Source organism: Triticum aestivum, chromosome 3B, assembly GCF_018294505.1.
Source record: "Triticum aestivum cultivar Chinese Spring chromosome 3B, IWGSC CS RefSeq v2.1, whole genome shotgun sequence".
NCBI lineage: Eukaryota > Viridiplantae > Streptophyta > Magnoliopsida > Poales > Poaceae > Triticum > Triticum aestivum.
In genome coordinates this window covers 340,332,603-340,476,781 of record NC_057801.1, presented here as the reverse complement: position 1 = coordinate 340,476,781, position 144,179 = coordinate 340,332,603, and positions in this window count along the sequence as shown.

Here is a 144,179-nt window from a genome sequence, read left to right as displayed (position 1 = left end):
TTCCATGATCTAGACCTGAATTTCGTCCTCAACATCTCGGCGTTCATCGTCATGTGTGAGGCCTTCCTCCGCATCCGGACCCACTTTGGCCTATGGCTGCAAACTTTCTGCGTGAAGCCGAAGGTGGTAAGAGGCCAATAGGCGGAGTGCGGAGGGGCCATGGTGGGCCGAATGCCCAACGTCACATGGCTCGACGGGTCCTTTGCGGAGAATGTAAAAGGATGGCAATCGGGGTGGTTCTATATCACCGAGCTGCGCGGCGCCAATTGGGCGGTGGCCCCCGAGTTCTGATCCGGAGCCCCCATGCGGCTCACCTCCTGGGAGAGGAAGGGCCTGTCCTGGGGCAATTCCACGGAGCTGGCCGGACTCCAAACATGCGTCAAAAGGATGAAGGACAAGAACATCAAGCTGGTCAGCGTGATCCAGGTCATGCTCGTTCGCCGAATCTTGCCCTGCCAGAGGCAGGCAGTCAATCTGTGGGAGTTTGTCCCCATAGAGCACCGGACGGTCCAGAGGCTCTACGGTATGACGCACAAAGGCGCATGGAAGAAGTTGTTCAAGGCCTCCAAAGTGCCTCCTTCGACATCCGAAGACCGCGGGCTTCACGCCGCGCGGGATCCTAGGCCGGTGAGTTCTTAGACTGACACTGGACCCAGTTATTCCTGGTATATTCACTGGAGTGCCTTAAATACTTGTGCATATTTGCTTCAGGATTACACGGAGATATCGGAGCGGGTTTACTGCCCGGCTCCGCTGCTAGAAGACCCAGCAGATGTTCTCCTGACGGAGATGCTGGTCCCGGTGCCGTACAAGGTGTCCGAGAAGAAGGCCGAGAAGAAGGCCCCAGGGATCCGAAAGGGTTTCCGGCGTAAGGTTGTGCCAGAAGCCTCGTCCGAAGACAACAAGGCGAACTCCTCCCACAAAGGGGAGGAGGAAGAAGAAGAAGACGCCCCATCCGGGAAGGATGAGGGGTCCGGGGAGGCGGATCCGGGGGCCGGGAAAGGTCCTCGGCGCAGGGCCGTCATTCCCCTGTCGTCCGATGACGACGAGTCGGATTCCTCCCGCGGAGGCAGGGGGAATCAGGAAGAGATCCTACCTTCCCCCACCGGGGGGGAGAAGAAGTGGAAAGCCGCCCTAGGAGGGGAGGCTGGGGCATCCAAGAAGGGGAAGGGGCCCCTTCTGGACTACTCCGCCACGGCCACTCTCAGCGAGGAAGGGTGGCTGCCCAGGGGGAAGCCCCTAGCGCGATCGTAGGTGCTCGCATTCTATCATGACTTCACTTCACAGTTTTTGTACTAATAATGTCGAACATATGTGTAGTCCGTCCAGGGATCACACCGAGGTATCCTCCTTCGTGTCCCTGAATAATTCGGAGATGGATTCGCTTCCGATGGCCACCACTCCTCAACCCGTGGACGACACGGTGGTGTTGTCCCCAAGGCTCCCGGAGCAGGGGGAGGTGACCCTGGAGACGCCCCGAGGCGGGGTCCCAGTCGTCGGACACGCGGGGTTCAAGATCCCCGCGGATCGTTTCGACGAGAGCCACGGCCAGCCGGGCTCTCAGCCGAACACAATTCCCGAACCTTCGATGGTTCCGGACTCAGGCAGGCGACCCCTCGCTAAGGAGGGCGAGCTGTTTGTGTCGCGGACTTCCGTTGTGCATGAGGCGCCTGACGGTCAGCTGGAAGCGCTTTGCGGCGCTTCCCTGGACGAAGGGCACCATACTCTTATGAGTGCGGTGATTCGGAAGGTTTCGTCCGCCAAGAGTGGACTAACCGAAGCTTGCACCAGCCTCCTAACAGGCTTCGAGGTAAGTAGTAAATATGTGCAAAATTGCCACCTGATAGGTAGTAGCCCCTAATACTCTGTTTGGCGTTCGGAAGGAAAAGCCGAGCAGAGGGTCAATTAAATTCTGCATGAGTCTAATCATAAGTGTTATTTTGAATAAGCAGGTTGTGCTCCTTGCTGCTGCTACCCGTACAGCCGAGGTTGCCGAACTGAAGCGGGACCTGGAGCAGGCGCAGTGAGAGCTCGACCTCACGAAGATGCAGCTCAAAGAGAACAAGGGTAAGTAATTCCCGTTCTTATATTTTTAGGGATAGGCAGAATTGGTGGGTCTAACAACTAACTGTTGTGACCGTGTAATAGGGGCGCCTGCCGAGGTGGCGGCCCTGAAGAAGGCGCTATCCGAGGCCGAAGACAAGGCGGCCTCGGAATGTAGGTGAGGTACAGGAGGAGCTCCAGGACCTCGGCAAGAAATGCGAGTCCGTGGAGCATGATCTGAAGGCCAAAGAGGTCGAGCTTGCGAAGGCCCTTATGAGCTTAAAAGACGCCAAGGACGAAGTCGAGAAAGCACAGCAGGAGATCGAGGAGGCCAAGAAGATAGCAGCGGCTAAGAAGTTCTTTATGCAAAGCAAACATGTGGAGGAGGCGTTTCTTTAACTTACTCGAATTCGGAGCTCTCCAGGGGCATTCACAGATCTGCCATGCAGCGTATCAGACGTTGCGGAGTTCTACCGTGCCTAGGAGGGGAACTCAACGGAGAAGCCGTTCTGGTCCCAGTATGCTGGGGCCGAACACCCGATGCCTCTGAGTGACCAACTGATGCAGTTGGTCAAACTCCACAGGGCGGCCGAACTGGCTATGAAGGGATTCATAGTCCGGATGTGGCCTGGTGAGCTCATGTCCAGTAGCTACTTCGGCCTGATCAAGCGGATGGTGGATGCCTGCCCGCGGCTTGAGGTGATCAAGCGAGCCGTGTGCATCGAGGGTGCCCGCCGGGCCCTTGCCCGCGTCAAAGTGCATTGGGGCAAGATGGATGCGGAGAAGCTGGTCAAGGACGGACCGCCGGAGGGCAAGGCGCATCGCCATCCCGAGCTGTACTATGATGGCATTGTGAAGGGTGCTCGCCTCGTGGCTGACGAATGTACCAAGGACACCATTTTTGAATGAATTCGCTTCTGTCATGGTTGTATTTTAAGGACGAAGTTACTTGCGCTATGTAGCGCTTTTGTTATTTAAAATATTACCTTCTGTGCGGCTGTTTATAAAATCCTGAAAGTAGGCCAGTCGTCGGCTTCCGCCCCCACGCGACTAGCACTTGGGTGTTCGTGGAAAACCCGGACACTCTTTATCCAAATGTTTGGTCCCTTAAGAAGCTGTCCAGCACAGCGAACGAGGTAATCGGACTATGCGGCTTTATATCTTTCACTTAGCCATAGAAGTCTACAATTTTAAATTTCGGCGAAGCCCCTAGAATCCGGAAGGCCGAATTGGGGCGCTATATACGCCTTGATCGGACAAAGCCGATTTATTGCCTAAAGCAAAAAATCTTTAAGGATTTTAGTACCTCTCGAACAGCGACCAGCTCTCGCCACATCATGCCGGTCAATTTTCGGCTTTCTCTACTGAGGTGCTCGTCCAGAAGAACCGGGACACAATTCCAGTAGTTCTCCCTGCGCTACCTTAGCCGATATAACGGAACGTAAGGTAGCAAAACAAGGGAGCCGGGCTATCCCAACTGTAGACCCAAGACATGATTCGGAGCTGATGCATATAGTGCTATAAGTTCGGGGTGCCGCACTATTGAAAGTGTTTGGACTTTTAGTTTCCATATTACGGGGCGTCATAAGAAGCCCCTGACAAACTGGCCGTACCCAGGTGTACGGATGTAATACCAAATAAACATTTATAAGAGAAAAATACTCGAATAATGATAATAAGTTGACACTATATATGATCTCTATTTGACAAAAGATACATTTAAGCGTATGTTTACAATGGATGCATTAGGAAGAGATAAAAATAGGACTATTTGACATGTCCTATCCAGGGGCAAGCCGTGTGCAGATAGATGAAGCAGGTATAATGATCGTAAATAGATTCCACCTGGGTATTTCCTTCTGCGCACAACGTCTGCTGCCTCCTTGGGTGTCTCTTCCATATGAGTCCGGCAATTCAGCTCTTCTGAGGATGCTGCACTAACGCGGTGTCCTGAAAGGTAAAAGGGAAAGAGTATGAAGGTATTTAGCGGTTACCCGCAGTATCGACTGAGTCGTTGATGCGCCTCCGCCTATGCCCAAGGTATCTTGAGTGCGTAATTGTGTACGTGTGGCACGAATGCTTCTTTGGAGGGGCTTGACCGGAGGCCGGACTGCTAATCATGATCTTGACGTTCGTGTTGATCCTGCTGCGGGGTGCTCCGGGCTCGTTTGATAGTGCTCGGAGTTGTAGCCGGATTGGTTTGTCGGAGGAGGCCGCATTGTACTTCTGCCGCGAGGGCTGCCGTATGCTCTTCTGTTCGAAGGGAGCGGTCCATATTTCTGTTTACAGTGATGACCCCGCGTGGTCCCGGCATCTTGAGCTTGAGATATGCATAGTGTGGCACCGCATTGAATCTTGCGAATGCGGTTCATCCGAGCAGTGCGTGGTAGCCACTGCGGAAAGGGACGATGTCGAAGATCAGCTCTTCGCTCATGAAGTTGTCTGTTGATACGAAGACCACTTCCTATGTTATAGAACCCGTGCAGCGGGCCTCTACTCCAGGAATAACACCTTTAAAGGTGGTTTTGGTGGGCTTGATCCTTGAAGGATCAATGCCCATCTTGCGCACTGTGTCCTGATAGAGCAGGTTCAGGCTGCTGCCGCCGTCCATAAGGACACGCGTGAGGTGGAATCCGTCGATGATTGGGTCTAAGACCAATGCAGCGGAGCAGCCGTGACGGATGCTGGTAGGGTGATCCCTATGATCAAAGGTGATCGGACAAGCTGACCATGGGTTGAACTTGGGGGCGACTGGCTCCAGCACATAGACGTCCCGTAGTGCCCGCTTCCGTTCCCGCTTGGGGATGTGGGTGGTGTAGATCATATTGACCGTTCTCACCTCGGGAGGAAATTTCTTCTGCCCCCCGTGTTCGGATGCCGGGGCTCATCGTCATCATCGCTGTGAAGCCCATTGTCCTTGTTTTCGGCGATTATCTTGCCGGCCTGTTTGAACACCCAGCAGTCTCTATTCCTGTGGTTGGCTGGTTTGTCCGGTGTGCCATGGATTTGGCATGAGCGCTCTAGTATGCGGTCCAGACTGGACGGTCCCTGATTATTTCTTTTGAACGGCTTTTTCCGCTGTCCGGATTTAGGTCTGCTGAATCCAGCGTTGACTGCCGTGTCTTCCGTGATGTCGCTGTTGTTCCGTCACTTATGTGGGTTGCGTCGTGGCTTGCCGTTAGCATCGCGACCGTCCAAAGTGCCAGAATGTGGCGTGGTGCCGCTACGAGCCAACCAGCTATCCTCTCCCGCACAAAAGTGGGTCATTAGGGTTGTGAGAGCTGCCATAGACTTGGGTTTTTCCTGGCCGAGGTGTCGAGCGAGCCACTCGTCACAGATATTATGCTTAAAAGCCGCCAGGGCTTCAGCGTCCGGACAGTCAACTATTTGGTTCTTTTTAGTGAGGAACCGAGTCTAGAATTTCTGGGCTGACTCTCCGGGTTGTTGATTAATGTGGCTCAGGTCATCATCATCCGGTGGTCGCACATATGTGCCCTGGAAGTTGTCAAGGAATGCATCTTCCAGGTTTTCCCAACTGCCAATGGAATTTGCTGGCAGGCTATTTAACCAGTGTTGGGCTAGTCCTTTGAGCTTAAGGGGGAGATACTTGATGGCGTGTAGATCATCTCCACGGGCCATGTGAATGTTGAGAAGGAAATCTTCGATCCATACTGCAGGGTCTGTTGCGCCATCGTATGATTCGATGTTTACGGGTTTGAACCCTTCTGGGAATTCATGATCCATTACTTCGTCCGTGAAGCAGAGGGGGTGTGCGGCACCTCTGTGCCGAGCTATGTGGCTACGCAGGTCGGATTGGTCTGGGTTGCTATGTTCGGCCCGGCCGGATTTGTTGATGATGTATCCGGCGTGACGGTCGTCGTCGCACGCTGGGGCGCGCCCCCTCAATCCGTAGATCGATCTTGGCTGTCCTGCTTTATTGTCCAGAATATCTTGCAGGTCGTGCCTACTGCCCTGAGCCATAGTTTATCGGCGTGAGGGTGTGGGCTGGTATCCGGGCTGGTATCCCGTTTATTCCCGGCCATGGGGTGGCCGGTTAGCCGTTTGGCGTTCGAGTCCATATTCCTCGGCTGCCAGGACTTCAGTCCATCTATTTGTGAGAAGGTCTCGATCAGCTTGTAGTTGTTGCTTCTTCTTCTTCAGGCTCCTTGCGGTGGCTATAAGCCTATGCTTGAAGCGCTCCTGCTCCAAGGGATCCTCAGGTACGCCGAACTCGTCGTTGCCGAGGCTGATCTCGTCTTCGGAGGCGGAATGTATTTATCCTCCCCCGGGTATGCATCTGTCGCCTGTTGTTCTGGGATGACCTGCTCGTTATCTTGTTCGTCCTGCTCAAAGGCGGGCTGATCAGGGTCATATTCTTCTTCGGCGCCATCTGGATTATTTTCGCCTCCGGGGCCGGTGTTGCTATGGAGGGGCTTGGAGCAGCGCCGACGATGCCCATTCTTTGATTTTCTTCCCGAGGGGTTGTCCTCCGTTGCCTCGTTGCCATTAGTTTCCTTCGTAGTGTCCACCATATATATATCATATGAGGAGGTGGTCGTCCACCGCCCGGTGAGCGGTGGCTCCTGTGATTCTCCTACATCGTCGTCCATACCGTCGATGTCTTCGGAGTCGAAGTCAAGCACGTCGGTTAGATCATCGATCGTGGCAATGAAGTGGGTGGTGGGTGGGCAACGAATTCCGTCATTGTCTGCTTCCCACTCAAGCCGGACATAGTTCGGCCCTGAGTCTCCTGACAAGGAGAGAGACTTCAATAAGTCCAGCATGTCGCCAAAGGGCGAGTGCTGAAAACATCCGCCGCAGTGAACTCCATCACCGGAGCCCAACCAGGATCGGCGGGCTCGGAGGCGCGCGGACTGGATCCTGCATCCGGATATGAATCCAGGGGTCCGGAGTCACAGGTTCCTTCAGAGGTGAAACCTGTGTTCGGCTCGATCGCCGATGAAGGTACGGCCTGCGGGGCGGGGTCTAGCCCTCCGTCCTTAGACGAAGCAACATGTCCCAGATTTATATCCGAGCCTTCTGCCGGGACGATATCCTGAGTGACGTCTGGCATCAGGTCTAAGCCGTGCTCATCGCGACTGTTCGGTGCTTCTGGCGCTGGCCCAAATCCATTGAAGATCAAGTCTCCGCGGAGATCCGCCGTGTAGTTCAAGTTTCCGAACCTTATTTGATGGCCGGGGGAATAGCTATCGATCTGCTCCAAGTGGCCAAGCGAATTTGCCCGCAGCGCGAAGCCGTCGAACACAAAGATCTGTCCGGGGAGGAAAGACTCACCCTGGACAGCGTCGTTTATGACGACTGAAGGGGCCATCGAGCCCGACGATGACGTCACAGAGGAACTCTCAATGAAAGCACCAATGTCGGTGGCCAAACTAGCAGATCTCGGGTAGGGGGTCCCGATCTGTGCGTCAAGGATGATGGTAAGAAGAAGTAAGGGACACAGGTGTTTACCCAGGTTTGGGCCCTCTCGATGGAGGTAAAACCTTACTTCCTGCTTGATTAATATTGATGATATGGGTAGTACAAGAGTAGATCTACCATGAGATCATAGAGGCTAAACCCTAGGAGCTAGCCTATGATGGTATGAATGTAAATGTGATCGGCCTTCTAAGGACCAACCTCTCCGGTTTTTATATAGACCCAGAGAGGGCTAGGGTTTACATGGAGTCGGTTACAAGGAAGGAAATATAATATCTGGATTGCCAAGCTTGCCTTCCACGCCAAGGAAAGTCCCATATGGACACGGGCCGAAGTCTTGAGTCTTATATCTTCACGCTTCAATAGTCCGGACGTTGTACACAGTCCGGCTATCCGGATACCCCCTAATCCAGGACTCCCTCAATGCCCATCAATATTATCAGCCAAGAGATCCTTAACCATGGCAAGACTAGGTCCAACTTTAATTTTCTCAGGTGGTGTATATGTTCTAGTATTACTCTTACGAACCACAGTTGAAGCTTTAGCATGATCCTTTATCCTAACAGGGAAAGGTGGTTTCTCAACATAAGTAGTATGAACAATAGGATCATTATAAGTGATAATCTTTTCTTCAACTGTAACAGGTGCAACTACTTTTATTTCAGTGGGAGGATTATATTTAAACCACTTCTCCTTAGGGAGATCGACATGAGTAGCAAATGATTCTCAGAAAGAAGCTACTATCTCAGTGTCAAGTCCATATTTAGTGCTAAATCCACGAAAAGCATCGGTATCCATAAAAGATTTAACACAGTAAAACTTAGGTGTCATACCTGACTCCTTACCATCGTCGGAATCCCAATCTTCAGAGTTGCATTTAATTCTTTCCAATAAATCCCATTTGAATTCAATAGTCTTCATCATATAAGAACCAGCACAAGAAGTATCGAGCATGGAGCGATTATTGCGAGAAAGTCGAGCATAAAATTTTTGAATAATCATTTCTCTTGAGAGCTCATGATTGGGGCATGAGTATAACATTGACTTAAGCCTCCCCCAAGCTTGAGCGATGCTTTCTCCTTCGCGAGGCCAAAAATTATATATATAATTACGATCACAATGAACAAGATGCATAGGATAAAACTTCTGGTGAAATTCCAATTTCAATTGTTTGTAGTCCCATGATCCCATATCATCACATAGCCTATACCATGTCAATGCATCTCCCTTCAAAGATAAAGGGAAGACCTTCTTCTTGATAACATCATCGGGCATACCTGCAAGCTTAAATAATCCACAAACTTCATCCACATAGATTAGGTGTAAATCGGGATGCAATGTTCCATATCCCGCAAAGGGACTAGCTAACAGTTTCTCTACCATACCCGAAGGAATTTCAAAGTAAACATTTTCAGTAGGTTCAGTAGGTTGAGGAGAAACTCTTTGCTCTACTAGTCGGGGTGAAGATACCCCAAAAAAGCCCCTCAAAGGATTAGTTTCCATAGTAACAAGTGATAGTAAATTTCATCACACTATATAAATGTTTCCTTACCAAGTTCCACTTACCAAAGGCGCTTCACTCACCGGCAATGGCGCCAGAAAAGAGTCTTGATGACCCACAAGTGTAGGGAATCTATCGTAGTCCTTTAGATAAGTAAGAGGGTCGAACCCAACGAGGTGCAGAAGGAAATTACAAGCGGTTTTAAGTAAGGTATTCTCTACAAGCACTGAAATTGTAGGTAGCGGATAGTTTTGCGATAAGATAATTTGTAAAGGGTAACAAGTAATGAAAGTAAATAAGGTGCAGCAAGGTGGCCCAATCCTTTTTGTAGTAAAGGACAAGCCTGGACAAATTCTTATAATGAGAAAAGCGCTCCAGAGGACACATGGGAATTATCGTCAAGCTACTTTTCATCACGCTCATATGATTCGCATTCGTCCCTTTGATAATTTGATATGTGGGTGGACCGGTGCTTGGGTACTGCCCTTTCTTGGACAAGAATCCCACTTACTATTAACCCCTATTGCAAGCATCCACAACTAGAAAAGAAGTATTAAGGTAAACCTAACCATAGCATGAAACATATGGATCCAAATCAGCCCCTTATGAAGCAACTCATAAACTAGGGTTTAAGCTTCTGTAACTCTAGCAACCCATCATATAATTATTACTTCCCAATGCCTTCCTATAGGCCCAAATAATGGTGAAGTGTCATGTAGTCGACGTTCACATAACACCACTAGAGGAAAGACAACATACGTCTCATCAAAATATCGAACAAATACCAAATTCACATGACTACTAATAGCAAGACTTCTCCCATGTCCTTAGGAACAAACGTAACTACTCACAAAGCATATTCATGTTCATAATCAGAGGGGTGTTAATATGCATTAAGGATCTGAACATATGATCGTCCACCAAATAAACCAACTAGCATCAACTACAGGGAGTAATCAACACTACTAGCAACCCACAGGTACCAATCTGAGGTTTGGGTACAAAGATTGGATACAAGAGATGAACTAGGGTTTGAGAGGAGATGATGTTGGTGAAGATGTTCCCGATGAGAGGATCGTTGTTGATGATAATGATGATGATTTCAGTTATTGGAGTTTCCCCGGCAGAACAGCTCCGCCAGAGCCCTAGATTGGTTCCGCCAAGGTTCCGTTCGTGGCGGTGGAGTTTCGTCCCGTAAGCTTGCTTATGATTTTTCCAGGGTAAAAGACTTCATATAGCAGAAGATGGGCCCCAAGAGGGTTGCAAGGTGGCCCACGAGGCAGGGCGCCCAGGGGTAGGGCATGCCCCCCACCCTTTTGGATGGTTGGTGGCCCCCCTTAGGTATTTCTTCCGCTGAATATTTTTTATTAATTCCCAAAATGACTTTCATGGAGTTTCAGGACTTTTGGAGCTGTGTAGAATAGGTCTCCAATATTTCCTCCTTTTCTAGCCCAGAATCCTAGCTGTCGGCATTCTCCCTCTTCATGTAAACCTTGTAAAATAGGAGAGAATAGCCATAAGTATTGTGACATAACGTGTAATAACAGCCCATAATGCAATAAATATCGATATAAAAGCATGATGCAAAACGGGCGTATCAGTGGTTTCTTGCTCCTCTAGCTTGACTTGGTCCTCTTGATCTGCCCTTTGATTTCTGAAAGAGTTATCTCTTCTGCTTGGTCTTGTCTTGGATGTAGTAAGTTGTCAGACCGGTGGTTTGCTGTTCGTGCACAAGTCAGGGAAAAACATACACCCTTGTTTGTGTACCCTGACAGAAGCCCCCGGGCTGAGCCATACGTGTCACCGGGCATGTTAGGTCAGGCCCCAAATAGTGCATGGACATGTGGCGAGAGAATGTTGCACGCGCAGTGGTTTGTGATGATGACAAGTGAATCCAACGACCACTTCGCGTAATTATCGCGGGTCATGGGGGCGTGGGACTGCAGCAGTTAATGTAAAGCGGTAACTTTCTGAAGAGTCATGCCCCACTCCACATCATTTCTCTTATTAAAGAAAAATGCGAAGGGGCACTGCTCATTCATCATCTGCCTCACCCCTCCACCATCTTCTTCCACAAGCCAAGCGACTGCTCTCCCTTCTCGCCCATACCCGCCGCCGGCCCCCACCCAATTTCCTTCCTCCATCCTCGCCGCAACTCGAAGAGATGGGAAAGAAAACCGTTGCTCCCAAGGGGAAGCGGGTGACCGCCGCGAAGGAGGTGGCCGTCAAGGGGAGCAGGAAGGGAGTGGCAGAGCTGGATAAGAAGCAAAGGGGAGACATGGTCTTCTTCCCATCAAATCTAGACGGTGATGTCCTGAAAGCACGGTACAGATATTTGTGGGGTAGAAAGGCCCCGAAGGGGCATGGCATACCCAAGGTTCTGGCAGAGGGGAAAAGGGATCCACCAGATTCATATCGATTATTTTGCGCATACTTCATCTGCGGCCTGTGTCCTCCCTTTTCGGATTTCTTTGAAGCAATGATGATGATCTATGGATTCCACCTTCTGGACTTTAGGCCAAATGCAATGGCGTGCATGGCAATTTTTGCCCACTTGTGCGAGAACTTTGTTGGAGTTGCCCCAATGTCGACCTATTCAGGCACTATTTCCTCCCATGGGTGGAGAATAAAGCCCGCCATCCCGGGAACATAAGTTGGATGCCTCAGGTGGCGATGGAAAACTAGGATTACCTCCTTGGTTAGCAGCACGGCAGATGGGAAGAGTGGAGGGCGGATTGGTGCTGGATCCAGGACAAGGAGGCCCCGGATTTCTGCCAAGCGCAAGCAGAGTGCATTGTGCACGGCAGCGGATGGAGGGAATTTGTCCTTACCGATGATAGGCTTTGCCCGGCAATAAACAGGACCACCCGCCTAAAGGCTATCGGGTTGACCATCGGGCATGTGGGGGCCGACTTCCTCCGATGTTGCATTGCGCCACTGCAGAAGAGGGATAGGTTCGCCTAGCAGTATGGGGATGCTGCAGACTGGATGAGGCTGTACCCTGGCCTGACCAACAATCTGTCAGTCTACGGCCATGCTTGGTTGTTCGAACAACTGTTCAGCAGCCTTGGGCCGTTCAGGTTGCTGGCCAATGCCATCCTACTGAACATCAACTCTGCCCAGGACCAAGTTCTGGAATGGATGCCGGATTGCAATGCTCATGGAGTTTCGAGTGACTGGCAGTTACCCGAGCTTAATGAATAGCTTGCGTGGACCTCCAGCCTGGTGGAAGGGGCTACCATATGTACAAGCCCACCTCCAAAGTGGAGGAGGCATACATCAAGGGCGGATCGAGGAGGACAAAGCACTCCGAGCTGCCATGAAGGCGAAGGCCGGGAAGGCAACAGAGGAAGAGGACGAGGATGAGGATGAAGGCTCCTCCCACGGCAGAAGCGAAGCGCAAGCCACAGAGGAGGCTGTTAGGGATGATACTTCCGCGGGTGAGCCTTCCGGGGGCGAACCTGTCGGGGCGAGCCTGGAGGGACTGAGGCTCTGTATGCCGCGGCAACAAAGGCCCAAGAGGAAGAAGGGGTTGACGAGGCGTGATAACCCACAAGTATAGGGGATCGCAACAGTTTTTGAGGGTAGAGTATTGAACCCAAATTTATAGATTTGACACAAGGGGAGCCAAAGAATATTTGAAGGTATTAGCAGCTGAGTTGTCAATTCAACCACACCTGGAAAGTAATTATCAACAGCAAAGTGATTAGTATCATAGTAATATGATAGTTTTGATAGTAGTGACAGCAGCAATAGTAACTGTAACAGTGATAGCAGTATTTTGTAGCAAGTGCGACAGTAGCAGCAGTAGTAGTAACTTAGCAGAAACAATATAAGATAAATTTGTAGGCATTGGATCTGTGACTTGTTGGATGATATTCATCATGTGACAGTTATAACCTAGGGCGATACAGCACTGGCTCCAGTTCATCAATATAATGTAGGCATATATTCCATAAATAGTCATACGTGCTTTATTAAAAGAACTTGCATGACATCTTTGTCCTACTCTCCCATGGCGGCGGGGTCCATATTGGAAACTAAGGGATACTAAGGCCTCCTTTTAATAGAGAACCGGAACAAAGCATTAACAAATAGTGAATACATGAACTCCTCAAACTACGGTCATCACCAAGAGTGGGCCCGGTTGTTGTCACTCCGGGGTTGTCAGATCATAACCGTAGTAGGTGACTATAACTTGCAAGGTCAGATCTAAAACATGGATATAATGACGAATTCATAAACAGTTCAGATCAGAGTTCATGGCACTCGGGCCCAAAGTGACAAGCATTAAGCATAGTAAAGTCATAGAAACATCAATCTAAGAACATAGTGGATACTAGGGATCAGGCCCTCACAAAACTAACTCAATTACATTATGAATCTCATCAAACTCCTCACCGACCAGCGAGCCTATGAAGGAATTACTCACTCCCGATGGGGAGCATCATGGAATTGGCGAAGGAGATGGGTTGGTGATGACGAAGAACGAAGATCCACCTCTCCAGAGCCCCAAACGGACTCCAGATCTGCCCTCTCGAGGAAGAACATGGCTTGGCGGCGGCTCCATCTCGTGGGTCGCGATAATTCTTTCTCCCTAATTTTTTCCTAGAAATATGTGATCTTATAGTATTAGGGGGTCGTCTGTAGGGCCACTAGGTGGGTACAACCAACCTAGGCGTGCCAGGAGAGGGGGGCGCCCTGGTGGGTTGTGCCCACCCAGGTGCCCCTCTCCGGAAGGTCGTGGCTCCATAAATTCTTGTTATTGATATAAAAAATCCTTGCAAAGTTTCGTTCCATTCCGAGAACTTTTATTTCTGCACAAAAACAATACCATGGTGGTTCTGCTGAAAACAGCGTCAGTCAGGGGTTAGTTTCATCCAAATCATGCAAATTAGAGTCCAAAACAAGAGGAAAAGTGTGAGAAAAAGTAGATATATTGGAGACGTATCAAGGTAGAGCAGCCCGAGGAGTAGTGGCTCGCGGCAGACCCTCAAGCCCCCGAGCCAGTCTTGGACTAGCGCCCTTGCAGGCAAGTGGCTAACCGAGGAGCAGTGGTTCCCGATCCTACGCCTACCGCCAAGAAGGTGAAGAAGACTACCTCCAAGGGCAGCAAGCCGGATGCGGTGCGCTAGCAGTCCACTCGCCTTTTCGGGGCTAAAACCCCTGCCACCAAGCAATTGGCAACCATGGGAGTCGACTCCAGCTCCCAGTCCGGCTCGAGCTCCTCGCAGAGCTCTTCCTCGTTGGAGTCCCCTGCGCCTCAACAAGGCTCGAAGTTGTCGGGAAGCTCTGTTCCTCCTCTCCAGGAGAGAAGTAGGGCGCCCTCACCACCCATGGAGTTTGATCTAAGCTCCATGCCTTGTTGACGGAGAGTAAGAAAGAACATTCTCCTTGCTTGCTGACTGATCTTTGCTTGTTGTCTTTGCCAGGGAGGAGGAGGAAGAAGGCGAGACCCTCATCCATCGGACCAAGCAGCTCGGGCGCACAGAGCCGCCGAAGACTGCGGAAGGCATGGGCCTGGCAGCAAGCGGCACAAATGACCCGACACCAAGCCCCCAGCTCAGCCCCTGGCCTGAAAGTGCAGGGTTGGCTCCTCCCATTAGAAGTGATGGAGGAGAGCTCCCCACCTCCGTAGCAAGAGGAGGGGAGGAGACTACTCAGGATTAGTCCTTCTAGGAAGGGCCCACCCTGCCCACCCATCGAGTCGACGATTCCCCGACAAGGGTTTCCATGGTAGGGTCCGCCTAGGGCGATGGCGTGGTTACCAAGGGAGGGTATGGTGATCTTGGCTCCGTAATTGACGTTGTCGAGGAAACTGAAGCTCCTCCACGGCAGGCATCTCCGGGTATTCCATTTACTCCTTTTGTGTTCTACAGCTCTTACCATCTCGCTCCTTGCTCCCGACTTGCTAATAATTCTGCACCCTTATCATTGATTGTGGACTCAGTCTGTAGCCTCTCTGACCAAAGAGCCTGAACTATTGGAAGAGGTGTCCAGCATAGGGAAGGATGCCACATAGGAAGCCACCTAGATTGCAGCCACGGTAGGGCAGGGACATGCTGTCGGGGGTGTCCAGGAGCTTCCGAAGGAATCGAAGAAAACCCCCGGTAGTACGTCGGGGTCGGGGGTATTGGTTGAAGAGAAAATCCCCCTCCAAACTATGGACCCCCTTCCGTCATTTCGCACCTCGGCGGGGGCCTCGCCGCCAGCTTCGAGTCAATTAGCGTTGGTGCTTGCACAGCCTGGGCTTGGAGCCCCCGGTTCGTTAGTGGCAACGAGTGAGGAACTTGATGGAGAGATCCAGCGCATCTTGGCATCGCTGCACCAAGGGGTTGAAGAGGCAGGTGACTCTATCACTGTCGCCATGGACTTGTCTTTCCTGGAGTCCATGGCAGCGGGCGTTAAGGAGATGTCGGGCCGGCACAGCCAGAAATAGCAGGTGCTCAAGGAGCAGTGCAAGTCCGCCAACAAGGTGGACTAGAAGCTGAGGGACAAGGGTAGCGAGCTGCGCGATTGGCACGGCAAGTAGTTCCAGCTCCTCATGAGGCAGAAGGAGACAATCTCAATGGCGAGGGAGGATGTCATCGCCCGGGAGACTCGCTTGGAGGAGCACAAGGCGCTCTTGGATGCCAAGGAGAAGGATATATCTTCCCGGGAAGAGAAACTCGAAGCCACCCTCCATGCCAAGGATGAAGAACTAGAAGCCATCATACAACAGTGTACCAAGGAGCAGGAGGACAGGCATAAGGCAGCCCTGGACGGCCTCACTACTGGCTCTACCGCCCGGCTGAAGAAGTGGGCCGATGAACTTGCTGCTTCATCTACTGCCAAGGTCGATCTCGACCAGCAGGTGGCCAGGCTGACTGAAGAGCTTGCCGGGAGCGCCAAGGAGGTCGCGACCCTTAAGGAGGAGGTGCGGAAAGCAGATATCCTTCTAAAGGATGTGCAATCACAGCTCTCCTCGAAGAGCCAAGACCTTGAGACCACCAATGGCACCATTGAAGATTTGAAGGCCAGGAATTGGCACCCTGGAGAGCTCGGTGGAATCCAGCGGGGCCCGTGAGAAGCAGCTGGCAATGGATCTGAACACCGCAAGGCTTCTTCGAAGGATGTAGAGGACAAGTTGGTGGACCACTCCGAGCAGGTCGATCTTTGGATCAACAGCTTGATCGACATCGCTGAGCGTCTCACTCCCCAAACTGTAGAGATGGGCATGGAAGGGCTAGTCTTCTCGTCCAACAAGCATGATGTCCCCAATGTCAAGCTAGGGCTCTTCTTCAACGAGCTGATCGAAAAATTTAAGGCGCATGAAGAGCTAAGGGCCGGTCTCTTCATGAGCGAATCTCGGAAGCTTGCCCTCAACGCCCTCCTCATGGTCCTGAGAAACATCACCTACCACCATCCGGATCTCAACCTTGCTGATGGCTTTAGGAAGCTGCCGGAAGGCGCAGATGTTTTTGCTGCTGAGGAGAACGCTGCCCCTTACACCGACAAGTTCCTTAACATCCCTACTACTTTGCGAGGTCGCCCGTCCCAGGCTTGAATTATCCTCGCCACTGCGATGTCCTTTAACAAAACATGATGCATGTCTTGTGTTTAGACATCATACTACTTATGCTTGTGTGGAACTGATGCTTTTTCTTAATCTTTAATTATGTGTTTATCCCTCTTGAGTTCACCCATCGGTGTTCGTATGATTAGTCTCTGTGCGTGTTTTGGTTGCCTTCCGGTATCATACTAGCGCGATTGTCATAAGGGTAACGCCCTTACATTCATCTTGGCGAGGATACGTCCCGGTAGGTTTTTCCTTGGTAGTTTTTGACGCAGCCGCCCATTCTATGAGCAGGCTCAGAATAGAACGAGGGCGCGGATAAAGAACTAGTAAGGTGCCATCACGTGAAGGATTTCCTCATACATACACCTCAGCATCCAAGGGATAAACAACTGTAAATCCTAGGTCTATGATGGAGCAATGATTGTGCAGACTTAGCTTTTATCCTTGCTTCCCTCCATTCTCTTCAGTTGCGGCCGCTTGTCACGTTCGCATGCTTCGGGAAGGATGGTGTCGCGCATGTTGCTCTCTGACTCCCGGCAGGTGCTGGCAAGAATCATATGTATCTTGTGGGGGACAGGATGTGATGCGGGGCACAACCACTTTCTCTCTCCTCCTCTTCACACTTTTTAAACAATCTAACGGCAGCTCGCATAAAAGTCACGCCAACGCGGATGGCCTTGCCGGAGCATACTTGCCGGGGCGTCGATCAGCGGATTCGCACCGGCGCTCTACTCAGGATTTCCCTAAGCAGGGTAAATGTCGGACCGAGTATCACGCGGGCTCATCGACATTGATGATGCTAAAACCCAGAGTAGCTTGATTGTCGATAACTACGAGTGGTGGAGAGAGAAACCTTGTACCCTTACACCTTGCTCCTTTTCCCGAACGGGCCTTGCATGGCGACCATACTGCCTGAACCGTTTGGGGTTGCCATGCCACCGTCATTCCTAGTTTCTGTCGCCGCTTTAGTCACAGCAGAGGGAGATGATGGAGACTGGACATGGTAGGTGCGGGAGCGATATCCTCCCCCTCTCCTTCCAACCATTCCCCGCCTTTTCTTGGGTGTCATGGGTACTAAAGCCGTCCATGAAGAAAACGATGATGAAGATGACGCGCTGCATACACTCTCGGGTTCACGCAAACGATTGCCCCTACCTGGCGCGACAAAGATGTTGTGGGAAAACACGGCCACCTATCGGGCCATCAGCCCCTTGTTGTTCTGCAGGGGCAAGAGCACATTTCACAAAGAGCGGAGGGTGCATAGCAGCACGACTGCGATCACACGGGCAGTTTTACCCAGGTTCGGAGCACCATGAGGCCTAAAACCCTACTCCTACTTTGGTGGACTGATGAGGGGGCCGTGGTGGAGACACAGTGCTCTAACCCGGCAAGGTTTCTTCGGACGAGAGCAGCTACATGCTATGAGAGTATAGGGGTCTGAATCCTTTCTAACGTTGCAATGACCCTCCTTTTGATCAAGGGGTCACCACAATAGCAAATTAGTCATTGCATACCCATGAGATATCAAACAGTGCTATCATGCCTAACTTTGCAGACAGGACGTGGTGCATTAAATGCACCGCTTAGTGTCACATTGTAGCGTAGCCCGGCAAGCCTTGCCGAGTCGTTCAGCCACCTTCTCATCTGCCTACGTGACACGTCTCTGGACGGGTATCATTTGGGGGTGATTTCCTTTGGAAATGGCTGCCATGTGCAAAATAACAGTCACTTAGTCACTTGGGGGCTCGACACCGCACTGATCGATGACTTGCGTTGCTATGAGGTGGAGCAGTGCAGCCTTGGCGGGGTAGTCCGCCCTCAGTGTCACCGGCAAGCTTGCTGGGGCATTCTTGAGACTTGTCTTCGGGGCAACCTCGGCCTTGCCAGGCTCGCCTGCCTAGCAAGGGAGGGTTTTCCTTAGTGGTTTCTTGCTCCTTTATCTTGACTTGGTCCTCTTGATCTGCCCTTTGATTTCTCAAAGAGCTACCTCTTCTGCTTGGTCTGGTCTTGGATGTTGTAAGTTGTCGGACCGGTGGTTTCCTGTCCATGCACAAGTCAGGGGAAAACATACACCCCTGTTTGTGTACCCCAACAAACTCACTCATTCTTTAATTTCCCTTCGTGCTTACCGAAGGATGAATGCTATGATGATTGCTATGATCCCATTGATTCGCTTGAAATATCCCTTTTTATTGAAATTGATGCTTTCTATGACTGTGGCCATGATGCCAATATGATTGATACTTATGGAGATGAACTTCCTACAGTTCCTTATGTTAAAAATGAAAATTTTCCTATTGCACCCACACATGACAGTCCTATTATCCTTTTGAATTCTCCAACTACGCTATAACAGAGAAGGTTGCACTTATTAAGGATTATATTGATCGGTTGGGTTTTACTATTGCACATGATGATTTGGATGAATATAATATGCATGTGCGTGCTGCTCCTACTTTCAGTTATTACGAGAGAGGAACTACATCTTTGCCTCTCTGTGTTTCCAATACGATAAAATTGCAAGAAACTACTTATGCTATGTATCGGCCTTTAATTTGTGTGCATGAATTTTTCTTTTACGACATGCCCATGCATAGGAAGAGAGTTAGACTTCATTTTTGTGTGATATATCACCACTGTAGGATGCTGCTAATGCGACACTATGATCAGAGACCCTTTGACGAAACTATGTGTGATGCATTAATCGCAAATAGTGATGTAAAAAACCGTCAAGAAAGATGCAAAACATTTGCGATGGCGGAGACATCAAACACGGTTCAGATTTTAGTTGTGTGTGCGATGTAGGGCATACTAGTGAATCCATTCAAACTATTTGCGATGAGACAGAACAACAGAAATGGGTAGCGATACCAAGGTGTGTGCGATATATGGCATATAGTTCGCTCAGATGAACTATTTGCTATTTGGGAATGCAACAGAAACGGTTAGCCAGATCAAGGTGTGTGTGATATATGGCATACGGTTCAGTCGGACAAACTATTTTTGATTAGGGAACACAACAAAAACGGTTCAACTTAACAAGATGTGTGTGATATGCGGCATACAATTCACATAGATGAACTATTTGCGATGAGCCAAAAGAACACAAATGATTCTTGTAAACAAGATGTATGTGATATGCGGCAAACAGCCCACTCGGATGAACTGTTTGCGATGAGAAATTATAACACGGGCGGTTACTACAGTTAATTTGTGTGTGATTTTGTGTGTACAAAAAACTTTGAAAATGCAAACTAGTTGCTTGCGGCGGCTAGGAGTATTGCACACGATGTGTCTGCGAGTACTCATGTGTGATGATTAGTAAGTTACACAAATGTTTCCTTATGTTAAAACGTGTGTGATAGATAACATGTGACACCGCATACGGTATTCGGGTTGTGTGCTCCACTTAGTCTTCCCATGCTCTAGCGAATGCTTCCCACTCTCCACATGGGTGAATTGTAAAATCCGCAATCCCCTAGCCAGCTGCTAGCTATAAATAACCACAGCAATGGCCGGTAGCGGCGACTCACTATTGATCCAGTTCTAGCTAGTTACCCACACTTACAAACATACCCCCAACGGCCGACGACGGGATGGAGTCGCGCGACGGTGGAATGAAGGCTGAAGGCACGATGGTCGGCTTGGCAGTCGTTGGCCATGCTGCCGCCTCTCCTGAAGATGGCTAGAGGAAGCAAGAAACGCGGTACGAGCAAGCCGCCAGGTAAGCCAGGGTCGTCCCAAAAGCGGACATGGATCGCAAGCGGGCGATACTACTAGCTTGGTGAGGAGTGCGGTGGATGGTGCGGGCGGCGGAAGAGGGACCTTGATGATGCAAGGACAATTGCGGCAGTGGTGGCCGCCGCCCGAGGTGCAAGCTTATGTCCTAGATGGAGGAGGGCGCAACACCGGACGTTGCCAGGGCATGCCTGGGGGCCATCACGGCTACCCTGGCGAGAGCCAACGACGTCTCGCCATACGTCGCCGGGGCAGACCCGGCGGTCGCGGTAGCCCTGTTGAGCGCTGCGCATGAGACAGTACCGACGATTCTCGATGTCGAGTCTGCCCGAGCCTCGATCGATCAAGGTGTGTAGGTCATCGACTTGGCGGCCTCCGCTCGCACTAAGCCCATGATCGACACACTGATGGACGATGACAGTTGTGCGTGCTGGGTCAGCATCAGGTGCACAGTGTAGGTCTTTTGTGCGTGTGTGGTTCGTTATATCCTTGTAAATTAGCAATATATATACTCAATTGATTTCGTCATGCATGTCAAATATGTAAATTGTATGGTCTAGCCTGTCAGTATATTATCTAAATTTGCAATATGGACAATTAGTATGCAAATGCCTTCTAGACATCAGTGTTGATCGCCACGTCAAAAACATGGATGTCCTCTATCTACTGCTCTACCGGGTACACGCTGAAACGCCATGAACTGTGTACGATACTAATACTTCCCAAGAAAATTTAAGAACTTGGTTAAAAGCATTTGAGTAACATATATATAGTGGTTACACTATTCGACAAAAGGAGGATCTTCGTAACACGGTTTTGACAACCATATGGTCCATATCTACGTACTTAAAATAGTAACAACTATCAAATTTTAAGATGCTAAGGGCCAACAACCATATGGTCCATATCTACATACTTAACATAGTAATAGCTAGCACATTTTAAGAGGCTGAGGGCCAACAACCACAACTATCCGCTACAAGCAGCTTGATCACGGTGACTTGGCATATCATCAACGAAAAGGAAGAACCCTCATGTGCCTTGGTAGAGCATGGGTAGAACAGTGTCTCCAACTTTCCAATATGGATGCGTTGCCACGACAAGTGAGAACTTGTTAATTTGAATGGTTGAAATGCAGTACTTTGCAATCACTTTGGGGTTATTAGAAGGCACAAGTGTAATTCGACCATGCCAGGAAATCTATTCAGGAACAGCTGCAGTGGGCAATTTCTATTGAAAGGTAGAATAAAAACCAATTGTCACATATCGTTGAAGATATATATAGTTTATGAGCATCAATATAAAAATAAGACTTTTTACTAGCGTTTTGTGCAAACAATTGGTCTTGTTCAATGTGTGCACCATAGGTATAATTAATCCCGTCCAAAATCTAGCGTTCATACACTATGCTATCTCTGTCAGATTATCAGCAATTTTATGACATGCTTCAAGTCTTTCCAGTGAAATTTGGCATGCTTGGTAACATAAAGATCGTTAACTATGCATCCAACATAACCTGCATAAAAGGTGGAAAGGTATTATTTACTCACAACATGGCAGAAGAATATATAGTGCGCATAAATTGGTAAATAGAATTTGTTACTGCCTAGGAACGAAGTCAGAAAATGAAATCACAATTGGTTGCTTAAATAGTGATCAATTAGTCATAACAAATACCCCGATTTTGCTAAGTAATATGCTAGCATGGAGAAAGTTGAACGGACACTAACCTCGATCAGACTTTGATCAGCTGATGACGTTGGGAAAGTAAACATCCATGCTAATTAGACCAGGCTGTGGTGCATGCACTAGAATTTTATTGCCAAGTTTCAGTTCATAAAACTTAGACATTTTTCTCAAAGGTCCGCATCAAAATAGGAGTGACCATCTTTATCAAGTTTTACAATAGCTGTCATTGTAAATCCATGTTGCATTGTCAATATGACATCCATGGAGTCATCAACAATTAAAGCCCAAGATTTCCTTGTACTCTTGTTCTTGCAAAGCCAGGGATGTACTGCTTGAAATGAAAATCAAGATCGTCGATTAGATATATTGAAATAACAGAGCAAGATGCAAAATATGGGAGTAACAGATGGAACAGAACAATATATAGCTAAAAGCAAAGTACAAAAATATATAATTAAAAATACAAAGATTTGATGCAAATATGAGAGTAACTGAATGAACAATGCATCGTTAATTTGCATAATATAGGGAAAACATCGGCTTCGACGTCTAGGTTGCACGTGGCACCGTACGTTTTGTCCAAATGTAGCAATAGACGATATATGTTCACAAATTTAGGCCATGCCGACTATGGTAGGGTGATATTGAACATACCAAGCGCTCCCTGAAGTCATCCGGAATGGTGAGACGGAACTTCGTTTCTGACTAGCCGCGACCACACTTACCCGATTTGTGCTCGCACTATGGACACATGAATGAAAACCCTCGAATCAGCTAGAAGAAACATGAATCCATGGTAATTTCCGAAGATTGATTAACAGTGATGGACGGACTGCCATAAGAGATGAGTAAATATTTTGCTAATGTGATTACCTTCTCCATGAGAAAAATCCCCGGCCCAATCCCGCAGAAAACCCCAATCGACCAGAGTCTAGAATGTCGGTGCAAGTCGGTGGAGATAGGCGGCGACAAGTAGTAGTGGCGAAATCCCCTGCCGTTTGGAGTGTGACCTCCACCCGCCGACGACAACTGTCGAGCTTAGGGCGGCCACTGCGATAGAAGTTGATGAGGTGCAGAGTTGTGGAGGAGTCCGCGGCGAGTGGGTGGGGACAAAGTGGGCGAGTGTTTTCTTTTTCCTTTTTCATGTGCGGGTGAACACACACGGTTCACAGAGGCGATGGAGATGAAGCGTAGTCGATAGTAAATCGCTGAGATTGAAGATGATTCTGAATTTCCTTCGTACTTTGTCCATGAGTTTTGTTCTATGATGAACATACACCGTGCAAATCACCGTGTTCAAATTTGGCACTTTTCTGGGTTCATTTAACATATTTAGGGGTGATGTGCATTTTCTAGGCATTAATGCACATAATTCAAATTCAAACAATCGGTGCATAAAAGGTGCATGAGAATGGTCTGGAAAACCATGCTCGTGCTATTTAGTAAATTCTCATGCTTTTTACAAGGAATGGGCAGAGATTTCACAGAAATGTGTGGCAAGTCAACCACAAACGCGTGTTTATTGCTTTTTCAACTATATAAAAATGAAATACATGCTTGAAAAACATGACGGCTGGCATGGTATGGCCTCGCTGTGCCCTGGTAAAAATTTGAGAAGGTTTGGCTTATGTCGCTGTGCATGCCCTTCATAAATTGAACCATCACCGAGGAACTTTCATGGTTTCGAGGGGGAAATCACCAAGATTGAAGGGGCTGGGAATCCAAATTTCCATCCTAGTTTGTCATTCAATTTTTTTCTACGATCAACATACCCCCTCCAATGCAACGTGTTCAAATTTGGCATTTTTCTGGTCTCATTTACCATATTTAGGGGATTATGTGCATTTTGTAGGCATTAATCAACATAATTCAAAATTGAACAATCGATGCATGGAAAGGTGCACAATAATGGTCTAGAAAACCATGCTTGTGGTATTCAGTAAATTCTCATGCCTTTTACAAGGAATGGGCAGAGATTTCAAGGGAATGTGTGGCAATAGTCAACCACAAACGCGTCGTTTACTGGGTTATCAACTATAGAAAAATAAAATACATGCTTCAAAAACATGACGCGTGGCATGGTGCCATGGTATGGCCTAACTGTGCCCTGGTAAAAAGTTGAGAAGGTTTGGTTTATGTCATCATGCCCTTTATAAATTGAACCATCACCGAGGAAGTTTCATGGTTTCGAGGGGGAAATCACCAAGATTGAAGGGGAATCCAAATTTCTGTCCTAGTTTGTCATTCGGTTTTTTCCAACAAACAACATACCTCCTCCAATGAAACGTGTTCAATTTTTGCATTTTTAGGGCTCATTTACCATATTTAGGGGACTGTGCATTTTCTACGCATTAAGGCACATTGTTCAAATTCTAACAATCGGTGCATGAAAAGGTGCACAAGAATGGTCTGGAAACCCATGCTTGTGCTATTTAGTAAATTCTCATGCCTTTTATAAGGAAGCGGTAGATTTCAAGGAAATGTGTGGGAATAGTCAACCACAAACGCGTCGTTTATTGGTTTATCAACTATAGAAAAATGATATACATGCTTGGAAAACATGACGCCTGGCATGGTGACATGGTATGGCCTCATAGTGCCCTTGTAAAAATTCGAGAATTTTTTCCTTATGTCGTCATGCATGCCTTTCATAAATCGAACCATCACCGACGAAGTTTCATGGTTTCGAGGGGGAAATCACCAAGATTTAAGGGAAATACAAATTTCCTTCGTCCTTTGTCCATGAGTTTTCTCCTATGATGAACATACACCCTACAAATCACCGTGTTCAAATTTGGCACTTTTCCAGGTTCATTTACCATATTTAGGGGATTATGTGCATTTTCTAGGCATTAATGCACATAATTCAAGTTCAAACCACCGGTGCATGAAAGGGTGCACAAGAACGGTCTGCAAAACCATGCTCGTGTTATATAGTACATTCTCATGCCTTTTACACGGAATGGGCAGATATTTCCATGAAATGTGTGGCAATAGTCAACCACAAATGTTTGTTTATTGGTTTCTTGTCTATAGAAAAATGAAATAAATGCCTGAAAAACATGATGCTTGGCATGGTGCCATGGTATGGCCTCACCATGCCCTGATAAAAATTTGAGAAGGTTTGGCTTATGTCATCATGCACGCCCTCCGCCGAGGAAGTTCCATGCTTTCGAGAGGGAAATCACCAAGATTGAATGGGAATCCAAATTTTCTATTTTATTTGCCCTTCAGTATTTTTCTATGACGAACATACACCCGGCAAATCACCATGTTCAAATTTGGTACTTTTCCGTGCTCATTTACCATATTTAAGGGATTATGTGCATTTTCTAGGCATCTAGCATATATAAATCCAATCCAGCTATAGTTGCACGGGTGTAATGTGAGGGACGTGGATTGTCATTCGATCGCGGTGCATCCTACAGTGCACATGCGCAATCCGCGTGGCTAGGGTTCCCGCCAACCATAATGAAACACACAATAGGCTCAGTGCACACTGTTTTCGAAGGCGACGGAGATGAACTGTGTGGGATAATGAATGAGAAAGGTTGTAAGGGAAGCCAAATTTCCTTCGTCGTTTGTTGTTGAGCTCTTGAAAACCACCGCACTATACGGCTGTCTAGCCACTCCATCCCAGAGCTCTCTCCAAGCATCGTTCATGGCACTGCGGCGCACAGTAACTGGTAAGGAAGCGATGGCATCCCACGGTGCTACATTCCTCGCCGCCCGTGACCTCACACATGGTAAGGAAGCGATGGCATCCTGCCACGCCGAGTTCATCACCACCCGTGGGCGTACTTTGATGCTACCATGGTCGAATGGGTGGTGGATCTAGAGGTGGCCAAAGCCGCACAGAAGGGGCGGAAAAGGCAGAAAGTAGTCAAGAAAAGAGAATCTCGTGGCCTCAAGAAAGAAGAGGTTGAACGCCATGCTGGGGAGAGCTCGATGGAGATCAAAGCACGGTGGGCTGCCTCCTATAAGGCCGGGAAGGAGAATGATGGCGTCTGGCCAGCATGCCTCGATGCTAGCATGTGAGAAGTAGTTAGTGCATGCGTCGCCCGTAAATTTGAATAATTAATTACGAGCATCTACTAGTACTACATACGTACTAGTTTTAGAGCAAATTACTAGTAGTACTTTAAGTTGGTACTATCTATTATTAACGTACAATGTCGGTAAGAGCATCCCTTTAGATCTTTGAGCATTGATTAGCATGTGTTCACTGAAGTTTTGCAGCCACAGCCCGGCCCTAAATACTCCCGAAATGTCCGCCTGCAGCAACCGGAAACTAGAGTTGACTGCAGCTGGTTTTTAGTCCCTTCTCGTCGTGCGAGATGGACGCACACCATTTTAAATTGCTGCACCCGTGGATGGCAGAAAGCTTCTCTCTTGTTGAATAGGACCAAATCTGGCTATGTGAGCGAGGCAGGTTAACACTTGATTACATTTCATAAACCAATGATTGTTCATCGGGTCTCACCTTGCCTCGTTCATGTACATTGAATAGTCCTAATACAATGAAAGAGACTTTTGAAATTAGGTGTGGTTCGAGATGCTGATAGATATAAGAATTATTAGAATATCACAAAACACATGGTTCCTATGGCGTACCCATGTGCATTTTTTACGTTAATGATACACAAGTCAGTTACCTATGTGATGTTTCCTAATAAAGCAAGCATACTATTGACCAAAAAATAAACTACACATGTACATTTTCTGGAGATGAGATCTAGCAATTTACTCTTTTCTCGCACATGAGTATTTTACTTGCTTCGTCTGCATTGTGTGTTTCCCCCGCCCAAGTTTCAAGTTCCGCAGCAAAATTTTCATTAGGCGCACGATTTCAGAATTTATTCCTCCCACACCACATCCCCACCCATCAAATTTCCTTAGTATCTCCCCCCTCCCCCCTCCCGGTAGCTCAAACCTCCGACGCGGCGACCACAGCTTCAACAATATCTACATTCTTGCCCGAGCATCGTTGATCCAGTCAAGTAACCCATCGATCTCTATCACGGCCCCAGCCTGATTGCTTAAATGGCGCCTGCAAAACATCCTCATGCCTCCAAATCCCCACCGCCCCTACCTCCAGGGAATCGCCGCACAAGCCCAACCACATATCACATGGAGGTCGAGGAGCTGATGGCCATTGTGCATGTTGACCCAAAGGAACACCTCGCCTCCGTCACCGCCGACTTGGTGCAGGCTCTAGCCCAAATAATGTGCACCAGCGACTACCCCCAGGACTTACCAAGTATGATCTGACCAGCGCAATCTTACCAGTACCACTTGTAATGGCTATGTTTTTTACGGTTGATGTATTAAGACTGTTTGTGCCTTGTTTATTTCAGTACTGCACATTGTGTGATGTTCAAGTATTAACTGTCCAGCTCAATTTCACCAATACCAGCAACAAACTTACAATACATGACTCACGATATCACTAGAGACTACCCATTTGCTATTTTTGGTGGATGCTAACCTGTTGTACATAACATGGTTGTCCATGTACTTATGCAGGGTCATAATGGGCGATGTTGTAGTTTGCCGTTGAGGTTAGCTGCATGTGGCACCCCGGCTTAGAGAAACCGGAACGCCCCATATTCCAGCCCAGAGATCAAGATGAAGTCTTCTGGAATACGGCACTGCTTAGCATAGAACAAACCAGCTCTTTATTACAATCTATTTGGTTACAAGGGGTTCCGATATAACGGGGAATTACATCGGCACGGTGACACTACGCCTACCACTATTGCTCTATGCAAGCAGCACAACAACTCGAAGCAGCGGAATAAATTTAGCAACGGGATAACGACGACGGTGGTGAACTCCACTACGCAGGGACTTTGGCTGGAACGCTTATCCTATCTCGCAAACAAAGAATCCACGGCAAACAAGCAATCAAATCTGGCTTGACCTGCAAGCTGGCATGACACGCCAGGTCAGTACAATGAATGTACTTGCAAGCTCACAATAACCAGAAGAATTCAAGGCAAACAACAGCGTGGCAGTTACAGGTTAAGCAAGGATTACCATGAGATCATCAGAACAACATAGCATGAACAACATGAACATGATACAATTAGAACAACATGAACAGGGCAGGAACATATGAATCTGATGATACTAGCATGCAACATGATGATACTATATGCACCACTTATTCTGCTCGGGTTACCTCATAACCATCACATGCATAAACTTACCAACCTCGGACATCACACGATCATCTCAGGATCAAATCAAGCTTGGTATAAACAATACCACAATAGTCATTACATGACCAGAAGGAGCTTGATCTTTACCCACGATTCTCGCACAACATCACGAATATCTGTCAACTCGGTATCCTCGATACCACGGTGATCAACCATGGATCACAAATGGAACCACTCTTGGTTCAATGGGTTACCTCGTAACCAAACGGTGATCATTCACGGATCACAAACGGAACCACCCTTGGTTCAACGGGTTACCTCGTAACCAAACGGTGATCATGCACGGATCACATAACCAACTTATCTCATCATCGATCGGGGTTTTTATTAAGCACATTATTATTATTACTGTTGACCCATAGTGTGACCGACACGAACTAGACCCTTATCTGCAGGCACGACTATTGATAGATTTAGTATACACCCTGTAGAGGTTAGCACATTGTACCCACACCACGGAACCCATGGCCCCGCACACCCATTCGGGTAGACCAATGGTGTTCCGACAAAACCGTCCTACTGCCATGACACTCTCCCGGCCACTCCGACTCACTCCCCACTAGGCTAAGCCATGGGTGGCCCCATGTCTACCCCAGACACCAACGGCCACTGTCGTGGCAAAACGGCCACATCATGGCAAAACGGTCCCAAACTGGGACATGTGCGCATAACCAAACTCGAGCTCACAAGGCTTATGCCATCCTACCTGGCCAAGGTAGCGCCCGCGCATAACCTTCCCTCGTCGGAGGCACCGGTGAGAGGCACAACAATAGACCCAGTTAGGACCCTCCCATAAAGGTAAGCATGGTTGCACTGGTCAGCTCGATATGGTGGCACCATGGCTCAGCCAACAGTTGTTCAAGTTCAATTTGATCCGATTAAACTTGAATGCAAATATGCTGAGCCATGATAAAATAACATAATGGAATTACAATGCATGAGCATGATATCAACAATGAATCATATCCAACTAAGCATGGCATAATTACGTGCATGAATAACACAAGTACAACACTACTCATAGAAACCTAGCATGACCACTAGAATCAACAATAAATATCATGCAAGAACATATCAACAATGCTACCATGAACGCATTTAACCAACTGAATGCAATGGAACATGCATATGACGGCACTCGGAACAAACGATAGTCATGCACCGAAAACCATCACTAACATCAACATGTACTACTAGCAAGCATAAGCATATGGAAGGAATACTAGCAACTATTACAAGATAACCAGGTGCAAGACAACATAACACGAGAGTGAACATGAAACTCTAAGCAGCACCGGAACAACGATAACCATGTTTTAAACAAGCAAACATTTATTAAATATTCGAGTTGAAAACCATGGCTACTGCATGACTATCATTCAAGTGGGTATTGTAGCTTGCCTAGGGATGAAGAAGGCACCGGGGAGAAGTGCGGTGAAGCCGTCGAAAGATTTTCCGGAAACAGTTCTCTCCCGGAGGGGCTGTTTACGTGCAAGGAAAATTGGTTATTTCCACAATGTTAACACATAGTGAAAGTGTGACCAACAGAACGGGCTCCACGAGACGAAGAAATGGGCTTTGGAATCACCTCGTTTGGGGTTACGAGCAAAAAGTTGTGGAGGGTTGAAGTTCAGGGACTATTCTGCAAAAATATCATCACATATAGGTCCCTGAGTGGATAAGGGAGAAGCGGGTTTTGAGAAAATACGCTTTCCGGAGATGAAAACGTACTCACCAGAATACGTGTCCACTTATCCACGTGGCAGAGGCAGGGTCAACGTGTGTGGCTGTCAGATGGGGTCGCGGGGCTGAGTCGCTGACGGGCGGGTCCCACAGGCTGTGGGTCCCGTCACTTATCCAGCTAGGCAGGCGGGGTCAACGCCTGCCCGCCGACAGGTGGGGCTGATGGCCCACTGGCTTGGTCAACTCCCTCATCCCGCTCCTCCTCTTCTGCCTCCCGACGCGGGCGCGGAACAGAGGGAGGGGCGCCAGTGCCGGCGCTGGCCTCACGGCTCCGGCCAACTCCGGCCAAGGGGAGGCCACCGAAGAGCGCGGCGCAGCCTACCGCATCCATCCCGGGGAGGAGTGGGGAGGCGTGGGGAGGCGGCGATGGTTGGTGGGAGAAGGGGACAGAGGCAGCGGTGATCTTCGGGGCACGGCCCTAGAGGGGCTCCGGCGAGGGGGCAAGGGAACGGGGAGAGTTGCTGGAGTGTGGGCAAGGCGATGGTAGTGGCTAGAGGTGAAGGAGGGCTTGGCTCTGCCCAGATTTAACAGGAGGGGAGCGGCGGCCATGCAGACACAGAGCAGCGAGGAGACGCTCCGGGGCTCAGCGGAGAGGTTGGGGAGGCTGCTGGGGGTGAAGAGAAGTGCTTGGAGTTCTCGGGCGCTACGGGGAAGAGGGGTGGAGGCGCGGGGTCGATCTGGAGTGCTGGTGTAGGGATCTAGTGACAGCCAAGAGGAGAGGGAGGGCTTGGTTGCCGCAAATTTAGGTGGGCACCGACGGCGGCCATGGCGGCCATAGGAGGGCAAGAGAGCTCCTCGACCTCAACGGAGAGGCTAGGCAGGACCAAAGGAGGGTGGTGAGGCTGGTGGTGTGCTCGCACGAGGCCGGGGGTGGCTATATATAGCTAGGCGAGGGAGGCCGAGCTCGGGTGTCGCCGCGGGGATCCGGCCAACGCTCTGATGATGGCCAGCGATCACGGGGAGGCGCGGGATCACGATGAGAAGGAACCGAACGAGCTACAGACGTGCACAGGGCAGGAGGGGCCGAGGGGCACAGAGGGGAAGAGTCCACGACGCCATTAATGCTCGGTCAGCCACATTGCACCCGTGGGCGCGTGGCGACGATCACCGACGGAGGAGCGGACGGAGGGGGAGGTGGCTCCAGAAGGACGGCGACAACGCGGGGAACATGGTAGACAGGCCCGTGCTCGCTGAGACGCCGAGGAGAGGAGGGGCCCGAGCAAGAAGACATTCTGGACGCGGCCATTGCATACCAAAGCGGTGGTTACCGCACAGACTTGCATCAAGAAGAACCAAATGGCTGGCAATTGTTGTCTAGGGGTAAGTCCTTCTAGGTTTCAACTACGGTGGTAACTTGGTTAAAGATGCAGTGGTTAAACGGTAGTCATCATCTGAAGTTTACTGCAGTAAACTTGCCCGTGCACTGGTGATCAACAGGGAAGTGATTGTGATCAATGGAGTTGTCTGGGGTGATTAGCTTAGGAAGGACTACAGTCCTGGGGAGTTTGGCAGGAAATGGACTAAGATTTAATGCACTTGCTTTGCAACTACATAATCTGGTTCAGAAACTTGATCAAGAAGGTGCACTCACATGGAGTGTCAAATTGAGCTTAAATTGGGCAAGGCAGAGTCATTTGGTCCTATGAAGATGCTCAAAAAGTCTCATACCAATTGGCCAAGCCAAACTGGTACTTGCTTCACAAACATCTCCTCTGGACAAAAACTTGCAAAAATTCTAGAGTTATAATGGCTTGATGAACTATTCCCAAAATGGGTGGAGATAGGTTATATGGATACTAGAAGGCCTACAAAAGTTTACAGCCATAATGGAGCAAGATAAAATATACTTGCTTCACAAACTGAAATTTTGGGCAGAAACTAAGATTTGAAGATGTGCTCAGATGGAGGCATGACATGAGCTCAACTTGGGTGGAGGGCTATTATATGATGATATGAAGGACCATGCAAAATCGCAACTAATTTGGATATGCCTAGCTTGTACCTCCTTCACAAAGCTTCTTTCTGGAAAAAAAACTTTGGAAAATCATAATTAAATAATTACTAGGCAAATGAGGTTCCTTTTTGGCATGTGGCAATGATATGGACATGAAAAGATGTCCAAGGAGTTTGAGGTCAAATGGGCAAAGGAAAATAGCACTTGCTTCACAATGTGCCATTTAGGGAAGAATATGAAATGAATTATTTGGGGATGATGGTAAACATGGCAAATGAAATATTTTGCCATATTTGAGAAAGATATGACCCAAACAATTTATGAGAATTATTTGGGATTTTTAGGAGTGATGAAAATATTGCTTCACGACCTAGGGCAATTTGGGTTATTCCTTTAATAGAAAAGGAATATTCCCAATAAAAAGAATATTGGGATTTGGGCTAGGATGAAAATGACAGGGTCTAGGGAAGGATTTTGTAATGACAAGCCACTTTGGAAACAAAGAAGTGGGCATCTTCTTCAGTTTCCAGACCACAAAGCCACGGAAAAAGAAAACTCAAGCAAAAACCTCAGAAAAAAAAGACAGGGCCAAAAATCAGGCTGTCACACTGCATCCCATGTCTTACAGTATTTTACATTATTTGTGCAATTGCAGTTTAACTTCTAACATTTATTGGTTGCTTGTAGGTACACATGTCAGCGGCACTGATCCACGGTTCGACCGAGAGGAATAGCTCGCCTTTGCCTCCGTCGCCGCTCACTTTGGGCGGGCTCTGGCCAAGATGAAGTGCCCCAGCAACTACCTCTCATGACTTACCAAGTATGAACTTACTAGTTCAATCTTACCAATACCAGTTGCAACTAATGGATGTGTTTTGTACAGTAGATGTATTAAGCATGTTGTAGTAAACATTCCTAGCACGTTTTAGCTATTTTCCCTGCCTTTTTATAGACAACTGGGACATTATCTGCTCTGGCAGCACCTGCCTTGTGGTGTTCAACTCTGCCAATTGCATTTTTATAAGTATCAGCTTCAATGGCTATTAAGCATGTTGCAATTAACAGTTGTATCCATTTTTTAACAGTTGTATTTCAATGGCTACAAACTTACAAAACATGACTTAGGATGTTGTTCAACCTTTTTCAATTAACAGTTGTATCCATTTTTAAATCTGTCCCTTTGCTATCGTACTTCTCTCCGCAATGAAGATATACTAGAGACGCTGCCCATTTGCTATTTTTAGTGGATGCTAACCATGTTGTACTTAAGATGCCTTTCCATGTACTTACGCAGGGTCATAATGGGCGATGTTGTTGTTTGCCGTCGAGGTTAGCTGCATCCCATGGCTTATAGTATTTTACATCATTTGTCAATTGCAGTTTGGCTTCTAGCATTTACTTGCTTCTTGTAGGTACACATGTCAGCGACACTGATCCACTCTTCGACCTGAAGGAACAACTCGCCTCTGCTATGGCTGACTTGGGGCAGTCTCTTGTCCATATGAAGTGCCCCAACAACTACCCCTCAGTACTTACCAAGTATGAACTCACAAGTTGAATCTTACCAGTAATGGTTGCAATGGCCATGTTTTGTATGATTCATGCATTAAGTGAAAGTGCGTTATATCAACTAGAGGGGGTGAATAGGTGATTTTTACAAATTCGTCACTGAGGAATTTCTAGGTGAAGAAATTCCTAAGTAACGACACACTAGCAGCGGAATAAGTACTCAGGTAAAAGCATAGTAGAGTAAAAGCATAGTCATCATGATGAAATGAAAGACAAGCACAGAGTATAGATAGCGTGAAAACAGGATAAGCAGGCTGAGAACTAAGTGACTGAAGAATTAGGATTGAGGAAATAGAGAAAGTCTTCAGACAAAGTCTTCAAACAGTAATGATCAGGTTCATCAACACATGAATGAGGAAACAAAAGGGTTGAGGAAATAGAACCAGTTGGCTTGGTGAAGACAATGATTTGGTACACCAGTTCCAACTGTTGTGATAGCTGTATGTCTCATTGGAGCGGCTGGGTATTTAAACCCGAGGACACACAGTCCTCACTGTATTCTCCTTGAGCTAAAGTCACACAGACCTCGCCTAATCACTCATGGTAAGTCTTCAGGTGACTTCCAAACCTTCACAGACTTGGTCACTCAGCGATGCACAATTCCTCCTGGATTCTCAGATCATGACGCCAAACCGTCTGGAGGATGCATAGTCCTCAAAGGTAACAACCATTGATTCCACACAGGAACAATCTCTTCAGTGATGCTCAATCACTTTGGGTTGTAGGTGTTTGGGTTTTGGGTTTTTCCTCACTTGATGATTTTCGCTCAAAGTCCTCAGAGGATGGGATGCTCTCAGTGACAAGTGTCAGTTTCTCTCGGAGCAGCGAACCAGCTAGTGGTTGTAGGGCGCGGCTATTTATAGCCTAGGGAGCAGCCTGACATGATAAGACATAAATGTCCGTCAATGATATGACCGTTAGGTGGGTAGATATTTTGGGACAACTAGCGCATAGCACAACAATGGTCGAATATTTGAGGTTCAAAGTCCTCGGGTCTATCATGTTCCACACTGTGTAGGCAATCCGTGCTAGTGAATTCCTAACTCCTTAGTCAGAACAAATTCCTTAGAGACTAGAAGATCTTCGTCTCTGTCATTGAAGAAGTTGACTGAACTGATATGAGATTTCCAATGGCTTCACTCGAAAGGATTGGGTAGGTGTAGGATTTTGAGACGAGCATCACATGGAAATCACTTTCTTTAGTATTACCTCGATCCCCTTTAACAGTACGGTGCTTCCTATGACTCAAGAAAGAGAAAACGAAACTATGAAAACAAAAGTCTTCATGCTTCATAATCCTCGCATGAATATCCAAGTCTTCAAGGTCACACCAATTTCTTCACTTTCAAAATCTTCAGGAGAACCAAAGTCTTCAGCTGAAGACATACATTTCTTGGGGTGAACTTCCATCATAAATATCAAACTCCTCATTGACTTATAGATCCTGTGTACACTCACAAACATATTAGTCCCTTAATCTATAAGTCTTCAATACACCAAAAACACTAAGGGGCACTAGATGCACTTACAATCTCCCCCTTTTTGGTGATTGATGACAAATAGGTTAAGTTTTCAACTGAGATAAACATACCAATTGAAAGTGCTAAAAATTGAGGATATTTATAGCAAGATATAGAAGAACTCCCCATGAAGATGTGCATATTAGAGGAATTTGCTTTAGATAGCATATGCACATTGTAGAGTAATATCATGGAGATCTCCCCCTATGTCTTGTAATTCATACATGCATTTGACATATAATATGAAGAATTTTAAATGCATGATGAAATATGGTGTCTGACAAAGTTCAGCATGTGTGCATTATGTACTTGAGGAAATAAGCATGCAGAAAGCAGTCAAAAGTATCAGACCACCATAGGACTTAAGTTTACAACTCGGTGAATCAAACAAAAAAACAAGAGTTGATGGATCTGCCATTCAGAAGAACAAGAGTTGTAACCTAGCAAAAAAATGCCCATTTAATGGACCTGCTTGAAGACTAACTCCAATTTCTCCCCCTTTGTCATCAAATGACCAAAAGGGACAAAAAATGAGGACTAACGTCCCTGAAGAATATCATCATGATGTCGATGGAGGAGTGCCAGCATTGCTGGAGTCGTCTGTCGTTGTAGGGCCTGCCGCAGTGTCGTACAAATCGTCAGCTTCGTCTGTCTCGCGCGATGAAGAGTATGAACTGACAACCAGCTAAGGAACTTTGACCTTCTTGAATTTCTTCGATGGTGGCTGAGACCAGTCAAAGTCCTGTTGGAAGTCCATCTCCTTGAGTTCATCATTAGTGTATAGATGCATAAGAATAGCCCAGGTGCGGTCAAAGACTTGATGCAGATAATGGTGATTCTTCTTCATAGTGTTTTCAGTAATGGTCATGTTCTGAAGAATTGCACCAAACTGACGCTTGACCCACTTGTGATTTTTATCCACTTTCTGATGAAGACTGAGGAGTAGCTCACAATCAGTCATTATACACGGAGCAGTGGCTTGAGGATTTTGCTTTGAAGCATTTGCAGCAGTGTCATGAGTGGCAGATTCATTATTGGTCGAGTAGGATGCAGCCTTGTGAAATCGACCATCCAGAGGACGAGTGCCTTCATCAATGGTAGCAGCCTTGCCCTTCCCATAAGCTGAGGAAATAGTCCATTTGAGGACTTCTATTGGGGGAAAATAGCTGAGATAATTCTGAAAGTCGGCCTTATAATCAATTGAAGACCTTGATCTGATGAATTTCATGATCCACGGAGCATAAGCCTTCAACTCAAATGGTGACAGAACAGCATTGGCCAAAGTCCTCATCAAGAAATCATGGTAATTGATGGGAATACCATGCATGATGTTGAAAAGCAGATTCTTCATGATGCCAACAACTTCTTCTTATTGAGAGTTGTGGCCCTTGATTGGACTGAGGGTTTTGGCGAAAATGCGATAAATGGTCCATGGCACATAGAGCAAATCCTTGATGAGGAATGTGGTCCTTGGAGCTTGGCCAGCCTTCAAAGGCTTCATCAGTACTTGCATCAGATGATTTGACAATTCAGGTTCCTCATACAGTTTCAGAGCACCTTCAGTGGGAGGACATACTAGGATGGCATGAAGCAATTCAGAGGCCGCAGCTTTGTAGTGAGTATTTTTAGTCATCCAATCCAGCACCCATGAATTTACATCATCAACATTTCCTGTGAGATGCAAAGTAGCATAGAATTGAAGAATCGGTTCTTCATTCCAATCGCAGATGTCGGTGGAGAAGTTAAGCAAACCAGCATCATGAAGAACACTGAGGACTAGAGTGAAGCAAGGCAGAGACTCCCTATCCACATGAGGAAGTTTCTTATGGTCAAAAATTGTCCTTATCAAACAGCAATGCGGAATAGAAGTTCATCTGAGTGGCAGTCCAAACACGCTTGCGACGAAGTCGAGCAGAGTCGTATGGATTGAAGTCAGAGAAGAAATGATGCTCAGCAAAGAAGTCATCATCCTTGAACTTCTGCTTCTTGGTGTGAGGATTCTGTGGCCTGGGCTGAAGATTTGCAGTGGAAGTCTTCACAGCCTCTTATTGCACAGCCTATGGAGCCACAGGCGGAGGAATTTCAGGAACAGTTTCTTCTGTAGTCTTGGTCTCCATTTCATTAGCACTAGTGGCTGGAACTTCTTCTTGAATAGAGAGACGAGAAGCTTGACGTTCTTCAGAGCTCGTATGAATTTCTTCAGTTTGCACAGGGAACTGAGGAATTTGCTGCACAGGAGTGGTCAGAGGAGAATTGGGATGACGCCTTTCCCAATAATCATCATTCAGCACAAGAGTCGTAGACCCAATGTCCACATCCTCATCTTCAGCATCTATTTCTTCAACGCCTGCCTCTTCAGCAGTAAACTGAGGCACGGGCGATGATACCTATAGAGGTGAAGGGATTGTATGCACTTCAATTTCTTCATCCAACTGCTCTCACGTAGTAGTAGAGGGATTTTCTTCATCAATGTCATCAGCGATGACATATTTCTCACCAAAGGGCACAATCTCCTTTGATGGCATGACAGATAGAGGAACAACATCAATTGGATTCTCGAATGAGCTTGTCAAAGTCTTCACTTTCTTCGGAGCTGAAGACTCTGAGGTAGCAGATGCTTTCCTTTTTTTCACAGTTGCCCTTTCTGCAGCCTTTGTCTTCTTCGCTTCTGATGCAGAAGGAAGGTTGATGCTTTTCATCTGTGATGACTTTGCAGGAGGAGGAGATGAAAGAGGCATAGTTTCTTCAGGCACAACAGATCCAGTTGCCCTAGCAGGTTTAGTTTCTTCAGGCGCAGAAGCAAATTCTTCAGCTGGCCTGGGTTGATCTTCAGGCGCAACATTGATGGTTGCCTTGGCAGGTTCATCAGGAGCTGGAATTTCTTTAGTAGCCCTGGCACTCCTAGTATCATCAACAGCCTCATTTTCATTAGATGTGGTGGCATGTTCTTCAGTGGGTTGAGCAGATGCTTCACCCTGAGGAATTTCTTGTTGCGCATCAGTAGCAACATTGGTCTTGAAGCCTTTTGCCAGATTGACGAATCTAACCTTGGCACCTAGCCAATCAGCATGGTATGAGTCAAATTCATCACTAAGAGCTTTGATCTCAGTCTGAAGAGTAACAAGTTCTTCAGGAGACATGTTGACAACATTCTTCTTCAGAAATCGCTCCTTCTTGTACTGAGCTTTCATCACTTACCTGGCCGTATCAAATTTCCACTTTTCTTTAGCGATAAAGGAAGTCAGCATGTGAATTTCTCCAGGTGAGAGATTCAGATCAGGCACAGGTGTGTTGGGATCTTTGTGCCATATATCTATGAAATATAGGATCTTCTTCGGATCCAGTAGAAGTGGCATAGCACTGCCTTTGGCACTAGTGGCCCAGTGTTGGCGATCTCTGATGATTTCAGCAAGTTCATCATCATCAGCTTCATTGTCAGTTGATGGAATTTCAAAAGCAACCTGCTTCTTGGGAGGACTTGGCCACATGCCGCGTCCAGCAGCAGCCTTTTTCCTCAGCAACTGAGGCTGAGCTGAGGAACTAGCTGAAGCTCCTGAAGCAATAGAGATGCCATCGGTCCATTGGCACGTGGCAAGATGCACAAGTGCTGAGGACTTTGCAGGTGCAGCTAAGTATTTTGCTTGAGCAGGTGCTGCACTTGATGGTGTTGCTTGAGCAGAAGGCTGTGAGGGCTTTGATGAGTTGGGCCGTGAGGGCATTGCAGCAGAAGAAGATGGTTTCACAGCAGACTTCATCGGCATAGCCTTCTTGGGCTTGATAGCAGAGGCCTCAGCAGCAGTAGCAGTAATGTCTTCATTGAATTTCTTCACTACTTCTTTTGCTACCTTGGCAAATTTCCTTTGGCGCTTGGCCCAATCCTTGGGAAATTCCTCACCTCTTCTGATGCTTGTGGGATTAGCTTCTTGGCCTCGAGCCAATGGAGGTCTTATGCATGGAGGATTGACAGCAAATTTCTTCATATACTTTGGAGTGACATAGCGATATTCTCTCCATTCTCTTGCCCATCTACATTCGATCATCTGAATGTGCACTTTGCACTGATTTTTGTTCTCCTTGCCATGCATGGCTTCATCAGGAGTATAGTATTCTTCATATATTTCTATAGGGATTTCGAAGGCAGTATTAGTTTCAGGCCTTTTCTCTCTCTTCTGAGGTCGCTTTCCATCAGCCATATTCTTCACTTGAGGATTCTAAACAATAGATGTCTCTGAAGATGTATGCGGTTTTTCTTCGAGGAATGCTGCAAATGAGTTAAGTTGATGAGAACCAAGTGATTTAGCAGCAGACATGTGTACTTGTGAATAGAGTATAGGTGCGAAGAATTGGAGAGGTCATATGCGTTCTCAGAATTTGTTTTTAAAAGGAATCAAGTTTGAGGAATTTGACCAGGGGAGTCTTGAGGAATTTCACTAAAAGTTCTTGTCTTAGGTTTCAGAGTTGTATAGATTGAAAATCCACGCAATTGAGGATTCTTGAAGAAAAACACACCTTAGAGAAATAGATCAAGAACAGAAGCAATTGTGGTGTTTAACGATATGGAAGTTGAAGAATAAACACCTTTTACAGATTTTGTGTAAATCATCAGAATCAACAAGGGCACTAAAAGTGAATTTTATTTACCCTTGATGAAGAACACGACGAACTGAGAGGTGAGTAGTGGAAGTTCATCCGTTCAGATCTTCTGCGCCCTAACTCGGCGGAGGAAGACAGCTACGGCAGCGGCGGAGGTGAAGATTTCCGCAGTCGCCGCGAGTACAACGGCGACGAGGTCGAGGCAATGAAGCTCTTACTCATCAGCGAAGATGGAATGTAGCGGTGATGCTAGGTCAGAGAGCTCGAGCGAGGGAGAGAGATCGAGCGGAGTAAATGAGCTCAGAGGAAGGGGAGGGGTATTTATAACCGAGGTGAAAAACCGCTCATCCGAGGAAATTGGATGAACATGCCCCTGACCCTTGCCATTCTAGCGACATGTGTCACCCACATACTGAGAGGTGGAGATCGTGTGATATCGTGGGTGAATAGATAAATTCTATCATGGGATGCGGAAGGATTTGAGTGGCAAAAGCCGAAAAATTAGAATTGGAAATTTTAATGTTTCATTCGCAAATTCTTTAGCTGTCAAGGACATAGTGAAGACTTTGAATGGGTTTCAAATAGAACGCACATGAAGAATTTGTGAACAGACTGGGTTGAGTTTAGCATAGAGGGGGAACGGGTCCGATCACATTCACTTAGATGAAAAAGCAACTTGAAGAATTAGTTATAAGTGAATGTTGTAGAGGACATGAAAAAATCAAATATATATATAGCAATGAAGAACACAGTCGGAATGACTGAGGAAATTGCAAAGTTTGAAGAATTTGAAAATTTGAAGAAATTGCAAAAACTCAAATTGAAGATTTTCAACTTTGGTTGGTGGCGTAACCCACCGAATAAGAATGATGATTTCAGACACCATGTACAATTGTTGTAGGGTTCTGGGAATCAAATTCTTCATTAATTTCTTCACACTTAGAGGGTTAGTCTTCATTGATTGAAGAAAAATGTTACTTCGTGTGTTGCACATCTAAGTCATCAATTTTGCATAAGTGTTAGGATGTGTGTCCTTTTCAAAGAACATTCGAAGATTCTAAGATATTTAGCTCACACCGCAACTTGCTAAATCTCTTCTCATCCAAGGGCTTTGTGAATATATCTACCAGCTGATCTTTAGTATTCATGTGGTCGATGGAGATGTCGCCCTTCAACACATGGTCACGAAGAAAATGATGACCAATCTGGATGTGCTTTGTCTTTGAGTGCTGAACTGGGTTGTGAGCAATCTTGATAGCACTCTCATAGTCGCAGTAGAATGGCACATTCTTCACATTGATGCCACAGTCCTTGAGGGTTTGCTTCATCCATAGCAATTGAGCACAGCAAGATCCAGCAGCAATGTACTTAGCTTCAGCAGTAGAGAGTGATACGTAGTTCTGCTTCTTCGAGGACCAACATCCCATGGATCGTCCAAGGAAATGACATGTGCCTGATGTTGACTTGTGATCCACGTGATCACCAGCATAGTCAGAGTCAGAATATCTAATGAGATCAAGAGCTGAGCCCTTGGGATACCATAATCCAAGTGTTAGAGTGTGTGCTAGATATCGAAGAATATGCTTCACAGCCTTATGGTGTGATTCCTCCGATGTAGCTTGAAATCGGGCACACATGCAAACACGAAGCATAATATCCGGCCTAGATGCACATAGATACAATAAAGATCCAATCATGGAGCAATATACCTTTTGATTGAAGTCTTCACCATTTTCATCTGTGCATAGATGGCCATTTGTGGGCATAGGGATTTTGACGCCTTTGCAATCTTGCATGCCAAATTTCCTCAGCACATCCTTGAGGTATTTCTCCTGGGATATGAATATGCCATTGTGTTGTTGACGAATGAATTTCAGCTCTCTCATCATAGACATTTGATATTGCTGACTCATCATATAGGCAAATTTGTCACTGTAACGTTGGTTAGTACAGCCAAAGATAATATCATCAACATATATTTGGCACACGAATAATTCATCACCATATCTTTTGAGGAAAAGAGTTGGGTCAAGTGAACCTGGTTTGAAGCCTTTCTTCATGAGGAATTCCTTCAATGTATCATACCATGCCCGAGGTGCTTGCTTGAGGCCATAGAGGGCCTTGTTGACTCTGAAGACGTGGTCTAGAAGTTTCCGATCCTCAAAACCTGGTGGTTGAGCAACATATACTTCCTCCTCAAGCTTACCATTGAGGAATGCACTTTTCACATCCATTTGATGTAAGATGATATTATGATGGTTAGCATATGCAAGCAATATGCAAATAACCTCAAGTCTAGCAACAGGTGAAAAAGTTTCATCGAAATCAATTCCTTCAACCTGTGTGTAGCCTTGAGCTAGAAGACGAGCCTTATTCCTCACCACAAGGCCATTTGCATCTTGCTTGTTGCGGTAGATCCATTTGGTACCAATGATATTGTGCTTGCATGGGTCTGGTCGCTTGACAAGCTCCCACACATTGTTGAGCTCGAATAGATGCAATTCATCTTGCATAGCTTGAATCCACGCTGGATACAGAAATGCTTCATCAACTTTGTTGGTCTCTGTGATAGAGACTGTCGGTGTCAAAACCGGCGGATCTCAAGTAGGGGGTCCCGAACTGTGCTTCTAGGCGGATGGTAACAGGAGACAAGGGACACGATGTTTTTACCCAGGTTAGGGCCCTCTCGATGGAGGTAAAACCCTACTCCTGCTTGATTAATATTGATGATATGGGTAGTACAAGAGTAGATCTACCACGAGATCAGAGAGGCTAAACCCTAGAAGCTAGCCTATGGTATGATTGTTGTTCGTCCTACGGACTAAAACCCTTCGGTTTATATAGGCACCGAAGAGGGTTAGGGTTACATAGAGTCGGTTACAATGGTAGGAGATCTACACATCCGTATCTCCAAGGTTGCCTTCCACGCCAAGGAAAGTCCCATCTGGACACGGGACGAAGTCTTCAATATTGTATCTTCATAGTCCAGGAGTCCGGCCAAAGGTCATAGTCCGGCCATCCAGACACCCCTTAATCCAGGACTCCCTCAGTAGCCCCTGAACCAGGCTTCAATGACGATGAGTCCGACTCGCATATTGTCTTCGGCATTGCAAGGCGGGTTCCTCCTCCGAATACTTCGTAGAAGATTTTGAACACAAGGATAGTGTCCGGCTCTGCAAAATAAGTTCCACATACCACCGTAGAGAGAATAATATATACACAAATTCAATATGCTAACTTATTCCGTGGTGTGACATCACACCACGACCAAGCCTTTATTCGAATCGTTTTTACTGTCCCACCTCACCGCATTTAGCGAGGCAGTTTCCTTGGCACGTCTTGCCAAAGCAGAGATCGTGTCCCCTTATTCCAGGATTCTCATCAATGCGGGTGTGGGTAACCCAACTGCGCCATTGATTACGGCGCTTGGGAGATAAGCGAGTTTTACCAGGCTGGTGGGGATGCATAGCTTGGTCTGTCCATATAAGGGGATAAGGATCCACCTTTTTACCTATGCCTTCTTCCTCCTTTGCTCATCCATTTCCGCACACTCGAGCTCTAGCGCCCAAGTCCGCACATCCCACCTCAACCTTCTCCAGCCATGTTCGGAGCGGGAGGCAAGTGGATGGCCTCCTCCGTCATGGAGGGGCACATCAAAAAGCTGCGGAAGGCCTGATACTTGTCCAACGACATCGTGCATCGGCTCCCCGACAAGGGGCAGCTCATCCCCACCCCCAGGCCCCAAGAGAGAGTGGTGTTCCTCACCCACTTCCTCCGTGGACTAGGTTTTCCACTTCACCCATTTGTCCGGGGGCTCATGTTCTACTACGGCCTGGATTTCCACGATCTGGCCCCGAATTTCATCCTCAACATCTCGGCGTTCATCATCGTCTGCGAGGCCTTCCTCTGCATCCAGCCCCACTTCGGCTTATGGCTGAAGACCTTCAATGTCAAGCCGAAGGTAGTGGGCGGCCGCCAAGCGGAGTGCGGAGGTGCCATGGTGGGCAAGATGGCCAACGTCCTATGGCTCGAGGGCTCCTTCATGGAGACCATAAAGGGGTGGCAATCGGGGTGGTTCTACATCACCGAGCCGTGCGACCCTAAATGGGCAGCGGCCCCCGAATTCCGATCTGGCTTCCCAACACGGCTCACCTCCTTGAAAGAGACGGGCTTGACGTGGGGTAATTCGGAAGAGCTGACCGGACTTCAAACCTGCGTCCAAAACCTGGTCAACAAGAAGCTCAAGCTTGTCAACGTAGTCCAGGTCATGCTCATCTGCCAGATCCTCCTGTGCCAACAACGGGCCATCAGCTTGTGGGAGTTTGATCCGGCACAACACCAAACCTTGAGCAGGCTCTTCGACACTATGTACGAAGATGCCTGGAAGGTGTTGTTCAAGGGCGCCGAGGCTCCCGCATCCGCTACCGAAGATCGCGGATTCAGCTCGCAGCGTCAAGCCAGCGAGGTAAGCTACTTTACCCTTTACGGGACTCTTGTTTTCCATAGTTTGACTCTATGCGGGATCTAAACTCCCTTGCCTTTGACAGGATTGGTAGAAGACGTCCGGGCAGGTTGACTGTCCGGCTCCCTTGCCAGAAGACCCAGCGGACGCCCGATTGACGGGGCTGCTGGTACCGGCACATCACGTGGTGTCGGAGAATAAGGCCAAGAAGAAGGCCACGGTAACTCGAAGGAGTTCCCGACGCCAGGTGTTGTCGGACTCATCGTCCGATGACTCCGAGGCGGATTCCTCCCGCGAAGACGAGGAGGAGGAAAAAGAGGCCTCTCCCCCAGCGGGGGGAGAGAAGAAAAGGAAGGCCGCCCCAACTGGGGAGGCCAGAGGGTCCAAGAAGGGAAGGACCCCCCCTCCGGACTACTCCACCAACACCGACGACTGCGAGGAGGAGTGGCCACAGAGGGCTAAGCCCCTGGCAAAATCCTAAGCGTCCGGATACTAGAATAACTCATGGCATTTCATTTGTCGCACAGAATCTCCTAACTCCGAATATAACCCTGCAGCCCGCCCAAGGACGGGCTTGACGCTTCAACGAGCGGCTCCCTGGATTCGTCAGACATGAATAGCACCTCACTTCTGGCTGCCTCCTCTCCTCACCGATGACACCGAGGTGGGGTCCCAAAAGGGGCCCAGCCAAGAGGAGGTGGTCCAGGAGGCGCCGCAAGGCAACCTCCCGGACTCCAGGCGTGAAGGGGATAAAACCCCAAAGGGCTCTAAGTCTGGCCCTGGGCCGGACTCCGCACCGGAACCTTCAGCGGTTCTGGAGTCCGACAGGTGGCCCCTTCGTAAGAAGGGCAAGACTGCGACACCAGTGGCCTCCGTCCAACTGGAGGCACCGGATAATTTGCTGGAGGCGCTTAACGGCGCCTCCATCAACGAGGAGCACCGCACTGTTATGAGTGTGGTGATCTAGAAAGTTCAGTCCGCCAAAAGTGGGTTGACTGAAGCCTGTGCCAGCCTTCTAACAGGCTTTGAGGTAAGTATTTAAGATATGTAAAAATGTTACCACATAGACAGCAGCCCCTGATGCTCAGTTTGGTGTTCGGAAAGAAAAGCCGAACTGAGAATCTAAAATATGTACGCAGGAGTCTAACATAGGTATGTCAATATGGGAATGCAGGCTGCGCTGCTAACCTATGCCGCACTGACTGCGGAGGTCAATGCATTGAAGCAGAGCCTCGAGCGGTCCGAGAACGAGCTCGGCCTTGCTAAAAAGCAACTCGAGGACAGGGAAGGTAAGTAATACCTTATGGAAGTATATAAAAGATGTGGTTGCCAAAAATGACAGGAATAACGTGAGTATTGCAGGGGCCATGAACGAGGTGGCGACCCTAAAGGAAGCGGTGTCTGAGGCCGAAAGCAATGCGGCTGCGGAGCGCACCGAGCGAGAGAAGCAGGAGGCGCGGGTGGCAGAGGTGCGGCAAGAGCTCCAGGCTCTCGTGGAAAAACACGAGAGTTTGGAGCGTGACTCAAAGACTCGAGAGTCCGAGCTTGCCTCGGCCCTTGAGAGCGCCAAAGCCGCTAAGGCCAAAGCCCAAAAAGCTTTCCAGGAAATTGAGGCATTGAAGAAGATAGCGGTGGGTAAGGCATTATTTATGCAAAGCAAGCATGTGAAAGTGAATTATCTGTTACTTACCCGAATCCGGAGCTCTCCAGGAGCATTCGCAGATCTGCCCCGCAGTGTGTCCGATGCTGTCGCGTTCTACCGAGCCGAGGAGGGGAGTTCGACGGAGAAGGTGTTCTGGTCTCAGTATGCTGAGGCCGGTCACCCAGTGCCCTTGAGCGACCAGCTGAAGCAGCTGGTCGAGCTCCATAAGGTGGCCGAACAGGCCATGAAGGGCCTCATAGTTCGGCTGTGGCCTAAGGAAGCCATGCCTGGGAGCTACTTCGAGCTGGTGAGGCGGCTGGTGGACGCCTATCCATCGATTGAAGTCGTCAAGCGCTCCGTCTGCATCGAAGGTGCCCGTAGGGCCCTTGCCCGTGCTAAAGTGCACTGGGGCAGGATGGACGCTGAGAAGCTTGTGACGGACAGACCACCGCCGGGCAAGGAGTATCGCAAGCCCGAGATGTATTATGAGGGCATCCTGAAGGGTGCCCGCCGTATAGTGGGTGAATGCTCCAAAGATGTAATTTTTGAGTAAACTCGCTTTTGTTATCCTGTACGCTGAAAACTTGTTCATATGCGCTAAGCAACGCTTGTGAATTTAAAACATTACCTTCTGTGCGGCCGTTTATTAAATTTGAGAGATGGCGAGTCGTCGGCTTCTGCCCCCATGCCACGAGTGCTGGGGTGTTCGGGATAAACTTGAGCGCTCCTTTTCCCATTCTTGGGTCCTTCGAGGGAGGCGCTCAACGCAACGAACGAGGCAACCGTACAACAATGCTTGAACACTCTCACTTAGCCATAGAATTCTATAATTTTAAATTTTGGCGAAGCCCCTGGTATTCGGAAGACCGAGTTCAGGGCGCTATCCACGCCTGGGCCGGACAAAGCCGACTCCTTGCTCTAAGCGGCATATGTCTTTAGGGACTCGAAAACCTCTCGAACAGCGGCCGGCTCTCGCCCTATCATGACGGTCAGTTTTAGCTTTCTCCACTGAGGTGCTTAACCCAGCTCAACCGGGGCACAATCGCAGTGGTTCTCCTAGCGCTACCTTAGCCGATATAACAGAACGTAAGGTACCAAAACATGGGAGCCGGGCGAACCCAACTATTGACCCAAGACATGATTCAGACCCGATGCATATAATGCTATAAGTTCGGGGTCCCGAACTTGTGAAAGTGTTCGGACTTATCACACCATATTTTGGGGTACTTAAGCCCCTGGTGTATTTGGCCGTACCAAAGTGTATGGGTGCAACATGTCATAAGTGAACATATATAGATAAAAAAAGGAATGCAATAATAGGCAGAAGCTATGTATTGTTTATTTAAAAAGGCTACGGTAAAAGCAGAACGATACAAATAGTGCGATAAGCAATGGACGGGACTATTTGACATGTCCCCCTCTAGGGGCGAGCTGTGGGATGATATGTGAAACAAGTATACTACTTGTTATAGAGACCACCTGGACACTCAACGTAGATTTCTGCTTCCCTGGCTGTTGCATTGTGTGTTCGGCGAGTCTACTGCCGGACAGGGCTTCTTGAGAAAGGAGTCCCAAAAGTAAGAGAAAAAAGTATGACACAATCGGCAGCCCCTGGTGCGGTTGAGCCGCATTCTGGGCCTGCCATGGTCGTGCCCCTCCCCCTATGCCCATGGTATTTCCAGAGCGTAATTATGTACGCGTAGTACTGGTTTCGCAATTTTGCGAGGGCTGGGGTTGGGGCCGCATTGCTACGCGTGCTCGGGACGTGCCCGGCGGTCTTGTTGTAGGTTACTCTAGGCGAGCTTGACGGTGTCCGGACATTTAATAGCCGGACTCGAGGATTTCCTTGAGAGGCTGCTTTGTACTACCGCCGCGAGGGCCGCTGTATGCTCCTTCGTTCGGAGAGAGCGTTCGGTGTTTCCATTTGACCGTAATGACTCCTCGAGGGCCTGGCATCTCGAGCTTGAGGTATGCGTAGTGCGGCACCACATTGAACTTTGCAAATGCGGTTCGTCCGAGCAGTGCGTGATAGCCACTGTGGAACGGGACTATGTCGAAGATTAACTCCTCGCTTCGGAAGTTATCCGGGGATCCGAAGACCAATTCAAGTGTAATTGAGCCTGTACAGTTGGCCTCTACACCTGGTATGACGCCTTTAAAGGTCGTCTTTGTGGGTTTAATCCTTGAGGGGTCTATGCCCATTTTGCGCACTGTATCCTGATAAAGCAGGTGCATGCTGCTGCCGCCGTCCATCAGGACTCTAGTGAGGTGAAATCCGTCAACGATTGGGTCTAGAACCAATGCGGAGAATCCGCCATGGCGGATGCTAGTGGGGTGGTCCCTTCGATCAAAAGTGATCGGGCAGGAGGACCATCGATTGAACTTTGGGGCGACTGGCTCCATCGCATATACGTCCCTTAGTGCACGCTTCCACTCCCTTTTGGGTATGTAGGTTGCGTATATCATGTTCACCGTCCACAGTTGTAGGGGGAAGCCCTTCTATCCTCTATTGTTCGGCGGCCGGGGCTCCTTGGATCCCCTTGTCATTGTTTTCGGCATTTAACTTGCCTGCCTGCTTGAACACCCAACAATCCCTCTTGGTGTTGTTGGCTGGTTTTTCGGGGGTGCCGTGTATCTGGCATGAGCGATCGAGTATTCGGTCCAAATTGGACGGGCCCGGAGTATTTCTTTTGAATGGCTTTTTCCGCTGACCGGGTTTAGAGCCTCTGAATCCGGCATTGACTGTCGTATCCTTGGCATTATCGCTGTTAATGCGGCACTTGTGCTTGTTGCGACGCTACCTGCCGTTGCTGTCCTTGGTATCCGAATTACCAGGGCTCTTGGTCATGTTGTTACTAAGAGCTAGCTAGTTGTCCTCTCCCGTGCAAATGCGGGTCATGAGTGTTGTGAGGGCTGCCATGGATTTCCGCTTTTCCTGTCCTAGGTGTCGGGCAAGCCACTCGTCGCGGATGTTATGTTTGAAGGCTGCAAGGGCCTCTGCATCCGGACAGTCGACGATTTGATTTTTCTTGGTTAGGAACCGTGTCCAGAATTGTCTGGCCGATTCCTCTGGCTACTGAATTATGTGGCTTAGGTCATCGGCGTCTGGTGGTCGCACATAGGTGCCTTGGAAGTTGTCGAGGAATGCGGCTTCTAGGTCTTCCCAACAACCAATTGACTCCGCTAGCAGGCTGTTAAGCCAATGCCGAGCTGGTCCTTTAAGCTTGAGTGGGAGGTATTTGATGGCGTGTAGATCATCACCGCGGGCCATGTAGATATGAAGGAGGTAGTCCTCGATCCATACCGCAGGATCTGTTGTGCCATCGTATGATTCAATGTTTACGGGTTTGAAACCCTCGGGGATTTGATGATCCATTACTTCATCTGTGAAGCATAGTGGATGTGCAGCACCCCTGTACTAGGCTATATCACGACGTAGCTCAAATGAGCTTTGTCTGCTGTGTTCGGCTCGGCCAGATTTGCTATATCCGGCATGACGGTTATCATCACGTGTAGTGAGGCGCCCACGCGATCCGTAGATCGATCTTGTTTGCCTTTCCTTGTCCTCCAATATATCTCGCAGGTCTGGCGCATTTCCCCGTGCCTTGGTACCTTTTGAGCGACGCCGGGGTGCGTCTTGAGTGGAGGGCCGAGAGGCCTCTCTGTCGCGGCCACGAGGTGGCCGGTTGGCCACATCATGCGCTGGTGATGTAGGTTTGGGTGCTTCCTCCTCTAATCGGGGTAGCAGCTTGCGTTTTGGGTAGCTCCTGGAGGGGAGTTCGATTTCGTACTCTTCGGCTGCAAGGATTTCAGTCCATCTGTCAGCTAGCAAGTCTTGGTCAGCTCTAAGCTGTTGCTGCTTTTTCTTGAGGCTGCTTGCCGTGGCCATAAGCCTGCGTTTGAAACGCTCCTGTTCGACGGGATCCTCAGGCACGACAAATTCGTCGTCGTCGAGGCTTGCCTCGTCTTCGGAGGGAGGCATGTAATTATCGCCCTCTACCTCTCTGTCTGCCGCTCTCTCATGAGGGCTGGCTTCTCCATCCTCTTGTGCTGAATCCTGCTGGAGGGGGTTGTCTTCGGCACTGCCTGGGGTGTTATTGCCTCCCGTGGCGGAATCGCCGTTTTTGCTGTGGCGGGATTTAGAGCGGCGCCGCTGACACCGGCGCTTAGGCCGTTTCTTGGAGGGGTCATCCTCCATTGTTACATCGCCATTCCCATCTTTTGGGATGTCCACCATGTATATTTCGTATGATGAGGTGGCCTTCCAGTGTCCTGTAGGCGCTGGTTCTTGGTCGTCTCCTGCATCGTTGTCCATACCGTCGATGTCTTCGGAGTCGAAGTCGAGCATGTCTGTTAAATCATCGATAGTGGCTACAAAGTGGGTGGTGGGTGGGCTTTTAATTTTTTCGTCGTCCGCATCCCAACCTTCCTGACCACAATCCGGCTAGGGCTCTCCTGATAAAGAGAGATACTTTAGCGAATTCAGGATGTCTCCAAAGGGCGAGTGTTGAAAGATGTCCGCGGCAGTGAACTCCATGATTGGCGCCCAATCGGATTCGATTCGCAGGGGCGCGGAAGGTTCAGAGTCCGGCGAGGAGTCCGGCACCTTGGAGTCACGAGCTTCCCAAAGAACAGGGTTGGTGTTCGGCTTGATCGCCGTAGAGATAGCAGCCCCCAAGGCAGTGTCCAGCCACCGGTCCTCGATCGGCGCAGTCGGCTCCGAGCGAAGGGTCGGAGCGGACACTGGTGCGGCCTCCAGGGCACTGTCCAGCGGCAGAGCTAGATCATGCCCATCATGACAGTGCGGCGCGCTTGGCTGTGGCTCGAACCCGTCAAAGATCAAGTCTCCGTGGATGTTAGTCGTATTGTTCAAACTTCCAAATCTGACCTGATGGCCAGGGGCGTAGCTTTCGATCTGCTCTAGATGGGCAAGCGAATTAGCCTGCAGTGCAAAGCCGCCGAATACGAAGATCTGTCCGGGGAGAAAAGTCTCACCCTGGACCGCATCGTTGTTGATGATCGGAGGAGCCATCGGGCCTAAAGATGACGACACAGAGGAAATCTCAATGAAAGCACCAATGTCGGTGTCAAAACCGGCGGATCTCGGGTAGGGGGTCCCGAACTGTGCGTCTAGGCAGATGGTAACAGGAGACAAGGGACACGATGTTTTTACCCAGGTTCGGGCCCTCTCGATGGAGGTAAAACCCTACTCCTGCTTGATTAATATTGATGATATGGGTAGTACAAGAGTAGATCTGCCACGAGATCAGAGAGGCTAAACCCTAGAAGCTAGCCTATGGTATGATTGTTGTTCGTCCTATGGACTAAAACCCTTCGGTTTATATAGGCACCGAAGAGGGTTAGGGTTACACAGAGTCGGTTACAATGGTAGGAGATCTACACATCCGTATCGCCAAGCTTGCCTTCCACGCCAAGGAAAGTCCCACCCGGACATGGGATGAAGTCTTCAATCTTGTATCTTCATAGTCCAGGAGTCCGGCCAAAGGTCATAGTCCGGCCATCCGGACACCCCTTAATCCAGGACTCCCTCAGAGACAAACACAAAATGCCCACAAAAGTTAGACAAATGTGAAGCTTTTGAGCACGTGAGAGGACCTGGTGCGTTGATATTGTCGCTAATTCTCTCAATCTGCACTTCGTTTGCAACATGAGGATAAGCAGGTTGACGAATTTGATTTGGCACAGCATTTTTTTCAGGGCCATTTTGTTCAGTAGCACCAGCATGATTTTCTTCACGTTCAGGAATGACTTCCTCTGCAGATTCTTCAGTAGGGATGACATCCTCAGTGGCCTTGAACTTGATGGATTCCTCAGGTGACGTTTCATCTAGCACAGGAGCTAGGAGCTCTCTTTGTGATCCGTTAGTTTCATCGAACCGCACATCTACAGTTTCGACAACCTTGTGATGATAGGTGTTAAAGACTCTGTAGGTGTGCGAGTCCTTTCCGTAACCAAGCATAAAACCCTCATGTGCTTTCGGTGCAAATTTAGAGTTGTGATGAGGATCTCTAATCCAGCATTTAGCACCGAAGACTTTGAAATAACTTACATTGGGTTTCTCGTCAGTGAGGAGTTCATATGAGGTCTTTTTTAAGAATTTGTGAAGATATACCCTGTTGATGATGTGGCATGCAATATCAATAGCATCAGGCCAGAAACAAGGTGGAGTCTTGTATTCATCAAGCATAGTGTGAGCCATCTCAACAAGAGTCATGTTCTTGCACTCCACGACGCCATTCTGCAGAGGAGTATAAGGGGCAGACAACTCATGAGTAATACCAAGTTCATCAAGATAGTCATCAAGACTAGTTTTCTTGAACGCAGTCCCATTATCACTCCTGGTATGCTTGATCTTCACACCAAAGTTCGTAGATGCTCTTGAGGAAAATCATTTGAAGACTTTCTGCACTTCCTTTTTGTAAGTGATGATATGCACCCATGTGTAACGAGAATAATCATCAACAGTGACAAAGCCATATAAAGATGCAAAATTAGTGAATGTGGCATAATGAGTAGGGCCAAAGAGATCCATGTTAAGTAATTCAAAGGGACCAGAAGTGGTCATGATAGTCTTCGAGGGATGCTTGGCTCTGGTGATCTTTCCAGCATCAAAAGCCCCACAAAGATGATCTTTGAGGAATTTGACACCCTTGATGCCAATGACATGCTTCTTCTTCGCGAGTGTATGCAAGTTCCTCATGCCAGCATGACCAAGTCATTGATGCCATAACCAGCCTTCTGAAGCTTTTGCAAGTAGTCATGTGGCAGGCTGTGGTCCATCAGAGAAATCAACAATATACAAGTCTCCTCTCCTAAAGCCTTCGAAGACTTTGGAATTGTCAGATTCCATTAGCACGATGCAGCGATATTTGCCAAAGACAACAACCATATCAAGATCACAAAGCATTGAGACAGACATGAGGTTGAATCCTAAGGACTCGACAAGCATGACTTTGTCCATGTGTCTATCCTTTGAGATTGCAACCCTACCAAGACCCAATACCTTGCTTTTGCCTTTGTTAGCGTAGGTGATGTGCTTCAGATGAGATGGGGATAAAGCAGTGTCCATCAATAAGTTCCTTTCACCGGTCATGTGATTTGTACATCCACTGTTGAGGACTCACTCAGTAGCTTTGCATTGTTCATCCTATAGATTAATTGGTGGAACTTACGAACCCATATACTTCATCAGTGAAGAATAGGATATCAATTTCATTAGATTGAATTTCATCAAAAGTATAACAGATATAGCAATATGAGTACGTGAGATATGAATAATTCATTTCTTCATGATTAGCTTGCATCCATTCAATCATATTCAGGTCTCCAGCAAATTCTTCAGATGATTAAGTTCGTCTAGAGACCTGACCCTGCATAAGAGATTAGTTCGTTTTCTTCACCACCCACATCTAGAGGGGTGGCAAAGAGTTCATCATTCTGCAAGCTCCATAAGAGAAAGATGGCATAGAAGCCAGTGCACTTTGTTTCATAGAAGAGGGGTTAGGATAAGCATAGGAATAAGCAGAGAAATTCTTCGAGGACTTATGAACATAATGGTTTGAAGAATAATGCACATATTCATAGCCTTTAGACTTTCCCTGTGAAAAAGAAGTGTTAGCACAATGATGTTCATATGAGGATTTGGATCCATGTGAGGAATTTGATCCAGATGAAGATTTCCGTCCATATGAGGACTTGGATCCATATGAAGATTTTGATCCATATGAAGAATTTGATCTAGTGTTCCTATTCTTCACAGGTGGTGTCATGATGACATTCACCTGAAGACTTTCAAGGCACCTTTTGGTAACCTAGATTTTCTTCATAGGGGAACCGTTCCTGCAGTTAGTTCCAACATAATGAGCAAATACTTCACCATTCTGATTCTTGAATAGTTTATAGTTGGAGTCAAATGACACATCAGAGGAATATGAAGATTCACAAGTAAAGTTAGATAAAGTGCATGGATCTTGTACAGTCAAAAAAAGTGCATGGATCTATAGGAGGCCCTTTCACAGCAACCCATGAGGTTTTGGGATACTGCTCAGGTTTCCAGTAGGTCCCATCAGCAAAGGCAATACCCTCCTTCCTAGGTTTCCTTGCAAAGGCAATACCCTCCTTCCTAGGGTTCCTATTCAAGATCTACTTTGTGAGCACATCACAAAGAGTCTGATGACCTTTGAGGCTTTTGTAAATGCATGTCACATAAGATTCCTTCAACCCTGCATTATCGTTAGTGATACTAGTGGTATCCTTAGATGAGGAATTTGTGACCACAGAGACAGTTGAAGAATTTGCAGCAATAGAAGCATTCGAACATTCAGGTAAAGAATTAGCAGATTCACGCTCAATGCATTTCAGACATGATGGAATGTATTCTTCCTGAGCGGAACTGATCTGTTGAGCAAGCAATGAATTGTTTTTCTCCTGAAGATCATCATAACTTACTCTTAGAATCTCAAGATCTTGCTTTCTTTGAAGATATTCATAAGAAAGCTTCTCATGATCAGCTAAGAGAGACTTATGATGACCCTGAAGATTGTCAAACTTAAACTAAAGTCTCTGAAGATTATCAGTCAAAGTCTTAGTTCGATTCAATTCCTCACCCAACAGGTCATCGCTTTTGTATAGCAGATTTCGAACCTTTTCCAAAGCCTTTTGTTGTTCGACAGCAATCTTAGCAAGTTTGGAATAGCTAGGTTTGAGATTGTCATCAGATTCATCCTCACTAGATTCAAAGGGGGGATGTTTGAGTACCTAGGCCCCTTTTGCCATGAAGCAATTGGTGGGAGCATAGTCGTCGATGCTCCTGTCAGCAATGTTGGGGAGGTCATTTTCTTCAGCATTGAAGATGGACTTGGTGATGTAAGAAGTAGCAAGGGCTAGGATCGCCACACCAGGGTCTGACTCCTCAGATTCCTCCTCTTCCTCATTTTCCTCAGATTCGCTTTAGAGTCCATTTCCTTGCCAATAAATGCCTGAGGCTTCTTAGAACTGCTCTTCTTGTGATATGAAGACTTTGAAGATTTTGATGATGAGGACTTTGAAGATTTCTTCTTCTTCTTTGAGTCATCAGAATCGTCATCTTTGTACATTTTCATCTTTGATTCCTTTTCCTGCTGAGGACAATGAGACATGTAGTGACCAGGTTTCTTGCATTTGTGGCAAGTCCTCTTCTTGTAGTCACGGGATGAGGAATCATCACTTCTTGAAGACTTTCCAAAGCAATCACAGCGAGAGAACTTCTGGAATTTCTTCACGAGCATTGCTAGCTCGTAGCTCGGTTCCTCAGGATCACCAAGGTTGCTGCCAGAATCTTCACCTTCAGATTCAGAGACTGCCTTGGCCTTCGGTGCGCGTGATCTTCCATAGCTTGTCCCATAGAGGTTTCTCTTCTCAGCAAGCTGGAACTCATGAGTATTTAGCCTCTCGAGGATATCAGCAGGATCTAGTGAAGTCTCCTCGCTCTTGAATCATCAGTGCAAGGGTATCGAATGAAGAATCAAGTGATCCAGCAATTTCTTCACCACCTCATGGTCGGTGATGTCAGTGGCACCAAGTGCTTGAAGCTCATCTGAGATGTCAGTGAGGCAATCAAAAGTTTGCTGAACATTTTCGTTCTCGAGTCTTTTTAAGCGGTTCAAGAGATTGTGAAGAACGTCAACTCAAGAGTCACGTTGAGTGGAGACTCCTTCGTTGACCTTGGACAGCCTGTCCCAGATCAGCTTTGTTTTTTCCAAAGCACTCACTCTGTCATACTGTCCTTTGCTTAGATGACCACATATGATATTCTTTGCTTGAGAGTCGATTTGCTTGAATCTCTTCACATCGCAGCATTCACAGACGGAGTGACTGAGGGAACACCATTTTCCACAACATACCAGAGATCGTTATCAATTGCCTCAAGATGCATGCACATCCTATTCCTCCAGTAGGGGTAGTCCGTCCCATCGAAGGTAGGACACCCCGCCAAGACCATTATCATTCCTACAGTCAACATAACTAAAAATCCAGGTGGTTAAACCGAAATCACATAGAACAAGGGAGTACCTTGCTCTGATACCAAGTGAAAGTGCATTATATTGACTAGAGGGGGAGAATAGGCGATTTTTACAAATTCGTCACTGAGGAATTTCTAGGTGAAGAAATTCCTAAGTAACGACACACTAGCAGCAGAATAAGTACTCAGGTAAAAGCATAACAGAGTAAAAGCATAGTCATCATGATGAAATGAAATACAAGCATAGAGTATAGATAGCGTGAAAACAGGATAAGCAGGCTAAGGACTAAGTGACTGAAGAATTAGGATTGAGGAAATAGAGAAAGTCTTCAGACAAAGTCTTCAAACAGTAATGATCAGGTTCATCAACACATGAATGAGGAAATGAAAGGGTTGAGGAAATAGAACCAATTGGCTTGGTGAAGACAATGATTTGGTAGACCAGTTCCAACTGCTAAGACAATTTTACATCTCGTTGGAGCGGCTGGGTATTTAAACCAGAGGACACACATTCCGAGACACACAGTCCTCACTATATTCTCCTTGAGCTAAAGTCACACAGACCTCGCCCAATCACTCGTGGTAATTCTTCAGGTGACTTCCAAACCTTCACAGACTTGGTCACTCGGTGATCCACAATTCCTCTTGGGTGCTCAGACCATGACGCCTAACCATGTGGACGATGCAAAGTCCTCAAAGGTAACAAGCATCAGTTCCACACAGGAGCAATCTCTTCAGTGATGCTCAATCACTTTGGTTTGTAGGTGTTTGGGTTTTGGGGTTTTCCTCACTTGATGATTTTTGCTCAAAGTCCTCGGGGGATGGGATTCTCTCAATGACAAGTGTCAGTTTCTCTCGGAGCAGCCAACCATCTAGTGGTTGTAGGGGGCGGCTATTTATAGCCTAGGGAGCAGTCTGACGTGATAAGACATAAATGCCCTTCAATGATATGACCGTTAGGTGGGTAGATATTTTGGGACAGCTAGCGCATAGCACAGCAACGGTCGGATATTTGAGGTTCAAAGTCCTTGGGGCTATCATGTTCCTCACTGGGTAGGCAATCCGCACTAGCGAATTCCTAACTCCTTAGTCAGAACAAATTCCTCAGAGACCAGAAGATCTTCATCTATGTCACTGAAGAAATTGACTGAACTGATATGAGATTTCCAATGGCTTCACTCGAAAGGATTGGGTAGGTGTAGGATTTTGAGATGAGCATCACTTGGAAATCACTTTCCTTAGTATTACCTCGACCCCCTTTAATAGTTCGGTGTTTCCTATGACTCAAGAAAGGGAAAATGAAACTATCAAAACAAAAGTATTCACGCTTCATAATGCTCGCATGAATATCCAAGTCTTCAAGGTCACACCAATTTCTTCATTGTCAAAATCTTCAGGAGAACCAAAGTCTTCAGCTGAAGACATACATTTTTAGGGGTCGACTTTCATCGTAAATATCAAACTCCTCATCGACTCATAGAGCTTGTGTACACTGACAAACATATTAGTCCCTTAACCTATAAGTCTTCAATACACCGAAAACACTAAGGGGCACTAGATGGACTTACATTAAGCATGTTCTAGTAAACATGCCTAGCCCATCTTATCTATTTTCCATACCTTTTTATAGACAACAGGGCCATTCTCTGCTCTAGCAGCACCTGCCTCGTGATCTTTGACTATGTCAATTTCATTTCTATCAGTACCAGTTTCAATGTCTATACTAGGTTGTCTATAGCAGTAAACAATTCTATCCATTTTTTAATACGTCCCTTTGCTACCATGCTACTCTTTTGCAATGAAGATATCACTACATATGTTATTGTTTAATTACCGTTTGTTATTTTTGGTGGATGTTTACCCTGATGTAGTTAACATTGGCTTTCCATGTAATTACATAGGGCTACAATGGGCGATGTAGTTGTTTATCTTCGAGGTTAGCTGCATCCCATGTCTTATACACCATTTGTCCCTAAATATAAGTATTTTTAGAGATTCCAATATAGACTACATATGGAGCAAAATGAGTGAATCTAGATTCTAATCTAAACTATTCTATAATTCTATATACATTCGTATGTAGTTCATATTGCAATCTCTAAAAATACTTGTACTTATGAACGTAGGTAGTTGTATTTTACATCATTTTGTGCAATCTCAGTTTAGCTTCTAACATTTACTAGTTGCTTGTAGGTACATATATGAGCGGTACTGATCTACGCTTCAATCCCTTTTGCGTATGGGGCAATGAGATATTCATGAACAAATGTCAAGTGAGGAAACTAAGAAAGATTGTTAGGTGAAAGAACCGGGTGACGGGAATTAAGATCTTTATTTACACTTTGTCCAATACAATAGTGAACTTTAGGATGGTAATTAATGTGTTGCCTTTTCCCCCTGCCCACAACAAGTTACTCTATTAGACCTGAGTATCTGAAATTTTTCTCTTTTCAGTGGTTTCTGAAGCTATTTACTGACGATTACCTTGCAAACTACATGACAGAGTGGAGGCAATTAAGGTTAAATTATATAATTCATGCTACCATGATAATGCTCTAGAAGTCTTCCTGAAGGTGATGAAGGATTGGCGGGTGATCGTCACAAGGGGTTGGACAAAAGTTGTTCATGCCTATGGCATGCAGGAGGGCATATTATGGGCATTCCACTTCTTCAACACCATCGGAAACCAAAATTATTTACACTTGCCTCTTCAACTTTACCGCCTCTAAATATTGTGGTTCAACATAGTTAATTGATATCTAATCTTGTAATTACTAAACACATTGGACTGAGAATTTTATTTATGGATTGGTTGTTGAACCATTGTGCTGAGAATTTGAATTCCATGTTTCATATTTCAAAATTTCCAATTCAAATAATAAATTATAGGGAAATATTAAACTATATAGGAGCAAATAAAATAATGTGCACACGGTTAGAAAGAAAACAACATGAGCGATGAAAAATAGAGAATGGACGGTTCTTTGACATGAAACATTTGCGATCCCTGACGGATGCACACACGGTTTCGTCTCATATTCATGTGTGATTCATGGTAATACGGCAAACATTTCAAACCTATGTGCGTTTGTGATAGGAATACCTACCGCACACAGTTATGAAAATGGAGATGTTGGCGTTAGTAGAGGCACCGTACACATTTTACATTCTGTGATAACGTACCTTCCGCAAACACATCGATAAATTAAATGTTGATGTCCACCTTTTTCACACGACTATAGCGGCGTAATCATTTGGGATGTCTCTCGGATCAGAAATGTAACGTCGAGACATAACGTCTGGGACCAGGGCGACTTCTCATACATTATTCTATGGCGACCATCAGTAGCTGCTCGCATATCCCCGGCGGTTTTTGGGTTGTGTGGGAAGGACCCCCACCCCCCTATCACACACACTCACTCGGCAACAGTTTAGATTGTCGTCGCGGAAAGGGGTTAAAGATCGTTTGTATAGCACATTATGGTACAAGTGTATGTTGCTTGGTTCTCGCTACTAAATTATAAATCATTTTTAATTAAAATTGGCTTTGATATACCTTGGGATCCAAGTGGGTCATTAAGTTGAGCACTATATGCCTAGCTTAATGGCTTCAAAGAAAGCCCTGCCTGGGAGACAATCCGGAAATTTTAGAGAGTCATTTACTTATATTGTGTTCTTTCAAAAAGTTTAAAAACAAAAAATATAGAGGGGAACCTAAACTTTTTTTCAAAAATAAGTGATTGGAAGGTTATTGATGCCTGCTTGAACTACGTCGGTATTTCCCCAAAGAGGAAGGGATGATGCAGCACAGTGATGGTAGGCATTTCCCTCAGTGATAGGACCAAGGTTAGCGATCTAGTAGGAGAACCAAGCAACACAATGTAAACATCCCCTGCTCACAAATAACAAATACTCGCAACCCACGTGTTAAAGGGGTTGTCAATCCCTTTCAGGCAACGGTGCCACAAATTGGCGAGAAGACGTGATAAGTTGTGATAGATAGGATAAAAAGATCGCAAATAAAATAAAGTGCATCAAGGTATTTTTTTTTATTTTTGGTTTAATAGAACTGAAAATAAAAAGCAAAGGAAAATAGATCGAGAAGGCAAATATATTAAAGAAGAGACCCGGGGCTGTAGGTTTCACTAGTGGCTTCTCTCGAGAAAACTAGCAAACGGTGGGAAAACAATTACTATTGGGAAATTGATAGAACTTCAAATAATCATTACGATATCCAGGCAATGATCATTATATAGGCATCACGTCCAAGATTAGTAGACCGACTCCTGCCTGCATCTACTACTATTACTCCACACATCGACCGCTATCCAGCATGCATCTAGTGTATTAAGTTCATGGGAAAAGGGAGTAATGCAATAAGAACGATGACATGATGTAGACAAGATCTATTTATGTAAAAATAGACCCTATCTTGTTATCCTTAATAGCAACGATACATACATGTTATTTCCCCTTCTGTCACTGGGATCAAGCACCGTAAGATCGAACCCATCACAATGCACCTCTTCTCATTGCAAGATAAATAGATCAAGTTGGCCAAACAAAACCCAAATATCGGAGAAGAAATACGAGGCTATAATCAATCATGCATATAAGAGATCAAAGAAGACTCAAATAACTTTCATGGATAAAAACATAGATCCGATCATAAACTCAAAGTTCATCGGATCCCAAGAAACACACTGCAAAAATACTTACATCATATGGATCTCCAAGAGACCATTGTATCGAGAATAAAGAGAGAGAGAGAGGAAGCCATCTAGCTACTAATTACGGACCCATCGGTCTACAAAGAACTACTCATGCATCATCGGAGAGGCACCAATGGACATGATGAACCCCTCTGTGATGGTGTTTAGATTGGATCTGGTGTTTCTGGAACTTGCGGCAGCTCGAATTGATTTTCATTGACTCCCCTAGGGTTTCTGGAATATTGGAGTATTTATAGAGCAAAGAGGCGGTGCGGGAGGCCACCAAGGTGGGCATAACCCACCTGGGTGCGCCTGGGCCCCCAGGGGCGCCCTGGTGGGTTGTGCTCCCTTCGAAGCTCCCCTCGGGTACTTTGTTGACCCATACGGTGTCCTCTAGTCTAGAAAAAAATCCACAAAACGTTTCACTATGTTTGGACTCCGTTTGGTATTGATTTCCTGCGATGTAAAAAACAAGCAGAAAACAACAACTGGCACTGGGCACTATGTCAATAGATTAGTACCAAAAAATGATATAAAATGATTATAAAATGATTGTAAAACATCCAACAATGATAAAATAACAGCATGGAACAATCAAAATTATAGATACATTGGACATGTATTAGCATCCCAAGCTTAATTCCTGCTCGTCCTCGAGTAGGTAAATGATAAAGCAGAATTTTGTGTGTGGAATGTTGCCTAACATGTTCATCACATAAATTTTTTTCTATAGCATGGACATTTCGACTTTTATGTTGTTCAAAGCAATAGTCTAGTTTTGACATGAAGATTTTAATACTCAAGCATATAAGCAAGCAACCATATCTTTAAAAATATCAACACTAAAGCAAGTTATCCCTAGCCCATTATGCTCAATCATTGATCCATTCATGAAACACACTCGAATATTAGCTACACAAAATGCTCAAATATGATCATAGTACCCCTTAGTTTGTGCTTTATAAGAGAAGATGGAGACTCAAATTAAAAATAAAAATTTCATGAAGTAAAAGAAAGGCCCTTTGCAGAGGGAAGTAGGGATTTGTAGAGGTGCCAGAGCTCAAAGCGGAAATAGAGAGATAAAAACATTTTGGGAGGCATACTTTTCCCACCAACGAAATCGACTTAGAGCTCCCAACACTTTCCATGCTAGATACATCATAGGCGGTTCCCAGACAGAAAATAAAGTTTATTCCTTTTTCCACCATTAGTTTCACTTTCCATGGCTTGTCCGTATCCACGGTTGCCCTCCATACCAACACTTCCCAAGGAATTTATAGTTTGACAACATAAAGTAAATTAAATTTTTTATTTTGGGACTGGGCATCCCTAATACCTTTGACGTATTCTCGTGCAATGACAAGTGAATAAACACTCATCATCAGAATAGCACATCTAGCATGCAAAATATTGGCCACCCCTCACCGCCTTGCGAGCGGTACGAGCACACAAAATACAAATTTATTTTGAAAATTAGAGATGGCACATGCAAATTTGCTTAGAACGGTGCGGAAATAGCGCATATAGGTTCGTATAGTGGACTCATATGGCAAAACTGGTTTAAAGCGTTTTGGATGCACAAGTAGTGATCATACTTAGTGCAAAATGAAGGCTAGCAAAAAGATCGAGAAGCGACCAACCAAGAAACGAAAAATCTCGTACCCAACCATTAAGCATAAGTAACACCAAATAATGCATCACAAGTAGGTAATTTCATTGCATGACTATTGACTTTCGTGCTTGCATAGGGAATCACAAACCTTAACATCAATATTCTTACTAAAGCATAATTACTCATCAACATGACTCACATATCACATTGTCATATCTCAAAACCATTACTAAGAACGAAGTTTATTTTGTCCAATGATCTTCATGAAAGTGTTTATTATATCCTCCTTGGATATCTATCACTTTAGGACTATCTTCATATGTTGCTTTTAATAAGCTCAAACAAATATAAGTGAAGAATATGAGCATAATATAATTGAAGCAAGAGAGAATTCCTTCAAAAAATTACTAACTCCCAAATAAATCTAAGTGAAGCATGCGAGCATTTCTTCAAAAATAACTAAGCACACCATGCTCAAAAAGATATAAGTGAAGCACTAGAGCAATTCCAAGGCTCGAAAAATTTAAGTGAAGCATAGAAGGCATAGCATAATTTTTGGCTCTCTCAAAAAGGTGTGTCCAGCAAGGATTCAAGACTTAAAACACAAAGCAAAACAAGCAAAGACTCATATCCCACAAGATGCTCCAAGCAAAACTCATAATATGTGACGAATAAAAATATAACTCCATGTAAAATACCGATGATTGTTAGAAGAAAGAGGGGATGTCACTCGGGGGCATCCCCAAGCTTACTTGCTTGCTACTTCTTGAATATTATCTTGGGGTGCGTTGGGCATCCCCAAGATTAGCCTTTTGCTAATACTTATTCCTACATCCATCGTAAGATCACCCAAAACATGAAAACATCAATCACACAAAACTCAACAAAACCTTCGTGAGATCCATTAGTATAAGAAAGAAAACCACTACTATAAGCACTGTTGCAAACCCATTCATATTTTATTTTTGCATTATATCTACTGTATTCCAACTTTTCTATGGCAAAAGCTCTCAAAGATACCCATAGAATCATCAAAACAAGCACACAACGCAAAGAAAACAGAATCTATCAAAAACAGAACAGTCTGACTACTTTGAATACTTATGTAACTACAAAAATTCTGAAAAATTAGGACGACAATAATAATTTGTTTATTAATCTTCTGCAAGAAGAAACAACTCAAGATCACTCTTCTGACAAAAATGATAAATAATTTCGTGAGCGCAAAAGTTTCTGTTTTTCAACAAGATCAAGTCAACTCTCACCCAAATCATCCCAAAGAACTTGCTTGTCACAAACACTAATTTAAACCACAAAAAACACATCTAACCAGAGGCATAATTAAGTATTTTATTGAAAACAGCAAGAAAACCAAAAAGCAAAAAGATACAAGTTGGGTTGCCTCCTAACGGGCGCTATCATTTTACACCCCTAGCTAGGCATAACGTGAAGGATATAAGTGTTTTCATCTTTAATTCTAGATCCATATGATGCCCTCATGATTGATTCATATGGTTGCCTAATTCTTGTTCTAGGGAAATGTTCCATTCCCTTCCTTACTGGAAATTGAAATTTAATATTGCCTTCTTTCATATCAATCACGGCACCAATAGTACGTAAAAACGGTTTATCAAGTATAATTGGACAATACGGATTGCAATCAATATCAAGAACAATAAAATATATGGGCACATAATTCCTATTTGCGATAATAAGAACATCATTAATTCTTCCATAGGCTTTTTAATAATAGAATCCGCCAAGTGCAAATTTAAAGAGCATTCTTCAATATCGGTAAGATCAAGCACATCACATAAAAACTTAAGAATTGTAGAAACACTAGCACCCAAGTCACATAAAGCAAAACACTCATAATTTTTTATCTTGACTTTGATGGTAGGTTCCCATTCATCATGTAATTTTCTAGGAATTGAAACTTCTAATTCCAACTTTTCTTCAAAAGCTTTCATCATAGCATCAACAATATGTTTAGTAAAAGCTTTATTTTGTTCATAAGCATGGGGTGAATTTATCATGGATTGCAACAAAGAGATAAAATCAACCAAAGAGCAACTATCATGATCAAAGTCTTTGTAATCTAAAATAGAGGGCACATCACTAGTTAAAGTCTTGGCCTCTTCAAACCCACTTTTATCAATTTTCTCAACAAGATTTTCACCCTCCGAAATATAAGGGACGCCTTCTAGCTAAAGTTGACTCTTCTCCAGTCCCTTTTTCATCAATCTTAATTTTACTAAACAAAGATTCAATAGAAGAATCACCAACAATTTTAAGATCCACGTCATTTTTATTAAAGAAATCACTGGAAAACACTCTTTCTAAAAATTCTCGTTTAGCTCTAAGTATAGCGGTTCTTTTCTTACTTTCATACATTGAAACATAAAGAGCTTTAATTGATTCTTCAACTTTAGGCACAAAAAATTTCATCTTGAGTGTTTCTGCATCATGAGAAATTCTATCAATACTTCTAGACATATCATCAACCTTATTCAGCATTTCTTCTATCGTAGCATTCAAAACTTTTTGAGTATTGAAAAATTCTTTAATATTATTCTCAAATTCAGAGATGTTTAAATTATTATTATAAGAAGGATTACCATAGGAATTGACATAATTATCAGAGGAATTACTAGGAAAAGGCCTAGGATTAAAATTACCTCTATAAGCATTATTGTTGAAATTGTTTCGCGAGATAAAATTCACATCTATGGCATCATCATTCTGCTCAATCAAAGTAGACAAAGGCACATCATTAAAATCAATAGGAGCACTTTTATTAGAAACCAACTTCATAAGAGCATCAACTTTTTTAACACAAAGAATTTATTTCTCTATGAATTGACCTTTTTACTAGTAGGAGCTCTTTCGGTATGCCATTGTGAGTAATTTTCCATAATATTTTCTAGAAATTTAGTAGCTTCACCCAAAGTAATTTCCATAAAAGTACCCCCCGCGGCGGAATCTAAAAGATTACGAGAAACAAAATTCAACCCCGCATAAAATTTTTGTATGATCATCCAAAGATTTAACCCATGAGTTGGGCAACTCCTTAGCATCAATTTCATCATTTCCCAAGATTGTGCAACATGCTCATGTTCAAATTGCTTGAAATTCATGATCTGGGTTCTAAGGGAGATGATTTTTGCGGGTGGAAAATACTGATTAATAAAAGCGTCCTTGCACTTGTTCCAGGAATCGATACTATTGCGAGGCAAAGAAGAAAACCAAATTTTGGCGTGATCTCGCAAAGAAAACTGAAACAATATCAACTTCACAACATCATTTTCCACATCTTTTTTTTCTTTTGCATATAGCATAATTCCACGAATGTGTTAAGATGGGACGCGACATCCTCATTAGGAGTACCGGCAAATTGATCTTTCATAAAAAGATTCAACAAAGCAGTATTAATATCACAAGACTCCACACTAGTGGCGGGAGGATCAATCAGAGTTCTAATAAAATCATTCTTGTTGGTATTTGAGAAATCACACAAATTGGTGTTCTCTTAAGTCATGGTTACTACACAACAAGATTGCACTCAAAAATAGATCTGACGAGAAAACGGCGAATGAAAAAAAGGCGAATAAAACGGCAATTCTTTGTGAAGTGGGGGAAAGGAAAAGGAGAGTGTCGGTGTCAAAACCGGCGGATCTCGGGTAGGGGGTCCCGAACTATGCGTCTAGGCGGATGGTAACAGGAGACATGGGACACGATGTTTTTACCCAGGTTAGGGCCCTCTCGTTGGTGGTAAAACCCTACTCCTGCTTGATTAATATTGATGATATGGGTAGTACAAGAGTAGATCTACCACGAGATCAAAGAGGCTAAACCCCAAAAGCTAGCCTATGGTATGATTGTTGTTCGTCCTACGGACTAAAACCCTCCGGTTTATATAGGCACTGAAGAGGGTTAGGGTTACACAGAGTCGGTTACAATGGTAGGAGATCTACATATCCGTAAAGCCAAGCTTGCCTTCCACGCCAAGGAAAGTCCCATCCGGACACGGGATGAAGTCTTCAATCTTGTATCTTCATAGTCCAGGAGTCCGGCCAAAGGTGATAGTTCGGCTATCCGGACACCCCCTAATCCAGGACTCCCTCAGTAGCCCCTGAACCAGGCTTCAATGACGACGAGTCCGGCGCGCATATTGTCTTCGGCATTGCAAGGCGGGTTCCTCCTCCGAATACTTCATAGAAGATTTTGAACACAAGGATAGTGTCCGGCTCTGCAAAATAAGTTCCACATACCACCGTAGAGAGAATAATATTTACACAAATTCAATCTGCTGACGTATTCCGTGGCGTGACATCACACCACGGCCAAGCCTTTATTCGAATCGTTTTTACTGTCCCACCTCAGCGCGTTTAGCGAGGCGGTTTCCTTGGCACGTCTTGTCAAAGCAGAGATCGTGTCCCCTTATTCCGGGATTCTCATCAATACGGGCGTGGGTAACCCAACCGCGCCATTGATTACGGCGCTTGGGAGATAAGCGAGTTTTACCAGGCTGGTGGGGACGCATAGTTTCGTCCGTCCATATAAGGGGATAAGGATCCACTTTTTCACACACGCCTTCTTCCTCCTTTGCTCATCCATTTCCGCGCACTCGAGCTCCAGCGCCCAAGTCCGCACATCTCACCTCAACCTTCCCCAGCCATGTCCGGAGGGGAGGCAAGTGGATGGTCTCCTCCGTCACGGAGGGGCACATCAAAAAGCTGCGGAAGGCCGGATACTTGTCCAGCGACATCGCGCATCGGCTCCCCGACAAGGGGCAGCTTATCCCCACCCCCAGGCCCCATGAGAGGGTGGTGTTCCTCACCCACTTCCTCCGCGGACTAGGTTTTCCACTTCACCCATTTGTCCGGGGGCTCATGTTCTACTACGGCCTGGATTTCCACGATCTGGCCCCGAATTTCATCCTCAACATCTCGGCGTTCATCGTCGTGTGCGAGGCCTTCCTCTGCATCCAGCCCCACTTCGGCTTATGGCTGAAGACCTTCAATGTCAAGCCGAAGGTAGTGGGCGGCCGCCAGGCGGAGTGCGGAGGTGCCATGGTGGGCAGGATGCCCAACGTCTTATGGCTCGAGGGCTCCTTCGTGGAGACCATAAAGGGGTGGCAATCGGGGTGGTTCTACATCACCGAGCCGCGTGACCCTAAATGGGCAGCGGCCCCCGAATTCCGATCTGGCTTCCCTACACGGCTCACCTCTTGGAAAGAGACGGGCCTGACATGGGGTAATTCGGAAGAGCTGACCGGACTCCAATCCTACGTCCCAAACCTGGTGAACAAGAAGCTCAAGCTTGTCAACATAGTCCAGGTCATGCTCATCCGCCAGATCCTCCCGTGCCAACAACGGGCCTTCAACTTGTGGGAGTTTGATCCGGCACAGCACCAAACCTTGAGCAGGCTCTTCGACACTACGTACGAAGATGCCTGGAAGGTGCTGTTCAAGGGCGCCGAGGCTCCCGCATCCGCTACCGAAGATCGCGGATTCAGCTCGCAGCGTCAAGCCAGCGAGGTAAGCTATTTTACCCTTTACAGGACACTTGTTTTTCATAGTTTGACTCTATGCGGGATCTAAACTCCCTTACCTTTGACAGGCCTGGCAGAAGACGTCCGGGCAGGTTGACTGTCCGGCTCCCTTGCCAGAAGACCCAGCGGACGCCCGATTGACGGGGCTGCTGGTTCCGGCACCTCACGTGGTGCCGGAGAAGAAGGCCAAGAAGAAGGCCACGGGAACTCGAAGGAGTTCCCGGCGCCAGGTGTTGTCGGACTCATCGTCCGATGACTCCGAGGCGGACTCCTCCCGCGAAGACGAGGAGGAGGAAAAAGAGGCCTCTCCCCCAGTGGGGGGAGAGAAGAAAAGGAAGGCCGCCCCAACTGGGGAGGCCGGAGGGTCCAAGAAGGGAAGGACCCTTCCTCCGGACTACTCCACCAACGCCGACGACGGCGAAGAGGAGTGGCCACCGAGGGCTAAGCCCCTGGCGACATCATAAGTGTCCGGATACCAGAATAACTCATGGCATTTCGTTTGTCATATAGAATCTCCTAATGCAGGATATAACCCTACAGCCCGCCCAAGGACGGGCTCGACACTTCAACGAGCGGCTCCCTGGCTCTGTCGGACGTGAATAACACTTCACTTCCAGCTGCCTCCTCTCCTCGCGCTGCGGATGACGCCGAGGTGGGGTCCCAAAAGGGGCCCAGCTAGGAGGAGGAGGTCCACGAGGCGCCGCAAGGCAACCTCCCGGACTCCAGGCACAAGGGGGATCAAACCCCAAAGGTCTCTAAGTCCGGCCCTGGGCCGGACTCCGCACCGGAACCTTTAGTGGTTCCAGAGTCCGGTAGGCAGCCCCTTCGTAAGAAGGGCGAGACTGCGACACCGGTGACCTCCTTCCAACCGGAGGCGCCGGATAATTTGCTGGAGGCGCTTAACGGCGCCTCCATCGACGAGGAGCACCGCACTGTTATGAGTGTGGTGAACCAGAAAGTTCAGTCCGCCAAGAGCGGGCTGACTGAAGTCTTTGCCAGCCTTCTAACAGGCTTTGAGGTATGTATTTAAGATATGTAAAAATATTACCGCATAGACAGTACCCCCTGATGCTCAATTTGGTGTTCGGAAAGAAAAGCCGAACTAAGGATCTAAAAAGATGTACGCAGGAGTCTAACATAAGTATGTCAATATGGGGAATGCAGGCTGCGCTGCTGACCTCTGCCGCACTGACTGCGGAGGTCAATGCATTGAAGCAGAGCCTCGAGCGGTCCGAGAACGAGCTCGGCCTTGCCAAAAAGCAGCTCGAGGACAAGGAAGGTAAGTAATACCTTATGGAAATATATAAAAGATGTGGTTGCAAAAAATGACAGGAATAACGTGAGAATTGCAGGGGCCACGAATGAGGTGGCGACCCTGAAGGAGGCGGTGTCCAAGGCCGAAAGCAATGCGGCCGCGGAGCGCACCGAGCGAGAGAAGCAGGAGGCGCGGGTGGCGGAGGTGCGGCAAGAGCTCCAGGCTCTCGTGGAAAACACGAGAGTTTGGAGCGTGACTCAAAGACTCGAGAGTCCGAGCTCGCCTCGGCTCTTGAGAGCGCCAAAGCCGCTAAGGCCGAAGCCCAAAAAGCCCTCCAGGAAATTGAGGCAATGAAGAAGATAGCGGTGGGTAAGGCATTCTTCATGCAAAGCAAGCACGTGAAAGTGAATTACTTGTTACATACCTGAATCCGGAGCTCTCCAGGAGCATTCTTAGATCTGCCCCGCAGTGTGTCTGACGCTGCCGCATTCTACCGGGCCGAGGAGGGGAGCTCGACGGAGAAGGTGTTCTGGTCTCAGTATGCTAAGGCTGAACACCCGGTGCCCTTGAGCGACCAGCTGAAGCAGCTGGTCGAGCTCCATAAGGTGGCCGAACAGGCCATAAAGGGCCTCATAGTTCGGCTGTGGCCTAAGGAAGCCATGACTGGGAGCTACTTCGGGCTGGTGAGGCGGCTGGTGGACGCCTGTCCATGGATTGAAGTCGTCAAGCGCTCAATCTATATCGAAGGTGACCGTAGGGCCCTTGCCCGTGCTAAAGTGCACTGGGGAAAGATGGACGCTGACAAGCTTGTGACGGACACTCCATCGTCAGGCAGGGAGTATCGCAAGCCCGAGATGTATTATGCGGGCGTCCTGAAGGGTGCCCGCCTTATAGCGGGTGAATGCTCCAAAGATGTAATTTTTGAGTAAACTCGCATTTGTTATCCTGTACGCTTGAAAACTTGTTCATATGCGCTAAGCAACGCTTGTGAATTTAAAATATTACCTTCTGTGCGGCCGTTTATTAAATTTGAGAGATGGCGAGTCGTCGGCTTCTGCCCCCATGCCACGAGTGCTGGGGTGTTCGGGATAAACTTGAGCGCTCTTTTTCCCATTCTTGGGTCCTTCGAGGGAGGCGCTCAATGCAACGAACAAGGCAACCGGACTATAATGCTTGAACACTCTCACTTAGCCATAGAATTCTATAATTTTAAATTTCGGCGAAGCCCCTAGTATTCGGAAGACCGAGTTCGGGGCGCTATCCACGCCTGGGCCGGACAAAGCCGACTCCTCGCTCTAAGCGGCATAAGTCTTTAGGGACTCGAAAACCTCTCGAACAGCGACCGGCTCTCGCCCTATCATGACGGTCAGTTTTAGCTTTCTCCACTGAGGTGCTTAACCCAGCTCAACCGGGGCACAATCGCAGTGGTTCTCCCAGCGCTACCTTAGCCGATATAACGGAACGTAAGGTACCAAAACATGGGAGCCGGGCAAACCCAACTATTGACCCAAGACATGATTCGGAGCCGATGCATATAATGCTATAAGTTCGGGGTGCCGCACTTGTGAAAGTGTTTAGACTTATCACGCCATATTTTGGGGTACTTAATCCCCTGGTGTATTTGGCCGTACCAAAGCGTACAGATGCAACATGTCATAAGTGAACATGTATAGATAAGAAAAAGGAATGCAATAATAGGCAAAAGTTGTGCATTGTTTATTAAAAACGCTGCGGTAAAAGCAGAACGATACAAATAGTGCGATAAGCAAGGGACGGGACTATTTGACATGTCCCCCTCCAGGAGCGAGCTGCGGGATGATATGTAAATCAAGTATACTGCTCGCTATAGAGACCACCTGGACATTCGACGTAGCTTTCTGCTTCCCTGGCTGTTGCATCGTGTGTTCGGCGATTCTACTGCCGGACAGGGCTTCTTGATAAAGGAGTCCTGAAAGTAAGAAAAAAAGAATTACACAATCGGGAGCCCCTGGTGCGGTTGAGCCGCATTCTGGGCCTGCCGTGGTCGTGCCCCTCCCCCTATGCCCATGGTATTTCCAGAGCGTAATTATGTACGCGTAGTACTGGTTTCGCAATTTCGCGAGGGCTGGGGTTGGGGCCGCATTGCTACGCATGCTCGGGACGTGCCAGGCGGTCTTGTTGTAGGTTACTCCGGGCGCGCTTGACGGTGTCCGGACGTTTAATAGCCGGACTCGAGAATTGCCTTGAGAGGCTGCTTTGTATTTCCGTCGCGAGGGCCGCGGTATGCTCCTCCGTTCGGAGAGAGCGTTCGGTGTTTCCGTTGACCGTAATGACTCCTCGAGGGCCTGGCATCTTGAGCTTGAGGTATGCGTAGTGCGGCACCGCATTGAACTTTGCAAATGCGGTTCGTCCGAGCAGTGCGTGATAGCCGCTGCGGAACGGGACTATGTCGAAGATTAACTCCTCGCTTCGGAAGTTATCCGGGGATCCGAAGACCACTTCAAGTGTAACTGAGCCTGTACAGTTGGCCTCTACACCTGGTATGACGCCTTTAAAGGTCGTCTTTGTGGGTTTAATCCTTGAGGGGTCTATGCCCATTTTGCGCACTGTATCCTGATAAAGCAGGTTCAAGCTACTGCCGCCGTCCATCAGGACTCTAGTGAGGTGAAATCCGTCAACGATTGGGTCTAGAACCAATGCGGCGAATCCGCCATGGCGGATGCTAGTGGGGTGGTCCCTTCGATCAAAAGTGATCGGGCAGGAGGACCACGGATTGAACTTTGGGGCGACTGGCTCCATCGCATATACGTCCCTTAGTGCACGCTTCCGCTCCCTTTTGGGTATGTGGGTTGCGTATATCATGTTCACCGTCCGCACTTGTAGGGGGAAGCCCTTCTGTCCTCTATTGTTCGGCGGCTGGGGCTCCTCCTCGTCGTCGCTATGCAGCCCCTTGTCATTGTTTTCGGCATTTAACTTGCCTGCCTGCTTGAACACCCAACAATCCCTGTTGGTGTGGTTGGCTAGTTTTTTGGGGGTGCCGTGTATCTGGCACGAGCGATCGAGTATTCGGTCCAAATTGGACGGGCCCGGAGTATTTCTGTTGAATGGCTTTTTCCGCTGACCGGGTTTAGAGCCTCTGAATCCGGCATTGACTGTTGTATCCTCAGCATTATCGTCATTAATGCGACGCTTGTGCTTGTTGCGACGCGACCTGCCGTTGCTGTCCTTGGTATCCGAATTACCAGGGCTCTTGGTCATGTTGTTACTACGAGCTAGCCAGTTGTCCTCTCCCACGCAAAAGCGGGTCATGAGTGTTGTGAGGGCTGCCATGGATTTCGGCTTTTCCTGTCCTAGGTGCCGGGCAAGCCACTCATCGCGGATGTTATGTTTGAAGGCTCCAAGGGCCTCTGCATCCCGACAGTCGACGAGTTGATTTTTCTTGGTTAGGAACCGTGTCCAGAATTGTCTGGTTGATTCCTCTGGCTGCTGAATTATGTGGCTTAGGTCATCGGCGTCCGGTGGTCGCACATATGTGCCCTGGAAGTTGTCGAGGAATGTGGCTTCGAGGTCTTCCCAACAACCAATTGACTCCGCTGGCAAGTTGTTAAGCCAATGCCGAGCTGGTCCTTTAAGCTTGAGTGGGAGGTATTTGATGGCTTGTAGATCATCACCGCGAGCCATGTGGATATGAAGGAGGTAGTCCTAGATCCATACCGCAGGATCTGTTGTGCCATCGTATGATTCGATGTTTACGGGTTTGAAAGCCTCAGGGATTTGATGATCCATCACTTCGTCTGTGAACCATAGTGGGTGTGCGGTGCCTCTGTATTGGGCTATATCACGACGCAGCTCAAATGAGCTTTGTTTGCTGTGTTCGGCCCGGCCGGAATTGCCATATCCGGCGTGACGGTTATCATTACATATTGTGGGGCGCCCACGTGATCCGTAGATCGATCTTGTTTGCCTTGCCTTGTCCTCCAGTATATCCCGCAGGTCTGGCGCATTTTCCCGCGCTTTGGTATTTTTTGAGCGGCACCGGGGTGCGGCTTGAGTGGAGGGCCGAGAGACCTCTCTGTCGCGGCCACGAGGTGGCCGGTCGGCCATATCATGCGCTGGTGATGCAGGTTTAGGTGCTTCCTCCTCTAATCGGGGTAGCGGCCTGCGTTTTGGGTAGCTCTTGGAGGGGCGTTCGAGTGCATACTCTTCGGACGCAAGGACTTCAGTCCATCTGTTGGCTAGCGTGTCTTGGTCTGCTCTAAGCTGTTGCTGCTTTTTCTTGAGGCTGCTTGTCGTGGCCATAAGCCTGCGTTTGAAACACTCTTGTTCGATGGGATCCTCAGGCACGCCAAATTCGTCGTCGTCGAGGCTTGCCTCGTCTTCAAAGGGAGGCATGTAATTATCGTCCTCTACCTCTCTGCCTGCCGCTCCCTCATGAGGGTTGGCTTCTCCATCCTCCTGCACTGAATCCTGCTAGAGGGGGTTGTCTTCGACACTGTCCGGGGTGTTATTGTCTCCCGTGCCAGAATCACCATTTTTGCTATGGCGGGATTTAGAGTGGCGCCGCTGACGCCGGCACTTAGGCTGTTTCTTGGAAAGGTCATCCTCCGTTCTTCCATCGCCATTCCCTTCTTTTGGGATGTCCACCATGTAAATGTCGTATGACGAGGTGGCCTTCCAGTGCCCTGTAGGCACTGGTTCTTGGTCGTCTCCTGCATCGTCGTCCATACCATCAATGTCTTCGGAGTCGAAGTCGAGCATGTCGGTTAAATCATCGATAGTGGCTACGAAGTGGGTGGTGGGTGGGCTTTGAATTTCTTCGTCGTCCGCATCCCAACCATCCTGACCATAGTCCGGCCAGGGCTCTCCTGATAAAGAGAGAGACTTTAGTGAATTCAGGATGTCGCCAAAGGGTGAGTGCTGAAAGATGTCCGCGGTGGTGAATTCCATGACCGTCGCCCAATCGGATTCGATTGGCAGGGGTGTGGAAGGTTCGGAGTCCGGAGAGGAGTCCGGCACCTTGGAGTTACGAACCTTGCAAAGGACAGGGATGGTGTTCTGCTCAATCGCCATAGAGATCGCAGCCCCCAAGGTGGTGTCCAGCCACCCGTCCTCGATCGGCGCAGTCGGCTCCGAGCTAAGGGTCGGAGCGGACACTGGTGCGGCCTCCAGGGCACTGTCCGGCGGCAGAGCTAGATCATGCCCATCGTGACAGTGCGGCGCGCTTGGCTGTGGCTCGAACCTATCGAAGATCAAGTCTCCGCTGACGTCACCCGTATAGTTCAAACTTCCAAATCTGACCTGATGGCCAGGGGCATAGCTTTCAATCTGATCCAGATGGCCAAGCAAATTGGCCCGCAGTGCAAAGCCGCCGAATACGAAGATCTATCCAGGGAGAAAAGTCTCACCCTGGACCGCATCGTTGTTGATGATCGAAGGAGCCATCGGGCCTAAAGAAGACGACAGAGAGGAACTCTCAATGAGAGCACCAATGTCGGTGTCAAAACTGGCGGATCTCGGGTAGGGGGTCCCGAACTATGCGTCTAGGCGGATGGTAACAGTAGGCAAGGGACACGATGTTTTTACCCAGGTTCGGGCCCTCTCGATGGAGGTAAAACCCTACTCCTGCTTGATTAATATTGATGATATGGGTAGTACAAGAGTAGATCTACCACGAGATCAAAGAGGCTAAACCCTAGAAGCTAGCCTATGGTATGATTGTTGTTCGTCCTACGGACTAAAACCCTTCGGTTTATATTGGCACCAAAGAGGGTTAGGGTTACACAGAGTCGGTTACAATGGTAGGAGATCTACATATCCGTATCGCCAAGCTTGCCTTCCACGCCAAGGAAAGTCCCATCCGGACATGGGACGAAGTCTTCAATCTTGTATCTTCATAGTCCAGGAGTCCGGCCAAAGGTGATAGTTCGGCTATCCGGAAACCCCCTAATCTAGGACTCCCTTAAAGAGACAAATGGAAAATAATGTAAATTGTGAGGAGATGAGATTTGTGATTAGGAACCTGGTTGATGTTGAAGATCCTCCCCGGCAACGGGGCCAGAAATTCCTTTTGATGCCTGCTTGAACTACGTCGGTATTTCCCCAAAGGGGAAGGGATGATGCAGCATAGCGACGGTAGGTATTTCCCTCAGTTATGGGACCAAGGTTATCGAACCAGTAGGAGAACCAAGCAACATAACGTAAACAGCCCCTGCACACAAATAACAAATACTCGCAACCCGACGTGTTAAAGGGGTTGTCAATCCCTTTCGGGTAACGGTGCCACAAATTGGCGAGAAGACGTGATAAAGTTGTGATAGATAGGATAAATAAATCGTAAATAAAATAAAGTGCAGCAAGGTATTTTTGTATTTTTTTTTGTTTAATATAACTAAAAATAAAAGCAAAGGAAAACAGATCGTGAAGGCAAATATATTAAAGAAGAGATTCGGGGGCCATAGGTTTCACTAGTGGCTTCTCTCGAGAAAAATAGCAAACGGTGGGAAAATAATTACTGTTGGGCAATTGATAGAACTTTAAATAATCATGATGATATCCAGGCAATGATCATTTTATAGGCATCACATCCAAGATTAGTAGACCGACTCCTGCCTTCATCTACTACTATTACTCCACACATCGACCGCTATCCAGCATGCATCTAGTGTATTAAGTTCATGGAAAAATGGACTAATGCAATAAGAATGATGACATGATGTAGACAAGATCTATTTATGTCGAAATAGACCATATCTTGTTATCCTTAATAGCAATGATACATATGTGTCGTTTCCCCTTCTGTCACTGGGATCAAGCATCATAAGATCGAACCCATCACAAAGCACCTCTTCTGTCAGAGGCATTCATATAGAGTCATATTGTTCTAGATATTGAGTTGTAAGTAAATAGAATTGTGATGATCATCATTATTAGAGCATTGTCCAGTGAGGAAAGGGTGATGGAGACTATGATGCCCCCACAAGTCGGGATGAGACTCTGGACGAAAATAAATAAATAAAAAGAAGCCAAAAAGAGCCCAACAAAAAAGAGAAAACAGAAAAATGAGAGAAAAAGAGAGATGGGGCAATGCTACTATCCTTTACCAAACTTGTGCTTCGGAGTAGCACCATGTTTTCCATATAGAGAGTCTCCTATATTGTCACTTTCATATAATAGTGGGAATTTTTCATTGTAGAACTTGGCTTGTATATTTCGATGATGGTCTTCCTCAATTGCCCGAGGTCATCATGAGCAAGAAGTTGGATGCACACCCACTTAGTTTTCATATTGAGATTTCATACACTTATATCTCTAGGTGCATCTGTTGCACGGCAATCCCTACTCCTCGTATTGACATCAATTGATGGCCATCTCCATAGCCTGTTGATTAGTCACGTCAATGTGAGCCTTTCTTCCTTTTTGTCTTCTCCATATTAATCTCTACCACTGTATTCTATTCCACCCATAGTGCCATATCCATGGCTTGCGCTCATGTATTGCGTGGGGGTTGAAATAGCTGAAGCGCGTTAAAAAGTGTGAACCAATTGCTTGGCTTCTCATTGGGGTTGTGCATGATAAACACTTTGTGTTTAGAAGATGGAGCAAGACAAGACTATATGGTTTCGTAGGGATAGCATTCTTTAGCATTTTTATTCTGAAAGGCATGATTCTTTGTTGGTATTCCTGAGTATTCATGTCTCTATTTCAAATCATAGACTATTGATTTGAATCACTTGTATCTTAATATTCATGCCAGGATTAGATTATATGATCAAAATTATGTTAGGTAGCATTCCACATCAAATATCTTTTTATCATTTACCTACTCGAGGACGAGCATGAATTAAGCTTCGGAATGCTGATGTGCTCCACCATATCTGTAATTTTTTATTGTTTCATGCCAGTATTCTACAACTTCCATACACCTTTGGCAAATTTTTATATTATTTTTGGGACTAACATATTGATCCAGTGCCCCGTGGCAGTTCCTCTTTGTTGCATGTTTTTTGTTTCACAAAATATCCATATCAAACGACATCCAAACGCAATAAAAAAATTTGGAGATCTATTATGGAATATATGTGATCTTTGAGAATAAGAATCAAATGCAAGATGGTGCCCAAGGGAGCCACGAGGCACCTGGGCGCACCCAGGTGGCTAATGGGCTTCCTGCCCTCTTTCGCCGCAAAAATGTAATATCCAGAAGAAAATCGTGTTAAAATTTCAGCCCAACCAGAGTTATGAATCTCCGGGAATTTAAGAAACAGCGAAGAGCCACAAACAGGAACACGAAACAGAAGAGAAGAGAGAGAGAGAGAGAGAGAGAGAGAGAGAGAGAGATCCAATCTCGGAGAGGTAGCCATGGAGATCATGGACCAGAGGAGAAACTCTCGTCCCATCTAGGAGGAGTCCAAGGAAGAATAAGGAGGGGGCTCTCACCTCTCTCCTGGTGGCGCCGGAGCACCGCCGTGGCAATCATTGTGACGGCAATCTACATCAAGAACTTCGCCGCCATCATCACCAAGTCTCTCCCCCTCTATGCAGCGGTATAGCCTCTCTATTCCCGATGTAATTCTCTACTTAAACATGGTGCTCAATACTACATATTATTATCCAATGATGTGTTGCCATCCTATGATGATTGAATAGATTAATTTTGTCCTATGGGTTGAACGATGATCATCATTGGTTTGAGTTGTATGTTTTACTTTGGTGTTGTCCTATGGTTCCCTCTCTGTCGTGCAAGCATGTGGGATTACCACTGTAGGGTGTTGCAATACGTTCATGATTTGCTTATAGTTGGTGGCGTGAGTAACGGAAACACATACACGAGTAAGGGGGTTGTTGCGTATGGGAGTAAAGAGGACTTGTTACTTAATGCTATGGTTGGGTTTCACCTTAATGATCTTTAGTAATTGTGGATTCTTGCTAGAGTTCCAATCATAAGTGCATATGATCCAGGTCAAGAAAGTATGTTAGCTCATGCCTCTCCCTCATATAAAATTTTAATAATGATTACCGGTCTAGTTCTCGATTGCCTAGGGACAAAATCCTTCTCTTGTGTTACAAAAAGGTTTCTACTAAAAAAACTAAATTTTATTATCTTGCAAATTACTCCTAGTTTTATTTCCGCTAAGTACTTCTAGCTTTATTCTTGGACCTACAAAATAGTTTCGTACTTGTTCTAGGTAAAGGAAATGTTAAGTGATTGTAGAGTTGTATTGGTGGTAGAGAGACCTTGAAGAGAATATAAATTCCACCTTTAGCTCCTCGTTGGGTTCGACACTCTTTTTTGTCAAAAAAGCTATAGGTGATCCCCTATACTTGGGGGTTATCACCCTTCTTCTTCTGCTTCTTGTCAATGGACTTGGTACTTTCGAACTGCCTGACTAGTGCATGGGGAGCCTCTTCTACGTCCCTACTTGTACACCCGCGCTTTGGGTTCTTGTGACGAGCCACAGAAGGACCGGAGCCACTGCCACCTGAACACAACAAAAAACATAAGGTAAAGCAAAGAAATGCATAAGCCAAAGAAATTAGTTTGAAGAGAGGAGCGGTGTTGTAGAGAATAGAGGGTTGGTGGTTAAAGTGGTAGTATCGTGGTCTTGCAGCGGTAGCACCACTTGAGGCTCAAGCAGTAGTACTACTCTGGGGTGAGCGGTAGTACCACCAAGTCTTATGCGCACGACCGCGGCGAGATCCGGCGGTATTGGAACCACCAAACTTCGAAACTATTGCAATAAATCTTCTACTCTCCTATCTAGCAATCCTTCCTCGTCCCAAACTTGCCACGATTTAGCCAAAAAATCAATGAAAAAGATCGCGTTTCCGTAAAGCCTAGATTCATAAAATAGAACCGTGGGAGCGAGAAACAGGGGCAATATCAGCGTCCATGGCAAGAGGAGAAGGTGGAGAACGATCTCACCAGTCGAAATCAAGGAAGATGCCCCAAATGTGGCAAGCGGAGGGCGGCGCCCGTAGTGGTTCCGGCGCTGCAGAGGAGCTCGCGGTGAGGGAGACGAAGTGAATGGGTATGGGGGTTGGAAACTCATGTGCATGTTCACTTAACACCTCTAGTAGCCTTCTAAGCAGTAGTACCGCTCTGAGGAGCGGTAGTACCACCTCGGTACAAGTACCGGCGAGAGGCCGGTAGTACCTCCTAAGCGGTAGTATCATAGGGTTTAGGAGGTAGTACCACATTAAGGGGTAGTACCATCCAAATCTTGCGGTACTTCCGCTTGCAGTCCAGGAAACAACACAAGTTCATATATTCGGAAGGGATGGCTTAAGCAATTATAAGACAGGGTTTGTAGATGACATTGTATATATGGCTTGGCTTGGAGACTCGAAACATAGCAAATGGTGAGGAACACTCCAAGGATAAAAGGCAAAGGAAAAGAGCATGCCTTAAAGTGAACAAAAACCAAAATACCTAAAGTCTACATAAACCAAATTAAATCCAAATAGAAAAAAAACCTCTTTCAAGAGAAGATGATCGGTGGACAGAGACACTTGTGTTTAATTCAAATGGTTTGGCACCGCGAAGATTTTAACCTTGGGTCCAAGACCAAAACTCATCTTTGAAGCACAAGTACTATCAACAAAGGCTAATGTCAAAGATTGATTCTATTTATGCATAATAAGCAGAGTGTGAGTTCATGAAAGTAACAACAGTCCCCCTATGTCCATGCCTCACTACTGCAGGATGGTCCAAACGTGACAGCCAAATCAGAGACCCATCGACGAAACTATGTGTGATGCATCATTCACATTTGGTGATGTAATAAAACCGTCAAAAAAGATGCAAAACATTCGCGATGGTGGTGACATCAAACATGGTTCATATTAGAGCTGCGTGTGCGATGCGTGGCAAACGGTTAATCTAGAAGAACTGTTTGAGATGACGCACAACAACAGAAACGGGCAGCCAGATGAGGTTGTGTGTGATATATGGCATACAGTTCACTAGGATGAACTACGTGTAATTGGGCAACACAATGGAAACGGTTCAACTGAACAAGATGTGTGTGATACACGGTAAACAGGTCCGTAATCAGAAATGTGTGTGATACGTCTCCAATGTATCTATAATTTTTTATTGTTCCATGCTATTATATTACCCGTTTTTGATGTTTATGGGTTGTACTTTACACTTTTATATCATTTTTGGGACTAACCTACTAACCGGAGGCCCAGCCCGAATTGCTATTTTTTTGCCTATTTCAGTGTTTCGAAGAAAAGGAATATCAAACGGAATCCAAATGGAATGAAACCTTCGGGAGCGATCATTCTGGAACAAACGCAATCCAGGAGACTTGGAGTGGACGTCAAGCAGCGAACGAGGCGACCACGAGGGTACCCAGCGCGCCCTAAGGGGGTGGGCATGCCGCCACCCTCGTGGGCCCCTCGTGGCTCCCCTAACCTACCTCCCTCGCCTATATAAATCTACGTACCCCGAAAACATCCAGGAGCACCACAAAAAACTATTTCCACCGCCGATACCTTCTGTATCCACGAGATCCCATCTTGGAGCCTTTGTCGGCGCTCCACCGGAGGGGGAATCGACCATGGAGGGCCTCTACATCATCTGCAAGGCCTCTCCGATGACTTCTGAGTAGTTTACCACAAACCTTCGGCTCCATAGTTATTAGCTAGATGGCTTCTTCTCTCTCTTTGAATCTCAATACAAAGTTCTCCTCGATCCTCTTGGAGATCTATTCGATGTAACTCTTTTTGCGGTGTTTGTCGATATCCGATGAATTGTGGGTTTATGATCAAGTTTATCTATGAGAAATAATTAAATCTTCTCTGAATTCTTTTATGTGTGATTGGTTATCTTTGCAAGTCTCTTTGAATTATCAGTTTGGTTTGGCCTACTAGATTGATCTTTCTTGCAATGGGATAAGTGCTTAGCTTTGGGTTTAATCTTGCGGTGTCCTTTCCCAGTGACAGCAGGGGCAGCAAGGCACGTATTGTATTATTGCCATCAAGGATAAAAAGATGGGGTTTATATCATATTGCATGAGTTTATCCCTCTACATCATGTCATCTTTCTTAATGCATTACTCTGTTCTTCATGAACTTAATACTCTAGATGCAGGCAGGAGTCGGTCGATGTGTGGAGTAATAGTAGTAGATGCAGAATCGTTTCGATCTACTTGTTGCGTACGTGATGCCTATATACATGATCATGCCTAGATAATATCATAACTATGCGCTTTTCTATCAATTGCTCGGCAGTAATTTGTTCACCCACCATAATACTTATGCTCTTGAGAGAAGCCACTAGTGAAACCTATGGCCCCCGGATCTATCTTTTATCATATAAGTTTTCCATCTAGTTGCATCTTTTACTTTCCAATCTATATCATAAAAATACCAAAAATATTTATCTTATCTTATTTATCTCTATCGAATCTCACTTTCGCAAGTTATCATGAAGGGATTGGCAACCCCTTTATTGTGTTGGTTGCGAGGTTCTTGTTTGTTTATCTAGGTGCGTGGGACTTTTGAGGAGCCTCCTACTGGATTGATACATTGGTTCTCAAAAACTGAGGGAAATACTTATGCTACTTTGCTGCATCACCCTTTCCTCTTCAAGGGAAAACCAATGCAGTGCTCAAGAGGTAGAAAGAAGGATTTCTGGCACCGTTGTCGGGGAGGTCTTCGCTCAAGTCAAGACATACCAAGTACCCATCACAAACTCATCTCCCTTGCATTACATTATTTGACATTTGCTTCTCGTTTTCCTCTCCTCCACTTCACCCTTGCCGTTTTCTTCGCCCCTCTTCTGTTCAGTCTTTTGTTTGCTTGTGTCTCCATGTGCCTTTTTTTGTGCTTGCACCTTTGCTTGCTAAAAATCTATCGGTATGGATCCACTTAAAGTGTTCTACTTGGATCATCTTTGATCCTTATGCGCTCGTGCTGAATCCCCAACTAGCCTAGTTGGTGGGAAATCTTTAGATGAGCATGCTCATTTTGTGCGCCGTCGTTTGTCTGAAAGGGGGGACTCTTATGGGATCAACTAAACAGGTTGTTGTGCTATGCTTGGAATCTTTGTGAAATTTATGATTTTACTTGTTTCTCTAAGAACCCTAAAAACACCTTCCCTACCTATGTGAGTTTAATGATAATGAAATCTTATCTTCTTATGCAAAGGGTGTTTATAGTTACTATGATATCAAACAAAGTGAAGAATTTGTTGCTTTTAAGGGTGCTTATGAAGTTCCTTCTTTGATTGAAAAGTATGATATTACTCTCTATGAATCTAAAAATTTTGACATACTTAAATATTGCTATGAAAACTATGCTCATAATATGTATGTCAAGGAATTTATTGAGAGAATGACTGTTGCTTTGGAACAAAATAATGATATGCATGAATCTATAGATAATGATTCCGATGATTTGCTTGAAATATCCCTTGATGAACATGATGCTTGCTATTCTTGTGGCCATGATTCCAATATTTATGAAGATGAATTTGCTATAGTTCCTTATGTTAAACATGAGATCGTTGCTATTGCACCCATACTTGGTAGTTCCTTCAATGAAAAGCATGATTGCAATGATGTTACTATAAATTATCTTGATGTCGATTGTGCTAATAATATGCAAAACCCTAAGCTTGGGGATTCTAGTTTTGCTATGTCTACTACTTGTTGCAATGATCATGATTGGGCCGATTCTTCTTTTGATCTTGAAAATTTATTTAACCCCCATGATGAATATGAGATTGATAATAGTGGTTGCAATATTATTCAAAGTGGGTTTGAAAGAGTGTCAACTTTAGATCCCACACATTTGGATTTTGATCAATCTTATGGAATTTTTGATAAAAGTGCGCTTGTAGAGGTCATGACTTTAGTTAATGTTAATCCCACTATTTTGGAAGAGTATCAACTTCGCATGCATGTGGATCGTGTTGAAAATATTTTATGTGATAGTTATTTTGTTGAATTTTCTTATGATCCTACATTTAATTATTATGAGAGAGGAAAATATGGTTGTAGAAATTTTCATGTTACTAAATTACCTCTCTTCATGTTAAGATTGCTACCATCTCTTTGTTCTTCCTTGCATATGCTAGTTTTTGCTTGCCTTGATAAATTTTTTGCTTACAAGATGCCTATGCATAGGAATTATGTTAGACTTAGATGTGCTTTTTACATGCTACATGATGCTCTCTTCATGTTTCAATTGCTATCTTTCATATGAGCATCATCGAAATTATCAATGCCCAGCTAGGGGCGTTAAACAATAGTGCTTGTTGGGAGGCAACCCAATTTTATTTTTGTTTCTTGCTTTTTTCTTCTGTTTAGTAATAAATATTTCATCTAGCCTCTGTTTGTATGTGGTTTTATGTTTTAATTAGTGTTTGTGCCAAGTAGAACCTATAGGATAACCTACGGTGATAGTAAATTTGATTCTGCTGATAAACAGATACTTTTGCACGCACGAGAATAATTTTAATAAATCACTGAAGTGATTTCGTATTGATTCGTTTTGTTGTAGATCAGTATACCCAGGACTTCCTATTTTGGTAGGATTTTTAGAGTTCCATAAGTATTCTAAAGTTATAGATTGCTACAGACTGTTCTGTTTTTCACAGATTCTGTTTTTCGTGTGTTGTTTGCTTATTTTGATGCATCTATGACTAGTATCGGGGGGTATGAACCATAGAGAAGTTGGAATATAGTATGTTTAACACCAATATAAATAAAGAATGAGTTCATTACAGTACCTTATGTGGTGGTTTTTCTTTCTTGCACTAACGGAGCTTATGAGATTACCTATTGAGTTTTGTGTTGGGAAGTTTTCAAGTTTTGGTAAAGATTTGATGGACTATGGAACAAGGAGTGGCAAGAGCCTAAGCTTGGGGATGCCCATGGCACCCCAAGATATTCAAGGACAACCAAAAGCCTAAGCTTGGGAATGCCCCGGAAGGAATCCCCTCTTTCGTCTTCCTTATCGGTAACTTTACTTGGAGCTATATTTTTATTCGCCACATGATATGTGTTTTGCTTGGAGCGTCTTGTATGATATGAGTCTTTGATTTTTAGTTTACCACAATCATCCTTGCTGTACAAACCTTCTGAGAGAGACACACGTGATTTGGAATTTATTAGAATACTCTATGTGCTTCACTTATATCTTTTGAGCTAGATAGTTTTGCTCTATGTGCTTCACTTATACTTTTTAGAGCATGGCGATGGCTTGATTTTGTAGAAATTGTTGATCTCTCATGCTACACTTATATTATGATGAGGACATGACTACCTTGGATATGACCAAAAATATTGCATATATGCATATTTGTTAGGTGATTTCTAGTGCAAACTATTCAATAATTTATTTATGTTATCCAGAACAAAAATATTTCACACACTTTTGTGTTTTGTCTAATTGCAGGTGTATGAGACATTTGTACATTTTTTGTTGGAAACTAGATTTCGTGCACTTTCCAACCCAATTGGAATCACCTTCAAATTCTTCTGGAGCGTTGAGTTGTGGACGAAACAATATGATGCTCCAGCAGAATCCGAGTCAAACTACAAGTCCAAAGGTGTTACATCACCTCCACTTGGGCCCATTGGCCTTGTACGACCTAGATTTAGTTTTAGGCTGCCTTGGGACGTCCTCCCACCTCCTTGGCCGCCACCCCTTGCTCCTATATAAGTAGATCCATCTAGTAGCTTTTCCTTGGGATTTGTTTAGTTAAAAGTTAGCCATTGCAACTTCGTGTACTTCGTTTGTGTCCAACGACCACACCAAGACCGCTTACGGATCCCCACCTTTATCAATACTTCATATATACTCGCAATATTCAGATTGCTTTTATCATATTCTTGCTTGTTCTTCGATTGCTTGCAGGAATAGACCTTCGTGGTCAGGTTGATCGTGTTCCGGCGTGGTCAATAACCTCTCGGAGTTGGTTTAGCGATTGCTAAGGCAGAACGTCGTTGCACGTTTGTAGTCGGATCGTCAAAGTCGTCTCCACCAAATCGATAGTTATCATCTCATCGAAAGATCGGGACACCCCGCCTCTATCATATTATTTTGAGAGTCTTTTAGAACAGCATGGTGTTTTCTATGGTTATAAAATTGGTCCTAGAATGATGAGCATCCAAGTTAGGTATAATAAAAACTATCATAGAAAGTGCATTAAACACTATGATCAAATTGATGCTTGATAATTGTTTTGAGATATAAAGGTGGTAATGTTAGAGTCATGCTAGTTGGGTAATTATGAAATTGAGAAATACTTGTGTTGAAGTTGGAAAGTCCCGTAGCATGCACGTATGGTAAAAGTTGTGTAACAAATTTGTTGCATGGGGTGCTCTTTTAATTGTCTTCCTTATGTGTAGAGGTCGGAATCGTGCGATGGTTAACTCCTACCAAGCCTTCCCCTAGGAGCAAGCGTAGTAGTACTTTATTTCAAGGGCAAGTAGACTTTTGCAATAAGTATATGAGTTCTTTATGACTAACGTGAGTCCATGGATTATACGCACTCTCACCCTTCCACCATTGCTAGCCTTTATATTACCGCGCGGTATCATGCACCCATTATTTACCTTCCTCAAAACAGCCACCATACCTACCTATTATGGCATTTCCATAGCCATTCCGAGATATATTTCCATGCAACCTTCCACATTACCGTTTATTATGACACGCCCCATCATTGTCATATTGCTCTTTGCATGATCATGTAGTTGAATCGTATTTGTGGCAAGGCCACCTTCAGAATTTTTCATACATGTCACTCATGGTTCATTGCATATCCCGGTACAGCGCCGGAGGCATTCACATAGAGTCATATTTTGTTCTAGGTATTGACTTGTAATTCTTGAGTTGTAAATTAATAAAAGTGTGATGATCTTAATTATTAGAGCATTGTCCCAAGTGAGGAAAGGATGATGAAGACTATGATTCCCCCACAAGTCGGGATGAGACTTCGGACTTTATAAAAATAAAAGAAGCCAAAGAAGCCCATACAAAAAAGAGGCCAAATAAGCCCACCAAAAAATATAAAAAAATGAAATGAGAGAAAAGAGAGAAGGGACAATGCTACTATCTCTTTTCCACACTTGTGCTTCAAAGTAGCACCATGATCTTCATGATAGAGAGTCTCCTATGTTGTCACTTTCATATACTAGTGGGAATTTTTCATTATAGAAATTGGCTTGTATATTCCAATGATGGGCTTCCTCAAAATGCCCTAGGTCTTCGTGAGCAAGCAAGTTGGATGCACACCCACTTAGTTTCTTTTGTTGAGCTTTCATACATTTATAGCTCTAGTGCATCCGTTGCATGGCAATCCCTACTCACTCACATTGATATCTATTAGTGGGCATCTCCATAGCCCGTTGATACACCTAGTTGATGTGAGACTATCTTCTCCCTTTTTGTTTCCACAACCACCACCCTATTCCACATATTGTGCTATATCCACGGCTTGCACCCATGTATTGTGTAAGAGTTGAAAAAGCTGAAGCGCATTAAAAAGTATGAACCAATTGCTTGGCTGAAACCGGGATTGTGCATGATGGGAGTATTATGTGTGATGAAAATGAAGCATGGCCTAACTATATGATTTTGTAGGGATGAGCTTTCTTTGGCTATGCTATTTTGATAAGACATGATTACTTGTTAGTATGCTTGAAGAATTACTATTTTTATGTTTTATAAGCTTTTATCTTGAATCACTTGGATCTGAACAATCATGCCACAATAAAGAAAATTACATTGAGAATTATGCTAGGTAGCATTCCACATCAAAAATTCTGTTTTTTATCATTTACCTACTCGAGGACGAGCATGAATTAAGCTTGGGGATGCTTGATACGTCTTCAACGTATCTATTATTTTTTGATTGTTCCATTCTATTATATTACCCGTTTTGGATGTTTATGCTCTTTAATTTACACTTTTATATCATTTTTGGGACTAACCTACTAACCGGAGGCCCAACCCGAATTGCTGTTTTTTTTTGCCTATTTCAGTGTTTCGAAGAAAATGAATATCAAACGGAGTCCAAATGGAATGAAACCTTAGGGAGTGATCTTTTTGGAACAAACGCAATCCAGGAGACTTGGAGTGGATGTCAAGGAGCAAACGAGGTGGCTGTCGGTGTCAAAACCGGCGGATCTCGGGTAGGGGGTCCCGATCTATGCGTCTTAGGCTAATGGTAACATGAGGCAAGGAACACAATGTTTACCCAGGTTCGGGCCCTCTCAATGGAGGTAAAACCCTACTTCCTGCTTGATTGATATTGATGATATGAGTAGTACAAGAGTTGATCTACCACGAGATCGTAGAGGCTAAACCCTAGAAGCTAGCCTATGATGGTTATGATTGTGATCGTCCCTCTAAGGACCAAACTCTCTGGTTTATATAGACACCGGACAGGGCTAGGGTTTACATGGAGTCGGTTACAAGGAAGGAAATATAATATCCGGATTGCCAAGCTTGTCTTCCATGCAAAGGAGAGTCCCATCCGGACACGGGACGGAGTCTTGAGTCTTGTATCTTCACGCCCCAACATCCCGGACAAAGTATATAGTCCGGCTATCCGGATACCCCCTAATCCAGGACTCCCTCAGTAGCCCCCGAAGCAGGCTTCAATGACGATGAGTCTAGTGCACAGTCTTGTCTTCAACATTGCAAGGCGGGTTCCGTCTCCGAATACTCCAAAGTAATCATTGAACACTTGAACCGTGTCCGGATCTGCAAGATGATCTTCACATACCACCGTAGGGGGCATAACATAAGTCTGATCTGCTAGCAATCTTTGTGCATCGTGCCCTTGTATCGTGGCCGGGCCCAACACGGTCCGGTTTTTCTTAGCCCACCTCGATACACGTTGCGCGGCGGTTTTATTGGCACGCCCTGCCAAAGCAGAGATCGTGCTCCCCTTATTACGGGATCTTCCATCAATACGGGCGTGCGCCACCCCACGACGACTGTTGGTATGACTCTGCGTTTTTAGATAAGTCTCAAGCGGTCACGCTGAGGACTCTTGATATTCACCCCCTTTATAAAGGGGCCGAGGCCTATACCTCTTTTCCACCACCCTTGCGCCCTTTCGCATCTCGAGTTCTAACACCCGAGACCCAAACTCAAACACCCCAGATCCTCCAATATGTCCGGATCCAACCTTCAAGGCCGGTGGGTGGCTTCCTCGATTAAAGAGGAGGACACTGCGAGGCTTGGGGAGGTCGGATATCTGATTTCCGACATCCAACACAGGTTTCCTGCTCCAGGGTAGTTCATCCCTACTCCCGAGCCTAATGAGAGCGTCGTATTTGTTCCTCACTTCCTCCGCGGCTTGGGATTCACCCTTGATCCCTTTGTGAGGGGGATCATGTTTTATTACGGGTTAGATTTTCACGATCTAGCTCTGGACGCTATCCTCCATATCTCGTTGTTCATCATTATGTGCGAGGCTTTTCTCCACGTCACTCCACACTTCGGCTTATGGCTCAAGACCTTCAATGTGAAGCCGAAGATGATCGAGGGGCGACCCGCGGAGTGTGGAGGTGCCATAATAAACAGGAACGTCGATGCCCCATGGCCAGAGGGTTCTTTCCCAGAGGTATCCGATTTATGGCAGCGGAGGTGGTTTTACGTCACGGCTCCCAGAGGCACAAAGTGGGTGGCTGTCCCCGAGTTCCGCTCGGGCCCTCCATCACAACTGGCGTCATGGACCAACGTGGGACGGGATTGGGGGTCTGCTAGTGATGTACCAACACTGCAGAGCCATATCCGGGAGCTTCTTGAAAGGGACATTAACCTTGTTAGCATAATTCAGGTAATGCTAATCCGACAGATGTTGCCATGCAAACGCCAGCCTCTCCGGATGTGGGAGTTCAATCCAGAGGGTCCGCGGACTATCAAGCACTTCTTCAGCCTGAAGCTCGAAGGGATGTGTCAATTATTCTTCGGACCACAAGTAAGGTGTCCGGACACCATCGAGGATGCGGCCCTAAGCTGCAATCGCCTAGATACCCAAGTAAGTAACCCCGGAACCGGACATTTCATTCGTATTTATCATAATCATCATTCTGAAAATCCTCCGTGGCCAGGAATGGCTTAGCAAAGCGGAGAGAATCAGGTGTCCGGCGCCACTTCCCGAAGGCTCGCCTAGTCCTACCATAGCCAAGATGCTTGACCGGGTGCTTAGCAAAATGCCCTCAGGGAAAGACGAAGGGACGAACAAAGAAGCCGAACTTCACACACTGCTCATCCGAACCGGGGAGGGGGATCCAAGGCCTCCTCCCCGCATGGGAAGAAACGGGCTGCCTTCAAAGACCTGGAGACAGAGATGCCCAAACAGGGGAAGAAAGCGTCACCAGGGGGCTCTACCTTGACGGGCGCCCAAGGTGTCGTCACAGAGGAGTCCGGATCTGCCGAAGCCAGAAGCTAATCCTTCGGCCGCCCTGAGCCCGGAGCGGTCGGCTCCCATGGGGGCGATGAGAAGGGTCCGGTGCAGGTTGATGTCCGGCCGGACATACTGACGGGCCTTCTGGAACGAGCTGCACTATCGGAGGAGCACCGCTCATTAATGAGCATGGTGCTCAAGAAGATTTCATCCGCCACTAGCGGTTTGAATGAATCATTTATGAGCTTGCTCAGAGGCTTTGAGGTATGTAATGAAAATACACAATTTTTTGGCAGTGATGCACATGCTAGGTGTGCTCCATATGGATAGTAGCCCCTGAGACTCTGGTTGCCCGCCCTAGGCGGCAAACGGAGGATCATATTGTGTAAGTAATGAATGCGCTGTATATATGCGCAGGTGTCTAAGGATTCGGCAGCTGACCAGTCCGTTGAAGTTGCCAAACTAAGGAGGCAGATTGGAGCTATTGATGCCGATATCACGCTGGTGAATGAGCGGCTGAACGAGTCACAAGGTATGTGCTCTGCTTTCCTAAATATGTTTTCTAGGAAAATTTGAGAGGGGAATGATATTAATACGACATGCTTGGACTGCAGACGGTGCTGCTGCCGTGGAAGCCCTGAGGGCGGAAATTGCCTAGGCCAAGGAACAAGCTCGGGCTAGCAATGCGGCTTCCCTAAAGGCGGCCGAAGAGTTGAGAGCCGAACAGGCTGCTCATCGCCGAAGTGAGTACAATATAGCCGAAATGGCTATAGAGTGGAAAAGTGCCGCTGACCGGTATGAGCTCCTTAAAAAGGACAATCAGGTTAATTCGGCTGATCTGAACAAGGCACTTAATGCAGCCAAGGAGATACGGACCGAAATCGGGGATGTGCGGGAGGAGCTTTGACAGGCGGCGAAAATCGCCGCTGGGAGCCCCTACTTATTGCGGATGAAGTTTTTGGATCCAAACTATGCTCCCCTGGATCGACGCTGGAGTCCTACAGACGCGTATGCGGACTTGGTGAAGAGTACAGCTGATGCGGCCAAGTTTTTCTAGGATCAAGGTGATAAAGAAGTGGAGAAGTTGTTCTAGTCGCAATTTAATGCTCCCGCGCTCCCGTTGCCGTTGAGTGAAAAGATGGCTGCTGTGGCGGAGCTTCATAGGCTGTCTGGGCTTGCAATGCGTTCTGTAATAGACCATCTTTGGCCGAAGGGGCCTAAGCCGGACAGTTACTTCGGTTTGGTGCAACAATTCCTCGGTGCCGTATCTCAGATCGATGCTATGAGGAGGTCGCCATGTATAGAGGGTGCACGGATGGCACTTGCTCGTGTTAAAGCATATTGGACGGATATTGAGGCCACCATCATTGCGACCCAGAATCCGACGGGAGGCCAGGATCTGGCCGAGCACTACTTGGAGCAGGTAACAGAAGGTGCCCGCTTAATAGAGGCCCAGTGCTCGAAGAATGTCTTGTTCGAGTGACAAATTGTGTCATTGTAAAAACAATGTTATTTTGATTACAAGGCTATATTTATACTTTTTGCCCGAAAGTATTATTGTGTCTCCTGTGCGGCTGTTTTTATGTATATGTGTAATCTAAAAGTTAGCAGTCATTGGCTTCAGCCCCCACGCATACAATGCGGGGGTGTTCGTGAAAAATATGCATAATCACACTTGATCCAACGTCTTGGTCCATCAAGGAGGTGATTCCATGTCGAACTAGGCAACCGGACTATATAGCTGTAACACTTACGCTTAGCCATGGGAGTTTAACGATGGGGCTACTATGTAGCCCCTGGTACCTTCGCGTGCATCCGAATACGGACGCGTGTGTACATGACCGGCAAACGGTCCTTCGTTAATTCGGAGGAATCCTAAAGATTCCGGTAAGTCTTCTAGTGGTTGAACAGTCTCTCGTTGTATCATGACAGTCAGTTTTCGGCTTTCTCTACTGAGGTGCTCATCCGGAATAACCAGTGCACAATCGCAGTAGTTCTCCTTTGGCCGCCTTAGCCGATAAGAACGGAACATAAGGCGGCAAACCCAGGAGCCGAGCAAACCCAACATTTGACCAAAGACATGATTCGGAGCTGATGCATATAAGGCCAAACTCGTGACGCCGAGCACTCCCGAAGGTATTCGGACTTTGCAACATAAAATGGGCTGAAGAGTGCCCTTTCTTTATGAACCCTATAGTTCCAGGTACGTGCATTAATCTGTCGTGGCGAAATGCCAATAACAGCAGTAACCTCTATGGGTATAGTACCCATGGGATGTGAAAACAACAAGAGATAATAAAACGGTTTACACAGGGGCTTAATCTAAAGAGAAACCTATGAGCGGGGCCCTGCTGCACGTCTGCGCCTTTGTCTCCGTTGTGCCATTTCCTGGAAGGGTATCGCACGAATTGTGTCTATAAAAAAGAAAAAATCGTGTAGAAGAGTATAACGTAAGCGTGCGGTGGATACTAAAAGTGTAAGACATTGGCCTGTTAATAAGGTCAAGCCAAGAGTGGGGCTGTACAAAATATCTAAAGCCCCTGGTGTCCTCTATGGGATTACGTACATAGTGCCCTGGACCAGTTTTATCCGGGCTGCCAGACTCGTGTAACCGTGTCCGTGGTCTTAACGACCAGTCATGCTTTCTGGTATTGGAGGCCGCTTAGAATCTGGCCGATGGAGCCATCACGTATTCCTCCGCGCGTGAAGAGCGCTCTGTGTTTCCATCAACAGTGATGACGCCTCGTGGACCGGGCACCTTGAGTGTGAAGTAGGCATAATGTGGTACTGCGTTGAAGCGGGCGAAGGCCGTTCTCCCAAGAAATGCATGATAGCCGCTCTGGAAGGGTGCGATGGTGAAGAGTAGTTCTTCGCTTTTGGAGTTGCCTGGGGAGCCGAATGTTACCTCCAGTATGACGGAGCCCCTGTCGTAGGCTTCAACGCCTGGTATCACCCCTTCAAAGGTGGTGTTGCTTTGGTTGATTCTGGATGAGTCTATCCCCATCCTGCGGACAGTGTCCTGGTATATAAAATTGAGACTACTGCCGCCGTCCATGAGGACGCGAGTAAGATGGTATCCGTAAATTATTGGGTCGAGCACCAAGGCATCTGATCCTCCGCGTTGAATACTAGTCAGGAAGTCCATGTGATCAAAGGTGATCAGACAAGCCGACCAGTGGTTAGGTGTGGGTATGACGGGCTCTATAGCGTATGCGTCTCTGAGTGCGCATTCGTGCCTTCTCGTGGATGTGTGAGTTGCATGGATCATGTTTACTGTTTTTACCTCTAGTGGGAATTTTTTCTGTCCCCCAGTGTTCGGCTGGCGAGGCTCATCCTTGTCTTCACTTGGTGTGTCCCTTCCCTTGTGTTCAGCATTTAGTTTGCCAGCCTGCTTGAAGACCCAGCATTCTCTGTGAGTGTGGTTCGCAAGTTTGTCGGGGGTGCCATGAATTTGGCACAGTCTGTCCAGGACTCTGTTCAGACCAGACGGTCCCTCTTTACGGCCTTTAAATGGCTTCTTTTGATGACCGGGTCGAGAGCCCCTGAATCCGGCGTTGACCGTTGTGTTGTCCGGGCTCTCTTCCTTGTTTTGACGTTTCTTTTTATTGTGTTGTGGCTTCCCATTGCCATCCCTTATTTTGGATGTGCTTGGGTCACTGGTGCCTTTACGGGCCAACCAGCTATCTTCACCCGTGGAAAAGCATGTCATAAGGCTTGTTAAGGCTGCCATTGTCCTTGGCTTTTCTTGGACGAGGTGTCTGGCGAGCCACTCGTCCCGGATGCTGTGTTTGAACGCCGCTAATGCTTCGGCATCCGGACAATCGACAATTTGATTCTTCTTAGTGAGGAATCAGTTCCAAAGCTTGCGGGCGGACTCTCTGGGCTGTTGGATTATGTGGCTTAAATCGTCTGCATCCGGAGGCCGGACATAAGTCCCTTGAAAATTGGCCCTGAAAGCGTCCTCGAGTTCCTCCCAACTTCCAATTGAATTTTCGGGGAGGCTTTTCAACCAGTGTCGAGCTGGTCCCTTCAGCTTGAGGGGAAGGTATTTGATGGCGTGGAGGTCATCCCCACGAGCCATGTGTATATGCAGGATAAAATCCTCGATCCAGACCCCTGGGTCTGTCGTTCAGTCGTATGCCTCTATCTTCATAGGTTTAAAACCCTGTGGAAATTCATGGTCCGGTACTTCTTCGGTGAGGCACAGGAGATGAGCAGCCCCTCTGTATCTGGACGTGTTGTGGCATGCCGTCAGCTATTGTTGTGCCAGGTGTTTATTCCGAACTGGTAACCGATCGGTGTGATCGTTTTGGTGACCATAGTCCCACGCCGGGGTGTGTCCTTTAGATCCATAGATGGACCTAGCCGCGCCGGCTTTCTTATCCAGGAGCTCGCGTAAATCGTGTTCGGCGTTGGTAGCTGCTCTGTTGCGGTTATGAAGTGGTTTGTCCGGCCTCCTGGCCATTGAGGGAGTCATGGATTAGGGGGTATCCGGATAGCCGGACTGTGTACAACGTCCGGACTATTGAAGCGAGAAGATACAAGACTCAAGACTTCGGCCCGTGTCCGGATGGGACTTTCCTTGGCGTGGAAGGCAAGCTTGGCAATCCGGATATTATATTTCCTTCCTTGTAACCGACTCTATATAACCCTAGCCCTCTCCGGTGTCTATATAAACCGGAGAGGTTGGTCCTTAGAAGGCCGATCACAATTACATTCATACCATCATAGGCTAGCTCCTAGCGTTTAGCCTATACGATCTCGTGGTAGATCTACTCTTGTACTACCCATATCATCAATATTAATCAAGCAGGAAGTAGGGTTTTACCTCCATCGAGAGGGCCCGAACCTGGGTAAACACCTGTGTCCCTTACTTCTTGTTACCATCAGCCTTGATGCACAGATCGGGACCCCCTACCCGAGATCCGCCGGTTTTGACACCGACATTGGTGCTTTCATTGAGAGTTCCTCTGTGACATTGCTGTCAGGCTCGATGGCTCCTTCAATCGTCATTAACGACGCTGTCCAGGGTGAGACTTTCCTCCCCCGACAGATCTTTGTGTCTGGCGGGTTCGCGTTGCGGGCCAATTCGCCTGGCCACTTGGAGTAGATCGATAGTTATGCCCCCGGCCATCAAATAAGGTTCAGAAACCTGAACTACACGGCGGATATCCATGGAGACTTGATCCTCGACAGATTCAGGCCAGCACCAGAAGCGCCGACAAGTCGCGACGAGCACGGCTTAGACCTGCTATCAGACATCGCTCGGGATATCGTCCCGGTAGAAGCCTCAGATATAAATCCGGGACAGGTTGTTTCGCCTAAGGACGGAGGGCTGGACCCCGCCCCGCAGGCCGTACCTTCATCGGCGATGGAGCCGAACACAGGTTTCACCTCTGAGCGAGCCTGTGACTCCGGACCCTTGGATTCATATTCGGACGCAGGTTCCAGTCTGCGCGCCCCCGAGCCCGCCGATCCTGGTTGGGCTCCGGTGATGGAGTTCACCACGGCGGACGTTTTTCAGCATTCGCCTTTTGGCGACATGCTGGACTTATTGAATTCTCTCTCCTTGTCAGGAGACTCTGAGCCGAACTATGTCCGGCTCGAGTGGGAAGCAGACAACGACGGAATTCGTTGCCCACCCACCACCCACTTCATTGCCACGATCGATGATCTAACCGACGTGCTTGACTTCGACCCCGAAGACATCGACGGTATGGACGACGATGCAGGAGAATCACAGGAGCCACCACTGACCTGGCGGTGGAAGGCCACCTCCTCACATGATATATATATGGTGGACACTCCGAAGGAAACTAATGGCAACGAGGCAATGCAGGACAACCCCTCAGAAAGAAAGTCAAAATATGTGCGTTATCGGCACCACTCCAAACCCCGCCACACCAAAAACGACCCCGGAAACGAGAGCAGTCCGGACGGTGGCAAAAAGGAATACAACCCGAGTCAACCAACAGTTAAGCAGACTGGACCAATGACGACGGGATACTGGGAGAGGGACAACCACACACTCCCCTCCGACGACGAGGCAAGCCTCGACAACGACGAATTCGGCGTACCAAAGGACCCAGTGGAGCAAGTTCGCTTCAAGCGATGGCTCATGGCTACAGCAAGGAGCCTGCAAAGGAAATGAGAGCAGCTCACAGCTGACCAAGATGCGCTAGAAGATAGGTGGACCAAGATACTGGCCGCCGAAAAATACGAACTCAAGAGCCCCAATAAAGGGCACACACAACACAACCGGCTACCTTAACTTGAGTAGGAAAACCATGGGCACGCACACAGACGCCCACGCATCACTACGGTCCAAGGCGGCAAGCAGCATATACGAAGAGGCACCCTCAGACCTCGGCATAAAGGTCATAAACATCAAAACAAGGAAGCTAGTGCCAAGTCCGGCAATGCTCAGTCTGACAACAGGCAAGGAGCAACACAAGCCTACTCAACCTAAGATACATGCTAGATCAGCCGTGTGAAATTCACGGTACCCCGAGAAGGACGGCAAAGCATACCAATAGAGAATGCAGGATTCTCAAAACAAAGCGGCTGGTCCCACACCGGAAGCAATAAAGGGGAGATACCTCGTCAAGAACCCCCAGAACGTAACAGTACGGCCGACCGCCCAAGACCACCTAAACCACGGCAAGTTAATTGTAGTACCTCTGGACCTAGTAGTCCAGGGGCTCCATAACACACAAGACCCACAAGGGTATGACGCCACGGAAAACATCTCCTAAAAGATGTCAGGCGCAAAGGCCAAGTTCTGTTGGCCCACCACTCTAAACGGTTGCCTTCGGACCGTCCAAAAATGCTACACCAAAGATTAAATATTCGGCACCTTCCCATACAATAGCTTACCGTATGCTAACGGGAAAAACCACGTCAACTAGATTCTACGTGGTAAATCACCCAGGCCAACCATCCGGACATCCACTGCAGAGTCCGCACTGCCTCACGGTCTAACGACTGGGCAAACCAGGGCCCGATTAGGGACCCTAGGAGCAACAACAAAGAGGGCACCTGGTTGTCCTCAAACATTTTGCAAACTAAAAATTGACGCAGAACAGAACTGGCGGCATGGAATTATCCCGGACACACAAAGGAAGAAACATGCAGGTAGAAGGCAGTTCGGATTCATTCTTGACCCGCTCACAGCCCCCTCCAGTCCGGCCATAACAGGTTCCGTCAAATAACACCTCTTTCCATACATCATAGTAATATGCATAGACATAAAATTCTACTACAATGCGTAAATAGCAATTACCGGTTGTCGTTATTGCCGACACCTCTTTGCCGAAAATGAAAGCTATGCTCCGTGTTCGCCTGGTTGCACCAGGGGCTCCACAGTACGGCAAGCAAGTCCGAGCACCTTTTCGGTCGTTCGGCACCCGAACTTATAGCACTATATGCATCTGCTCCGAATCATGTCTTGGGTCATTGGTTGGGTTTTCCCGGCTCCCATGTTTTGGTACCTTACGTTCCGTTCTATCGGCTAAGGTAGCGCTGGGAGAACTACTGCGATTGTGTCCCGGTTCAGCCGGACGAGCACCTCAGTAGAGAAAGCCGAAAACCGACTGTCATGATGAAGCGAGAGCCGGTCCGCTGTTCGAGAGGTCATAAAATCCCTAAAGATTTATTCCGCATAACGCCATCATAAATGCTAAGTGCCACAGATCGGTCATCTCATCAGGCACCAATAGAGCCCCTAGTTCGGCTTTCCGAACACTAGGGGCTGCGCCGACCATACTCAAATTCCTATGGCTAAGTGAGAGTAATAAAGCCCTATAGTCCGATTGCCTGGTTCGCGGAAATATACACCTCCTTAAAAGGACCCAACTATGGGATAAAGAGCATTCAGATATATCCCGAACACCCCTGTATCATTTTTACGAGGGGGCAGAAGCCGACGACTGGCCAACTCCTAGAATTTGCATATAATAAACAGCCGCACAGGAAGAACATATGTTCAAATAAAACAGGCAATATTTAACAAACATGCCATTATCCCATATTACAACAAGTGGCACAGATGCCCTCAGGGAAATATGATGTCCTTGGTACACTTGTCCGCTACAAGGCGGGCCCCTTTCATCACACCTGCATAATACAGCTCGTGCTTGCGGTGTTCCTTACCCTCCGGCGGCCCCTCAGTGAGCAGCTTTTTCGCGTCAAGCCTCCCCCAATGCACTTTCGCATGGGCAAACACCATACGTGTGCCTTCTATGCAGACTGACTGCTTGATAGCATCTAGCCGAGGACAGGCGCCCACGATCCGCTTGACGAGTGAGAAGTAGCTGCTTGGAATCGGATCCGCAGGCCACATCCGGACAACTAAGTCCTTCATGGCTAGTTCGGCCGCCTGGTGCAGTTCGATCAACTGTTTCATCTGATCAATAAATGGCACCGGATAGTTCGGCGCCAGATAGTGCGACCAGAAATCCCTCTCCGCAGTCTTCTTCTCCTCGGTGCGATAGAATTGAGCAGCATCTGATATGCTGTGAGGAAGATCCGCAAAAGCCCCTGGAAAAATAGGAATTCAGCCTGCCACTCGGATTTTTCACATTTTAACATACACGAAGCTAAGAATACGGAAGGCCTTACTAGCCATCACTTTTCGGGCTTCCTGAATGTCCCGCGCAGCACCTCGGGCTTCTTCCCGAGCACCTTCTGCATCCTCGAGAGCTTGGGCAAGCTCGGATTATTTCCCTTTCAGACTCTGCTCCAAGCTCTCGCTTTTCTTCACAGCTTCCTCGAGCTCCCGCTCGGCGGTGAGAACCATGGCCTCATGTTTTTCACGAAGCACCTGTTCGGCCTCAGCCTTCTTGTTGGCATCAGCCAAAGCTTTCTTTAGTGCCTCGTATTTGGCACACGCTCCTAGAGCGCATAATACTAAAAAAAATATTCTGCACAACCATGCGTTCGTGCCAACTCCAAGACAAATGTTTTAACATAGCTTTCTTGTCTTCCAGTTGCTTCGTCATGCAGCCGAGGTCTTCCTCGGACCGTGCAAGGTTCTGCTTTAGTTCAGACACTTCCACCTCGAAAGCGGAAGTCCTCCCTGCGGATGCCTGTTTTCACACCAAAGGGTATACGTCATTTTCACAGGCTCCTGCGAAAGCAGGGGGTTGATCCCCTGCCCGGCTCTGTCTCCTTCACCGGACAGTGTATCAGGGGCTACTACTTATATTATGACAATTCCTTAAGGGTTTCCTAGGAGACATACCTCAAAAGCCTTTATGAGACTAAGGCAGGACGCGTTCAGCCCGCTCTCGACGGACTGAATCCTTTCAACCACCTCGCCAACAAGGGTCCGATGCTCGTCGACAATAGACGCGTTCTTCAATGCTGGCAATAGACCGCCAGGCAGCTCTGCTTGAACAGAGGACACTAGCGGCGTAGGCTGGCCCCCCGCCATCGGGGGTGGGGGGCTGCTTGCTCGATCCCAGAACCCTAGAGGTCCCGGGGGCCGTATCCATCCCTGCGTGTTCGGCACCAGGGATATGTCCTCCCTGGTCCGGGTTTTGTCGAGATGACACCTTGGTGTCGCGCCCAAACTTGGGGGAAGGGGCCTGCGGAGGCGTCTCGCTCGCCAAAGCGTCCGAGTCTAGTGAATCCTCCGACGAGGACTGGCCGACGCGGGACCTTGCCGGACTGTGCAATATGTAGGCAACAGTCAAAACCACTATACCCAAAAAACGATCCCGGACGCATATGCGTGTTCGGATACTTACGACTTCTCCAGGGGCTGGCCCCTGGGATCCCACTCCGGGTTGCTATCGGCAGCCATGGGTGATACCCCTTGGAGGGAATGTTTCCCCCTCTTGGGTGATCTGGCCTCCAGAGATGCAGAGGCCGACCTCTTCCTCCCACCGTCAGAGTGAGGCTCATCCTCCTCTGCTTCCTCCTCTTCGTCCTTGGACGAAGGATCGTCGCTGGAATCTTCGGATCTGGCATCCGAAACCTCGCGACGGCGAAGACCACCCCGGGTCTTCTTGACCTTCTTGGAGGCCTCCTTCTTTGGTGCCTTGTAAGGTGCAGGGACCAACATCTTCATCAGAAGAGGTCCAGTCGGTTCCTCCGGCAGAGGGGCTGGACAATGTAGCTGCTCCACCTTCTTTACCCATCCCTGGTCTTGCAGTGAAACACGATCAGGGTGTCTCCCGCATGATGTGCCAATTAAAGCGTGAATAGATAGGGTGTGGCTGTGACTTACCGAGCTGGGAGAATGGGACGCTTGATACCCACGGTCCTCCGCGGGGCCCGGCCACGATTTGCCGGACTTAAAGAGCACCTTCTAGATGTCCTTGTGGGTGGAGTCGTAAAGCTCATGAAGGGTTCGGTGCTCGGCCGGATCGAACTTCCATAGGGTACAAGCTCGGCGCTGACAAGGGAGAACCAGGCGAGCTAGTATCACCTAGACTACGTCAACGAGTTTGACGTCCCTGTCGATCACGCCCTGGATGCGTGTCTGGAGCAATAACAGCTCGTCAGACGAGCACCAGTTCGGGACCTTCTCAGGCCAGGACGTGAGCCGCAGTGGAGCTCCGGATCTGAACTCTGGAGCTACTGCCCACTTCTTGCCGCGTGGTTCGGTGATATAGAACCACTGCTGCTGCCACTCCTTGACGGAGTCATTGAAAGCGCCTTTCGGCCAGACAGCCTTGGGCATCTTGCTTACCATGGCGCCGCCGCATTCGGCGTGTTCGCCACTCACCACCTTGGGCTTCACATTGAAAATATTCAGCCATAGGCCGAAGTGAGGTGGGATCTGGAGAAAAGCCTCGCACACGATGATGAACATCGAGATATTGAGGAAGGAGTTGGGGGAAAGATCAAGAAAATCAATCCCGTAGTAGTACATGACTCCCCGAACGAACGGGTGAAGGGGAAACCCGATCCCCCGGACTAAATGGGGAAGGAACACGACTCTCTCATGAGACTCCGGAGTAGGGACGACCTGTCCCGCCGGTGGAAGACGGTGGCCGATCTTCTGGGCCAGATACCCGGCTCCCCGGAGCTTCTTGATGTCCTTCTCCAGGACAGTTGAGGCCATCCATTTGCCTCCTGCTCTGGACATCTTCAGGAAAACTTCCCTTCGGTGGGGAGGAGAGTGCTTGGGCGTTAGGGCTCGCACAAAGGAGAAGGAGGCGTAGGTGAAAGAGAAAGGAACCTGGCCTCCTTATAAGGGCGATAAAGGCTTTTTGTGCTTCCTCACTTGCTTGGTGGAACCCGTCCGCCTCCCGCTCGCCCCGATTAGTGGCACGGTTAGATTACCCATGCCCGTATTAATGAGAATTATGTAATAAGGGGACACGATCTCTGCTTCGACAAGACGTGTCACAGAAACCGCCTCGTGATATGCGTTGTAGCTGGTTGTGGGGAAACGGTTTGAATAGTGATCCGACCATAACAACATATCACATCATCAGGAAAAGTTGTCAGCAGATTGCATTTGTGAAATATCATTCTCTCTACGGTGGTATGCGAAGATCATTTTTTCAGATCCGGACATGAATTGAGTGTTCGATGATTACTTTGGAGTATTTGGAGGAGGAACCCACCTTGCAATGCCGAAGACAATATTGCGCGTCGGACTCATCGTCATTGAAGCCTGGTTCAGGGGCTACTGAGGGAGTCATGGATTAGGGGGTATCCGGATAGCCGGACTGTGTACAACGTCCGGACTATTGAAGCGAGAAGATACAAGACTCAAGACTTCGACCCATGTCCGGATGGGACTTTCCTTGGCGTGGACGGCAAGCTTGGCGATCCGGATATTATATTTACTTCCTTGTAACCGACTCTGTGTAAACCCTAGCCCTCTCCGACGTCTATATAAACCGGAGAGGTTGGTCCTTAGAAGGCCGATCACAATTACATTCATACCATCATAGGATAGCTCCTAGGGTTTAGCCTCTATGATCTCATGGTAGATCTACTCTTGTACTACCCATATCATCAATATTAATCATGCAGGAAGTAGGGTTTTACCTCCATCGAGAGGGCCCAAACCTGGGTAAACATCTGTGTCCCTTACTTCTGGTTACCATCAGCCTTGACGCACAGATCGGGACCCCCTACCCGAGATCTGCCGGTTTTGACACCGACAACCGTGTTTTCACTTGGTGGAATGGCCTCGTCATCGAAATCTGATAGCAGCTTGCGTTTTGGGTAGCTCTTTGTATGGCGATCGTCGCCATAATTTTCTTTAGTGTCTAGCACTTTATTCCATCTACGATTGAGTGTTTCCTGTGCGGCCTTTAGTCGTTGCTTCTGCTTCTTTAGACTTGTCGCAGTAGCCATAAGCCTTCTATGGAGGTTATCTCGTTCCAAGCGTGTCTCCGGGATGATGAATGCATCGTCATCCGGACTGTGTTCTTGTCCCGGGGCGGTTTGATTAATTCGTCCCTCGGGATCATTGTGATCGGGCGTCTGCTCCGAGCTATGTTCGGTGTGACCTGGCTCATCCTGCTCCATTGCTGGGTCCATATGGTTGTTGTTGCCTTCGGAGTTGACTGGGGTGTCGATCTTTCTGGAGCTCTTGTCGCTATTTTTACTGTTGTTGGACTTGGACCGGCGTCTGTGCCGTCATTTTGGCTTTTGCCCGGGGGTTTTATCTTCCGGATTGTCGCCGTCGTCCTCCTTGGGCGTGTCCACCATGTATATATCGTATGACGAGGTGGTAGTCCAGCGCCCCAGTGATTCTGAATATTCTCCTGCATCGTCGTCCATACCGTCGATGTCTTCGGAGTCGAAGTCAAGCACGTCGGATACATCATCGACAGTGGCAATGAAGTGGGTGGTGGGTGGGCAACGAATTCCTTCGTCGCCTGCTTCCCACTCGAGCCGGACATAATTCGGCCAAGATTCTCCTGACAAAGAGAGATATTTTAACGAGTTCAGCATGTCGCCAAAGGGGGAGTGCTGGAAGATATCCGCAGTGGTGAACTCCATTACAGGAGCCCATCTAGGTTCGGCGGGCTCAGGAGCGCGCGGACTGGAACCTACAGCCGGATATGAGTCTTGGGGTCCGGTGTCACAGGCTTCTTTAGGGGTGAGGCTTGTGTTCAGCTCAAACGCTGACGAGTGGTTGGCCCGTGGGACGGGGTCCATCCGCCCGTCCTTGGGCAACGCCGTCTGCTCCGGATTTAGATCCAGGGCTACTGCAAGGGTGATATCCCGAGCATTGTCCGATAGCAGGTCTAAGCCGTGCTCATCGTGATTGTCCGGCGCTTCCGGCGCAGGCCCGAACCCGTTGAAGATCTAGTCTCCAAGGATACCGTCCGTGTAGTTCAGGTTTCCGAACCTGACCTGGTGGCCAGGGGTGTAGCTGTCGATCTGCTACAGTTGGCCAAGCGAATTGGCCTGCAGTGTGAAGCTGCCGAACACAAAGATCTGTCCGGGGGGAAAGTCTCACCCTGGACCGTGTTGTTGACGATTGAAGGAGCCATCAAGCCTTGCAGCGACGACACAGAGGAACTCTCAATGAAAGCACCACTGTCGGTGTCAAAACTGGCGGATCTCGGGTAGGGGGTCCCGATCTGTGCGTCTTAGGCTAATGGTAACAGGAGGCAAGGAACACAATGTTTACCCAGGTTCGGGCCCTCTCGATGGAGGTAAAACCCTACTTCTTGCTTGATTGCTATTGATGATGTGAGTAGTAAAAGATTTGATCTACCACGAGATCATAGAGGATAAACCCTAGAAGCTAGCCTATGATGGTTATGATTGTGATCGTCCCTCTAAGGACCAAACTCTCCTTTTTATATAGACACCGGAGAGGGCTAGGGTTTACATGGAGTCGGTTACAAGGAAGGAAATATAATATCCGAATCGCCAAGCTTGTCTTCCACGCAAAGGAGAGTCCCACCGCACACGGGACAGAGTCTTGAGTCTTGTATCTTCACGCCCCAACAGCCCGGACAAAGTATATAGTCCGGCTGTCCGGATACCCCCTAATCCAGGACTCCCTCAGTAGCCACGAGGGTGCCCGGTGCGCCCTATGGGGGTGGGCGCGCCCCCCACCCTCGTGGGCCCCTCGTGGCTCCCCTGACCTACCTCCTTCGCCTATATATATCTATGTAGCCCGAAAACATCCAGGAGCACCACGAAAAACTATTTCCACCACCGCAACCTTCTATATCCGCGAGATCCCATCTTGGAGCCTTCGCCGGCGCTCCACTAGAGGGGGAATCGACCATGGAGGGCCTCTACATCATCTCCAAGGCCTCTCCGATGAGTTATGGGTAGTTTACCACAGACCTTCGGGCCCATAGTTATTAGCTAGATGGCTTCTTCTCTCTCTTTGAGTCTCAATACAAAGTTCTCTCGATCTTCTTGGAGATTTATTCGATGTAACTCTTTTTGCGGTGTGTTTGTCGAGATCCGATGAATTGTGAGTTTATGATCAAGTTTATCTATGAGAAATAATTGAATCTGCTCTGAATTAGTTTATGTGTGATTGGTTATCTTTGCAAGTCTCTTCGAATTATCAGTTTGGTTTGGCCTACTAGATTGATCTTTCTTGCAATGGGATAAGTGCTTAGCTTTGGGTTCAATCTTGCGGTGTCCTTTCCTAGTGACAGCAGGGGCAGCAAGGCACATATTTTATTGTTGCCATCGAGGATAAAAAGATGGGGTTTATATCATTTGCATGAGTTTATCCCTCTACATCATGTCATCTTTCTTAATGCATTACTCTGTTCTTCATGAACTTAATACTCTAGATGCAGGCAGGAGTCGGTCGATGTGTGGAGTAATAGTAGTAGATGCAGAATCATTTCGATCTACTTGTTGTGGATGTGATGCCTATATACATGATCATGACTAGATAATCTCATAACTATGCGCTTTTCTATCAATTGCTCGACAGTAATTTGTTCACCCACCGTAATACTTATGCTCTTGAGAGAAGCCACTAGTGAAACCTATGGCCGCTGGGTCTATCTTTTATCATATAAGTTTTCCATCTACTTTTATTTGCATCTTCTACTTTCCAATCTATATCATAAAGATACCAAAAATATTTATCTTATCTTATTTATCTCTATCAGATCTCACTTTCGCAAGTTACCGTGAAGGGATTGACAACCCCTTTATCGTGTTGGTTGCGAGGTTCTTGTTTGTTTTTGTAGGTGCGTGGGACTTTTGAGGAGCCTCCTACTGGATTGATACCTTGGTTCTCAAAAACTGAGGGAAATACTTACGCTACTTTGTTGCATCACCCTTTCCTCTTCAAGGGAAAACCAACGCAGTGCTCAAGAGGTAGCAGTGTGCAAGACGAATAATAACATATACGATTGCTGCTAATAAGCCATTTGGTTTTCTCTGTCTATAGAAGAATAACATGTATAGATATAACTGAAATAAACGTCCAATCACATTAGTGACTATACAGATCATTCGCACACACCTCAATAAACAATTGTATGCATTCTAAACTAGGAGAAATGATTGTCTAGTCATCTACATCTTGTGACGCTCCCGCCACTGCTCTGTGGCTTGATCCCTCATCTGGGGCAGGAAGAAGACACTCCCTCATGTCAACGGTCTGCATGTACATATCATAACTTGTGTCACTACAAAAAAAGACACATCCATGACAATTTGGTCCGAACAAAATTTTTTTTGTCATACTTATGACACTACTTGTGGATGAACAGTTGCCCGTGGAGGGGTGGTTGAACAGGAGGCCGTGGAGAGGGGTGGTTGAACAGTAGCCCGTGGAGTAGCGCACGGTGGAGGCTGGATGAACAAGAGCCCGTGGATGAACGTCGCAGGTGGAGGCTGGAGGAGGTTGATGGTGGATGAATAGTAGCCCGTGGAGGCTGGAGGGGGTCGACGGTGGAGATGAACAGTATCCCGTGGAGTCCCGTTTTGCGGTATGCCACACCCCTCCCGATGAACAGGACCCCCGTTTCGACTGGAGGGCTCCAACACAAGTCTGTTTCCTCTGTTTTGCGGTACACCACACCCCTCCCGATCAACAGGACCCCCGTTTCGACCGTAGGAGGTCCGTTTCCTCTGTTTTGCGGTACACAAGACCCCTCCCGATGAACAGGATCCCGTTTCAAACATGGCCGATCGAGCACAAGGCCGTTTCCTCTGTTCTGCGGTACATGATAACCCACAAGTGTAGGGGATCGCAACAGCTTTCGAGGGTAAAGTATTCAACCCAAATTTATTGATTCGACACAAGTGGAGCCAAAGAATATTATTGAGTATTAGCAGTTGAGTTATCAATTCAACCACACCTGGATAACTTAGTATCTACAGCAAAGTATTTAGTAGCAAAGTAGTATATGATAATAAAGGTAACAGTGGAAAAAGTAAAAGATAATAGTTTTGTAGTAGTTGTAACAATAGCAACGGAAAAGTAAATAAGCAAAACACAAGATGTGAAAAGCTCGTAGGCATTGGATCAGTGATGGGTAATTATGTCGGATGCGATTACTCATGTAATAGCTATAACATAGGATGACACAGAACTAGCTCCAGTTCATCAATGTAATGTAGGCATGTATTCTGAATATAGTCATACGTGCTTCTGGAAAAGAACTTGCATGACATCTTTTGTCCTACCCTCCCGTGGCAGCGGGGTCCTAGCGGAAACTAAGGGATATTAAGGCCTCCTTTTAATAGAGAACCGGACCAAAGCATTAACACATAGTGAATACATGAACTCCTCAAACTACGGTCATCACCGAGAAGTATCCCGATTATTGTCACTTCGGGGTTGTCGGATCATAACACATAATAGGTGACTATAGACTTGCAAGATAGGATCAAGAACACACATATATTCATGAAAACATAATAGGTTCAGATCTGAAATCATGGCACTCGGGCCCTAGTGACAAGCATTAAGCATAGCAAAGTCATAGCAACATCAATCTCAGAACAAAGTAGATACTAGGGATCAAACCCTAACAAAACTAACTTGATTACATGGTAAATCTCATACAACCCATCACCGTCCAGCAAGCCTACGATGGAATTACTCACGCACAGCGGTGAGCATCATGAAATTGGTGATGGAGGATGGTTGATGATGATGACGGCGACAAATCCCCCTCTCTGGAGCCCCGAACGGACTCTAGATCAGCCCTCCCGAGAGAGATTAGGGCTTGGCGGCGGCTCCGTATCGTAAAACATGATGAAACTTTCTCCCTGATTTTTTTCTCCGCGAAACGGAATATATGGAGTTGGAGTTGAGGTCGGTGGAGCCTCAGGGGGCCCACAAGACAGGGGGACGCGCCCAGGGGGTAGGCACGTTCCCCACCCTCATGGACAGGGTGTGGGCCCCCCTGGTCTTGATTCTTTTGCTAGTATTTTTATATTTTCCAAAAAGTGCCTCCGTGGATTTTCAGGTCATTCTGAGAACTTTTGTTTTCTACACATAAAACAACATCATGGCAGTTCTGCTAAAATCAGCATCAGTCCGGGTTAGTTTCATTCAAATCATGCAAGTTAGAATCCAAAACAAGGGCAAAAGTGTTTGGAAAAGTAGATACGTTGGAGACGTATCAACTCCCCCAAGCTTAAACCTTTGCTTGTCCTCAAGAAATTCAGTTGATGAACTGAAAGTGATAAAGAAAAACTTTTACAAACTTTGTTTGCTCTTGTTGTTGTAAACATGCAAAGCCAGCATTCAGGTTTCAGCAAGTATTATGAACTAACCATACTCACAATAACACCTCGGTCTCACAATTACTCATATCAATGGCATAATCAGCTCGCAAGCCATAATAATAAAACTCGGATGACAACACTTTTTCAAAACAATCATAACATGATATAACAAAATGGTATCTCTCTAGCCCTTTCCGAGACCGCAAAACATAAATGCAGAGCACCTTTAAAGATCAAGGACTGACTAAACATTGTAATTCATGGTAAAAGAGATCCAGTCAAGTCATACCCAATATAAACAAATAATAATGAATGCAAATGAAAGTGTGCTCTCCAGCGGGTGCTTTTTAATAAGAAGGTGATGACTCAACATAAAAGTACATACATAGGCCCTTCGCAGAGGGAAGCAGGGATTTGTAGAGGTGCCAGAGCTTGATTTTGAAATAGAGATTGAATAACATTTTGAGCGGCATACTTTTGCTGGCAACACAACAACTACGAGATGGTTGTATCTTCCATACTACATGCATTATAGGCGGTTCCCAAACAGAATGGTAAAAGTTTATACTCCCCCACCACCAACAAGCATCAATCCATGGCTTGCTCGAAACAACGAGTGCCTCCAACTAACAACAGCCCTGGGGGAGTTTTGTTTAATTATATTGATTTGCTTTGATGTTTTTCAATCATGGGACTGGGCATCCCGGTTACCGGCCCTTTCTCGTGAATGAGGAGCGGAGTCCACTCCTCTTGAGAATAACCCACCTAGCATGGAAGATATAAGCAGCCCTAGTTGAAACATGAGCTGCTCGAGCATGCAAAATAGAATTTCATTTGAAGGTTTGGAGTTTGGCACATACAAATTTACTTGGAACGGCAGGTAAATACCGCATATAGGAAGGTATGGTGGACTCATATGGAACAACTTTGGGGTTTATGGAGTTTGGATGCACAAGCAGTATTCCCGCTTAGTACAGGTGAAGGCTACCAGAAGACTGGGAAGCGACCAACTGAGAGAGCGACAACAGTCATAAACATGCATTAAAATTAATTCACACCGAGTACAAGCATGAGTAGGATATAATCTACCATGAACATAAATATCATGAAGGCTATGTTGATTTCGTTTCAACTACATGCGTGAACATGTGCCAAGTCGAGTCACTCAATTCATTCAAAGGAGGATACCATCCCATCATACCACATCATAATCATTCTAATAGCATGTTGGCACGCAAGGTATAACCATTATAACTCATAGCTAATCAAGCATGGCACAAGCAACTATAATCTCTAAATGTCATTGCAAATATATTTACTTCATAATAAGCTGAATCAGGAACGATGAACTCATCATATTTACAAAAAGAAGAGAGGTCAAATTCATACCAGTTTTTCTCATCTCAATAAGTCCATCATATATCGTCATTATTGCCTTTCACTTGCATGACCGAACGATGTGTATAATAATAATAGTGCACGTGCATTGAACTAAGCTGGAATTTGCAAGCATTCAACTCAAGAGAGAAGACAAACTAATATGGGCTCTAAGTTAAATAAACAATCATGCATATGAGAGCCACTAAACATTTTCAGTATGGTCTTCTACTCTCGACCCCCAAAGGTAAGAAAAGAAAATAAAACTATTTACATGGGAAAGCTCCCAACTAGTAAGAAGACGAACGAGAAATCTTTTTGGGTTTTCATTTTAAGTCTACTACAAGCATGGAAATTAAACTAACTAATTTTTTTGGTTTTTCTTAAGGTTTATCAAACACACAAGAAGAAAGCGAGAAAAAGAAATTTAAACTAGCATGGATAATACAATGAAAGAGTATGAGCACCGACAACTAGAATTGTGTGTGAACATGAATGTAAAGTCGGTGAGAAATATGTACTCCCCCAAGCTTAGGCTTTTGGCCCAAGTTGGTTTATTGCCAAGGACCACTGCTACTCTCCCCAGTGTACTGGGAGGTGTAATCAGGATACCACTCGCTGGCCATCTCCGGGTCCCACTGGTAAGATGATGCATGATAAGGGTCCACTGCAGGTTCCGGCTCAGGCTCAGGTTCTGGAGTGGATTCTTGGCCTTGATGAGCGTACACCGATTCCGGCGTGACAAGAAAATTATCTGCAATCAAATAAAACAACAGAGGCGTAGGCAAAATAATAGTCTCATTGCGTTGCTTATTAAATCTCAGGTTATACAAGAGCATCTTATCTTTGTTGTCAACAATGAACTCGTGTGCTACCATGCTCTTGTAATCTAAAATGTAAGGAGGCAATTTTTTCCTCTTTCTCATGGTGCCTAATAGGTATCTCGAAATGTCTAGCAAGACGTGAAGCATAGATACCTCCAAAGATGGGGCCTTTTGTACGATTCAGGCTTAGCCGTTTAGCAATGACGACACCCATACTAAAACTATTATCTCCAAACAAGGCATGGTGAAGAATCATAATATCAGGAACATTGAAGTTTCAACTATTTCCACGACCAATCAAACATCTACTAGCAAATATGGCAAAGTAGCGTAAAACAGGAAAGTGTATGCTAGAGATTCTCGCATCAGAACCCTTCTTTGGATCCCCTACAGTGATAGTGTTAACAAAGCCATCCACATCTTTACGATGGGGTTCCTCTAATTTTCCCTCAAAGGGTATCTTACATACCGCACAAAAATTACGTAAAGACATTTCCCTGAATACATCATATAAATGAAATGATACTGAAGGCGGTGACTTCTTAGGATAATAATAAAAGTTTTGCATGAAAGTATTGGTGAGTAAGAGATACTGATCGATCCGGTCGTGGAGGAAATCGGTGAGGCCTGCATTCTTGATCAAAGAATAAAAATCTTCATGAATTCCATCTTATTTCAAGAAATTATCGCATGGCCATTCACACGGCCGTACTTCTGCTATGCGAGGAAGATTATACTTGGCTTTTTCCTTCTCTTTAGCTTGTTTTTCCTGGGAGCCTTGGCTAGAAGAGCCCCTCAAAAGTCTCCTTAACATTTTCTGAAAATTTCTGAAATTTTAGTAACTTCAAAATAAAAGTGAATAAAACTAAACAAGATTGATAGCAACTACTCCTACAAGTGCCTAGAGCATATATCATGCATTAGAATTACTTGTGACCTCATAAATTTAACATGCAAGCTCAAGAACATGGTCACCTATGCAGCAAAAATTTCCAATGAATAAAGCACTAGAACAAAAACTAATTGGACCAATGGAGTCACATACCAAGAAACAATCTCCCAAAGTAGTTTTGTGAAAGAAGCTTTGAGCAAGGAGATTGAAAATCGCAGCAAAATGAGCTAGAACTCGTGCTTGAGGTGGATGGGGATTTTTTTGGGAAGAAGATGGAGTGTGTGGGTGCTGGCATAAGTGGAGGGGGGCACCAGGGGCCCACGAGATAGGGGGGCGCCTAGGGGGGTGGGCGCGCCCTCCATTCTCGTGGCCTGGTGTTTGCCCCTCCTACAGTGATTTCAATGCCTAAAATCCTCAAATATTCCATAAAAAATAAAACTAAATTTGCAGGGTATTTGGAGCACTTTTATTTTCGGGATATTTTTTTATTGCACGGATAATTCAGAAAATAGATGGATAATACTATTTTTGCTTTATTTATTCTAAATAACAGAAATTAAAAAGAGGGTACAGAAGGTTGTGCCTTCTAATTTCATCCATCTCATGATGATCAAAATGAATCCACTAACAAGGTTGATCAAGTCTTGTTAACAAACTCATTCCGAATAACACGGAACCCGAGAAATTTCGAATAACACTAAGTTACCTCAACGGGGATATGAACATCCCCAATAATAAGAATATCATACTTTTTCTTGACAGTAGGGAGAGGAAATTCAAAACCTCCAATAATGATACTTGGAACTTTTCCAATAGAATTGATGCTATGAACTTGAGATTGTTTCCTCGGAAAGTGTATTGTATGCTCATTACCATTAACATGAAAAGTGACATTGCCTTTGTTGCAATCAATAACAGCCCCTGCAGTATTCAAAAAGGGTCTACCAAGGATAGTAGACATAATATCTTCCTCGGGAATATCAAGAATAACAAAGTCCGTTAAGATAGTGACATTTGCAACCACAATAGGCACATCCTCACAAATACCGACAGGTATAGCAGTTGATTTATTAGCCATTTGCAAAGATATTTCAGTAGGTGTCAACTTATTCAATTCAAGTCTACGATATAAAGAGAGAGGCATAACACTAACACCGGCTCAAAGATCACATAAAGCACTTCTAACATAATTTCTTTTAATGGAGCATGGTATAGTTGGTACCCCGGGGTCTCCAAGTTTCTTTGGTATTCCACCTTTAAAAGTGTAAGCAAGCATGGTGGAAATTTCAGCTTCCGGTATCTTTCTTTTGTTTGTAATGATATCCTTCATATATTTAGCATAAGGATTTACTTTAAGCATATCAGTTAAGCGCATACGTAAGAAGATAGGTCTAATCATTTCAGCAAAGCGCTCAAAATCCTTGTCATCCTTTGTCTTGGATGGTTTAGGAGGAAAGTTCATGGGTTTCTGAACCCATGGTTCTCTTTCTCTACCGTGCTTCCTAGCAACAAAATCTCTCTTATCATAACGTTGATTCTTTTATTGTGGGTTATCAAGATCAACAGCAGGTTCAATCTCTACTTCATTGTTTTTGCTAGGTTGAGCATCAACATGAACATTGTCATTAACATTATCACTAGGTTCATGTTCATCACCTGATTGTGTTTCAGCATCCGAGATAGAAATATCATTGGGATTCTCAGGTGTGTCTGTAGCAGGTTCACTAGAAGCATGCAAAGTCCTATTGTTTTTCTTTTTCTTCTTTTTAGAAGAACTAGGTGCCTCTAAATTGTTTCTCTGAGAATCTTGCTTGATTCTCTTAGGGTGGCCTTCAGGATACAAAGGTTCCTGAGTCATTCTACCAGTTCTAGTAGCTTTGAGCTTTAAGTACTTGCTCAGCTTGAGTAGCAACCATAGACACATATTTGCTAACGAGTTTAAGTTCACCTTTAACTCTAGCCATATAATCACTCAAGCGTCCTATCTCGGAAGCATTATTCTTTAATTCTCTACCAACATAAGCATTAAAACTTTCTTGTCTAGCCATAAAGTCATCAAATTCATCTAAGCATGGGCTATGAAATTTAGTAGAGGGGGTTTCAACTTTACCATATCTATAGAGAGAATTTACCTTTACTACATGTGTCGGGTTATCAAGACAATGTGGTTCTTCAATACGCGGTATACTAAGACCATGTATTTCTTGGATAGGTGGTAAATTTTTAACATCTTCAGCTTTAATACCTTTTTCTTTCATTGATTTCTTTGCCTCTTGCATATCTTCAGGACTGAGAAATAAAACACCTCTCTTCTTCGGAGTGGGTTTAGGAATATGCTCAGGAGTTGGCTCAATTGGTTCAGGAATTTGCTCAAGAAGAGTCCAATTATTTTCATTAGTTAACATATTATTCAATAGTAATTCAGCTTCGTCGACTGTTCTTTCCCTGAAAACACAACCAGCACAACTATCCAAGTAGTCCTTGGAAGCATGGGTTAGTCCATTATAAAAGATATTAAGTATTTCATTTTTCTTAAGAGGATGATCAGGCAAAGCATTAAGTAATCGGAGAAGCCTCCCCCAAGCTTGTGGGAGACTTTCTTCTTTGATTTGCACAAAATTATATATTTCCCGGAAGGCAGCTTGTTTCTTATGAGCAGGGAAATATTTAGCAGAGAAGTAATGAATCATATCCTGGGGACTACGCACACAACCAGGAGCAAGAGAATTAAACCAAGTCTTAGCATCACCCTTTAATGAGAACGGAAATATCTTAAGGATATAACAATAGTGAGACTTCTCATCATTAGTAAATAGGGTGGCTATATCATTTAACTTGGTAAGATGTGCCACAATGGTTTTAGATTCAAGGCCATAAAAAGGATCAGATTCAACCAAAGTAATAATTTTAGGATCAACAGAGAATTCATAAATCTTATCAGTAACACAGATAGGTGAAGTAGCAAAAGAAGGGTCCGGTTTCATTCTAGCATTAAGAGATTGCTGCTTCCATTTAGCTAATAACTTTTTAAGATCATATCTATCTTTACAAGCAAAGATAGCTCTAGCAGCTTCCTCTTCCATAACATAACCCTCAGGAACAACAGGTAATTCATAATCAGGGGGAGAACTTTCATCATCACTATCATCAATAATAGCATCCTCAATAATTTCATTCTCTCTAACCCTAGCAAGTTGTTCATCAAGAAATTCACCTAATGGCAAAGTAGTATCATGCACAGAAGTAGTTTCATCATAAGTATCATGCTTACCAGAAGTGGCATCATAAATAACATGCGACATATCAGAATTCATAGTAGTAGCAGGTTTAGGTGTCGCAAGCTAACTAATAACAGAAGAAGAATCTAGTGCAGAGCTAGATGGCAGTTCCTTACCTCCCCTCGTAGTTGAGGGCAAAATCTTGGTTCTTTCGTCTTTCAAGTTCCTCATAGTGATCAACAGATATAAATCCCAAGTGACTCAAGGAATAAAGCTATGCTCCCCGGCAACGGCGCCAGAAATTAGTCTTGATAACCCACAAGTCTAGGGGATCGCAACAGCTTTCGAGGGTAAAGTATTCAACCCAAATTTATTGATTCGACACAAGGGGAGCCAAAGAATATTATTGAGTATTAGCAGTTGAGTTGTCAATTCAACAACACCTGGATAACTTAGTATCTGTAGCAAAGTATTTAGTAGCAAAGTAGTATGATAATGAAGGTAACGGTGGCAAAAGTAAACATAATAGTTTTGTAGTAGTTGTAAAAATAGCAACGGAAAAGTAAATAAGTGAAACACAAGATGTGAAAAGCTTGTAGGCATTGGATCAGTGATGGATAATTATGTCGGATGCGATTCCTCATGTAATAGCTATAACATAGGGTGACACAGAACTAGTTCCAGTTCATCAATGTAATGTAGGCATGTATTCCGAATATAGTCATACGTGCTTATGGAAAAGAACTTGCATGACAACTTTTGTCCTACCCTCCCGTGGCAGCGGGGTCCTGGCGGAAACTAAGGGATATAAAGGCCTCCTTTTAATAGAGAACCGGACCAAAGCATTAACACATAGTGAATACATGAACTCCTCAAACTACGGTCATCACCGAGAAGTATCCCGATTATTGTCACTTGGGGGTTGTCAGACCATAACACATAATAGGTGACTATAGACTTGCAAGATAGGATCAAGAACACACATATATTCGTGAAAACATAATAGGTTCAAATATGAAATCATGGCACTCGGGCCCTAGTGACAAGCATTAAGCATAGCAAAGTTATAGCAACATCAATCTCAGAACATAGTGGATACTAGGGATCAAACCCTAACAAAACTAACTTGATTACATGGTAAAGCTCATCCAACCCATCACCGTCCAGCAAGCCTACGATGAAATTACTCATGCACGGCGGTGAGCATCATGAAATTGGTGATGGAGGATGGTTGATGATGACGATAGCAACAAATCCCCCTCTCCGGAGCCCCGAACTGTCACACCCTGATTTTCATGCCACAACACTTAAGCTAATAAATCATGATAAATGTGGTTTGACAAAAACTTTTGAGTGTTTTGGACCTTACCTTGATTGGATTTTGTCTGTTGTTTGCAAGTGCTCTAAAAATCAAATAAATCCTCCAACTCTTATAATCCTCCTCCTTTATCCAAAAACCTTTCCCAATGATCATGCCATGTGTATAGGACATAAAAATAATTTCTTGCAAAAATAATTTGACCAAATAGTATTTACAAAAATTAGTTTTTCAAAAACCCCTAAATTGAGGTTTGCACTATAAGTACTTAATAGAGGGTGGTAAAAATCTTTCCAAAAATATATTTGACTCCTATTAGATATAGGATACCCAGAAACCACAAAAATGTATTTTTAAAAGTTATTTTCCTATTTTATTTAAAAGCTTTTCTTAAGGCCAGAAATGGTCTTTAATAGGGAAAAATTATTTTATTGTTTCAAAAATATTTGACAAAAACCTAGGGAAACTCAGTGGACATATATTTCCCATATATAAGAGTTTCAACACATGGTCATGTTCAAAATATTGGACAAAACCTCCCAAAACCATTTCTGCCAATTTCAAGGATTTGAAATATTTCTACAGGAAATATTTTCATAAACATCCAAGAAAATTCCATCATGTCACAAATGCCCTATTTGGTGGTCTTGCCAAGTATCATGTCTTGGAGAACAAGATAACATCATCAAATCCCCTCAAAACCATTTCTGTCCATTTTCAAGTTTGAACAACTTTGCACTGTCAAACATGTCCAAATGTTCTCAAACCTTGTGAACATGCTCAACTGGTCTAATCATTCATCTAGACCAAATGGCACAAGTTGGAGAACAAGTTAACTTGATCAAAGTGCCCCAAAACCCTTCCTGTCCAGAACCAAATTTGAACAACTCTACATTGGCAACTTTCTTCTTTTGATCTCAACTTTTGTGGACATGTTCAGGACCTCAAATGATGACACTACACCAAGTTGTGAATCAAGGAGAATAGATTTACATGACTAAATCTTGGGAAGTCCATTTCTGTTGATTTCTAGGGTTTGCAAAAGTTGCATTGGAAACTTTGCCCAAATGGACTCAATCTTATTGGAACCTCTTATTTCCTCATGCCATTTGACCCTGTCAAGCCTCATGACAAGGGAAGTCCATTTGATTGCCCAAACCTACATCAAACACCTTCTGGCAGAAACATAAAATGCTTGTTTTAGGCATTTCCACACATCTCCTTGAGCTGAGCTTTTTCCCACAGCCTCATCTGGTCCTCCTATACCTCCTGCATCTTTCCCTACCCGAGAAGCCATGATGAAGGGGGTGAAAAGCCCTTTTTTCCCCTCTGGACAGCAGCCTTCCTCCCATTTTCTCACCTCTCTCTCACTCCTGGCAAGCCCCAGGGTATCCAATGCCTTTTTCCACATTGTTTACTCCCCGGTGCAGCCACTAGACGCAAGTGGGCGCGTGAGGACGCGAGGAAAAGCCGCGGGTGCCGGCCATTTGCGCGCTCTGGAGCACGTCAGCGTGCTCCCGACCGTTGACGCCGTGTTCCCCGACCACCTCGGGCCTCCCCCTCGCGCCAGTCGAGGTGCCTCGACGTCCGCAACACGCCACCGTGCAGTCCCCCTCGTCTCTCCCTCTCTCTCTCACCTCCTGCGGTGCGTGCCCAGAGCCGCCCGGCTCGGCCAATGCCCGGCCTCGCACGCGCGAGCACCAGGGCGTCGCCCCGCTCCCTTTCTCTCTACCTGGCGCCCTAATCCACCCCCACTAACGCTGCAGACAAGTCCTCACCCTCTCTCCTGGCCTCCCGAGCCGTTGCCGCGGCCACCCATGCACTGCGTCCATGGTGAGCCACGACCTCGCTATATAAGGCCTCCCGAGGCCTCTCTCTGGAACCCTTTCACCCCCTCTCCCTCCCATACATCACCCAACCCCTTCCAACCCTCTCGTCGAGCCCTCTGTCATTCCCCATGGCCGGAGCCGAGCCGCCGGCCTCCGCCTAAATTCGCACCCACCATTCTTCCTCCTCCCCTCTAGACCACAATAGAGCACCTCCACCACCACCACGAGCCTCTCCCGTGCTTCTCCCTCTCCTTCCCATGGCTGTGCCGTCGAGTTCCCTCACCACCGCTGGCCTCGCCGCTGCGGCCGATGATGTGCTCACATCCGGCCACCCCTGCGGTCGTGGCGCACCTCGTCGGATGCGCCGCTCTCCCCTGAGCCCGCCGGTGTGCTGGGCGTCACCTTAGGTGACCGGAGCCACCGGAACGGGCGCCGGCAAGCGCTCGGCCCCGCCTCCTCTGTCTCCTTCGTCGCGCGCGGGAGGAGGGAGATGACCCTGCGGGTGGATCCCATAGGTCAGTGACCCCGTCCGCGGGCCCCTCCGTTTAAGTGGAGGCGCACTGGGCAAATACGCCTCCGGCGTGGACCCTGCGCGCGTGCGGCTGAGCCGATGGGCCAGCCCAATTGCGCCTCGACGCTAAACCTCGCCCAGCGCGCGCCGCCGCCGCCCAGATTTGGCCCATTTAGGTAAATCCCTCTCCTTTTTCTTTTTCTGTAGACTTGTAAAATCCATAAACAATTCAAATGGACTCCAAATTTGATGATTCAAATTTCTAGTGACTCTATAAATCATGATCTACCTGGTGGTGCAACATACACATTTTTCCAGAGACCTTTTCTTCACAAATATTTATCAAATCCTATTTTTCCTATTTCTGTGATGAACTTTAGAAAATCACAGAGAGCTCAAAATTGATCCAAATGCCATGATCCAAATTCCTAGATGCTTCTAAGTTCATAACTTAGGTTATGAACATTTTTCTTAATACTTTCTGTACCCCCAATATAATGAGCCATTTCTTCATATTTGTCAACTCTGCAAATTCATAGGGAATTCATTTGAACTCCAAATCCAGTGAAACCAACTCCTAGATGCTTCTAAAATCATGATTTGCTAAATGGGTGCCTTCGCTCATTTTCCAAATATATATTTCTGGACACTTCTTGCAAATCCATAAACCCCTTGGTTCCATCATATCAAAATGTTTAGAGATATCCATAGATCAAATCCCAATGAAACTACTTTGGTCATCCCTCATATGACCAAAGGTATCCTAGAAAAGTCCAACTTGTATTTTTAGAGCACTTTTATTTTGCCTTGTTGTGTTGCTTATTGTGTTTGTTTCCGACGTTAGTTGAAGAAGTAGACGTAATGCTCGAAGTTGGACCAGAGATATTTGAAGACCTCGAAGACTTTGTTAAAACAGGCAAGCAGCCCTTTGACCATGTCTACGAAACCCTTTTTTATACATGTCATATAGCACTTTATTATTGTAGCATTGGAATCATGATGAGGTGGTAACCACTTTGGTGGGTTGCCTTCGTTACTTCCTTATTGATACTTGCATTGGGCATGACCCTACCTTCCTATGAGGGTTATGCCGGTGGAAGTAGATAGGATGCCAAAGTAGATGCTACGCAAAAAGGGACGGGTATATGCATGGTGAAGGAGACAAAGTATTTTCAAAAGACTTTTCGAAAACCCCTTCGGGTGCCACTTATGCCCGGGGGAGATGATGAGTTGGGTAGCCACTTGATGACGAAGTGGTGTACCGAGGCAAGTGTGTGTTGTTTTCAAAACGGATTGGTTTAAGTTGCGACCGTTATTCCAACCTTACATGCGCAACCACTCTACCCTTATATGGGAAAGGGCATTATTGATTACCTAGACCGATACTAGCTTGGAGCCCGCATTACTAGTGACGGGAGAGTTGTTGGTGCGCTCTCTCGGGACGGGGTCGTGCCAGGTAGGGCGGCCATGACTGTTTTCACAGGGCACCGGACACACCGTTGGTACCCCGTGCTTGTGGTATGTGATGAATATGGGAGCGAGGCTCCACAACTTTATAATGTGAAATGTTAGGCACGGGGGTTACTACCAATCGAGTGGACTCCATGTTAGTGTCGTCTAGGGAAAGGTAGTGATCGGGTGCTTACCCCGGGTACTTGAGGTATCGCGGGTCGTGGATGACACGGAAGTTCCCCGGATCTTGTGGGTAAAGTGTGCAACCTCTGCAGAGTGTAAAACTATTCGAATAGCCGTGTCCACGGTCAAGGACAGTTGGGTAACCGCTCTTGGGCTACGTCCATATGTTTCTGAAAAACAACACAATTTGGTGATGTTGATGATGCGACTCGTGAGGAAGTCACGATGAGCTTGAGCATGAGTTGTTTATAACTCTTTCTCGATGTTGATGTATGTAACCTCCTGATACTTGTTGCAGACACATTCATGTCCTTGATAAATGTTGATCATACTTGCATGAGAAAAACTAGCTTTCCGCAAAAATGCCAATTCAGCAGCAGAGCCTTGCATAATTATTTTGTTATCACTCTTGGGTTGCTTGCGAGTACATTCAAACGTACTCACTGGCTTGTCCCTGGCTATTTACTTGGCCAGGCTTGAAAGAGAAGGTATATGAAGAAGAGATTTTGGTGACGATCTTGTGAGCTAGGACGCTTCCCAGTCAGAATGCCTGTAGGGTTAAGGCAGATGGCATGGGTCCAAGTTGTTATTGAAGATTTCCGCTGCGATGATACACTCAAGACTTGACCATAATGGTCCTACTTGTGTAAAACGGTATGTATGGATGTAAGACTCTTGTTATTCAGCTTCTGTGTGTTCAGTGAGCATTGATCTCTGGGATCACTGTACACGTGCATTCGGTGATCTCGACTTATGAGTCGGGGTCCCCACAGAGCTGGTATCAGAGCCATCCTGACTGTAGGAAGCCTTAGTTAGCATGGTCGTTAGTTAGGGTAAAACTATTTCCAAAACTACTACTAGTTTTCAAAACTATCTATACTTCTCTTCCCTTCTCAGTTTTTCGAAAACTAAGGTATACTTTCCTTATTAATCTCTTCCCCTTCAAAACCTTTGGTCACTAGAACCCTTATGCCCCTGACCACTGGATTCCTTGTAATCCTCGTGGATAATCTAGAAGGAAGATGCCTTGCCAGACGTTCACCCACATCTCCTGAACACAAGATTGGCGACATCACAACAAGACGATACCAACAGAAGGTACATCCTCAAGGAATGCGGACCTGAAGACCTAGGAGATGGTGACACCCTTGACACTGCCCCGAGATGATGCAACCTTAGCCTACGATGATCAGGGCATAGGATATGCAAGATCATGATATACATCGCTAATAGAGTAACCCCGTCACTACCGCTGTTGTATCGGCAACCACCGGTGGGTGAGAACCTAGCCATTTGGTCCGCCTCACTATAGTGAGCAGGAAAACGGTTCTCTTCATCCCCCGCTCTCGGTGATATTGTCAACAATGTGTCCGACAGATTGGGCCTCTATTGTGCCTTCTTAATGCCATTGCATAAAGGAGTGCCACCTGGAACCGCCAACACCTTAAAAAGGCAAAAGTGATCGTCATGATTAAGAAGACAAGAGAAGATCAAGCCAATGCCAGCCACGAGGAGCCACCTTCACCCCATCACCTCATCAGGAGAGAAGTTGTTGAAGATTCTTCAGGCTCAACCCAGATTGTTTCATCGAACAACTACAAGAGACGTACCAACACCTGAGGAAAACTCAGAAGACTGCATGAGGCACAAGGCACGACTACTGAGTCCGAGAACCCCTAGGGTAGGATGAGTCGTGTACCCCCTATGCGCAGTCGAGTCCATATGATAGTTCGAATAGAACCATGATTGTGTGTTGCTTGTTTTTATTTGTTTGTGTTTTGATATAGGTCGCACTTTTGCCCTAGACAACAAGTATGCGCCAATATCACCTTCCTTATCTTAATGCTTGTGTTTGGCCCTTCCGGCACTTGTTTGTTGGCACCTGCACTATAGAACCCCCTTTAGGCATTCCCCTCCTCTATGATACTTTTCCCTCTCATCTCTCTCCTCAACTGAAGACAAGCAAGACAATATGCACCAAGGATTCCACCTCGGCGACCAACAAGCATAGAAGACTTTTGCTACAACCTTCTCGACCAAGTACAACCCCGTATGTTTACACCTCAAGACGAGAACCCTATCCCTAGACCCTACAAGACTCCACGAGATACCCTAGCTCGAGTCCTTAACCATGTGCTTAACCCGCATAATTGCAAGAGAACCAGTTAAGCCTCTGTAAACCTTGCACAACACTGGGTTCATTAGGGAACTAGTGGACATAGTGAACGAGCACCTTATCATCCTAATATAGCACAAGAACTGACGATGCCATAGGGAAGACCAATTTGAGGATATAGGAACAGTGGACAAATGACTTGGTGAGTTTATATCAATGACTTTGAGGAATCGTCCGAGACTATTTGGTGGATTATGAGGCTTTGATGTTGGTAGGTGAGCTTGGTGGGATCATGAGTATAGATTAGCATAACTTTCATTACCCCTGAGTAAATTGGATTTAGTAGGATAATTGTGTTCGCAAGCTGGAATTCTTGGAAGTATTTGGATTTAACTTAGCCATGGGATATTGTTAGGAGACAGTTGATATTACGTAAATGACTTGGGGAACATGTAGGAATTCTCGTTGGACAAGAGATTTGGATTTAAGTAGGTGATTCTAGTTGAATATAGATGCTGAGTATGTCTACATGGTTCGGAGTAAATTGGATTTAGACTGATGATCTCGATCATTGATACCATGTTTCTCGGTGGACGATAAACTAGGAGAATGGACTATTGTCGGAGTTTATTTAGGCATCTTTGTGAGCTTGACCTTGGAGTATTACTAGATCACAATAACGGGAATTGGTGGACTGACTATAGTAAGGCAGCCCTTTCAAGTATTGGGGATTATAAGGACTTTAGGAGATCATGTGGAACACCAGCATAGGCGTTGGATTTGTAGAATTAATGGATTATGTAGTGATTAATGGAAGTTAACGGGTTGTTGGAGTTGATTCATAGAAAAGGAAACAAGATTTTGGAGTGACATACGACGTGTTTCCTTAGGATAGAGATGCACTAGCATGGACCTTGGAAGAATAGGATGAGCACTTGGATTGTGATGTTTAATTCAAACTTAGCAGCCTGTATGTTCTACCCATGGATTTTTAGGGGTAGACATACATATGAGTTTGGGGATTGTAGACATATATGATTTTGTTAAACCTCCTCTCGAGAGCCATGAGGATATGAACAACATGAGTGATGATTGGAGTTGACCTATACGAGATGATTCTTTTGGTAATATGAGGTGAAGACTAGGTAGAAGTATTGGCATCTCAGAAACTGTGCTCAAGGATGGGATGATAAACATTCACTCGCACACTAGAATCCTTGAAACGCTTACGCCCTACCAAGCCACAACATGGTCGGATCCTGACCTTGGGCTTTGGCTCTAGATCGATAAGACCTTGGCCAATACTCAACCGTGACCATCACCAATGCCTCAGCCCACTTTACGTACCCCATAGACTTCATGGAGTGCTTGGACAAGTTAGTTGCCATCTTTCTTTGATGACATACTTACCCGAAGACGTAAGAAGAATCGTTGAGCTGGTCAAGGAACATCTGAAGATTGTCATGCCAAGGAGGAAGAATTACCACCATCATCAAGAAGTAAACATCCGCGTCGAAGACCAGGTGTATCTGCAAGCCACTCCTCTCTAAGGAACCAAGCATTTCCATGACAAGGAGACCCACACCAAGATTCATCGGCCCCCTTCGAGATCACTCCAAGATTTAACAACCCCCTCTGAGATCACTACGAGACGAAAAGAAGACAGTTACCAGCTGGAGTTGCCACCTGAGTTACCTGATGTGCACAATGCTTTCCATGCATCACAACCCCGGAAGTGTTTTCAACTTCCTAACTTGCCCGATCTCTACGAGGGCATTAACCACCGAGCCATCGACCCCTAGCCCAATCTAACCTACCGCGAGCTACCCATTAGCAACCTGGATCAAGAAGAGCGTCATACACGAAGCCACACCATCAAGTACTTCAAGCTCAATGGAGCACTACACGGAAGCAGAAGCAACATGAGGACTTGAAGACTACCCCAGATCCAAGTTTCTGTATCCCTTTCCACGCCTAGTTTGGGAATCTCGGGGATGAGATTCTTGTAAGGGGGGTAGGTTTGTCACACCCTGATTTTCATGCCACAACACTTAAGCTAATAAATCATGATAAATGTGGGTTGACAAAAACTTTTGAGTGTTTTGGACCTTACCTTGATTGGATTTTGTCTGTTGTTTGCAAGTGCTCTAAAAATCAAATAAATCCTCCAACTCTTATAATCCTCCTCCTTTATCCAAAAACCTTTCCCAATGATCATGCCATGTGTATAGGACATAAAAATAATTTCTTGCAAAAATAATTTGACCAAATAGTATTTACAAAAATTAGTTTTTCAAAAACCCCTAAATTGAGGTTTGCACTATAAGTACTTAATAGAGGGCAGTAAAAATCTTTCCAAAAATATATTTGACTCCTATTAGATATAGGATACCCAGAAACCACAAAAATATATTTTTAAAAGTTATTTTCCTATTTTATTTAAAAGCTTTTTCTTAAGGCCAGAAATGGTCTTTAATAGGGAAAAATTATTTTATTGTTTCAAAAATATTTGACAAAAACCTAGGGAAACTCAGTGGACATATATTTCCCATATATAAGAGTTTCAACACATGGTCATGTTCAAAATATTGGACAAAACCTCCCAAAACCATTTCTGCCAATTTCAAGGATTTGAAATATTTCTACAGGAAATATTTTCATAAAAATCCAAGAAAATTCCATCATGTCACAAATGCCCTATTTGGTGGTCTTGCCAAGTATCATGTCTTGGAGAACAAGATAACATCATCAAATCCCCTCAAAACCATTTCTGTCCATTTTCAAGTTTGAACAACTTTGCACTGTCAAACATGTCCAAATGTTCTCAAACCTTGTGAACATGCTCAACTGGTCTAATCATTCATCTAGACCAAATGGCACAAGTTGGAGAACAAGTTAACTTGATCAAAGTGCCCCAAAACCCTTCCTGTCCAGAACCAAATTTGAACAACTCTACATTGGCAACTTTCTTCTTTTGATCTCAACTTTTGTGGACATGTTCAGGACCTCAAATGATGACACTACACCAAGTTGTGAATCAAGGAGAATAGATTTACATGACTAAATCTTGGGAAGTCCATTTCTATTGATTTCTAGGGTTTGCAAAAGTTGCATTGGAAACTTTGCCCAAATGGACTCAATCTTGGTGGAACCTCTTATTTCCTCATGCCATTTGACCCTGTCAAGGCTCATGACAAGGGAAGTCCATTTGATTGCCCAAACCTACATCAAACACCTTCTGGCAGAAACATAAAATGCTTGTTTTAGCCATTTCCACACATCTCCTTGAGCTGAGCTTTTTCCCACAGCCTCATCTGGTCCTCCTCTACCTCCTGCATCTTTCCCTGCCCGAGAAGCCATGATGAAGGGGGTGAAAAGCCCTTTTTTCCCCCTCTGGACAGCAGCCTTCCTCCCATTTTCTCACCTCTCTCTCACTCCTGGCAAGCCCCAGGGTATCCAATGCCTTTTTCCACATTGTTTACTCCCCGGTGCAGCCACTAGACGCAAGTGGGCGCGTGAGGACGCGAGGAAAAGCCGCGGGTGCCGGCCATTTGCTGCTCTGGAGCACGTCAGCGTGCTCCCGACCGTTGACGCCGTGTTCCCCGACCACCTCGGGCCTCCCCCTCGTGCCAGTCGAGGTGCCTCGACGTCCGCAACACGCCACCGTGCAGTCCCCCTCGTCTCTCCCTCTCTCTCTCACCTCCTGCGGTGCGTGCCCAGAGCCGCCCGGCTCGGCCAATGCCCGGCCTCGCACGCGCGAGCACCAGGGCGTCGCCCCGCTCCCTCTCTCTCTACCTGGCGCCCTAATCCACCCCCACTAACGCCGCAGACAAGTCCTCGCCCTCTCTCCTGGCCTCCCGAGCCGTTGCCGCGGCCACCCGTGCGCCGCGTCCACGGTGAGCCACGACCTCGCTATATAAGGCCTCCCGAGGCCTCTCTCTGGAACCCTTTCGCCCCCTCTCCCTCCCGTACGTCACCCAGACCCATCCAACCCTCTCGCCGAGCCCTCCGTCATTCCCCATGGCCGGAGCCGAGCCGCCGGCCAACACCTAAATTCGCACCCACCATTCTTCCTCCTCCCCTCTAGACCACACTAGAGCACCTCCACCACCACCGCGAGCCTCTCCCGTGCTTCTCCCTCTCCTTCCCATGGTTGTGCTGTCGAGTTCCCTCACCACCGCTGGCCTCGCCGCTGCGGCCGATGATGTGCTCGCGTCCGGCCACCCCTGCGGTCGTGGCGCACCTCGTCGGATGCGCCGCTCTCCCCTGAGCCCACCGGTGTGCTGGGCGTCACCGGAGGTGACCGGAGCCACCGGAATGGGCGCCGGCAAGCGCTCGGCCCCGCCTCCTCTGTCTGCTTCGTCGCGCGCGGGAGGAGGGAGACGACCCTGCGGGTGGATCCCATAGGTCAGTGACCCCGTCCGCGGGCCCCTCCGTTTAAGTGGAGGCGCACTGGGCAAATACGCCTCCGGCGTGGACCCTGCGCGCGTGCGGCTGAGCCGATGGGCCGGCCCAGTTGCGCCTCGACGCTAAACCTCGCCCAGCGCGCGCCGCCGCCGCCCAGATTTGGCCCATTTAGGTAAATCCCTCTCCTTTTTCTTTTTCTGTAGACTTGTAAAATCCATAAACAATTCAAATGGACTCCAAATTTGATGATTCAAATTTCTAGTGACTCTATAAATCATGATCTACCTGGTGGTGCAACATACACATTTTTCCAGAGACCTTTTCTTCACAAATATTTATCAAATCCTATTTTTCCTATTTCTGTGATGAACTTTAGAAAATCACAGAGAGCTCAAAATTGATCCAAATGCCATGATCCAAATTCCTAGATGCTTCTAAGTTCATAACTTAGGTTATGAACATTTTTCTTAATACTTTATGTACCCCACAATATAATGAGCCATTTCTTCATATTTGTCAACTCTGCAAATTCATAGGGAATTCATTTGAAGTCCAAATCCAGTGAAACCAACTCCTAGATGCTTCTAAAATCATGATTTGTTAAATGGGTGCCTTTGCTCATTTTCCAAATATATATTTCTGGACACTTCTTGCAAATCCATAAACCCCTTGGTTCCATCATATCAAAATGTTCAGAGATATCCATAGATCAAATCCCAATGAAACTACTTTGGTCATCCCTCATATGACCAAAGGTATCCTAGAAAAGTCCAACTTGTATTTTTAGAGCACTTTTATTTTGCCTTGTGTTGCTTATTGTGTTTGTTTCCGGCGTTAGTTGAAGAAGTAGACGTAATGCTCGAAGTTGGACCAGAGATATTTGAAGACCTCGAAGACTTTGTTAAAACAGGCAAGCAGCCCTTTGACCATGTCTACGAAACCCTTTTTTTATACATGTCATATAGCACTTTATTATTGTAGCATTGGAATCATGATGAGGTGGTAACCACTTTGGTGGGTTGCCTTCGTTACTTCCTTATTGATACTTGCATTGGGCATGACCCTACCTTCCTATGAGGGTTATGCCGGTGGGAGTAGATAGGATGCCAAAGTAGATGCTACGCAAAAAGGGACGGGTATATGCATGGTGAAGGAGACAAAGTATTTTCAAAAGACTTTTCGAAAACCCCTTCGGGTGCCACTTATGCCCGGGGGAGATGATGAGTTGGGTAGCCACTTGATGACGAAGTGGTGTACCGAGGCAAGTGTGTGTTGTTTTCAAAACGGATTGGTTTAAGTTGCGACCGTTATTCCAACCTTACATGCGCAACCACTCTACCCTTATATGGGAAAGGGCATTATTGATTACCTAGACCGATACTAGCTTGGAGCCTGCATTACTAGTGACGGGAGAGTTGTTGGTGCGCTCTCTCGGGACAGGGTCGTGCCAGGTAGGGCGGCCATGACTGTTTTCACAGGGCACCGGACACACCGTTGGTACCCCGTGCTTGTGGTATGTGATGAATATGGGAGCGAGGCTCCACAACTTTATAATGTGAAATGTTAGGCATGGGGGTTACTACCAATCGAGTGGACTCCATGTTAGTGTCGTCTAGGGAAAGGTAGTGATCGGGTGCTTACCCCGGGTACTTGAGGTATCGCGGATCATGGATGACACGGAAGTTCCCCGGATCTTGTGGGTAAAGTGTGCAACCTCTGCAGAGTGTAAAACTATTCGAATAGCCGTGTCCATAGTCAAGGACAGTTGGGTAACCGCTCTTGGGCTACATCCATATGTTTCTTAAAAACAACACAATTTGGTGATGTTGATGATGCGACTCGTGAGGAAGTCACGATGAGCTTGAGCACGAGTTGTTTATAACTCTTTCTCGATGTTGATGTCTGTAACCTCCTGATACTTGTTGGAGACACATTCATGTCCTTGATAAATGTTGATCATACTTGCATGAGAAAAACTAGCTTTCCACAAAAATGCCAATTCAGCAGCAGAGCCTTGCATAATTATTTTGTTATCACTCTTGGGTTGCTTGCGAGTACATTCAAACGTACTCACTGGCTTGTCCCTGGCTATTTACTTGGCCAGGCTTGAAAGAGCAGGTATATGGAGAAGAGATTTTGGTGACGATCTTGTGAGCTAGGACGCTTCCCAATCAGAATGCCTGTAGGGTTAAGGCAGATGGCATGGGTCCAAGTTGTTATTGAAGATTTCCGCTGCGATGATACACTCAAGACTTGACCATAATGGTCCTACTTGTGTAAAACGGTATGTATGGATGTAAGACTCTTGTTATTCAGCTTCTGTCTGTTCAGTGAGCATTGATCTCTGGGATCACTGTACACGTGCATTCGGTGATCTCGACTTATGAGTCGGGGTCCCCACACGAACGGAATATATGGAGTTGGAGTTGACGTCGGTGGAGCCTCAGGGGGCCACGAGATAGGGGGCGCGCCCAGGGGGGTGGGCGCGCTGCCCACTCTCATGGACAGGGTGTGGGCCCCCTGGTCTTGATTCTTTCGCCAGTATTTTTTATATTTTCCAAAAAGTGCCTCCGTGGATTTTCAGATCATTCCGAGAACTTTTGTTTTCTACACATAAAACAACATCATGGCAGTTCTGCTGAAAACAACGTCAGTCCGGGTTAGTTTAATTCAAATCATGCAAGTTAGAGTCCAAAACAAGGGCAAAAGTGTTTGGAAAAGTAGATATGTTGGAGATGTATCAGTACGCCAGGCCTCGTTTCCATCGCCTGTTTCGTCCAAGCCGGTTGGCTCCCACGCGTTCTGTTGCCTCCCGATGAACACGACGCATTCCGTTGCCTCCTCATGAACACGACGGAGACGCAGTTCCTTCGTCCCGACCCAGCCATGTACAGGAGCCCAGGCCGTACGTACGCGGGAGTAGGCGTTTGAGACCCCGCCCGTATGTACGTACGTGGCCATATTTACTTTCTTGCACCCTGGCCGTTATACATACGTGTACATGCTACGTGCGCGCCTCTACTACGACACGTGCGCGCCTCTACATCGACCAGTATGTATGTACACATTCGCGACCAGAATGACAACGCTACATACGCTTCGACCAGGTAAGTCCCGACTGTCAGGCACTTCCTTGCGTGCAAAGATGTAGCTGGTGGGTCCCAGCAGTCAGGGGAAACGTTTTTTCGTGAAATACAGTGGCCCGTCCGGTGGGACCCCGCTGTCAGGTGGAGGAATAATTATTTTGCGTAATATGGTGGCACTTCCTTGTTGCGGCCGTGGACCCAGCTGTCAGCCTCTCCACGTACAATCCACGCCCGATGGAAGCCGTTCCTTGACCACGTTGACCACGCCGCGCCCGAGAGCACCAGGGAGGTGGATGACGGCAAGGCCTAGGAAGGGGACGACGCGGAGCCGGGGAAGACGCGGTAGTGTTGCACATTCATAGACGAGTATGAGGGTTCACTGGCTCACTGCGGTGTGAGGCTACCATCACCGCAGAATAATAGGGGGTGTGGGTGAGTGGAGGGATGGCCTGGCCAGCGGTGGGAGTAGTAGGGGGTGGTGAGGCCTCCGCCGCATCGCAGCCGGCCACGGGAGGCAGGATCACGAGGCACAACCGACACTGGTTTGGGCGGCTGGAGCAAGAAGACCAGAGGTTGAAGAAGCACTACGGCTGTTGGATGGACATCGTACGGTCACTCGAGCTAGAATCGTGCATATTGACTAAGTTGACAAAGCCCTCCGTCCCCGTCAACTTAGTAGGCCCACAAGTCAGCCTGACACTATACTAGGTCCCAGCTAGCAGGGGGAGTATTCATTTTTTTTGTGCGTAATAAGGTGGCACTTCCTTGCTTGCGAAGATATAGCTGGTGGGTCCAAGCTGTCAGCGGCGATAACATTTTTTTCACGAAATACAGAGGCCCTTTCGGTGGGTCCCAGATGTCAGGTGGAGGAATCATTATTTTGCGCATAATAAGGAGGCATTTCCTTGCGTGCGGCTGTGGACCCAACTGTCAGCATCTCCACGTACAGTTCACTTCAGATGCATGTCGGTCGTTGACCATGTTAACCAGCCCAAACCGAGAGCACCAGGGCAGTGGACGACGGCGAGGCCAAGGAAGGGAACAACACAGAGGCGGGAAAACTCAGCAGTTGTTTCCCACGCGGAGGGGAGTATGACTGTACGAGGGTTTACTGGTTCGTCTGTTGTCGCCGGAGAATAACAACAGGTGTGGGTGAGTAGAGGGATGGCTAGGCCAGCGATGGGAGTATGGTGGGGCGGTGAGGCCTGCGTGGCAGCACAGCCGGCCGGGGGGAGGAGGGAGCAGGCAGTCCCGCTGGCGCTTGTTTGAGCGGCTAGAGCAGGAAGAGCAGAGATTGAAGAAGCACGACGGCCGTTGGATGGAAATCCAACAGTCAGTGCTTGTGCGTCAACCTTTTTTTAGGAAAGCCTCAAATATGTGGAAAATAGCATCCAGCCCATCTGCCCTTATTTCTAATAATTTACAGCCCATTTGCTAATTCTTAAGGGTTTTTCTGCAGTCCATATTCTTTTTGTTAGCATTACAGCCCATATTGTGGCCACGGTTAAAAAATTATATGAAATTTTGCATATTTCGGTGCGGTCCGAATTGTTTTTAATCCTGAAATTTAGAGTCACATTCAAAATGATTTTAAAAATAAATGTATATCAATATAAAATCCAAAAAATTGTCCATGCATAAAAATAAATGCAATTTAAAATCTCGAAATGAAAAAAAGAAATTTGAAACTAATTGCCGGTTTGATGTGTTTTAAAAATGTACAACCTATTTCTCATTACTGATAGGCCATTTTCTCGGCCAGCCGAATGAAGCTCTCCTCGTCTTGAAAGATTTGCAGCCCAACAGGCCTCACAAAGCGAATTACTTGGCAAATCACAAAAAAACTGGGCTGTGGCCGTGGACTCAGCTGCGGCCGTGGACCCAGCTGTCAGCCTCTCCACATACAGTACTCTTCCGATGGAAGTCGGTCATTGACCACATTGACCACGCCGTGCCGAGAGCACGAAGGCGATGGACGACGGCGAGGCCTAGGAAGGGGATGACGCGGAGCCAGGGAAGACGCGGCAGTGGATGCCCACACGGAGAGGTGTACGAGGGTTCACTGGTTCGGCTGTTGCGTGAGGCTGCCATCGTCGCATAACAACAGGGGGTGTGGGTGAGTAGAGGGATGCCCTGGGCCAGTAGTGGGAGTAGTAGGGGGCAGTGAGGCCTCCGCGGCATCACAGCTGACCACGAGAGGTAGGAGCATGCGGCACGACCGGCGCTGCTTTGGGCGGCTGAAGCAAGAAGACCAGAGGTTGAAGAAGCACTATGGCCGTTGGATGGACATCGCACGGTCACTGGAGCTAGAATCATTCATATTGACTAAGTTGACAAAGCCCTCCGTCCCCATCAACTTAGTAGGCCCACAAGTCAGCCACCCACTATGGTGAGTCCCAGCTAGCAGGGGGTATTCATTTTGTTGTGCGTAATAAGGAGGCACTTCCTTGCATGCAAAGATATAGCTGGTGGGTACGACCTGTCAGCGGGGGGGAACGTTTTTTTCGTGAAATACAGAAGCCCTTCCCACGTAGAGTCCATGTACAGTGCGTAATAAGGAGGAACTTTCCTTGCGTGCGACCATGGACCTCGTGGGTCCCAGCCGTCAGGCTCTCCACGTACAGTCCTCTTCCGATGACTCTCGTATGTTGACCACGCCGTGCCGAGCGCACCGAGGCGATGGACGACGGTGAGGCCCCAGACTGGAACGACCCAGAGACGAGGAAGACGCGGAAGTGGAGTCGCAGATGGCGAGGAGTGGGAAACTTGACTGGTTCGGGTGTGGGGTGGGCCTACACTCGACAGAGAATAACAGGAGGTGCGGAGTGGAGGGATGGCCAGGCCGTCGGCGGGGTAGTGTTTTGCTGAGGAGCTCAAAACAACGCCGATGGACGCCGAAGGCTGGAGCAGGCGGTCCCGGTAGCGCTCGGGATCACCCCACCATCTCTAGCATGTTTCGCACCTCTGCACACTTGCTCTTTTGCACTGGTATCTCAATGAGTTGTCGGATCATTGGAATGTTGTCGTGGCACCATTTTCATTGTAGTTGTTGTGGCACCCCTTTCGTTCTGCCATGGTGACCAAATGCTTCGTAACATGCTCATGCTAACATTTTCTTAAAATTGCATAAAACTTGCATATGTCATCCACATCATGATAACAACATTTAAAATGTTTAAAATTGTAGTTTGCATTAAATTGCTAAATAACATGTGGGGATTTACCAGAATTGTTGTTTCTTGTTTCCGGCCTCATTTAAACTTGCCTAAATAGTTAGTTTAATTATGCTTCACCTCTTGCCATGTTTAACAACATTTAATATTGTTGGGTAGCTTAAACGAGATTAAACTAAATATGTCAATGTGGTGTTTTATCAATATGCAACTCGTGGCATATTGAGCTCCACTTAATTTGTAGTACTGTTTGTGTACTTTGCTTTGCCATGCCGTGCCTCCTTAAACCGGGCATGCATCATACTTGATTTCGCATCATGCCATGCTTATGTGATGGTTATTTACCATGTTGTTTTCTTCTTTCTGGTTGCGCTTCTCCTTGATAGTTCCGGTAACGTTGCGTTTGTGAGGATTCGTTCGACTACGTTGGTTTGTCTACTTCATGGACTCGTTCTTCTTCCTGTCGGGATTTTAGGCAAGATGACCATTGCCCTCGATATCACTTCTATCTTTGCTTGATAGTTGTTCGTTTTATCGCTATGTTGGGCTACCTACCACTTGTTATCATGCCTCCCATATTGCCATGTCAAGCCTCTAACCCACCTTCCTAGCAAACCCTTGTTTGGCTATGTTACCACTTTGCTCAGCCCCTCTTATAGCGCTGTTAGTTGTAGGTGAAGTTGAAGATTGCTCCATGTTGGAACATGTTTATGTTGGGATATCACAATATCCCTTATTTTAATTAATGCATCTTTATACTTGGTAAAGGGTGGAAGGCTCGGCCCTATGCCTGGTGTTTTGTTCCACTCTTGCCGCCTTAGTTTCCGTCATATCGGTGTTATGTTCCTTGATTTTGCGTTCCTTACGCGGTTGGGGTTATGGGACCCCCTTGACAGTTTGCTTTGAATAAAACTCCTCCAGTAAGGCCCAACCTTGGTTTTACATTGGCCTAACAACCTATAACTTTCCCTTGGGGTTGCAAACCCGAGGGTCATCTTTATTTTAACCCCTCCCCCCCCCTCCTGGGCCAGTGCTCCTCTGGGTGTTGGTACAACCTAGAGCCACTTGCGGTGCCACCCCTTCACCTGGGGTCTTCGGTTGTTGTATGTAGTGTTCATCCGGTGTGCCCTGAGAACGAGATATGTGCAGCTCCTATCGGGATTTGTCGGCACATTCGGGCGGTCTTGTTGGTCTTGTTTTACCATTATCGAAATGTCTTGTAACCGGAATTCCGAGTCTGATCGGGTTGTTCAGGGAGAAGGAATATCCTTCATTGATCGTGAGAGCTTGTGATGGGCTAAGTTGGGACACCGCTGCAGGGTATAAACTTTCGAGAGCCATGCCCGCGGTTATGTGCCAGATGGGAATTTTTTAATATCCGGTTGTAGAGAACTTGACACTTGACTTATTTAAAATGCATCAACCGCGTGTGTAGCCGTGATGGTCTCTTTTCGGCGGAATCCGAGAAGTGAACACAGTTTGGGTTATGTTTGAATGTAAGCAGTTGAGGATCACTTCTTGATCACTTCTAGCTTCACGACCGTTGCGTAGCTTCTCATCTTACTCTTATTTGCATCTGTTAGCCACCATATTTGCTTAGCACTTGCTGCAACTCCACCACATTACCTTATCCTACCCATAAGCATAAATTGTCTTGATCTCGTGGGTTTTGAGATTGCTGAGTCCTCCTGACTCACAGATACTACCAAAATAGTTGTAGGTGCCGATGATACTAGTGCAGGTGATGCTACCGAACTCAAGTGGGAGTTCAACGAGGACCTTGGCCATTACTATGTTTCGTTTCCGGATGATCAGTAGTGGAGCCCAGTTGGGACGACCGGGTGATAGAGGCGGAGTGTCCCGATCTTTCGATGAGATGATAAATATAGATTGGTGGACCCGACTTTGATGATCCGACTACAAACGTGCACGATGTTGCGCCTTAGCAATCGCTAAACCAATCTTCTGAGGTTACTGACGATGCCGGAAGCACGGTCAGCCTGACCACGAAGGTCTATTCCTGCAAGCAATCAAAGAATGAGCAATATTATGATAAAGCAATCTGAATATTTCAAATATATATGAAGTATTGATAATGGTGGGGATCCGTAAGCGGTCTTGGTCTGGTCGTTGGACACAAACGAAGTACACGAAGTTGCAATGGCTAACTTTTAACTAAATAAATCCCAAGGCAAAAGCTACTAGATGCATCTACTTATATAGGAGCAAGGGGTGGCGGCCAAGGAGGTGGGAGGACGTCCCAAGGCAGCCTAAAACTAACCCTAGGTCGTACAAGGTCAATGAGCCCAAGTGGAGGTGACGTAACACATTTGGACTTGTAGTTTGACTCGGATTCTGCTGCAGCATCAGATTGTTTCGTCCATCACTCAACGCTCCGGACGAATTTTAAGGTAAATCCAATTGGTTTGGAAAGAGCACGAAATCTACTTTCCAACAAAAAAAGAATCACCCAATTCGGAGTCCGTATGAAAAAGTTGTTGACGTTTTGAGTCAGGTATGTCTGTGTAGTCCGAATCTGAGTCTAGAACGTGAGAGACTTGGACTCTATCTTCTCTTGGGCCAAAAGTGACGTGAGAGAACTTTTTGAACAGAAAATAAACATCTCTTTCTTCCTTATCTTCATATGTGGATTGTACAAATGTCCCATACACCTGCAATTAGACAAAATACAAAAGTGTGTGAAGTATTTTTGTTCTGGATAACATAAATAGATTATTGAATAGTTTGCACTAGAAATCACCTGACAAATATGCATGTATGCAATATTTTTGGTCATATTCAAGGTAGTCATGTCCTCATCATCCTCCCCTTCTTGAAAAGAAAGCCGTCCTCGGCGTTGCTTAATCTGAAATGTGGCTAACAAAAGAGACAAGGTGTACATGTTGTATATGTATATGTCATCCATTTTTACTTCCCTCGATTTTTGCATATATGACACATGAGTAGATGAGTAACTTGCATAGTTCATAAAATTTAAAGCCAAAAAATTAGCACAAGAAGTAGAAGGCATGAAATTATTGCAACTCAGTTTGCACATATAAATGAAGCTCTTATTCATTTCAAAAGATTGACAATGTTCATCATTAAACCATCCCAACATTGGTGAATAAACCTTACTTACATCAAATTTACATGCTACAACATGCTTAAATAAGCAAACATGCAATAAGTCATTCAACACAGAATCATCACCAAGATTAGAGGTCATATCAAAATGATTAAACATTGATTCTTTTGCATCAACAGTTAATTCAATGGGTGCACTCAAAATTGTTGGTATTTCAGTTGTTTGATCACATGACGCATTCATGACAGTATCAAGATTCTCTAAAATAGGTGTTGTGCTCAAATCACCAGGTAACTCAACACATGATGCATTCAAGTTAACTAGGGATGCATCATTCTCATGTGTAGTTACATCATCAATACCTTTACTGTTACCTTGTCGCAAAGACGTAGCTGATGTAGGTACAAGCGTAGACAATGCACCATACTCTTGAGATGATGTCGCGCTCACAATCCGAGGTGGGGCTGCTCTAGTAGGTGCAACGGTGGAGAAACCAACCGGCGGTGGTGAGCATGAACTGGAATAGTAGTTGTTGTAGTCACCCAATGCATCCTCCTGTAACTGTCTCTCAAAGGTACAAGCACGAACAGACATACCAGTAATGCAACGAGGAATATACTGAAATCTTGCCTGAATATCATGGTTCAAACCACCAAAAAATCTATTCATTGTATCATCCTCAGATTCTTCTATCTCACAATGATGCATATAAGATTTGAACTCTTGGTAGTAAGCATGAACAGTGTTACTGCCTTGTTTTAGTTGTTCCAATTTGTGAAGCAATTCACGACGATAGTAAGGAGGAAAAAATTGTTGTCTCATTACAGCTTTCAAAACTTTCCAAGTTGTGGGTTGGTTATCAATGTTTTTCTTACAATGTACACTCCACCAAACAGAAGCAAAACCAGTAAATGCTCTAGTGGTAGCTCGTACTCTCTCAAGTTCAGAAAAATCATGGTGACTAAAAACTTCTTCTAATTCAAGCTCCCAAGCTAGATAAATAGCAGGATTAAATCTACCCTCAAATGATGGTAAAGACATAACCTGGCCGTATGCTTGTGTGTGTTGTCCCAACTCTCGTGATGGTGAAGATGTGTCCGTCGTCCAAGAACTTCTATCTCCGGAACCTGTCATGATTAGTAGAAACAAGAAAAAAAATTCGAGAATAATGTTCCTATGAACTACTATGATGTCGTTGTAAAGTGCTCACAGTAAAGCAAATATCAATATCTTACAAGTTCTTACCATGCGGCAGGTGGTGACAGGCAACCAGCGGTGTCAAGTAACTCTGAAGATTGTGTAAAGAGATTGCCAGGGGAACGTACGTATACACGGTGTAGAAATATGTGGAGTTGGGTTGGCTATATATGGTAGCAAAATATTAGCAATAATCAATTCAAAGATGCAATGTTGAATAAACGCTCAACGACGGTACTGTGCTGGTCCTAGGCTAGACCGGACTAGAGACGCGAGCCTAGAACACTAATGAGGTCACGACGTAGCACAACTAGCATCAATGAAGGATACTAAGTAGCTCTGGACAGCAAGATATAAATGAAGATCACAACGGCAGTAAAGATAATGATGGAAAACAACTGCCAAGCATGATATACAACAACTCTCTCTCCAACTTTCCTCTTGAAAAGTTTGAGAAATTTCCTGATAAATTTTTCAAAGAATGCTACTAACTCAAGCTTTGCAACGCAAAAAGAATCACTCAATTCCGAGTTGATATGAGGAATCAAAAAAATTGTAAAACTGGCTTGAAAAACTGGAATAAGCTGTGTTCGCGAACTTCGTAGGGCAAAAAGACCTATTTAGAAGCCTATTTTGAGGTGGCAAATATGGAATATGCTTCTGCAACTATTTAGATGCGGCTCGTCGCTAGCTTTCATTTGAGTACTCGCGGAGCCAAAACGGACTTCATATGAGAAAGTTATGCCTGTTTTACTGAACAGTGCACAAAACAGATTCCAATCCGAATTCAACTACGAGATTGAGAATAGATAGGTCCGAATTTTGTTTTTTTTTCTTCTCTCTTTTTTTTCCTCACACTTTTTCTTTCTCTTTTTTTTTCTTTCCTTTTTTTCTCTCTTTTTTTCACTATCTTTTTTTTCTCCCTCTTTCCAAGACAAACTAGATAAGATGCAGATTCAATCAGGCGAAGATGTGAATGACCTCAACTATGATTATGACAATGAACTGTGCATAGCATGTGGTGGAAATTGATGGATGGGATGGTGAACAACGGAAGGGATAATGATGCAGCGGCGGTGTGACTAATGTGAACAGAACTCAAAACTCTAAAGGAACTAGACAGTAAGACCAGCAACTTGACACGACGATGCAACCGATAATTCAATAATGCAAACAATGAAAAGAAAATTGCAAAGGCTCAGACTGGCTAGGACAAAGGATGAATGGATCTAACTTTTTTTGTGGTTTTTTCTTGGACAATAGGTAAGAAAATAAATCGGATCTAGGGATAACTAGAAATTCTCACCGAGCAACCTAAAAACTAATACCACTTGATAGAGGCGGGAGTGTCCCGATCTTTCGATGAGATGATAACTATCGATTTGGTGGAGCCGACTTTGACGATCCGACTACAAACGTGCACGACGTTGCGCCTTAGCAATCACTAAACCAATCTCCTAAGGTTACTGACGATGTCGGAAGCACGGTCAGCCTGACCACGAAGGTCTATTCTGCAAGCAATCGAAGAATGAGCAAGATTATGATAAAGCAATCTGAATATTTCAAATATATATATGAAGTATTGATAATGGTGGGGATCCGTAAGCGGCCTTGGTCTGGTCGTTGGACACAAACGAAGTACACGAAGTTGCAATGGCTAACTTTTAACTAAACAAATCCCAAGGGAAAAGCTACTAGATGGATCTACTTATATAGGAGAAAGGGGCGGCGGCCAAGGAGGTGGGAGGACGTCCCAAGGCAGCCTAAAACTAACCCTAGGTCGTACAAGGCCAATGGGCCCAAGTGGAGGTGACGTAACACCTTTGGACTTGTAGTTTGATTCGGATTCTGCTGCAGCATCAGATTGTTTCGTCCATAACTCAATGCTTCGGACGAATTTTAAGGCGAAGCCAATTGGTTTTGGAAAGAGCACGAAATCTACTTTCCAACAAAGAAAGAATCACCCAATTCGGAGTCCGTATGAAAAAGTTGTTGACGTTTTGAGTCAGGTATGTCTGTGCAGTCTGAATCTGAGTCCAGAACGTGAGAGACTTGGACTCTATCTTCTCTTGGGCCAAAAGTGACGTGAGAGAACTTTTTGAACAGCAAATAAACATCTCTTTCTTCCTTATCTTCATATGTGGATTGTACAAATGTCCCATACACCTGCAATTAGACAAAATACAAAAGTGTGTGAAGTATTTTTGTTCTCGATAACATAAATAGATTATTGAATAGTTTGGACTAGTAATCACCTGACAAATATGCATGTATGCAATATTTTTGGTCATATTCAAGGTAGTCATGTCCTCATCACCGGGGATCTAGCATTTGGGGTTATCTTATTTTCATTTGGATTTGTCCGCAGTCAGACTATGTGTGTACACTGATTGATGTATGAATTATATGATCTTTGTGTGAAGTGGCGATTGTAAGCCAATTCTATTATCCCTTTCTTGTTCATTACATGGGATTGTGCAAAGATGACCCTTCTTGCGACAAAACCACAATGTGGATATGCCTCTAAGGCATGCCTCGACAAGTGGGAGATATAGCCGCATCGTGGGCGTTACAGGGACCCTGCGAGGCCCTGGTCAGAAAAGAGCATGGCACACAAGGAATTGCAAACGAAGGTACTTACTCGTCCACAGCCATGTATTTCCTCAGCTTCAGCGGTCGGTGGGCGCCGCCACTGCGGCATGGAGATCCTTTCCTCTTGTAGAGCAATTTAAGATTCAGGCGGAGCCGGTTGGGACTCGAAGGGAGGTGCTCGGGAGGAAGAGCGCTCAGCGAGGCACCTAGGGTGGTGGCCTCCGGAGCAGAAGCACTTGGCAGGGTTTCCTGGGCGGCAGCCCCGGAACCACAAGAGGGCGCCCCACCATCAGCATCCACCTCGGAACCATCGCCTCGAACTTCGGGAACCACTGCCTCTGGAGCGTCGGGTTGCGTTGACCCCTTAGTGGCCCTCTTCTAGGTCTTAGGAGTCTCGGCCTCCGGAGCCCCCAGTGATGCAAGATCTCTGGAGGTCCCTTCAGCAGCGGCTGGCGGCGTGCACCTCCCTTCTTCCACACTTGGGGAGTGCACCACAGGGTCGAGCAGCAGCGGAACCACGAGGATGGGATTCTCGCGAGGCCCCTCGAGGCCCTCCAGGTGTAACCCCCACTCGTCGAATAGGGGCATCTTCCCACGAAGGCCACCTTGTTCGAGCATTGGTATAGGAGGCAGATTTCCTGGAAGATCGGCGGGTTTGGATTCGCCCGTCAGGAGTTCGAGTACCTTGCTTAGGGTCTCGGAGGGCAGCGACGGCTTCTGAAGCCTCATGGAGTCCTCGGCACCGGCAAGGTCCCACATCGGGCGAGAATGGTTCTGGAGTAGGGCAACACGCTACCGGACGAACTCCTTCACCACCATCGGCGCCGTCACCTCTAGCTTCTGCAGCCTAGCCGACATCTTCCAGACGCAGGCGAGACGCCGGTCGGCGAGCTTCACATGCCCCCAGCTGGAGCTGTGTGCGGCCGGCGCTCGAGGGGCCAGAAGTAGGGGGTTGCACGTACCGGCATCAACAAACAACCACTGCCTCTGGAACCCCTTCGCGGCAGGCAAAAGCTCGAAGTCAATCCCCGAGCCAACAGTCACCGCCAAAGCTTCAAAGTTCATGCACCCCAAGCATTGGCGGGCGTCGACCAGCCGGAGCAAGAAGAAATGGTGAAACAAGGCCACGAAAGGAGCAATGCCTACCATGGCCTCGCAAAGGAAGGCGAAGACGGCGAGGAGGATGATGGGGCGGGGATCCAGGTGCAGCAGGTGGATCTGGTAGTGCGAAATTATGGCATTAAAGAAAGGAGATAAAGGGGGATTAGACCCACGAAGAGAGCATGGAGATAGATGGGGATCTCGGTGTCGCTCATGTCATCCACAGGCCAAGACGCAGGACGGACGGCCGTCGCCTTCCTGTCGTTGGAATTGGCTGTGAGAGCAGGGCGAACCTTGTCCGGCCCTTCCTGATTGATCATTGTGGACCGCTCGAGGGCTAGCTCCAAGGCCGAGGCGCACGACCTCCCTTTCTTCTTCCTCTTCTACGGAGCCATGGTAGAAGCCGGGAAGAGGGCGAGGCACTGGCACCAGATCTGCGAAGGAGTCGCAAGCCTGGGAAGAGAAGAACGAAGGCCAAGCGGTACAACCTGCAAGGGCGCACTACTCTAGCAACGGGTGTCCGCCAGTCTTGGCGGATTTCAAGGCAGCATGGGGAAGTGGAGACACCCACGTCCCATCAATCGCCACACATCGTTCAAGGCCGCAGGCGGTTAGGGCCCGCGGCGCTCCACACTTTCCCATTGGCTTCGCCTAGAATCCAAGTCCGAGCGCGCCTTAGGCCCGGGGGCTACTGTCAACGTTCTGGATATGGGGGTACCCAGACTTGCATGCCTGTGGCCCACTGCGTGGCTCCATCGACGCCCTGGTATGGCCCAGCTTCAGCATTGACAACTCAAGACCCTCGTGAGGGGACAAGCCTCGCGAGGCAGACGACGCCAAGACCTCCAAGGGATCAGTCCCCTCAGGCTGGCTCCTGAGGGGCGGAGAGTTCTTTGCAAGGTACACCTCACGAGGCTCAGCTGATGTGAGCCATGATGACCAAGGCCGGGCGGGCCCCAGCGGGCGCAGAGTGCCAGTTTCCCCTTTGGTGCAAAGGAAACAAGCGGCAGGTGCGGAGTCCCGAGGAATCAGCCAAAGGTTTCCATTCTGGTGCAACAAGACCAAGACCACCAGGATGGCAGGACGGAGGTCATCACCGAGCCCACTGCAGCATCATGACCAGAGGCTTTTCGCATGCGAAGACTACTTTAGTCAGGATAGGATGTACTACTTGTCCCCTTCAAATCTGTCCATTGTGGGATACCTTCCCGCCAACATTTGGGAAGAGGACCAAGGCCACTCTAAATAGGACTTAGCCTCCACCAAAGAGGGGAACGAAGAGAGCAAAGCCATTCCACCTCACCAGCTCTCTCAAGCTCAAGAATACCTCACCTCCTGAGGCAAGTTCATCCATTGTACTAGTTCATCCTTAGCCCTTCGAGGCAATCCACCAAAACGCTGGAGTAGGGTATTACAACGCAAGGTGTCCCAAACCAGGATAAACCGTTGTGTCTCATTGTCCCTTTGAGCTCGAAGCACTAGGCTTAGGAAGATCGCGAGTAGGCAGGATGGGTAGGTTGAGATCTCCGCACGCACCTAGAGTTTGAACCTATCAAGGTTTTGCGGAACCCAAAATCCGACACATACCTTGCCTCGACAGAGCCCGTCCAAGCCCAGATCACGGCCATCCATGTCCAGCTCTTGGCGGCCTTTTCCAAGGAGATGGCGAACACGGGTGGGGAGATGCTTGCCGAGTATGGCGCAATGGATGCCATGGAACCCCTTCCCTAGGAGACCGTCGGGTGCGAGCTAGATATGGAGGAGGCATCGGAGATCGATGAGCACCAGCCATAGTAGTAGTCTTTGTTTTGTTTAATTAAGATCGCCGGTCTTTAATTTGTTAGATTAATGTTTAGGTCAGCTAGTTCTATTTAATTGCTTAACTTACTCAATTAAGAAGTGTGGGTATGTTGTAGTCTCCTTTATGTACCCAAATTATGCAATGACGTGGATAACCACTGTAACTAGGGAAATTCGAACCAAAATTTTTGACGTTCAAACTCATCACACACGGGTCAAGCTATCTGAATCATTTGTGATGTTCACATATCATACATAGTTCTGAATAAGAGACCGTGTCTGATGACACTTTGCGCGCCAGTTTTTTCGCTGAACCGATTCAAAATTTTCGGCTTCGCGGAAATATCTACCTCCCCGTCCCCTCCCTCTTACCAAAAGCCACATTTCCCCTGTTTCCACCTTCCTTTCCAAGTTTAAACCTTCACTCCTTTCTTGCAGCGCCGCCTCCTCGTCGGCGACCCTCCTTCATGATGCTCGGCCTCGTCTATCCAGGCAGGTAATCCACACCCGACCCCCATCCTCCTCCTCCTTCCACATCCCACATGCCCTGACCGCCGGTGCAACACCTTCCACCCGAATCACCGACCCCTCCACCAAATAAGCTCCGCCCTAAGCCATGGTGCGTGCAGTATAGGCAGGAGCTCAAGGAGCATTTGGCAGCGGAGAAGCAAATCGTTGTCACACGCGCAGATGAGGTCGTGAAGGCTGTCATTCGTGTCGACATCTGATCTTGGAGGAGCGCCTTGCCATTTTCTAGCTACGCCAGTTAAGCATGCTCGGTTTACCCATTGCGTCTGCTACTCCTGCCTTTCCTTAACAAATTCTAGTGAATTGTGCTATCTTCAGGATCGAAAGTATGTCTAGAGGGGGGTGATTAGACTACTTGACCAAATAAAAATCTAACCTTTTCCCAATTTTAAGTCTTGGCAGATTTTAGAACCTTAGCACAAGTCAAGCAACCAACCTACACATGCAATTCTAAGAGTGTGGCAGGAGAATGTAAAACATTGCATATTAAGGTAAAGGGAAGGGTTTGGAAAAGGCAAACGCAATGTAGACACGGAGATTTTTGGCGTGGTTCCGATAGGTGGTGCTATCATACATCCATGTTGATGGAGACTTCAACCCACGAAGGGTAACGGTTGCGCGAGTCCATGGAGGGCTCCACCCACGAAGGGTCCACGAAGAAGCAACCTTGTCTATCCCACCATGGCCATCGCCCATGAAGGACTTGCCTCACACGGGTAGATTTTCATGAAGTAGGCGATCTCCTTGCCCTTACAAACTCCTTGGTTCAACTCCACAATCTTGACGGAGGCTCCCAAGTGACACCTAACCAATCTAGGAGACACCACTCTCCAAAAGGTAATAGATGGTGTGTTGATGATGAACTCCTTGCTCTTTGGCTTCAAATGATAGTCTTCCCAACACTCAACTCTCTCTCACAAATTTGGATATGGTGGAAAGATGATTTGAGTGGAAAGCAACTTGGGGAAGGCTAGAGATCAAGATTCTTGTGGTTGGATTGGAATGTCTTGGTCTCAACACATGAGTAGGTCGTTCTCTCTCAGAAAATGAGTAGTGTAAGTGTAGGCACGTTCTGATGGCTCTCTCACAAATGGAGAAGGGGTGGAGGGGTATATATAGCCTCCACACAAAATTTAGCCATTACACACATTTTACCAAACTCAGTCAGACCGAATAGGGAAACTCGGTGAGACCAATTCAGTTCAAAATGTGAACGTTAGGATTTTCGGTGGGACCGACATGATCAACTCGGTGGGACTGATGCACTAGGGTTAGGGCAAAACCTCATCTCGGTGAGACCGATCGCATGAACTCGGTGAGACCGATTTCGGCAATTAATCAAACAGAGAGTTGGTCAAGCCAATTCGGTGGGACCGATCGCTCCTGTCGGTGAGACCAAAACATTACGAAAGTGAAACACAGAGTTTGCATTGCAAACTCGGTGGGACCGGTCGCTCATCTCGGTAAGACCGAAACGTTACGAAGGGAAATAGAGAGTTTGCATTCCCATCTCAGTAAGACCAAAATCCCTATCGGTGAGACCAAACTGATTGGGGTTTCTCGCTATGGCTATATCAAGTGAACTCGGTGGCGCCGAATAGATCAAATCAGTGTGGCCGAGTTTGACTTCAGGTTTAGGACATATTTGGATTTGAGAAAGTGGTTGAGGGCTTTGGAGCAATATCACTAAGCATTTTGAGCAAGTAGATCATTAAGAAACACCTCATCCCCTTTTAATAGTATTGGCTTTTCCTATGGACTCAATGTGATCTTGGATCACTAAAATAGAAATGAAGAGTCTTGAGCTTTTGCCAATATTCGTCCTTAGCATTTTGAGGGGTCCACATCTCTAGTCCATGCCATGCCAAACATTGAACTTTCTGAAACATTTAACTTAAATGACTATTAGTTCAATGAGCTATATGTTGTCATGAATTACCAAAACCACCCGGTGATTAGTTGCACTTTCACTATCTAATTTTACCATGCAATCTGTTGCTCTAGTGTATATGTTCTATATGTCGTGCAATGTGGTGCTCACTTATTAACTGTTTGGTTAACTAGTTGTTGTGTTTAGTTAACTGTTTGATTCAATTCTGCAAATGTGATGTTCAATTCTTCAGGCTGCAAATTTGTGTTGTCTTCCATGTTAGAAATAAATCGAATTTATCTTTACAAAATACATGAGAAAGGAATACAATTGCTATATTTCCAAGTTGTCAAGCATGCTTGGTTTGGTTAACTCTCTAATCTTCTAGTATGTTATATATTGTGCAATGTGGTGCTCAGTTAACGTTTGGTTCATTTGCTGTGGTGTTTAGTCAACTATTTGGTTCAATTCTGCAATGCGATGTTCAATAGGTGTGCATGCATTCTGTTATTGTATATCATGTGAGAAATAAATTGAATTTGGTTGTACTAAATACATGAGAAACAAATACAATTTCTATATTTCCAAGTTGTTAAGCATGCTTGGTTTGGTTAACTATTTGATCTTCTATTAGGAGTATGTTATATTGTGCAATGTGGTGCTCAGTTAATGTTTGGTTCATTTGTTGTGGTGTTTAGTTAACTGCTTGGTTCAGTTCTGCAATGCAATGTCCAATTGTCGTGGATCGAATTTTGTATTGTTGTGCATGTGAGGAATAAA